Source organism: Rhinoderma darwinii, chromosome 7 (assembly GCF_050947455.1).
Source record: "Rhinoderma darwinii isolate aRhiDar2 chromosome 7, aRhiDar2.hap1, whole genome shotgun sequence".
Lineage (NCBI taxonomy): Eukaryota > Metazoa > Chordata > Amphibia > Anura > Rhinodermatidae > Rhinoderma > Rhinoderma darwinii.
The window spans coordinates 65,572,646-65,716,824 of record NC_134693.1 but is presented as its reverse complement, the minus strand read 5'-3'; the positions used below and the strand labels follow the sequence as shown (position 1 = coordinate 65,716,824).

Below are 144,179 nucleotides of genomic sequence, written 5' to 3'. Positions count from 1 at the left end.
ACAGAGGTATTCTTTGCAGCATGAGGGTGCATTGTCATGCATGAAGATAATTTTGCTACGGAAGGCACGGTTCTTGTTTTTGTACCACGGAAGAAAGTGGTCAGTCATAAACTCTACGTACTTTGCAGAGGTCATTTTCACACCGTCAGGGGCCCTAAAAGGGCCTACCAGCTCTCTCCCCATGATTCCAGCCCAAAACATGACTCTGCCACCTCCTTGCTGACGTCGCAGCCTTGTTGGGACATGGTGGCCATTCACCAACCATCCACTACTCCATCCATCTGGACCATCCAGGGTTGCACGGCACTCATCAGTAAACAACACGGTTTGAAAATTAGTCTTCATGTATTTCTGAGCCCACTAACGGTTTCTGCTTGTGAGCATGTAGCGCCCATGGCCGCGGGCCGTCGGGTTCACTCACCTCCCGACGCCCGCAGCCATGGATCTGTGAGCGCTGGCCTCCATCTCCCTCCTAGGAGATGCCAGCGCTCACTTCCGCTCCGTCCGGCTGGGTCCCGTAGGGTGCGCGCGCACACGCTCGCGCCCGCCCTTAAAGGGTCAGCGCGCGCACATGAAAACAATAATCATTAACCCACATGATTTCCTGCTCTATAAGAATGCCCCAGCCCTTCTGATCCTTGCCTGAGCGTTGTTAGTCTTTCCCAGTCTGTCTCGCAAATGGTCCCTTAGTGTCTCCCGTTCCAGCTGTTACCCGTGCCCTGTTACCGTTCCTGTATTCCGCATTGTTCCTGTGCCTACCCGCGTTCAAGTGTCATCTGCCACGTCAAGTGCCATCTGCCACGTCAAGTGCCATCTGCCACGTCAAGTGTCTTCTGCCACGTCAAGTGCCATCTGCCACGTCAAGTGTCATCTGCCACGTCAAGTGTCTTCTGCCACGTCAAGTGCCATCTGCCACATCAAGTGTCTTCTGCCACGTCAAGTGCCATCTGCCACTTCAAGTGTCATCTGCCACGTCAAGTGCCATCTGCCATGTCAAGTGTCTTCTGCCACGTCAAGTGCCATCTGCCGTGTCAAGTGTCTACCGCTCATCGGATACTGCCCGCCACGTCTGGCACCACTTGCCGCACCTGCCTCCATCCGTGCTGAAGCCACAGCCACCGCCCGGACTATTTCAGGTACCTAAGCATTACTGTCTGCCATCTTACTTTCACATAGACTGTGACCTGGTCAGCTGCCTCCCCGCTACGGCGGAGCGGCCTAGTGGGTCCACAAACCCAGTGTCCGTGACAGAGCATTGTTTAGGGGTGGCCGAATAATAGCTTTATACACACTTGCAAATCTCTGGAGGATCCTACACCTTGAGGTTCGCAGGACTCCAGAGGCACCAGCGGCTTCAAATACCTGTTTGCTGCTTTGCAATGGCATTTTTCATTATTATGTATATTCGCTTCTCTTGGACACAGCCGGGTCTATGATGCTGGGAGAGCATGGTGTGTTGTTGTTTGGCATAGCAAGCAGGGTAGCCCGCTCTATGAATTATCAAGGCGTCACAAATAGGCTTCTACCTGGCTATACATGTTGTGCCTCATGACGTACACACTATCCCTCCATGTTTCACTCACTTGCACCCCATTATCCATTTATTTCTATTGAGTCACTTCACTCATTACTGCCCCCTATATTTCACTTATAGTATTACACTTGCACACACACTATTCATTTATTATTTCTTACTACACATCCCATGCACCACACACCACTCCCCTCAAGACTAGTGGGAGTGGCTATTATTATTTAAAGCACCTGCTCACCCTTTCATCAGCGTTTCTGACCTGGCTGTGTCCATTTGTAAGTATGGCCTTTTTCGGTGTTTTTGTATATGTCCCCTTGTTTTTATCGGTTCTGTTTGTGCATCAGGAACGTTCTGTTCCAGTTTAGGAGTTAGGGACTCGCAAGTCTGGGGATCCTTGTCGTGGATTGCGAGCTTGCGTCCTTTTGGCCAAAATGATTACCAATACCCCAGGTATTTTTCATTATTATGTATATTCGCTTCTCTTGGACACAGCCGGGTCTTTGATGCTGGTAGAGCATGGTGTGTTGTTGTTTGGCAAAGCAAGCAGGGTAGCCCGCTCTATGAATTATCAAGGCGTCACAAATAGGCTTCTACCTGGCTATACACGTTGTGCCTCATGACGTACACACTATCCCTCCATGTTTCACTCACTTGCACCCCATTATCCATTTATTTCTATTGAGGCACTTCACTCATTACTGCCCCCTATATTTCACTTATAGTATTACACTTGCACACACACTATTCATTTATTATTTCTTACTACACATCCCATGCACCACACACCACTCCCCTCAAGACTAGTGGGAGTGGCTATTATTATTTATAGCACCTGCTCACCCTTTCATCAGCGTTTCTGACCTGGCTATGTCCATTTGTAAGTATGGCCTTTTTCAGTGTTTTTGTATATGTCCCCTTGTTTTTTTCAGTTCACCTTGAGGTTCGCAGGACTCTAGAGGCACCAGCGGCTTCAAATACCTGTTTGCTTCTTTGCAATGGCATTTTAGCAGCTGCTCTCCTAATCCTATTAATTTGTCTGGCAGAAACCTTCCTCATTATGCCTTTATCTGAACGAACCTGCCTGTGCTCTGGATCAGCCACAAATCTTTTCACAGTACGATGATCACGCTTACGTTTTCTTGAAATATCCAATGTTTTAATACCTTGTCCAAGGTATTGCACTATTTCACGCTTTTCAGTAGCAGAGATCCTTTTTCTTTCCCATATTGCTTGAAACCTGGGACCTGCTTCTTAAGTAGTTTTCCTTTGATTCGGCACACCTGGAAAACAAATTATCACAGGTGTCTGAGATTGATTACAATGATCCAAAGAGCCGTAAGACACAATACCATCCATGTGTTTAATTTAAAAACTAATAATTAAATGTTTATGACACTTAAATCCAATGTGCATAATAATTTGGAACACGGTGTACATGCTTCACAGAGATCAAGTACCAGACACATCTCAACATCAACTGTTCAGAGGAGACTCAGAGAATCAGGCCTTTATGGTCGAATTGCTGCATAGAAGTCACTACTGAGGAACAGCAACAAGAGAATTGCTTGGGCCAAGAAACACAAGGAATGGACATTAGACCAGTGGAAATCTGTACTTTGGTCTAATAAGTCAAAATTTTAGATTTTTGGTTCCAACCGCCGTGTCTTTGTGAGACGCAGAAAAGGTGAGCGGATGGTTTCTACATGTGTGGTTCCCACCGTGAAGCATGGAGGGGGAGGTGTGATGGTTCTTTGCTTGTGACACTGTTGGTGGTTTCATCAAAAATAATTTTGCAATGACATTGCATCCTATCTGGTTTGCGCTTAGTGGGACCATCATTTGTTCTGTAACAGGACAATGACCCCAAACAAAGCTCTAGGCTATGTAAGAGCTATTTGACCAAGAAGGAGATTGATGGAGTACTGCATCAGATAACATGGCCTGGATAACATGAAGTATAAGCAGCCAACAAGTGCTTTGCACAACTGGAAACTCCTTCAAGACTGTTGGCAAACCATTCCAGGTGACTACTTCATGAAGCTGATTGAGAGAATGCCAAGAGTGTTCAAAGCTGTCATCAGAGCAAAAGGGGCTATTTTGAAGATTCTAAAATATAAAACCTATTCTGTATTGTTTTGTTTACTACTTAATTCCATATGTGTTCCTTCATAGTTATCATGTCTTCAATATGAATCTACAATGTAGAAAAAAAAAAAAAAAAAAGAATGAAAAGTTGTGTCCAAACGTTTGACTGGTACTGTAAATATTACATACATCACCATATACAAGACACCAGAGGGAGCACTTCCCAGAATTACAACAAGGTGAGTTGGGCAAAGCAACCTGACTGACAGATGGTGTAAATGTGGGAAGGAGACTCACCCCTCCCTATTTTTGACTACAAACCAGGAAGAGTTTTTTTCAAATTGCCGAGTATTGTCTCCATTTTGGGAGTGATTCTGCAACGGTAGAATGTGGTGATCATGGCAACTGTAGGACACACCAAAAGGCTGAGAATGAGGAGTCGATTGAAGACCCTGTGGTGAATGACTTTTCAGTTGATAGGTTTACATGGCATGTATTTGACGTGCTTTTTGGTGCACTTTATACGTCGAAAAAGCGTATAAAAGCAGCTTGAAAAGCTTTTAATTTACATGAATGGGAAAAGTGCGCTGTTAGTACATACAACACGCTTTTTTCACGTACTGGGGCGAACGCTGGCTGGTTATATCAGGCTGGGAAGGGCCAAAAACAATGGCCCTTCCCACTCTGGTAATGCTAGGCTGCGGCTGATTTATTGTATCTGGCTGGTTATGAAAATGGCGGGACCTCACGTTTTTTTTGTCAATTATTTATTGATTTTTAAAAAATAATTTTTCATAAATTTTCATAACCAGACAGATACAATAAAGCAGCCACAGCCTAACATTACCAGGGTTGGAAGGGCCACTGTTTTTTGGCCCTTCCCAGCCTAATAATACCAGCCTGCGGCCACCACGTTTCGCAACCGTCCCTATAGATGGTCAGGTACTGGATCATACCTGACTCTTCCCGATACTCCTGGTGGCGGTGGGTATCGGGGTAATAATAGGGGGTTAGTGCTAGCCTTTTTACTGGCTTACACTAAGCCCTGCCTCAGTAATGGACTTCTTCAAACAGACAACTGCCATTACTAAGGGGGTAATAAAGTATTAAAAAACACACAGACATAAGAAAATATTTTTTTATTGAAATAAAAACTACCCCACACAATACTCGTTAACCATTTTATTTAAAATAATAAAATTAATTTAGATTATCGAAGTAGTCCAACGAATCTACGAAGTAGTCCAACTAATCTACGACGTAGTCCAAACAATCCAGTAGAAACCTGCAAAACAAAAAAAATAAAGTTAGTAATATGCTTCTGCTTTTTCATTCCTTGCTCCTACTGTGAATCGTCGTGTAGCTACACAGAGATTCACAGTAGGAGCAAGGACGGAAGGGGAAGCAGCAGCGCATGACTTGTGACGTGGGGTCCCTCCCACTTTTATAACCAGCCAGATACAACACAGCAGCAGCAGCCTAGCATTACAAGGGTGGGAAGGTCCACTTTTTTTGGCCCTTCCCAGCCTCTTAATGCCAGCCTGCGGCCGCCCCAGAGGACGACCATCACAACAGATGGTCGGGCACTGGATCATACCTGGCTCTTCCCGGCACCCCTGGTGGTGGTGGGTACCGGGGTAATAATGGTGGTTAATGTTAGCCTCTGCACCGGCTAACACTAAGCCTCCCCTTAGTAATGGACGTTGTCACTCAGACCGTGGCCATTACTAAAGTGGTAGTAATAAAACTTGAAAAGAAAAGACAAAGATATAGATAAAATATTTTATTGAAATAAAGCACCCCCAACACAACCCTCATTAACCATTTTATTATAGAAAAATAAAAACGTCATCTAAGTAGTCCTCGAAACCAACGTAGTCCAAACACCAAACCTGTAAAAAAATATATATATATATTTAAAAAAAAGAAATAAAACATGTCGTAGGCTTAGTTTCAGTTTCATGTGTGATACTGACTGTTATACCATGTATAGAAGCCTGCCGCGAAGTTGACTTAGATACAGGGTGCCAGCAGACAGTATCATACATGGCCATACATACAGACATATATACAAACAAACATACATATATACAAACATGCACATATATACATGCAAACATGCATGCATAGATACATGCATACATAGATGCATATGTAATGATAGGGGTAGGGAAATGGACAAGTGAGCCCTAATCTACCCGCCACTCTGTCCCTGCCTACTTGCAACGACCCGCTCTAGGCGACGGGGTACAACTGGGCAGCGGACCCTACGCTCAGTAAGTGCACGAGACAAACAGACAAGGGTACACAAAGCTAAGGGAAATGGGGCAGTTGCCCACGGCAACACCGTGAGCAACAAGAGAGGTGAACGAGCCGAGTCAAACCAGGAGTGTACGAGGTACCAAACGCAGAGCAGGAGAGTAGTCAGTAAGCCAGGGTCAGTATGCAGCAGGATCAAATAGTCAGGAGCTATAGCAAGGCCAGGAAACCACACGAGAAGAATCACAAGCAAAGGAGGAACAGGAAAGGCAGGTATAAATAGACCGAGGGCGGGAGCTAGCTGAGTCTGGCCAGGCTGCGATAGGCTCTCCCACTCCTAAGCCTGCCAGCCTGAGTGGTGGAAGCTGGAGTCAGTCTCAGAGACATAGACTCAGGTGCCGACTTATTACCTATGGGCGTTACCCCCGAAGCTGTGCCTGGCAGATCCTTTACAGCATAACAAATATGCATGCATACATACATGCATACATACATACATGCAAACATACATACTAACATGCACATATACAGTGAAGGAAATAAGTATTTGATCCCTTGCTGATTTTGTAAGTTTGCCCACTGTCAAAGACATGAACAGTCTAGAATTTTTAGGCTAGCTTAATTTTACCAGTGAGAGATAGATTATATATAAAAAAAAATAAAAAAATCACATAGTCAAAATTATATATATTTATATGTATTGTGCACAGAGAAATAAGTATTTGAACCCTTTGGCAAACAAGACTTAATACTTGGTGGCAAAACCCTTGTTGGCAAGCACAGCAGTCAGACATTTTTTGTAGTTGATGATGAGGTTTGCACACATGTTAGATGGAATTTTGGCCCACTTCTCTTTGCAGATCATCTGTAAATCATTAAGATTTCAAGGCTGTCGCTTGGCAACTCGGATCTTCAGCTCCCTCCATAAGTTTTCGATGGGATTAAGGTCTGGAGACTGGCTAGGCCACTCCATGACCTTAATGTTCTTCTTTTTGAGCCACTCCTTTGTTGCCTTGGCTGTATGTTTCGGGTCATTGTCGTGCTGGAAGACCCAGCCACGAGCCATTTTTAATGTCCTGGTGGAGGGAAGGAGGTTGTCACTCAGGATTTGACGGTACATGGCTCCATCCATACTCCCATTGATGCGGTGAAGTAGTCCTGTGCCCTTAGCAGAGAAACACCCCCAAAACATAATGTTTCCACCTCCATGCTTGACAGTGGGGACGGTGTTCTTTGGGTCATAGGCAGCATTTCTCTTCCTCCAAACACGGCGAGTTGAGTTAATGCCAAAGAGGTCAATTTTAGTCTCTAAAAACTGCAGGTTTTTAATCCATTACGGCGTAATGTGTTACCAATGGTTTACTTGGTGACTGTGGTCCCAGCTGCCTTGAGATCATTAACAAGTTCCTCCCGTGTAGTTTTCGGCTGAGCTCTCACCTTCCTCAGGATTAAGGATACCCCATGAGGTGAGATTTTGCATGGATCTCCAGATCGATGTCGATTGACAGTCATTTTGTATGTCTTCCATTTTCTTACTATTGCACCAACAGTTGTCTCCTTCTCACCCAGCGTCTTACTTATGGTTTTGTAGCCCATTCCAGCCTTGTGCAGGTCTATGATCTTGTCCCTGACATCCTTAGAAAGCTCTTTGGTCTTGCCCATGTTGTAGAGGTTAGAGTCAGACTGATTAATTGAGTCTGTGGACAGGAGTCTTTTATACAGGTGACCATTTAAGACAGCTGTCCTTAATGCAGGCACCAAGTTGATTTGAAACGTGTAACTGGTCTGGAGGAGGCTGAACTCTTAATGATTGGTAGGGGATCAAATACTTATTTCTCTGTGCAAAATGCAAATAAATATATATAATTTTGACTATGTGATTTTCTGGTTTTTGTTTTTATATATATATATATATATATATATATATATATATATATATATATATATATATATATATATATATATATATATAATCTATCTCTCACTGGTAAAATTAACCTAGTCTAAAAATTCTAGACTGTTCATGACTTTGACAGTGGGCAAACTTACAAAATCAGCAAGGGATCAAATACTTATTTCCTTCACTGTACATGCCAACATACATGCAAGCATACATACATACGTGCAAACATACATACATACATACATGCAAACATACATGCACATATACACATACATGACAACATACATGACAATATACATACATGTAAACATACATGCATACATACATGCACATATACACATACATGACAACATACCTACATGCAAACATACATACATGCAAACATACATACATGCGCATATACACATACATACATGACAACATACATACATGCAAACATACATACATACATGCACATATACACATACATACATACATACAGGCAAACATACATACATACATGCACATATACACATACATACATGCATATACACATACATACATGCAAACATACATACATACATGCATATACACATACATACATGCAAACATACATAGATACATACATACATACATGCACATATACACATACATACATACATGCATGACAACATACATACATAAACTCACCTAAGACCCACGAAGATCTGAACGGTCCCGTCACTTTTCTTCTTACTGCTCCCATTCACAATAACAAAGCGGTGGGCGCAGATGACGTAATCACGTGAGCCTGATATGATTACATCATCTGCGCCACAACGCATTGTTACTATGAATGCGAGCGGCGACAAGTAGAAGGAAGATGGCAAGTGATGGGACCTTTCAGTGCTCCGTAGGAACGTCTTAGGTGAGTTTATTTTTTTAAATATATTTTTTGTTGTTCGCCGGGTGCTGATGCAGCACCAGTGCGGCGGCTACAAAAATTACATGTAGTGACAGGGTGGGGGAGGGAAAAGTTGGTTACCGAAACGGGGTGAATGTTAGGTAGTGTAGTGTAGTGTTGTTGACATTCACGGTAAGTTCGTCTGAACCGGGTTTACCATGCCCACTTAAGACGAACATTCTCCCGATGTTGCTAGAACTACAGTATCTAGCAACGTCGGGAGCGCGCACACTGCAGAGCAGAGCGGCTTGATTGACATCGAGCCGCTCACGCCCCTTTTTTGAAAAGATAACCAGCACTTGCTGAGTTATCAAGTGTAAATAAAAGGTACTTAGGGAATTAATTTTTTAACATTTTTAACAGCAAATGTAACACATTTCCTGCTTAGAATGTCTAAAAAAAAAACTTGGGAATCACCCTTTAAGGCATTTTACGGGATTTAAAGTGGAGGTGAAATGTAAAAGTTTTATTTTGTTTGCAGTAATTCAATTTTAATCTATTTTCATATCCACAAGAATTAACAGAGAAATACAACTCAATATTTATTACCCAGATTCTGACGTTTTTAGAAAAATTCTGTATGTGGCCCCATTATGCTACTTGACTCAAGCACAGGCCTCAGAAATGAAGGCACACCTTGTGGATTTTGGGGCCTTCTTTTCAATTGGGATGTTTTCCAAGAACCATTATAGATTCACAGAGGCCTTGAATTGCCAAAAGATAAGAAACACCCCTCAAAATGCACCATTTTGGAAACTACACCCCTCAATGAATTCATCTATTCCTATTTTGACAACACAGATGTTAAATAGATTTTATTAGAATTGGGCAGTGAAAATTTTAAATTACATTTGTTTCCTATAAAACGTAGTTTTAACTTAAAAGTTTTCATTTTCATAGGGAATAAAGGAGAAAATACACCCCAAAAAGTGTAAAGCCATTTCTCCTGAGTACAGCAATACCCCATATTTGATGATAAACTCCTGTTTGGATACATGGCAGGGCACAGAAGCGCCATTTGGCTTTTGGAGTCATATCGAATTTGCAGAGACCCTGAGTTACCAGTACTGTGGAAACCCCCAGAAGTAACTGCACTTTGGAAACCAAACCCCTCAAGTTATTCATCTAGGGGTGTAGTGAGTTTTTTGACACCCCAGGTGTTTTTCAGAAATTGTTGGGCAGTGGATGTTGCAGAGTGAAAATGTACATTTTTCCGTAGATATGCCATTTCATTGGCCAATGTTTTGGGCCCAGCTTGTGCGACTGTGAAAAAACAGATCTTGAAATATTATACTGTGTTTCCTGGTTTTAGAAACACCCTACATGTGGCCCTAATCTCTTACCTGGACATGCAACAGGAACTCAGGAGTGAAAGAGTACCATGCGATAAATTGTTAAGCGAGTTCTCCCAGTTATGGGAATGCCATATATAAGGACGTAAACTGCTGTTTGTGCACACTGCAGGGCTCAGAATTGAAAGACCCCTATTTCACTTTCCCTTGGTGGTAGTGTTGTTTGGGGTTTTACTGATATTTCAATTGATTATGTGAGGGCATATGTATGCTATGGAGTAGATCAGTAATTTGAGAAGTTTGAAGAAAGACTGATTTTCCCTGGTGCTGCTAACTGGTAAAACCCTTCTTGAGTAATGAGGATTTAACACAAGCAAATGTAATATCAGATATTGTTTTAATTACTACGCGTTTCAAGGCCGGATCGGCCTCTTCATCAGCTAAAATACAAATTCTAGTAGATGGAGTAGATCAGGGCATAATAACCCATAGATGTGTGGTATACTTTGAACCAATCCTTTTTGCACAGGCCAATGAAAAGGTGAAACGTTGCATGAACATGGGGTGAATAAACCGTTTTGAATTTTTTACATTTACTTGGAGTGCTGCCTCTTTTCTTGGATTATGACTTTATAACTTGAAGGCCCTGTTCACACAGTGGATTTTGCGATGCGAGACCCGCTGCAAATTCCGCCGCGGAACTTTTCCTTCCTGCCATAGACTTCAATGGGAGGTTCGGGCACAATCCACCCGAAGATCAAGCAGGATGCTTCTTTTTCCCGCTAGCTGATTTTTTCAGAAGTGTCCGACTCCGATTGAAATGAATAAAGGCGGAAATTTGGTGAACATACCCATACGAGACTCGGTCAAAACTCTTTGAGGCTAGCACCCGCCATTTCTTTGGTTCCTATTACCAGGGGCGTAGCTAGGGGGGCAGGCGGGGCATGTGCCCCGGACGCAGCTTAGAGGGGGGCGCCAGCGCCACCTCTTCCTGCACTATAAGTGTACCGTGCCCGGCCATTCAGCGCCTTTCCATGATTGAAGCAACTGGTACCTTTTGTACCAGTGAAGCTTCCGTCGATGAAAGGCGCTGATTGACAGGGAAAGTCATCCTGCCCAGCCAATCAGCGCCTTTCATAGACGCTGCGTTCAACCACCAGGAGACCTGCGCAGAAGAGAGCAGGTCTCCATGGCTGCCGGACGGCGTGGGAGCGGGATTAAGGTGAGTTTAAATAGTTTTTTGTTTTTTTTAAATTGTAATGAAAGTGTGGCTGTATCTACAGGGAGAACTTTATACATGGGGGGGACCTTTATCTACGGGGGGGACTTTATCTACACAGGGGGGGCTTTATCTATGGAAGGGGGACTTTATCTACACGGGGGGGGACTTTATCTATACGGGGGGGCTTTATCTACGTGGGGGGGCTTTATGTTGGGGTGTCTATCTACAGGGGGGGCTATATACTGGGGTGGGCGATCTATGGAGCACCATATACAGGGGTGGGCTATAGCTACAGGGGGAGCTATATAGTATATAGCCCCCTGTAGATATAGCCCCCTGTAGCTATAGCCCACCCCTGTAAATATAGCCCACCCCTGTAGATATAGCCCACCCCTGTAGATATAGCCCACCCCTGTATATAGTCTCACCCCTGTATATAGCCCACCCCTGTATATAGCCCCCCGGTACATATAGTCCACCCCTGTATATAGTGCTCCACAGATAGCCCACCCCTGTATACAGGGGTGGGCTATCTGTGGAGCACTATATACAGGGGTGGACTATCTAGTGGCGCACTATATACAGGGGTTGACTATATGTACAGGGGGGCTATATACAGGGGTGGGCTATCTGTGAAACACTATATACAGGGGTGGACTATATGTGGAGCACTATATACAGGGGTGGACTCTATGTGGAGCACTATATACAGGGGTGGGCTATATCTACAGGGGGGCTACATACAGGGGTGGGCTATATCTACAGGGGGCTATATACAGGGTTGGGCTATACGTGGAGCACTATATACAGGGCTGGGTTATATCTACAGGGGACTATTTACAGGGGTGGGGTATCTGTAGAGCACTATAGGGGGAGTTATTTGTGGGACACTATATACAGGGGTGGGCTATATGGGCGCACTATCTACAGGGGGCTCTATGGCAGGCACTATCTACAGTGGGCTCTGGCAGACACTATCTACAGGGGGCACAGTGTGTGTGTGGGACACGGTGTAAGGTGCTATTATAATTAGAGGTGCAGTGTATGGCGCTATTATATTTAGGGGCGTAGTGTGTGGTATAATGATAACTTTATATTTATTTATAGGTGCAGAAATGTTGGAAAAGTGAGATGCTGAAGACATGTGAGCGGCAAACTGCAGAAATGGGCTGTGACTGGGAGAAGTCATCATAGAGGTCTGGACCGGATGGAGAAAAATAACTAGTATCTAAGACGTCACCGGTGAGTCACTTAATGTAAATGTTTATTCTGCCTCTAATCAGTACTGTAGTCACTGTATGATCTGCAGCGGGATGATGGGTGGTATGATTATGATATGATTTATTTTTTGTGAAACAGCATCTCCCAGCATATCCTTACCATTGTTCGGGCCATGCTGGGAGTTGTAGTTGTACGCCGTACATACCTACACGGCAGGGGTTGCACTAAATTGAGCTGTATTTGTGCTGGTGCTGTATTTATGTACTGAGCTTGGTTCTGGTGTTGTGTATAGAACCATATTGCTTGTAAAATGTACAAATGTTTTTATGCTCGAGTTACATAAAAAGAAATGTGGAAAAGAAATGACACGTCGATTGGTAGAGAAAACAAACACGGCGAGGGGGAAGTAGATGTCGGGAAAGAGGTTGGGGGGGGGCGCCAAACTGAATCTTTGCCCCGGGTGCTGGAGAACCTAGCTACGCCTCTGCTATTACAGTGCAGCTCATATACACCGTTTGTATTCTTATGTACACGTCAGATTTTGTTGAGGCAGGTGTTGCACTTAGAAATGTGTGTCCATTCTTATACCCCTTTTGTAACACTCTGCAACTTTGCAATTTGGGTAACTTTGCTGGAAAAGTGTTGCCCTGGTTCAATACGGGAACCCTTTCTTCCAGCAGATCTGCTTGGGCCCTCATCTTCGTGGTTCCCAGATATTAGGAGTTTGATCAACACTTCTTGATACAGAAGGAATCTTCTCCTCTGGCCTGCACATTGGATTGTTTTTTATCCCCGCCTTATGAGAGCCATAACTTATAGACATGTACATGTGACGTTTTGATCACTCTTTATTTCATTTTTTTGGGGGCAAAAAAAAACAGCAATTCTGTCATTGTTTTTTTTTTTTTAAATGCTGCGTTTATCATGACATGACATGTTAAGTTTATTCTGCAGGTCAGTACAATTATGACGATACCAAATTTATACAGATTTTTTTATGTCTAAGTCATCTTTTATTTTTCCATTGACAGAGGTGTGGGAAGTCTTTTTGTAGCACAAACAGTATTTTTTTTAAAATTCCTACTACTTTGGGGAACATGCAACTTTTTGATTGCTTTTTATTCAATTATTTAGTGAGGCAAGATGATCAAAAAAAGAGCAATTGGAGGCGTGGCTTGGACATGGCGCTGACCAGACGTGCTGCTTGAGAGCTCCGCTCCTGCACTCCTTTAACCCGATCATAAGCTCATTAAAAAGCATCCTTTTACTTGCCTAATGGTCAGGAAATCCAAGGCCTCCACGGGGACTCCGTTTTGCACTCAGCAGATGTCTGCAGCCGGCTCCATCCAGCGATTTCTGACCGACGTTGCTGCTGGAACATCTTCTAAGATGGCGCCGATGGAGGAGAGGCGAGATGGCACCGGGACCTTGCTTCCCGAGGGGATATCATCTGCGGCTGGCGCTGCTGCATCAGGTACCGTTAGTACCTTCTCCTCACTTTCCGGTTCATCTGGGCGGATTCCCTCCCGGTTGGATGGGGTAACACCGAGCTCTTCTGGGGCTGTGATGGCGCTGCCTGTGCGGGACTGCTCGCCACGTGGTGCCTGTCATGGCGGCCGGGTCTCTCCATCATCCTTCCCTCATGTGCTGGGGCCTGCATTGCTGCCTTCTACCTCTCCTACAGATATGGCTATTCATCCCTCATCTCCACTGGGAGTTTCTACTGTCCTAGGGGATGATTTACAGGGCTTGAGACGACAGTTATCAGCATTACCCACTAAGCAGGACATGGAGCGTTATGTTAACCGTCTTGAGACGACGTACAAGTCAGAAATACAATCTCTTACCCCCAATCTATCCCAATTGTCCAATCAAGTGCAGCGTATGGAAAGCGATGTTTCAGTTATTTCACAACAGCAAGTTTCTCATGACGCCCGATTGGATCAACACTCTCATCAGATTCATGCGTTATTTAACCTTGCTGAGGATCATGAGAATCGGAACCGCCGCAATAATATTCGGCTTCGGGGTATTCCTGAGGATATCTCTCCGGGTCAACTCATCCCTGCTTTACAGTCTCTATTTAACACCTTACTGGGACGCCTTGCTGATGACCCTCTAGAGCTGGATAGAGCCCACAGGACCCTGGGCCCTCGGAACCCGGATCCTGATAGGCCTAGAGATGTGCTATGCCGTTTCCATTTCTTTTCTCTCAAGGAGCAGATAATGAGGAAGGCCCGAGATAAAGGCGAGGTTTTATTACAGGGGGTCAAGATTCAGCTGCTATCTGATTTGTCCAGGATGACTCTGGATAAGCGCAGAGTGCTACGTCCTTTGCTGGATGTGTTGAGGGAGCATGAGATCTCTTATTCTTGGGGTCACCCCTTCCAGCTGCAGGTTCGCAGGGATGGGACATTGCTGAGTGTCCGGGACCCAGGGGATGTTCCGGACTTCTGCGGTGCTCTCCGTTTACCTCGAGTCTCCATACCTGATTGGCCTTATGTTCCCGCTCCGCCGCCGCATCCACGGTCGCGCAGGCGAGGTCGTTCTCCTGCTTCTCCTATGCGGCGTCATGAGGGTCGCCCCGCTGAGCCGATATGATATCCTTCTTATGTCTCCTTGCGGTCTGTTGTCAGAGTTCAATGCAACAGCTATTGTGTTCCTCATCTGAAGCAATTGCATTCTGTGTTTCTTATAGCCATTGCTGTCTGGGTTTACCTCTCGTTATAAATGATTGCTGCTGGAGATCTGATAGCTAATTGGTGTAGGTTGATTGCTGTTAATGCGCTACAAAAGCGAATGCTTAATATTTCCATAAATTCCATGTATTGCTAACCTGTATGTGCACTTATGATGACATTGAATGTATCCAGGAGTGTTCTCCACTGAGGTATCTTTAGGTCTATACTAATGCTGCATACCTTTGTCTCACTACTATTCGGTATCATGCTAAGTGCCTTGGTTTTCCTTTCTCTTATGTTCTATCGTTATTTGCTTTATTGTAATTTGCCGTGTTGGGGGGTGCGGGGCACTGGCTAGTCCTTGTCCTGACACTTCTCCTCTTAGGGACTCACTGGTTGACTCCGGTGTCTATTAGATTGTTTCTCCTTGAGTAGCTCAAGGAGTGGGTGATTATTTCGCCCGTTCGTCTGTCTTTGTTGTCGTGTCTCCCCTCCTTGTCTGTCTTGTTCTATTCACCACTGCTTTAGTGCATTCTATTTGTGTGCTCATCTGGCTGGAGGAAGTGATGGCACAATTGAAAGTCTGTACCTTTAATGCTAGGGGGCTTAATGTCCCGGAAAAACGCTCGCAAATTTTATATAACATGCACAAAGAGCGAGTACATATCTTGTTCCTACAGGAGACTCACTTCCAGGTGGGCCATACGATACAATTTATAAATCGATATTTCCCGACTTGGTTTCACAGTGCCAATCCAAGTCCAAAGGGGCTAGTATATGTCTCCACAAGTCACTCTCTCATAAACTCATTGATGTTTTGGTTGACCCAGGAGGTCGGTATGTTTTTCTCAAATTGTCCATAAGCAATAAGATTTTTACTCTGGCTAACTTGTACCTCCCCAATCAGGACCAGGCTAGAGTGGGTCGCAAGTGTGGTAGGTCTTTGGCGCGGATATTGCATCCCCGTACACAAGCGTCCTACATCCCTAAAATTCTATCTCCCTCGGGCAACGAGGTTCATGACCCGGCGGGTATTACTGATTGCTTTAGACATTATTACTCGGCCTTATATAATATTAAAGGTCAATTTCACGATATGCAGGCTGAGGCGTTGCGGGATAAAATCGATCATTATGTGCACAATACTGCATTGCCGTCTTTGGAGGATGGGGAGGCTTCGGGGCTCGAGGAAGATTTTGTGGAATCAGAAGTGGAGCGTGCTATTGGAGAATCACCCTTGGGCAAGAGTCCAGGGCCCGATGGGTTTAACAACAAATTCTATAAGACATTTAAGGCTCAACTGGCTCCCTTTTTGACGAAAGTCTTTAATTCTGTGTCTTCCTTGTGTCCCTATGCGCCCCAGTCCATCGAGGCTCAAATCACCCTTTTACCAAAGCCAGGCAAGGATTCAACATCTTGCGCTAACTTCAGACTCATTTCACTAATTAATGTAGATGTAAAACTTTTCGCGAAGTTGCTTGCCTCTCGTTTGTCACCATTGTTGCCTGGCCTGATACTGGATGATCAGGTGGGGTTCGTATGTGGTCGGGAAGCGCGGGATAACACTAATAAAACTCTCCTTTTAACATCATACTGCCAATCCCGTAAGATACCGATGTGCTTACTCTCGGTAGATGCCGAAAAAGCCTTTGACAGAGTGCACTGGGTCTTCCTCCGCAGTGTCCTGGCGCAGGTTGGCCTTGGCACTACTATGGTGGATAGGATAATGGCATTATACCATAGACCTACGGCTCGGGTTCGTGTTAATGGACTTCTATTTGATTCCTTGTCTATTGCTAATGGCACGAGACAGGGGTGCCCACTCTCGCCTCTATTATATGTTCTGGTCATGGAACACCTGGCCGTGGCACTGCGGAGCAACCCTAATGTTAATGGTGTACGTGTTGGATCACAGCATCATAAACTGGCGCTTTATGCAGACGACCTCCTTGTATACATTACGACTCCCATGATCTCTTTACCATCTTTGACTGAGGAATTTGAGCGTTTTGGTCATATAAGCAATTTTAAAGTTAATTATTCTAAATCTGAGGCCTTGAATATATCCCTTGATGCTCCTCTGGCTACCCATCTCGCTCGGGTTTTCCCATTCAAATGGCAAAGTACGTCCTTAAAATACCTGGGGGTGCATGTTCCCACGCAACAGGCAGACCTGTTCGCCTTGAATTATACGCCTATTCTGCAGCGTACTTTGAAGGAATTGGTAGTGTATGGTGGGAACCGTATGTCATGGATATTTTGCCCAAATTTTTATACCTTTTCCAGACCGTCCCTATTGTAGTACCATCAGGCTTTTTCAAGACCTTACACAGGGCCATAACTAAATTTGTGTGGGGCTCCTCTAAGCCTCGCATCCGTTTTGCTGTCCTTAGTCGTCCAAAAGTAGATGGGGGCGCGGGTCTTCCAGACTTTAAACGATACCATCAAGCTGCATTGATTATGAGGGTAGTGGATTGGTTCCGCTCGGAAACAGGTAAGCAATGGGTGCGCATCGAAAAAGACATGTCTCCTCTTGCATTGTCCTCTCTGCCGTGGTTGACTGTCCTACAGCGCCATATGCTATCTTTGCCTTTCCTCACACGTCAGTTTCTTGTAGTCTGGGAGCGAATCTTTGGTGCTGCGGGCCTTGTTCATCGCCCGGGTCCTCTGACTCCTCTCTTTGACAACCCCTCCTTCCCTCCGGCGGTGGGTGTTGATACATTCCTCTGTTGGGAGAGAGGAGAGGGTGGATATTTGGCTGAGACCCTTACTCCTGACGGGGCCATCTTATCAATGAATGTTGTCTCTGAGGCCTGCCCGGGGAGACGATCAACATGGTGGTCATACTTACAGTTGCGTTCCTATCTCTCTTCCATGGAAGACTGTCTGGTGTTGTTACAGGATAGGACTCCTTTGGAACATTATTTGTCTTTATCAACTGCCCCGTCTCATGTCTTGTCCTATTTACATGGGATTCTCTTGCCCAAATTTTCTTTCTCTCAACTGTCCTTCACTACTGCATGGGACGAGGAAATGGGGGTTCAACATTCTGAAGAGGAATGCGGTACTTCTTTCTTTTTAGCTCACAAACTACCAACGTCTTGCTTTGCTCAAGAAAAAAACTACAAAATACTCACCCGGTGGTATCGTTGTCCTGATTTGTTGCATAGGATATTTCCTGATGTGTCTGCTGATTGTTGGAGGTGTGGGGAGGCTCCTGGAACCATGTTGCATATTTGGTGGGACTGTTCCAGGATACGTCCCTTCTGGGGAAAGATTTTTGACTTGGGCAACAAGCTCTTTCACACTGAGGTCCCGACCTCGGCTTCTATAGGATTACTCTCCATGGTTCCTGGATCACTCCCACACCTCAAAAGGGGTGTCTTTAGGCATTTCCTGACTGCGGCGAGAACGGTGATACCTCGTCACTGGAAGTCTCATACTGTTCCTTCTTTGACGGAATGGGTAACAGAGGTGAACGGGATTATGAGGATGGAGGAATTGCTGTCCGCTGACAGGGGCAAGTCTGTGCTCTTCGTCCAAACTTGGGCAGAGTGGTCTGGATTCCGGGGTGGTACTGATCTACCTCTCTGGCTGGATGGAAGGTTCTGAGCAACTTCTGTGATCTTACTCCATGCGCTATGTCTGTTTGTGTTTCCCTTTGTTGTCTGGTGTCTTGTGTTGGTGTTATAATATCTTTGTGGCTCTTATACGTACCAACTCTTATTTCACTGGGGCCTGGTCCCCATGTTTATTGCACTATCTTGATATGAAAATTCACTGAAGTGATAATGAGTAAAATGTATAACTTTAATTCATAGCTAAAAACAGGGGTACAATCACCACTGTGAAAAAGCCCAACCGTGTTTTAAAAACGTATTAAACAAAATACTCCAAGTCCTAGTTCGTTTGCGAACCCTCTATGACTGGGTATATAAACATAGATATCAAATTGTGGAATCAGCGTTTAAACATTGGTGTAGCAGTGGCTTAGACCCTCGTACACACAGGAGCCTGCGTTAACCGCGCCTGAATCTCCCACTGTACAGATGCACAACAATGCCACTGCCCCCTACGCAAAATTCCCTCACTTCACCCGACCCTACGCGTTTCTATACTTATCATCAGGGGTCTGTCAGTCTGGCCAGGATGCCAGCGATATTTTCTTCAGCAGCAGGTATTCTACTGCTCAACACGGAAGCATGCACGCATTGATGTCAGCGGCATGCTTCACTACGGGACTAAGAGTAACTATAAATGAAATACTCCTCCCTGGCCTCGGCGGCATACTTCGAACCAGTCAATCACACCAGCCCACCACATCCGTGACGCTCAACCATGTGACTCCCGGCTGTCAGCTGACATACCCGGAAGCCACACTGTAAACACCACAGAGCGTGCAGACTGAATTGGAGGCTGTAGAAGTATCTACTTGCCGCACAGAGCCTCCTCCTATTCAAGGATAGAGTATAACAATGTATGGGTTGGATACATATTGCGGATCAGCTCAAGACCGCAATTGGACTACCACGATAGGAACACCTACCCTGGAAATACATACTGTACGAATGGAAAGACGATGTTAATGTCAACCACACTTAGGACATTTGAACCACTCCTGGACTAAATTGCCATGCCTGTTACTTTTAAATGGTATATTGCAAGTAACTGTGCTTGGATTAGGATTAAATTGCCATACCCCCACCCAGGGGACCGACAAAACCCTGTAACTTGGTCTAAATTATACTTTAAATAAAACAGGTATAATTTGTTTGCTAGATAGCTATGAATTAAAGTTATACATTTTACTCATTATCACTTAAGTGAATTTCCAATTGTTCATATTTGTGGGAGCACAATATATATCGTTAAAATTCAGTGAATGATTACGAATTAATACAGTTCATTATATATTTCAATATATCTGGGTATGGCAGCCTTTGCACTCTCTGACCTAAATACAGAAGGATGGATGAGTGAGGCAAAAAGCGTCTTCTCTGAGTGTGAACTGGCCTATACAACGCAGGGTGCGTCCCTTAAATCCACTTTTAAAAACCTCACTAGATTACACAAGGATTATACAAGAAGTTGGTGGGAAATTCAGAGTCTAGAAAATTATCTCAAGAACAAAATAGTGCCTAGAGGTTTCAGAGTCCCTATTACCCCAGCCCCCAGATTAAATACATCCAATATCAAAGAGAGGTGGGAGCAGGAGATCACAGGGAGTTCACTGAGACTAATGCAAATTTTGGTTGAGGAAGAGATTATCCAGTTTGATTACATCGGTGTGGAATTGAAAAAAGAGATTGAGACAGTCAAGACTCTGGTTGATACCCCTGGCTTTGATAAAAAAGATAAAACCTTGCAACAATCCTTAGAGAGGTTTACTAGTCATCTAAAAGAGCGTAAGCACTTCCAGTTCCAGAGAGATCTGCAGGAATTTAGGGAGAAAAAAGCTTATGATTTTGTTAATCAGCAACAACAACAGCATCAGCAGTTAAATAGGGGTCAAAGAGAATCTGACCCATCTACATCTGAGAGTGAAACAACAGACTCTGAAAGAGTAGGCCCATTCTTTGGGACTGGTGGTGGTAGACAAAAATATAGGGGAGGTGCCAGAGGTAGGAATAGAGGCCGGGCTAGAGCTTCTTCCAACAGTGGCAGTAATCATTTTTTATCCAACAATCCCCCCCATTTCCCGTTACATGCTGAGGGGACAAAAGGATTTATAAAGGGAATAGGAATGGATAAGTTACAAATAATTAATTTATCGGAACATAATCTGAGTCCATCTGAGATCATGCTTTTAGAGAAGGGACTTTCATTTGTCCCCACAGTGAAATTTGATTCATTCACTTGGATTAAGGATTTGAATTTGTTTGCTCGAAAATTAAAATGGATTAAGTTTTTTAAACATCACAACAGAAAAAATGCTTGGAAATGGGTCTAGAGGAATCTGATTTAGAAGGCCTAGAAGCTCTGGAAGGGTTGCTTGAAGAATCGAGTAGAGCCCCAGGACTGGGTCCTTTTACTAATTTAAAAACTAGAAGTAGGTAGTTGCCGCCATTGGGAGATTTTACTAACGTAGATCTGTTCGTAGATTTGGTGGGTGAAGAGATCAAAGCTTTGAGTCAGGATATGAGGCTGATTGATAAGAATCTGTCTTGGTCTGAACGTGTAGCTCTTACCACGAAGACGAAATATCATTCTAAAAGCATCCGATAAGGGTGGGAACATTGTGGTTATGAGTCGAGAAGACTATAAGAAAATGTGTGAGGACATTTTGCTCAATCCTGACTGCTACACCATTCAAAAGATAACCCCACAGCAGTGTTCAAGAAGGAGATTTTAGGTATCCTAAGGGATGCAAAGAGCAGGTCCCTGATCAGTGCTAGTGAATTCAACTTTTTATTTCCACAATTTCCCGTTATGGCATGCTTTTATAGCCTGCCAAAAATCCACAAAGGCTATCCTCCCCTACGTGGTAGACCCATTGTATCAGGTATTAATAATCTAACCCAGAATGTGAGTACATATATAGACCAGGTGCTGCGTCTGTTTGTACTAGGTCTCACATCATATGTACGTGATACTATGGATGTTTTAAAACAAATTGAGGGTATTACATTGGAACAAAATACATTTCTGGCGAGTTTAGATGTAGAGGCTTTGTACTCCTCCATTCCACATAGACTTGGCTGTGGAGCAGTGGAATATTTTCTAAAATCCAGGGGCACTCAATATGTGGCTCATAATCAGCTTGTTTTGCAATTACTACACTTTGTGTTAGAAAGGAATGTTTTTATCTTTGAAGACCGCATCTTTCATCAGCAACGTGGTACAGCAATGGGGAGTCCCACTGCTCCCACTTATGCAAACTTGTTTCTTGGCTGGTGGGAAGAGACAGTTGTCTTTGGGGATAAATTTGTCAAATGGACTTCATCAATAGGTATCTGGATTAGATATATTGATGACGTGTTGTTGCTCTGGAATTCCACAGTGGAAGAATTCAATAACTTTGTGGCAGCCCTCAATATTAACGATCTAGGGCTCAGGTTCACATGTGAAATCAGTGATCAGGAATTATCTTTTTTAGATCTCAAGATAATTAAAACTAAGGAAGGCACAATACGTACTAAAGTATACCGCAAGGAGACAGCAACCAATAGTTTCCTTCAATGGAACAGTTGTCACCCTTATCCCCTCAAACGAGGGATTCCCAGAGGCCAATTTATGAGAGTACGCCGGAACTGTAGTTCAATGGACGACTTTGAATCACAGGCACATGACCTCACAAACAGATTGAAGGAGAGAGGCTTCCCCAAGGGGGTAATTAGAAAGGCCTATGAGGGAGCGAGGGATGCAGATAGGCAAAGTCTTTTAGTCCCTAGACAACATAAAGAGGAAAGGGTCACTAGGCTCATAGGTACTTTTGACTCCAAACAATCAGAGATCATGGAAATACTCAAGAGGTACTGGCGTATCCTAGGTGCCGATGCGGACTTGGCGGATCAGATAACACAATGGCCTTCAGTCACGTTCCGTAGAGGTAAAAACATTAGGGACAGGGTGATGCAGAGTTGTTTTGATCCTTTAATCCATAAGGGTACTTGGTTAGACAGGCAGATACCAGGTACACACAGATGTGGTAGTTGTAGAGCCTGTGATTTTATCCAAAGTGGGAAAAAATTCAAAAGTGTTACCACCAAGGTTGAGTATGACATCCGAGATTTTGTGAACTGCAAAACGGCTGGGGTAGTCTATTTAATTACATGTCCGTGCCCACTGAACTATGTGGGCAAAACGATTCGGCAGTTTCGGCGCCGGATTAGGGAACATGTTGGAGATGTTACAAATTCAAGAGACACTTCCATATCAAAACATGTACATGCCAAAGGCAGGGCAGAATGTTTGAAATTTCAGGCAATTGAATTGGTACGTCCTCCTAAACGGGGAGGGGATTGGGATAACCTCATTTTGCGCAAAGAGGCCCAATGGATTTACAGACTGGCTTGCGTACATTCTGAAGGCTTAAACGAGCAAACAAATTATACCTGTTTTATTTAAAGTATAACTTAGACCAAGTTACAGGGTTTTGTCGGTCCCCTGGGTGGGGGTATGGCAATTTAATCCTAATCCAAGCACAGTTACTTGCAATATACCATTTAAAAGTAACAGGCATGGCAATTTAGTCCAGGAGTGGTTCAAATGTCCTAAGTGTGGTTGACATTAACATCGTCTTTCCATTCGTAAAGTATGTATTTCCAGGGTAGGTGTTCCTATCGTGGTAGTCCAATTGCGGTCTTGAGCTGATCCGCAATATGTATCCAACCCATACATTGTTATACTCTATCCTTGAATAGGAGGAGGCTCTGTGCGGCAAGTAGATACTTCTACAGCCTCCCATTCAGTCTGCACGCTCTGTGGTGTTTACAGTGTGGCTTCCGGGGATATCAGCTGACGGCCGGGAGTCACATGGTTGAGCGTCACGGATGTGGTGGGCTGGTGTGATTGACTGGTTCGAAGTATGCCGCCGAGGCCAGGGAGGAGTATTTCGTTTATAGTTACTCTTAGTCCCGTAGTGAAGCATGCCGCTGACATCTATGCGTGCATGCTTCCGTGTTGTGCAGTAGAATATCTGCTGCTGAAGAAAATATCGCTGGCATCCTGGCCAGACTGACAGACCCCTGATGATAAGTATAGAAACGCGTAGGGTCGGGTGAAGTGAGGGAATTTTGCATAGGGGGCAGTGGCATTGTTGTGCATCTGTACATTGGGAGATTCAGGCGCGGTTAACGCAGGCTCCTGTGTGTACGAGGGTCTAAACCACTGCTACACCAATGTTTAAACGCTGATTCCACAATTTGATATCTATGTTTATATACCCAGTCATAGAGGGTTCGCAAACGAACTAGGACTTGGAGTATTTTGTTTAATACGTTTTTAAAACACGGTTGGGCTTTTTTACAGTGGTGATTGTACCCCTGTTTTTAGATAGCTATGAATTAAAGTTATACATTTTACTCATTATCACTTCAGTGAATTTCCAATTGTTCATATTTGTGGGAGCACAATATATATCGTTAAAATTCAGTGAATTACTATCTTGATGTGAACATGGTACAGTTAGTACCACTGTATTTTGATTCATACGCACTTTTGATGGCTGGGAGGTTACCTCCCATTGATGTTCATGCATTTTATATACTGTTCATATACTGTAAAAATCTGTATTTTATATTGCGTGCAAATTTATTTTTTTTGGCCAATATTGTACAATGTTTTATATGCTGTAATCTTTTTTGCAAATTCCAGAATTGTTTTTTATTTAGTTTTAATACGGCGTTTACCGTGCGGAATAAGTGATATTTTTATAGCTTAGATCGTTAGGGTACGCAGCAATACCAATTATGCATAGTTTATTTAATTATTTTTTTTATTCTATATTAAAATTATTTGATAAAGGCAAAAAGTTTTATTTTCATTACTAGAAACGTTTTCATTTTTTTACCCTTTATAACTTGTTTTTAGTCCCACTAGGAGATTTGAAGATCCAACGGTCTTATCGTTGATATAATACACTGCACTACTTACGTAGTTTTACACTAATAGGGTTCCGTACATGGTAGACCAGGAGGTCATTGTTGGGCTTCCTTATTGCCATAGCAACCAACGGCACTCCACGATCACATTTCGGGGAGCCGATGGGGTACAGAGGGAGCCTCCTTTAACAACCACAAAGATGCCAGCATTGACCGTGGCATCTAGGGGTTTAAACGACCAGGATTCAGAGCAAGCTCCGATCCCGACCATTACAGCAGTGTCAGCTGTAGACTACAGCTGACATCTTCGTGCTTATGGAGTGGGCTCAGCTTCTGACCCCAGTGTGCCAACCTGCAGGAACCACTTGCCAACCATGATGTATAGTCAAATGTTGACAATGATTTAAACAGCTTTTACATGAATGTATATAAACACAGATGATAAAAACCACCTGCCTAATATTGTGTAGGTCTCCTTGTACCACTTTACCCCTTCCCTCTTTAGCCACTTTTGACCTTCCTGACAGAGCCTCATTTTTCAAATCTGACATGTTTCACTTTTTGTGGTAATAACTTCGGAATGCTTTCACCTATCCAAGAGATTCTGAGATTGTTTTCTCGTGACACATTGGACTTTATGTTCCTGCAAAATTTGCTCGATACATTCAGTATTTAAATGTGAAAAACACCAAAATGTAGCGAAAAATTGCAAAAATTAGCATTTTTCTAAATTTAAATGTATCTGCTTGTAAGACAGGCAGATATACCACACATAATAGTCGCTAATTAACATCCCCCACATGTCTACTTTAGATTGGCATCGTTTTTTGAACATCCTTTTATTTTTCTAGGACGTTACGAGGCTTAGAACTTTAGCAGCAATTTCTCACATTTTCAAGAAAATGTCAAAAGGCTATTTTTACAGCGGCAGGTTCAGTTGTGAAGTGGCTTTTAGGGCCTTATATATTAGAAACCTCCAAAAAGTCAACCCATTTTAAAAACTCCACCCTCAAAGTATTCAAAACAGAATTTAGAAAATTTCTTAACCCTTTAGACGTTTCACAGGAATTAAACCAAACTAGAGGTGAAATGTACAAATTTCATTTTTTGTTGTTGCAGAAATTAATCTTTAATCCATTTTTTTTGTAACACAAAGTTTTACCAGAACAACGCAACTCAATATTTATTGCCCAGGTTCTGCAGTTTTAGGAAATATCCCACATGTGGCTCTAGTGTGTACTGAACTGAAGCACCGGCCTCAGAAGCAACGGAGCACGTAGTGTATTTTGGACACTCCTTTCTCTTAGAATATATTTTAGGCACCATGTCAGCTTTGAAGAGCTCTTGTGATACCAAAACAGTGGAAATCCCCCAAAAGTGACCCCATTTGGGAAACTACACCTCTCGAGGAATTTATTTAGGGGTATAGTAAGCATTTTTACCAGACAGTTTTTTTTCAGAAATTTTTGGAAGTAGGCCATGACAATGAAAATCTACATTCTTTCAAATAAAATGTACATTTTTTTTAATTTCCAAAAGGACTAAAGGAGAAAAAGCACCACAACATTTGTAGAGCAATTTCTCCCAAGTAAAACAATACCCCACATGTGGTCATAAACGGCTGTTTGGACACACGGCAGGGCTTAGAAGGGAAAGAGCGCCATTTGGCTTTTGGAGCTCAAATTTAGCAGGAATGGTTTTCGGATGACATGTCGCATTTGCAAAGCCTCTGAGGGACCAAAACAGTGGAAACCCCCCACAAGTGGCCCCATTTTGGAAACTGCACCCCTTGAGGAAATTATCTAGGGGTGTAGTGAGCATTTTGACGCCGCAGGTTTTTTGCAGAAATTATTGGAAGTAGGCCGTGAAAATGAAAATCTACATTCTTTCAAAGAAAATGTAGGTTTCGCTAATTTTTTCTCATTTCCACAAGGACTGAAGGAGAAAAAGCCAAATTTGTAAAGCAATTTCTCCCGAGTAAAATAGTACCCCACATGTGGTAATAAATGGCTGTTTGGACACACGGCAGGGCTTAGAAGTGAAAGAGCGCCATTTGGATTTTGGAGCTCAAATTTAGCAGGAATGGTTTGCGGAGGCCATGTCACATTTGCAGAGCCCATGAGGGACCAAAACAGTAAAAACGCCCAAAAAGTGACACAATTTTGGAAACTACAGCCCTTGAAGAATTCATCTACGGGTGTAGCTGTCATTTTGACCCCACAGGTGTTTCATAGAATTTATTAGAATTGGGCAGTGAAAATAAAAACAATCCTTTTTCTTCAATAAGATGTAGCTTTAGCTCAAAATGTTTCATTTTCTCAACAAATAAAGGAAAAAAAGAACCCCAACATTTGTAAAGCAACTTCTCCCGAGTATGGCAATACCCGATATGTGGTCATAAACTGCTGTTTGGGCACATGGCAGCGCTCAAAAGAGAAGAAGCGGCATTTGGCTTTTGGAGCACAGATTTTGCTGGATTGGTTTCTTGACACCATGTTGCATTTGCAAAGCCCCTAAGGTACTAGTACAGTGGAAACTACCCAAAAGGGACTCCATTTATGATACTACACCCCTTGAGGAATTAATCTAGGGGTGTGGTGAGCATTTTGACCCCACAGCTGTTTCATAGATTTAATTTGAATTGGGCAGTGAAAATAAAAATGACATTTTTTTTCCAATAAGACGTAGCTTTAGTGCAAAAATTTTCATTTTCTCAAAAAATAAAGCAAAAAAAGAACCCCAACATTTGTTAAGCAATTTCTCCCGAGTATGGCAATACCCCATATGTGGTTAGAAACAAATTTTTGGGCACACGGCAGGGCTCAGAAGGGAAGGAGTGCCATTTGGCATTTTGCTGGATTCATTTCTGGTCGCTATGTCACATTTGCAAAACCCCTGTGGGACCAAAACAGTGGAAACCCCCCAAAAGTGACCCTCATTTTGGAAACTATACCCCTCAAGGTATTCACTTAGGTGTGTAGTGAGCATGTTAACCCCGCAGGTGTTTTGCATAAATTAGTGTGCACTCGATATTGCAGAGTAAAAATGGGATTTTTCAATAGTTATGCCAATATGTGGTGCCCAGCTCTCTAATTAGTCTGTGTTTCCCGGTTTTAGAATCACCCTACATTGGGCCCTAATCTTTTGCCTGGACATTTGACAGGGCTCAGGAGTGAAAGAGTATCATGCGAAATTGAGGCCTAATTTGGCGATTTACACAGAATTGGTTCTCAATTGCAGAGGCTCGCTCAGATGGGAAATAATAAAAGAAACCCCCCAGAAGTGACCCCATTTTTGAAACTACACCCCTCAAGGCATTTATTAAGGGGTGTAGTGAGCATTTTCACCCCACAGGTCCTTTCCATAAATAAATGCGCTGCGTATGGTGCAAAGTAAAAATTAACATTTTTCCCCAGAATTGGCAATTCAGTGGCTAATATGTGGTGCCCAGCTTATACCACTGGAGACACACACCCCAAAAATTGTTAAAAGTGTTCTCCCAGGTATGCCGGTGCTATATATGTGGAAGTAAACTGCTGTAGGGGCACACTGTAGGGCTCAGATGGGTGGGAGCGCCATTTGGCTTTTGGAGCGTGAATTTTGCTTGGTGGTAGTTTTGTTTGGAGTTTTACTGGTGTTTCAGTTTATATTGTCGGGCATATGTGAGCTGGGCAGAGTATATCAGGGCCATAGTCAGGGGGTATAATAATGGGGTAAACAATAAAATAATCCATAGATGTGTGTTACGCTGTGGAGCAATCATTTCTGCACAGGCCGGTGTCGCACTGATAAACGGTGTCTTTACTTATCCCCCTTTTGGTCCACACTCGACACCTTTGCAGTTTGGGGAATTTTGCTAGGAAGTGTTGTTCTGGTATAATACAGGCGCCCTCGCTACCAGCAGATATGTTTGGGCTCCCCCCTTCCTGGTTCCCTAATTTTAGGGCCCAGATAAATCGCCTCTTGAAACAGAGGAAATGTTCCCCTCTGATCTGCACAACTTTATATTTTTTATTTCCTGACTTATGGAAGCCTTAACTATTTTTATTTTTTCATAGACGTAGTGGTATGAGGGCTCTTTTTTTGTGGGACGAACTGTAGTTATTATTGGTACCATTTTTGGGTACATGCGACTTTTTGATCACTTTTTATCCTATTTTTTGAGAGGCAAGGTGACCAAAAAACTGCAATTCTGGCAGTTTTTTTAGGTTTTTTTTATACAGCGTTCACCATGCGTTATAAATTACATGTTCAATTTATTCTGCGGGTCCGTACGATTCCGGCGATACCTAATTTATAGAACTTTTTTATGTTTTACAACTTTTTGCACAATAAAATTACTTTTGTAAAAAGAATGTATTTTTTCTGTCGCCATGTTGTGAGAACCATAACTTTTTAATTTTTTCGTCGACGGAGCTGTATGAGGGCTTGTTTTTTGCGAGACGAGCTATAGTTTTTATAGGCACCATTTTTGGATACATGGGACTTTTTGATCACTTTTTATTTCAATTTTTGTAGGGCAAAGTGACCAAAAAACAGAAATTCTGGCAATATTTTTTACGTTTTTTTTACGCCGTTCACTGCGTGAAATAAATAACATAATATTTTTATATTTTAGGCCATTACGGTCGCGGCGATACCAAATATGTATGGTTTATTTATTTTTTTCAATAATAAAGGACTTGATAAGGGAAAAAGGGCAATTGTGTTTTATCTTATTACTTACAATTTTTATTATATTTTTTACAACTTTCTTTCACTTTTTTTTACACTTTACTTTAGTCCCACTAGGGGACTTGTAGGTCCAACTGTCAGATTTTTTTTCTAATACATTGCACTACCTACGTAGTGCAATGTATTAGATCTGTCAGTCATTCACTGACAGCAAGCCGATTAGACATCGCCTCGGAGCGGGGCCTACTCGGCTTCCGTAATAGCAAACAGGAGGCCATTGTTAGGTCTCCTGGTGTCATAATAGCAAGCGGCAGTCGTGCAATTGCAGTGCACAGCTGCCGATCTGCTAGCAACTACAAAGATGCAGCGATAGCATCCAATCGCTGCATCTGGGGGGTTAATGGCAGGGATCGGAGCTAGCTCCGATTCCTGCCATTACAGGTGGATGTCAGCTGTAACATACAGCTGACATCCACCGCTGATGACGCCGGCTCATCTCCTGAGCCGGTGCCATCTTGCCGGCGGCTACGGAAGCCTTTCAGGCCCCGTCTCTGGACGGGGGCTGGAAGTTTTCCGTGCTAGGCACACAACGGGTGGCCAGTATTAGGCCTCCAGTTGCCATTGCAGCCACTGACACCCCGGCGATTTCAATACTGGGATTTCATTACTTGATGAGCTGCAAACACCTTAAATGTAGCCATCGCTTTTGACGGCTGCATTTAAGGGGTTAATGGCGAGGATCGAAGCTAACTTCGGTCCCCGCCGTTACAGCAGGATGTCAACTGTCAGATACAGCTGACATCCGGGGATGATGGCACCGACATAGCTTCTGAGCCGGTGCCATGCATTTGTCGTAAGTATACGACATTTTGCGGGAAGCACTGGCTTTCCATGTCGTATACTTATGACAAATGTCAGGAAGGGGTTAAACAGTTCTGACCTGACGAGTCATGGACTCCACAAGACCTCTGAAGAATCTGCTACTATGTATTGATGCCAGATACCCCAGGACACCTTCAAAGTCCTGTAAGTTGGGAGATGGGGTCTCCATGGATCGGTCTTATTTTTTCTAGCACGTCCCACAAATGCTTGATCGGATGGAGATCAGGGGAATTTAGAGGTCTGGTCAACAATGTGAACTCTGTCATTTTTTTGAGAAGCCAATCCTGATAATTTTTTTGCGGTATAGCAGGGCACATTATCTTGCTGAAAGAAGACCACTGCCATTAGGAAGTATCGCTGCCATGAAGGGGTGTACTTGGTCTGCTACAATATTTAGCTAGGTTGAGTAAATGTGTCCTTTGTTACATTTCATCATATCTCATCATACACTATTCGGAGATAAGTATTTGGGCACACCTCTTCATTTAAATCAGATGTTTAATTTAGTCCCATTGCCACAGGCATATAAAATCAAGAACCTAGCCATATAGTCTGCTTTTACAAACATTTGTGAAAGAATGGGCAATTCTAAACAGCTTACTGAATTTGTGTATGGTACTGTAATAGGATGCCACCGCTGCAACAAGTCAGTTTGTGAAATTTCTTCCCTCCTAGATATTCAACGATCAACAGTGAGTGGTATTATTGCAAAGTGGAAGTGTTTAGGAACCCCAGCAACTCAGCCACAAAGAGGCAGACCTCATAAAATTACACAGCCGGACTGTAGGGTGCTGAGACGCATAATGCATAAAGGTCACCAACACTCTGCTGAATCAATAACTGCAGAGTTCCAAACCTCCTCTGGCATTAACATCAGCACAAAAACTGTGCACTGGAAACTTCATGTCATGGGTTTCAATGGCTAAATAGCTGCTTGCAAACCTTACATCACCAAGCACAATGATAAACATTGGATGGAGTGGTGTAAAGCACGCCGCCACTGGACTCTGGAGCAGTGGAAATGTGTTCTGTGGAGTGATGAATCACGCTTCTCTATCTAGCAGTCTGATGGACGAGTCTGTGTTTGGCAAATGCCAGGAAAACGTTACCTGCCTGACTGCATTGTGCCAACTGTAAAGTTTAGTGGAGGAGGAATAATTCTATACGGTTGTTTAGTTCCAGTGAGGGGAAATCTTAATGCTTCAGCATACCAAGACATTTTGGACAATTATATGCTTCCAACTTTACGGGAACAGTTTGGGAAAGGCCCTTTTCTTTTCCAGCATGACTGTGCCCCTGTGAACAAAGCAAGGTCCATAAAGGCATGGCTGGGTGAGGAAAAACTTGACTGGCCCACACAGAGCCCTGACCCCATTGAATACCTTTGGGATTAAATAGAATGGAGATTGCGAGCCAGGTCCTCATATCCAACATCCGTGTCTGACCTCTCCTCTGGATAATTGGGCAAAATTTCCCACAGACACACTCCAAGCCTTCCCAAAAGAGTGGAAGCTGTTTTAGCTGCATAGGGTGGACTAACTGCGAATTAATATATATGGATTTAGAATGGGATGTCATATAAGCTCCTGTAGGTGTAATGTGTAGGAGTCCCAATACATTTGTCCATATAGGGCATGCTCGGATATGTGGCGTGAAATGACTAGCTTAAAAAAAATAACAAAAAACATGATTGTGCGATATGAGAAGTCTATGCTATTTTAGGTTGAGAATTCACATCTTGGACCAAATGCATTTTTTTACACAAATTGCGGCAAAACTGCCATTTTGCCGCATGTTCCGTCAAATAGAAACGTTTGAACAGTGACGTGAATTCTCAGCCTTAAAGGGGTTTTACTATCAGGGACATTTATGACATATCCACAGGATATATCATAAATGTCAGACAGATGCGGGTCCCACCTCTGGGACCCACACCTACCGTGTCTCTAGAACGTGGCCCACTAAACCCCGTTCTACCGCTCTGTGCTCCCGCTGAAGCGTGTGATTTCCGATCACTTTTCCGAGCTACACTGTTTCCGTAAATCCCATAGAAGTGAATGGCCGTTACAGAAACAGTATAGAATGCGAGCTACGATGTTTCCGGAACTGCCATTCACTGCTATGGGAGTTACGGAAACAGTGTAGCTTAGCGATCTACTCTGTTTTCATCTAAGGCCCCATGCACACGATCGTGCCCGCAATCATGGCCCGTGATTGCGGGCACGGCCGGCCGCTGACTGACAGCCGCATTTTCGGGCCGTGCTCCCATACAAAGCATGGGAGCAGCGCCCGCAAAAGGCAAAAGAATGGACATGTTCCATAATTCCCGGAACATTTCCGCGGCATGGACATCCTTCCATAGTGCTACGGAAAGGTGTCAGTGTTCAATGAAAGTGAATGGCTCCGTTTTTGCGGGCTGCAATTGCGGTCCGCAAAAACGGAGGTTTTTTACGGTCGTGTGCATGGGGCCTTACATATTTGGAAATTACACGCGTCAGCGGGACCACAGAGTGGTAGAACAGGGGTTAAGGGGCCCCATTCTAGAGATAGGTGCGGGTCCCAGAGGTGGGACCCGCATCAATCTGACATTTACATATCCTGTGGATATGTCATACAGATGCAGCCGTCTTTACTTTGACTTTTAACACATTAAATAAACAATGGCTAGATTGCTTATCTGGACTTTTATTAATGACTTTTCAATGGCTTTTGTTGTGTGATATCAGGCTGCAGCAAGTTATCAGAATCAAGTTAACAATGGCTACATCTGTAAACAGGGCCGCCATCAGGGGGGTATTAGGGGTACTACTGTAGGGGGCCCGGCCAAACTTAATTGAAAGGGGGGCCCGGCAACTGCTGCGATTTGCCTTTGGTAGAAAAAAACAGGCCCCTGCAATGGGGCCTGTTCTTTCCACCAAAACAATGTCGTAAGCTGCGGGCCCCCCTCTCGTCAAACACCACCGTGAGCTGCGGGCCCCCCTCTCGTAAAACACAGCCGTGAAGCACCGCCCGCTTGCGCGCGCTCTCGACCGCAAACGCGCGCCGGCGCGCGCTCGACCGCACAAGCGTGCGCGCACAAAGGACCGCAAGCGCGCCCGCGCGCAAACGACCGGGCGTGCCGGCGCGCAACCTGCTCGTGCCGGCCGGCAAGAGGGAAGCGGTGCGCCCGCACCACAAGACTGGCAAGGACAGCCACACAGGCAGAGCGGCGCACAGACTAGTTACCTGCTGGCCCGCCTCCGCCTCCTCCACCTCTAGAGCGTAGCTGTGTAAGGAGAGGGGGAGGAGTCCAGTTGTTGCGCGGCGGCAGGAGTTCTATGATGCCCGCCATTTTCTGGAGCCTGGAGGTGAAGGAGTGGACATCTGGACCGAAGACATCACCTGACGAGGACTGGAGTGGGAGCCAGCAGTTCTTCTGACACAGTGAGTAAAGTGTTTCAAAGTGCTGTTTAAGACGGCTGCAGCAGTCACATGGGATGAAACGTCATGACGGGAGGCCGGGCTGCGCTAAGAAGAGAGAGATGCGTCACCTAAACTACGGCCGGGGCAAGTCTAAACTTTTTTTTTTTTTCTTATTCAAAAATTTTTATTGAGTTTCAAAACACAAAATTACACAACATAGTGGAGGGAAGGCCTCCACACCATAAATGGAACCGACAAACAAGGTCAGTGGACCAAATCAAAAACAAATCAGAACAACAACAAAGAAGAGAAATCAATCAATAATGTGCATCACATCTCAATAGGAAGGACACTGCGCAGTATACAACAGTAGCATGGAGAATTCTTACAGCAACACATCAGGAGGCACAGTGAGGCCACTTAATTCAAACAGAGAGGGAGCGGCACATTACCCTAGACAGGGGAAGAGAAAGTATAGAAAAAGGTCCCCAGAGGGGGAGGAGTAGGAGGGAGGGGAGAGGACAAGGGGATCCTGGACTCCGATTCTGGGGTATTCTGGGTGAAAAAACATCAGCCAGCAAGCGTCACAGTACATTTCACAAGAGCATAGGCCAACTCAGGTTACAGCCGTGAGGTAGGAAGGAGAAGAAAGAAACACTATCCAAGGATACCACGTAGATGTGTATTTTACCACAGCTGCCGGAGAGTGAGCCACCAGGTGTTCCATTCGCTGTATCGCGGCAACTTCCTGAAACCACTCATCTAATGTTGGAGGTATTGCCGTTTTCCACCTGCGCGGGATCACTGACTTTGCTGCCTGAAGGAGGTGTCTAACTAGTGAGCTTTTATAAACTTGTATTGGCATCGGGAACATGAATAAAAGAGCTGCTTCCGGAGAGTTGGGGACAGAGACTCCAGTAACCTCCAATATCAATTTAAGTACCGCATCCCAAAAACTCCTCAACAAGGGGCAACTCCACCAAACATGAGACATACAACCTCCTACATCACCACAACGCCAACAATTGTCAGGCATAGATGGATACCATTTATGAAGCGCAGCCGGGACCCGGTACCATCTAGATACTATTTTGTAGCTAGTTTCTTGGGCCCTAGTGGCTATAGATGCTTTTTGTGAGAGGGAGAAACATCGCTTCCATTGTGCGTCAGTAAATGTAGTATGCAATTCTCTCTCCCAGGCCCCGCAGAAGGAGGGGAGTTGTTGGGAACGCTGTGAAAGGAGTAACTTATATATCGTGGATATGATATGGGTAGGGGGCTGGGTGGAGACACATAGGCGCTCAAAGTCCGTCAACAACCGGTGAAGATGTGCGCGTCGCTTAACCGCTCCATAAAAGTGCTTTAACTGGGCATATTCATATATACGGCGAGTGGAGGGCACAGCATCGGGGCAGATGGATGTTAGAGGGAGAAGAGAGGAAGCGGAGAGAACCTGGGCAAAATACATGGGATTGGTGGACGGCCTGCCTAGGAAGGAGCGACCAGCCTTACCAGCAGGAAAGGCTGGATTGTCTGTGATTGGAGTTAAAGGACCCAGGGGGTCTATAAGCGTACTTTCAGGTCCTAAGGACCTCAATACCAGAAGGGTATGATGGACCACAAAGGAGGTTTGAGTCGGTCTGTTCCCGGGCAGGGTCCACGGCAGGGATGATAGGGTACTGGGACATAGTTGTTGAGCCAAACGGACCCATAGTTTTGATTCACGGTTATGAAAAAAATCTAAAACACGTGCGTGAGTTGATGCTAGATAGTAGAGCCTACAATCCGGCAGACCAACCCCACCCGTACCCCTGGAGCGAGTCAGAAGAGCCCGGCTCAGACGTGGGCGACCAGTCGGCCAAATGAAGGAGCCGAAGCAACGCTGAAGCCGCAACCAATAGAAGGATGGGATAGAGATGGGGATCGTCTGCAGGAGATAAAGCAAGCGGGGGAGGAGCGACATCTTAATAATATTGATACGGCCAAACCAGGAAAATTCAGTCTTATGCCAGGAATTAAGATCAGTGCGAAACTTGGCCAGTAGGGGGATATAATTATTTGTAAACAGTTGTGTAAGGTCACCACTTATACGGGCACCCAAATATGTAATACCTCTGGAGGGCCAAGAAAAGGGGAAATTACTTTGGAGAAGCGACACTAACGGGCCCGGGAGAGAAACATTTAGCGCTTCCGACTTAGAGAAATTGATTTTGAAATTAGACCATGTTCCAAAACGGGACAACTCGGACATCAATGAAGGAAGAGAGACATGAGGATCTGTGAGATAGACCAATAGGTCATCAGCAAATGCCGAGCACTTGTATTCCATCCCTCCAATATTAATACCCTTAATATCCGTGTTGCTCCGAATGGAGGCCATGAGGTGTTCCATAACCAGAACATATAACAGGGGGGATAGGGGACAACCCTGTCTCGTGCCATTGTAAATAGGGAAAGGTGCCGAGAGGGAGCCATTTATTTTTATTTGGGCCGAAGGCGTACGATACAATGCCATGATTTTTGCCAAGAGAGAGGGTCCTATTCCCACATGCCGAAGGGTTTGGTAAAGGGCAGGCCACGATATTCTGTCAAACGCCTTTTCAGCATCTAGGGACAGGATCATGAGCGGGATGTGGTTAGTCTGGGCGTGGTGGATAATATCTAGAGTTTTAAGGGTGTTATCCCGGGCCTCCCGACCAGGCACAAAGCCCACCTGATCCGGGTGGATTAGATCAGGCAGGTAGTTATTTAGTCTATTGGCGAGCAATTTGGCATAAATTTTCAGGTCTACATTGAGCAAGGAGATGGGACGATAACTGGAGCAGAGTTGAGGATCCTTACCCGGCTTAGGGATAACCGTGACATGAGCCAAGGTGGAGCTAGGAGGAAACCGGACCTCCGGGGAGATAGAATTAAAAGCTGGCAGTAAAAACGGTAACAACCGGTCAGCCAACACCTTGTAAAACTTGGCAGTGTAGCCATCCGGGCCAGGACTCTTTCCCCCAGGAAGATCGGTTATAACCGCAAGGAGCTCCGGGGAGGTGAAGTCCTTATCAAGTTCCTCAGCTATCTCCCTAGACAACGGTGTGAAGGGAGAAGAGAAAGAATCCCCGTCTGGCAGATGAGAGTGGGTAGGGGTGGGAGGGTCAAGGTTGTAAAGATTAGAGAAAAAGGTATGGAAGCAATCCGCTATCTCTGGGGTCGTGTGAACCACCTGGCCAGAAGGAGCTTTAGTATTTGGGATGTGTGATTGGGCAATCTTAGTTTTTAAAGCTCTGGCCAACATGCGTCCGCTCTTATTGCCAAACTCGTAGAATTTACTGCGACAGACTTGGAGAGCGCGCTGCTGGGCAGAGTCCAACAGCCGTCTGGCATCCTGTCGGGCAACCTGTAACTCCCGTAAAATCGGAAGAGACAACGCACGCTTGTGGGCCAGTTCAAGAGTGCTAATTTTTTGGAGCGCAATTTTAAGGGAGTGGGCCCTTTCTCTTTTAAGGCGCGCTCCGTGTTTTATGAGGACCCCCCTGAGAACACATTTAAGGGCTTCCCAACGCACCAAGGGGGACGTGTCATCCTGAGCGTGATCAAGTGTGAAATATTCCACCGTTTGAAGTAAATCATCATGGCACATCCCATCCAGGAGCAGGGACTCATTCAGTCTCCAAGTCCAGGAGCCTTTAGTGATGAAGGGGAGTTGTAAGGTACAGTATACCGGGGCATGATCAGACCACAGGATACTGCCAATGGACGTAGAGGCTACCCAGGGGAGAGCATGCTGCTGGATGAAAATGTAATCCAAGCGACTGTAGGTGCCATGCGGATGGGAGTAGAAACTATAATCCCTATCAGTGGGGTGTTGTAGGCGCCATGCATCACAAAGTTGAAGCTGTAGGAGAGCACGCCTCGCCCGTCTAATAGCACCATATGCAACACTAGAGCGACCAGTAGAATTATCCACCGTCGGATCCAGAGTAAGGTTAAAGTCTCCGCACAGCACCACAGTCCCCCGGACCACCGGAAGGGCGGCTTCTATAAGTTGGAGAACGAAGGGCACCTGACCCTGATTGGGAGCATAAGCGTTAATCACCGTGAATTCCCTCCCACCAATATTAAGCACTAAGATGATGTATCTTGCGTCGGGACCGACAACCATATTAACAACCTGATGGGGGAGGGACTTGTGGAGGGCTATGGCAACTCCACACGATCTGGAGAGGGGATTATTACTGAAATGCCACGTAGTGTAATGTTTGTGCTTGATAGTAGGGGTATGTCCCTCCTTAAAGTGTGTCTCCTGGAAGCATGCAATGTGTACCTTACGCTTGTGTAGATGGTGTAGAATTTGCGCCCGCTTTTCAGGAACATTCAGCCCCTTCACATTGAAGGAGGCAATAGTAAGGTCAGCCATGGGTGCAGACTAAGCGGCTCGCTGAAGTATGCCGGCTAACGCACGAGGGATCGGAGTCCAGGATCGCCAGGAGGGAGGAAGAGGAGGGAAACAAGCTAGGAGTAAAGAACAGAGCATTAGAGAAAAACACAGACATAAAATCAAACAAAAAAGGCAGTAAGAAAACAACTGCCGCACCAGCTAAGCGCACAATTGCGGTAGACCAAAAATTCGGTCCAAAACCTACAGGGGGAAGGTGACAACTACGCATAAGAGTTATCCGCACTCCCCAGCGTACCATATTATAAATATTGACAGCTTAACATCATTGCACACTTTAAATAATGAGCAAGAGGAAGACATTGGAAGGCATCTGAAGGTAATACTCAAAACCACAGGCATTCTTGAAAACCGACAGCAAGTAAATACGTAAAAGGGTGGAGTAGGGTCCCGTTCTTGTCGGCGTCTAGATCTTCTGCGGGGTCCTCGTGGAGGGCGACCCTCTGCCACAGATAGAGGCCCAGGGAGCGGGCGTCTCCCTCTCGATCCTCCGCCAGCAGAGGATAACAATGAGGGCCACTCTGGTAACGCAACATGAGGAAGGTTCAAGTCCCGCAAGAAACTAGGCAAGTCGGTCGGGGATCGCACGGTATAGGTACGGCCATCCCGTCTGACCATAAGGGCAAACGGGAAGCCCCACCTGTAAATGATGTCCCGGTTTCGGAGCACCTCCAGCAGGGGCTTGAGAGCAGCTCTTTGCGCCAGCGTATGTCGAGATAAATCCGGCAAAATACGTAACTGCGTGCCTTGATGGAGAATGATGGGCTGCCGCCGGATTTTTTGCAGGATAGAGTCCTTGATTGCGTAGAAATGGATTCGGCAGATGACATCCCTCGGCCGAGGATCATCAGCACTTACAGGGCGGAGAGCTCTATGTGCCCGGTCGATCTCTATATGGGTATTTGGCGGACGGCCTAGTAAAGTATTGAAGATGGTGGAGAGAGTTGAAAACAGATCGGACGTAGGAATAGATTCGGGCAATCCTCTCACACGTAGGTTGTTCCTCCTGTTACGATTTTCGATATCATCGAGGTGTTGTTGCAAAGTGAACAGCTGAGCTGAGTGCTGCTGAATAGTAGATTGGATATTTGCAATAGTGGCATTATCAGCAACCCGCTCCTGCGTAAGAGTGTCCACCCTTGTAGAAAGTGAGGAAAGTTCAGCCCGAAATTGAGTAAACTCCAGCTTACATTCTTCCACGATCTGTCTGGCAAAGGAAGACATATCAGCCCTGGTGGGCAACAGTTGGACAAGCTGGCGGATGTCTGAAAGAGTCGCCGGCCTATTTTCACATATACCTCCAGACGACGGGTCTGTGAGACTTAATGCAAGGTCTGCTGGTATATCCATCGGAGCATGGGCATATTCCAGGTCAGGAGAAGGAAGTGGGTGGAATTGAGGACCCTGGTCACGGGTATGTAATGCAGGCAAAGTCCCGGATTGAAGGGGAAATCCCACATGCCCGGCCGGGGCGGTGGTTGAGGGGACTTTTGGGGCGCTGCTCCTTGAGGAGCTGGAGGACCAAGATGGGGGGGCCCCCACCAGCCCAGGGCCCCTGAGAGGAGTGGGGAGGTCTGGGACTAGTGGCCCTACAGGCTGTAAAGAGACACTGGGGGCAGGAGGTTCAGAGCCTCGGTACTCACTGCGCCTCTCATATGAATCGTCCTGCTGTGGAGCTGTAGTCAGGGCAGCTGTGGCGTCTCCTGCGACCCTGGAGGCCGGATCAGGTGGTAGCAGGCCGCAGTCAGGTCCAGGAGGTAGCTGGCCATCAGGCCATGAAAGCAATGGCGTAGGTGGATGGAGACCCGACGTCTGCAGGCCAGCCGGAGAGCGCCGGCGGCCATCTTGAGAGGCCACGAGGCCTGATGGCAGAAAAGCGGCACCTGCCGCGGAGGGAGCCCCAGATGCCTCACAATGAGACCGAGGGTCCGATACCCTCTGCACCGGGGCTCTCCCATCCGGAGAGATTGTGAAGGGGGCCGTATTCCCCAGAGCAGGCCCACATCTGAGCACCACAGAGTCCCGGCGGCCATCTTGGATGCAGGCAGGCGAGGTCGGCCGGGCCGCAGGATCCTCCACAGCCCGGAGAAGAGATGCGGAATCGGAGGCCTCCAGATTCTGGACCCGGACGGGTAAGTGAGCGACTTCTGTTGCCGTCTCTATCAGCTCAGGGCACTGAGACAGTGGAGATGGAGAGGTCGGGCGGCCATCTTGACCCCCGGCCTCGGCCCGGATCGAGGCCCGGAGCTGCATCTGGGGTTGTCGCCCGAAGTATTCCCCGATATCACGCTGGGGTGATGAGGGGCAGGTAGGGGCTGCTGCCTTGTGTTTTTTAGTCGTCTTCCCCATGTCTGAGAGTGGATGTCAGCCGATTTTAGCACACTGGGTGAGGAGCTGGAGAAAGCACGTCTTCACTCTCCCATAGCTGGCCACGCCCCCCCTAAACTTTTTTATAAATTTAAAAAAGTGCCTTTTTTTTTTTTCTCATTTGTGATTTTTGCTGCAGAACCGCAGCATTTCCGCAACAGAGGAGCAGCGATTCCACAGAATACATTGACATACTGCGGCTTAAAAAGCCACACTGCAGGTCAATTTTTTTTGCACCGTGTGAATGAGATTTGTTCAAATCTCATCCACTCTGCTGCGACTGTAATACGCTGCAGATTTTCCACAATAAAATGTGTTGCATAAAATCCGCAGTGTTCATGCCTAGTGTGTTCCTACCCTAAGGCCGGATTTACACAAGCGTGTGCTTTTTGCGCGCGCAAAAACGTGGCGTTTTGCACATGCAAAAGGTCCATAACAGCTCCGTGTGGCAGCAGCGTATGATGCGTGGCTGCATGATTTTCGCGCAGCCGCCATCATTATGACACTCTGTATGTTTGTAGCACGTGGTGCTTTTCTGTTTTCATTCATAGTTTATACTGCTGCGGAAGTGCTGGGCATGATTTTCACGCACCCATTGACTTCAATGGGTGCGTGATGCGCGAACAATGCACAAATATCGGACATGTCGTGAGTTTTACGCAGTGGACACACGCTGGACTCACGCTGCGTGAAAATCACTGACAGTCTGCACGGCCCCATAGAGTAACATAGGTCCGTGCGAGGCGCGTGAAAATCACGCACGTTGCACGGATGTATTACACGTTCGTCTGAATAAGCCCTAACAATAACGCCCAGTTCACAGAGTTTTTGGGCCTTGATATTGACTCGGACACTGCATCAGAATCAGCACCAAACAACTTCCAAAACCGCCTCCCATTGATTTAATCTGAAATCAATGGGAGCCAGTCGCGGAAAAAAGAAAAAGCAGCATGTCCTTTCTTGCCGTTGTTCTGCCTCTGACCTCCCATCGAAATCAATGGGAGGCAGAAAATGCATTTTTCGCTGCGTTTTTTGTCTGCTGTCCTCAATCGCCACGGGCAAAAAACGCGGTCAAAATCTGCCTCAAAGTTCGGTGCGCGGTTCCAGGCGGTCGCGGGTGCGCATGCGCGGGAGTTTGCGGGTGCACGCGATCGGTCGCACGGGCGGCGGTGTTTGACGGCCCCCATGCCACCCAGGGCCGCCATCAGGGGGGGTATTAGGGGTACTGATGTGAGAGGCCCGGCCAAACCTAATTGAAAGGGGGGCCCGCAGCTCACGACATTCTTTTGGTGAAAAAAACGGGCCCCATTGCAGGGGCCTGTTTTTTTTCTACCAAAGGCAAGTCGCGGCAGTTGCCGGGCCCCCCTTTCAATTAGGTTTGGCCGGGCCTCTCACATCAGTACCCCTAATACCCCCCCTGATGGCGGCCCTGGGTACCATGATATAGTGCTGGACGGAGTACCGTTAACAGGCGGTGCCACGGTAGGGGGACCCAGAAAATTTAGCTGTAGGGGGCCCTGAAATTCCTGATGGCGGCCCTATCTGTAAATGTCCCTGATGGGAAAACCCCTTTAATGTTACGGCTAAATGGTGTATATCCTAGTGTATCTCTGAGCGCTGTGTCTCCACTACTATCATATGCGGACTTCAGATAAGGGAACGTATGAGACCTGACAAATCTGCTTTATATCAAAATATAAATAAAACATAATTATCTTAATTACTTATCCAAGCTCCAGTAATGTGGGAACTGGTAGTCTTCTTCTTTTCTGTGTCACTAATGTTCAAAAGTGCTTGTGGCCAGCTCTTCATTGTAATCCAGGTCACAGTAAACAGGTCAGACAGATCTTCACAAGGATATGAACTTCTGGCTGTGTGAACTGCTCCTTGCATCATCTGTTGCTACACAACAGTCCACACACATTATTTTAATTATTGAGACTGAAATAATCCCTCATGAATAATTACTATGCCATATAATGTCCTGTTAAGTTACTTGTGAATGAGCTTTAAAAAAAAACAAACTTAAAAGGGGTTGTCCGGATTGAGTAAATTATTTGTTATTTTTTTTGTATAATTAAAAGTTATACAATTTTTTTTGTATACTTTGTGTATTAATTCCTCATACTTTTTTCATATCTGTGCATGATATTTTCCAGTAGGAACATTCATTCTTTACTTCCAGAAAATAAAATTTTGTCCATGGTCATGTGATAGACACACAGGTGCTGGGATAGTTAGAAGACAAAGTTGTGATACACACATACTGTAACTGTAATGATCCCATCACCTGTGTGTCCATCACATGACCATGGATGACGAAGGGGGCCCAAGCAATCATATATTTATTGCCTATCCTGTGGATAAGTGATACATTTGTTTGTTGAGAAAACTCAAGCTGTCTAGGAAAGGACGATCAGAAGCCTTGGTACTGCTCAATCTGCTGAAAATGATCACGTTAATAAAACTGCCACTTGAAAGGCTGTAACAAGAGAGCTGAAATCATTCATGTGTGTAATGCAGAGACTAACATCTTTGGAGCATTATTTCCATTAACACCTACATCAAATTTAGTGGCATTTAGATTAACAAATTACATCAGTTGGCACAACCTCAGCTATAAGGTTGCAGAGGAAGGAAATTTTGGCATTTAAAGTCTAGGAGCTTCATGTTACTCCTTATTCCAGGGGCGTAATTAGAGTTCTATGGGCCCCATGGCAAATTCTGCACCTAGGCCCCAAGCCCACTGACCCCGCTTGTAGCTTGGATGTGAAAGGCCCCATAGTATATACAGTAGGTATGACAATTTTCTATGTTGGATAATATACCTCTAAATTATAGTCATAAAATTAACACATACCACTATTCACTATACAAGGAACAAATATCACCATACTGTTAATGAACAAAACCCAGTATACCCAGCCCAATGTTATCAATGTTGCCACTAAACAAGAGAAAAATAATACCACCACACCATGACTAAATATCACCACCATAGTGACTGAATAATACTACCATACTGTTACTGAATAAAACATATACACCATGATCACATATTACCACCACATAGTGACTGAATAATATAACCATACTGTTCCTAAATAATACCGCCACACCATGACCACATATTACCACTAGTGACCAAATAATGCCACTATACTGTTACTGAATGTAACTACAATACTAAGACTAATATTACTACCATATAGTGACCATATAGTGGTAGATGCCAGTACTATAGCAGCGGTCTGCAGACCACATAAGTGCATATAGTACTGTTATATCCAGTGACTCACAGGTGACATCTTCTCCGGTTATAGTCATTCACTTTCCTTTTTCTTCTTCATCCGGCCCAGACCGCCATGATGACTTCTTCAAGCCACGACTTGTCTCTGCAGAGTTTAACACACAAACATTTTTGGTTGCTCGATTTTCCAGCACATTCTTACCTCTACACAAAATCTCCATTCATAGTGATCCAAAAAGTAATTGTTCCCCCACACAGTAGTTATTTCCCTCTTTGAGCCCCCACACAATAGTAGTCCTCTTTTGTGCCTCTAAATGTAGTTAGGCCACCAAATACTGATTAAGCGCCCCCATATACAGATGTAGCTGTAGCGTACATGGCCGCGGGCCGTCCGGTTTACTTACCTCCCGACTCCCGCAGCCATAAATCTGTGAGCACGGGTCCCCATATCCTTCCTAGGAGACGCCAGCGCTCACTTCCGCCCCGGTCCACTGTGTCCTGTAGGGTGCACGCGCATGCTCGTGCCCGCTCTTAAAGGGCCAGCGCGCGCACATGAAAACAATCATCATCATCATCAACTCACGTGATTTCCTGGACTATAAGAAGGCCTCTGCCCTTCTCATCCTGGCCTGAGCATTGTTTGTCGTATCCTAGTTTACCTAAGCAAATGGACTCCTAGTGTTTTCCAGTTCCCAGTGTTCCCTGTTCCTGTATCCCGTGCTATCCTGGTAAAGTGCCGTGCTGTTGTCGTGATGTGCTGTATTCTACGCCTGTTCTGCTACTCCACGCCTGATGTCTACCTGCTGCCTAGTCCCAGCCGAGCCCGCCTTGCTACTGTCCGAGCTGCCACAGGTACTCTATACGAACTATAGACTGTGATCTGCGCCCTGTTGGCCAGCTGCCATACCGCCGAGGTGGTACGGCCCAGTGGGTCCACGAACCCTACGTGACAGTAGCCGTCTTTACCTTGACTTTTAACGCATTAAATAAACAATGGATAGATCTCTTATCTTGACTTTTTCAATGACTTTTCAATGGCTTTTGTTGTGTGATATCAAGCTGCAGCAAGTCATCAGAATCAAGTTAAAGATGGCTACATCCGTAGTAGTTAGTAGCCCCCCCAAATAGAAGTTAGGTGCCCCATGTAGTGGTTGGCCACCCTTCATATAGTAGTTAGTAACCCCCATAAATAAAATAATTAGTCCCCAATACAGTAGTTAGGCCCCTCCCCATTAATAGTTCCACTTTGCGCCAATGGGGAGAAAAAGAAGCAAGCATTAACTCACCTAACTCGGTTTCATTTCCCATGATGAGCTGCTGGATCTTCTACCTGGCGCAGGCGATGTAGTGACATAATCGCGACGCCAACGTCCTCCCTTCCGCTAGTAGGCCACAGGCCTAAAACAGCCTGTGGCTTACTAGAGTAAGTGGCGGGGCAGTGAGCCAATGGCTCTCAGCCCTGCCACAGTAAGCAGGCTGGATCTCCTCATACCTCAACAAGCGAACATTTAGTGTCTCCCACTCACAAACCACCTCCTCATCTCGCCCACTCTCTGTTGGTGTCTCTCAAGGTTCTGGCCTAGGACCCTTGCTCTTCTCTATCTGTACTTTTGGCCTGGGACAGCTCATAAAATCCCATGGCTTTCAGTACCGATTTACCTCTCCCCAGATGTCACCTCTCTGCTTTCTAAAGTTTCAAAGTGTCTAATAGCTATATCTTCCTGTTTTCTTAAATTCAACATAGAGAAATCTGAATTCACCCTCTTTTCCCCATCTCACTCAACCCCCTTACCTGGACTATGAATCACAGTTAATAGCTCCACACATTCTCTAGTCTCACAAGTCTGCTGTTTCAGGATAACTGTCAAAGCCTTTACCACCTCTTGTCTCTTCAACTTAAAAAAAAACTTTAGTAGCAGCTCTTTCCTCAACCTCAAGTGAACAAAAATACTACTAAAGGAAATATGATGTATGCAGATTGTTGGTACCCAGATGAATAACTTTACATTTATATACATTAAACCTCATTTGCCAAGTGGATGCCCAAATACTTAGTGTGTCCATATCAGCTTGCAATTTACGAACATCTTGTATAGACTGAACCACTGGCGTAGCTATAGGGGTCGCAGCGGTTGCAATTGTCCCCCGCCCACAGCCCCCCGCACCACATCAATAAAAAGTTACTATAGTAACTCGGGCCGCGGGCCCCTGTTACTATAGTAACAGACTTTACTTACCTTCCTGGTTCCGGATCGCAGCGGAGGTCAAGCGCTGTGCGCAGCGCATGACATCACAGCGCTATGCGCCGCGCACAGCATCGAGACGACAGAACTACCGCCGCGGCTGAAGAGAAAGGTAAGCTTAGCCCTGACTGGCGGGTTCCGACTCCCGGGACCCGCCAATCAGCTGTTTTGAAGGGGCCGCAGCACTCGTACGAGAGCTGCTTCCCTTCATTCCGGTCACTTCATTCCGGTCACACTGTGAATCAGTGTCGGCGATTCACAGTGTGAGCGAGTAGTGAAATGAAGGGAAAGCAGCTCTCATACGAGGGCTGCGGCCCCTTCAAAACAGCTGATTTGCGGGTCCCGGGAGACACATCAGCTATTGACGGCCTATCCTGTGGATAGGCCATCAATGTTTAGGGACTGCACAACCCCTAAGCCTACGATGTAGCAGGCTTAGGGGGCCCATGAGACAGGATCACAGATTGTGTGATGCTGTCTGCTGGGCCCTGTATCTAAGCCAATCACATGGTAGGCTTAGATACAGGGCCCATGTGTGATCCTGTCTGATGGGCCCTGTATTTAAGCCTACCACACTGTAGGTTTAGATACAGGGTCCAGCACACAGTAATCTTATACTGTATAAGATTACTGTCTGCTGGACACTGTATCTAAGCCTACGTTGTGGTAGGCTTAGATACAGGGTCCCACAGACAGTATCACACATGGGCCATGTATCTAAGCCTAACACATGTGTTACTAATCGTTTTTTTTGTGTGTTTTCTTACAGGTTCGGTCGTTGGACTACGGCGGATTCCAGGACTACTTCGATGACGACTTTTTTTTAAATTATCAATAAAATGGTTAATGAGGGTTGTGTTTTTTTTATTTTATTTCAATAAAATATTTTTTCTATGTCTTTGTGTTTTTTTTTAAACTATATTACTACCGCCTTAGTAATGGCCGCCGGCTGATTTACAGCATCCATTGCTAAGGCGGGGCTTAGTGTTAGCCGATGCAGAGGCGAACACTAACCCCCTTTATTACCCCGGTACGCTCCGCCACCAGGGGTGCTGGGAAGAGCCGGGTACGATCCAGTACCCGACCATCTGTAGTGATGGTCGGCCACTGGGGTGGCCGCAGGCTGGTATTATCAGGAGGGGAAAGGCCAGATACAGTGTCCCTTCCCACCCTGGTAATGCTAGGCGGCTGCTGCTTTATTGTATCTGGCTGGTTATGAAAAATGGGGGGACCAAACGTCATTTAAAAAAAATAAAAAAAATAATAATTGGAAAGAACGATGTCGGGTCCCCCCCCAATTTTCATAACCAGACAGATACAAAACAGCAGCAGCAGGCAGCATTACCAGGGTGGTAGGGGCCATTGTTTTTGGAGTTCCCCAGTCTAATACTACCAGCCTGCGGCCACCCCGGTGCCTGCCCGTCACTACAGATGGACGGGTACTGGTTCGTACCCGGCTCTTCCCAGCACCCCTGGTGGCGGTGGGTACCGGGGTAATAATGGGGGTTAGTGTTGGCCTCTGCACCTGCTAACATTAAGCCCCGCCTTAGTAATGGAGGTTGTCAATCAGCCAGCGGCCATTACTAAGGCGGTGATAATATACTTTAAAAAGATACAAGCACATAGAAAAAATATTTTATTGAAATAAAAAAACAACCCACATTAACCATTTTATTGACAATAAAAAAACGCCGTCATTGAAGTCCTCGAATCCGAAGTCCAACAACCGAACCTGTAAAAAAACACAAACACAAAAATAATCAGTAACACATAAAGAAGCAAAATTATTCTTCTTACCTTTCCTGGGTCAAGCGCTGGAGCCGCAATGTCAGCGAGCTGAGCCTTGTATCTAATCCTATCATGTGTGATACTGTCTGCTGGGCCCTGTATCTAATCCTATCATGTGTGATACTGTCTGCTGAGCCACTGTATCTAATCCTATCATGTGTGATACTGTCTGCTGGGCCCTATATCTAATCCAATCATGTGTGATACTGTCTGCTGGGCCCTATATCTAATCCTATCATGTGTGATACTGTCTGCTGAGCCGCTGTATATAATCCTATCATGTGTGATACTGCCTTCCGAGCCAATGTATCTAATCCGATCATGTGTGATACTGTCTGCTCAGCCACTGTATCCAATCCTATCATGTGTGATACTGTCTGCTGAGTCATTGTATCTAATCCTATCATGTGTGATACTGTCTGCTCAGCCACTGTATCTAATCCTATCATGTGTGATACTGTCTGCTCAGCCACTGTATCTAATCCTATCATGTGTGATACTGTCTGCTGAGCCAATGTATCTAATTCTATCCATAGTTTATAGGGTTGTAGTGCTATAGATATGCTATGCTGTCTCCTATACACACATTTTTTTGGGGGCGGACACATATGTATTGGGGCTATTTCCCCTGACATTTTAAGCCATGAGGGTATGTTCACACGGCAGCGTCCATTACGGCTGAAATTACGGTGCTGTTTTCAGGAGAATGTGCATGTGCAGGCGTCTTTCGCTGCATCAATTACGGACGTAATTGGAGCTGTTTTTCCTTGGTGTCAATGGAAAACGGCTCCATTTACGTCTGAAGAAGTGACAGGCACTTCTTTGACACGGGCGTCTTTTTTACGCGCCGCCTTTTGACAGCGGCGCGTAAAAAAATGACCGTCGGCACAGAACATCGTAAGACCTGTTCAAATGAAAGGGCAGATGTGTGCCGACGCTTTTGAGCCGCATTTTCGGACATAATTCAATGCTAAAACGCCTGAATTACGTCCGTAAATAGGGTGTGTGAACCCAGCCTTAGTGACGCCCTGGCTGCTAGTGCTGCATTGTTGGGTCACTTAGGAGACCCAGCGATGAAGCTGAAAGCTGCGGACCGTCGGCCATGAGGAGTTTGCGGGGGGGGCCCAATAAGAACTTTTGCATCGGGTCCCATGAGCCTTTAGCCATGGGCCATGGACTGAACAATACTACATAGCTTGGTGTCATCTGCAAAAATAGAAATAGTGCTATTAATCCCATCCTCTATATCAGGGGTCTCAAACTCGGCAGGGTAAGTGGGCGGCATATAGAAAAAATGCGAAGTTGGCGGGCCGCATTACTTTCAAATTTGATACAATACAAAATTATTGTTAATAAATTACTTATTTGAACTACTATAACACTATATTTCTATAATAATAATACTACATTACTATAATAATACCGCTAGGTTTAAAATTTGAGATATTTCCCCACGTGCTTATTTCAACAATCCAGTTTTCCAGTTTAAGTGTCGCTAAATGCAGTCCAGCGGCTCAGTTGGCAGCGTTTGGCAGACACACATGTCAAGATTGGGCAGCCCCTTTTTAGATAGTGCCAAAGTGCCCTCCGTGGATGCTGCCGCAGTGCCCTCCGTGGATGCTGCCGCATTGCCCTCCGTGGATGCTGCCACAGTGCCCTTTGTGGATGCAGAGTCTCCGTGGATGCTGCCGCAGTGCCCTCCGTGGATGCTGCCGCAGTGACCTCCGTGGATGCTGCCGCATTGCCCTCCATGGATGCTGCCACAGTGCCCTTTGTGGATGCTGCCGCAGTGCCCTCTGTGGATGCTGCCACAGAGTCCTCTGTAGATGCTGCCACAGTGCCCTCTGTAGATAATGCCACAGTGCCCTCTGTAGATAATGCAACACACCCCTAGATAATGCCACAGTGCCCTCTGTAGATAATGCAACACACCCCTAGATATTGCCAGTGTCCTCTGTACATACTGCCACAGTGCCCTCTGTAGATGCTGCCACAGTTCCCTCTGTAGATGCTGCCACAGTGCATTCTGTAGATGCTGCCACAGTGCCCTCTGTAGATGCGGCCACAGTGCCCTCCGTAGATGCTGCCACAGTGCCCGCCGTAGATGCTGCCAGTGCCCTCCGTAGATGCTGCCACAGTGCCCTCCGTAGATGCTGCCACAATGCCCTCCTCAGATGCTGCCACAGTGCCCTTTGCAGATGCTGCCACAGTGATATCAGGGGCTTGCCCAGAGCAGGAGTCCCAGAGTAGAGCCGCTTCTAGCACTCTGCCTGGGATTCCAGCTCTGCTACTGACATCACTGTCCATATATGGACAGAGATGTCAGGGGCAACCCCAGAGCAGAGGTCCCGGGCAGAGCGCTAGTAGGCTCTACCTGGGACTCCAGCTGTGCTCCTGACATCACTGGGACTCCTGCTCTGGGGAAGCCCCTGACATCATTGTCGATGTATGGACAGTGATATCAGGGAATTCCACAGAGTCCCGGAGCAGAGCCTATACTAGCGCTCTGCCCGGGAATCCGCTCTGGGGAAGGCACTGACACACTGTCCATATATGGACAGCGATGTCAGGGATTTCCACAGAGTCCCGGAGCAGAGCCTGTACTAGAGCTCTGCACTGGACTCCGGCTCTGGGGAAGCCCCAGACATCGCTGTTCATATGTGCACAGCGATGTCAGGGAATTCTAGAGTCTCGGAGCAGAGCCGATACTAGCGGCTCTGTGTCCCGCGGGCCGCAGATGACAGCCAAAGGGGCCGCATGTGGCCCGCGGGTCGCGTGCTTGAGACCCCTGGCTCTATATCATTAATAAATAAGTTGAATAATAGTGGTCCCAGCACAGAACCCTGGGGTACACCACTTATAACCGGGGACCATTCAGAGTAGGAATCATTGATCACAACTCTCTGGATACGGTCATTGAGCCAATTCTCAATCCAATTAGAAACTATGCTTTCTAAACCTATAGTCCTTAATTTACCCATTAGACATCTATGAGGGACAGTGTCAAATGCCTTTGCAATGTCCAAAAGCACAGGAAAAACTGGAAAAGTTTTTTTTTTTTACTTTTAATATTTTAGTATTACTTTTTTTTTACTACTAATAAATTTATTTACCTCTTTTATTTTTACACGTTATATTAGTCCCTCTAGGGGACTTGAACCAGCGATTGTTAGATCGCTGGTACAATACACTGCAATACTAATGTATTGCAGTATTTTTTCATTTTTAAAGGCTTCTGTTGAGCCCAGTTAGAGAGGCATAACAGAGGCAGAGTGAAGGCAGACAAAGGGGGCCACACCTCTTTTTAACACCTCAGTCGCGATTGTCCTGAATTCCATCATAATCTTCTCAGTTAGATCCAGGGCCTGGATCTAACTGAGAAGACTATGATGGAATTCTAACCTGGACATTTCCAGGACTCTAACCTTCAGATGCGGGAAATATTTTATTCACATTTGGCAATTTTATTGCATTTGTTTTCTGTCAATTGACATTGAAAAATATAAAACACAATTTTCTATTTTTTGACATTACTGTCTAAAGTAGAGCTTACTTCCTTATACGCGTTAAGGTGTTAACACCTTTTGGCCACAGGAAGTAATGGTACGTTATAGGACAGAAGCGGTTAGCACGATCTGCTGTACTGTTATGGCATCGCTTTCAGATGTCACCGTATCAAGTGATGCGCTGACAGAGTAGTGATGGCTGTTGTTGTTGACAGCAACGTATTACAACTAACTGCCAGGGAACCAATCAGAGCAGCAAGCCCTGGCGATCACAGTGTCAGAAGCTGAAAAAGGGAGGCACATATTTACTGCCCATGCTCTAACTGTTGCAGTTGAATCAGAGCGGTGGTTAGAGAGAAAGCTGATCAAGAGTAGAGCAGTTTGTGCAAAATAATACTCTTTATTAGGTGTGAATGTCACCCACATTACCGTTACCCTCTGATCACTCATCATCCTTGTCTGATCAATCCCATCATGGTAGACTTAGATACTGATACACCTACTTCCAGGAGAGTGTTCTTTACTTGGGTAGATATTGTGAAGGGATTTTTCTTCACCATGGAAAGGATTCTGCGATCATCCACCACTGTTGTCTCCCGTGGACATCCAGGCCATTTCTTTCAAGAATGTACCAAACTGTCGATTTGGCCCCTCCTAACATTTGTGCTATTTCTCTGATGCACTTCTTTTTTTTTTTTTCACACAAACGATGGTCTGTTTCACTTGCATTGAGAGCTCCTTTGACCTCATGTTGTGGGTTCACAGCAACAGCTTCCAAATGCAAATGCCACACCAGGAATCAACTCCAGACCTTTTACTTGCATAATAGATGATGGAGTAATGAGGGAATAAGCCCGTGCAGCCCATTAAATAGCTTTTGAGATAATTGTCCAATTACCTTTGGTCCCTTGAAAAAGAGGCAGCTACATATTAAAGAGCTGTAATTCCTAAACCCTTCCTCAAATTAGGATGTGAATACCCTCAAATTAGAGTCTGCACTTTAAACACATATTGATTATATAACCGTATATTCAATATGTTTTGGTAAACAGCTAAAATGCCAAAACTTGTGTCACGGTTCAAATAAATCTGGACCTAACTGTATATACACATACACCCATATAATGCATGCATTTTACTAGGTATTTGACTGACATTGTAATTATTTTATATATAAGGTAAACAGTGGACCCCTGGATACCTGTCGAATAAAAAGAAAGAAGACCACAGAAAGGTACAACTTATAGTTACATAGTTTGTACAGTTGACAAAAAGACATGTCCATCAAGTTCAACCAAGGGATGGCAAAGGGAAAGTAAACAATTTCTACACATAGGAGGTAATATTTTTTAGTTCTAGGAAATTATCTAAGCCTTTTTTAAAGCCATCTACTGTCCTTGCTGTGACCAGATCCTGCGGTGACTATTCCATAGATTCACAGTTCTCACAGTAAAGAAGGCTTGTCGCCTCTGCAGGTTGAATCTTTTTTTTTTTTTCCAGACGGAGGGAGTGCCCCCTTGTTTTTTGAGAGGGTTTTACATGGAACAGGATTTCACCATAATTTTTGTATGTGCCATTCATATATTTATATAAGTTAATCATGTCCCCCCTTAGTCGTCTTTTTTCAAGGCTAAATAGGTTTAGTTCTTTTAATCTTTCCTCATAACTTAGATTTTCCATGCCCCTTATTAGCTTTGTTGCTCTTCTTTGTATTTTTTCTAACTCCAGGGCATCCTTTCTATGAACTGGAGCCCAGAACTGAACTGCATATTCTAGATGAGGCCTCACTAATGCTTTGTAAAGTGGTAATATTACATCCCTGTCCCGTGAGTCCATGCCTCTTAATACACGACAATAGCTTGCTGGCCCTTGAAGCAGCTGATTGACATTGCATGCTGTTATTTAGTTTATGATTTACAAGTACACCCAGATTCTTCTCAACAAGTGACTCCCCCAGTGCAGCTCCCCCCTAGGACATATGATGCATGCAGGTTGTTCGTACCCAGGTGCATAACTTTACATTTATCTACATTAAACTTCATTTGCCAAGTGGATGCCCAAACACTCAGTTTGTTTAAATCTGCTTGCAATGCACAAACATCTTCCATAGTCTGAACTATATTACATAGCTTGGTGTCATCTGCAAAAATAGAAATAGTGCTATTAATCCCATCCTCTATATCATTAATAAATAAGTTGAATAATAGTGGTCCCAGCACGGAACCCTGGGGTACACCACTTATAACCGGGGACCATGCAGAGTAGGAATCATTGACCACAACTCTCTGGATACGGTCCTTGAGCCAATTCTCAATCCAATTAAAAACTATACTTTCTAAACCTATAGTCCTTAATTTACCCATTAGACGTATATGAGGGACAGTGTCAAATGCCTTTGCAAAGTCCAAAAACACTATATCCACAGCGGCCCCTGTCTAGGCTTCTGCTCACCTCTTCATAAAAACAAATCAGGTTGGTTTGACAGCTTCAGTCCTTAGTAAAACCGTGCTGGCTGTCACTTATAATACTATTTATTGTTACATAATTCTGTATCTAGTCCCTCAAATATTTTCCCCACAATGGATGTTAAGCTTACTGGTCTATAATTAACCGGGGAAGACCCAGAGCCCTTTTTGAAAATAGGCACCACATTTGCCCTGCGCCAGTCCCTTGGCACTATACCAGTCACTAGAGAATCTCTAAATATTATGAAGAGGGGGACAGAAATAACTGAACTAAGCTTCTTAAGAACTCTAGGGTGTAACCCATCTGCTCCCGAGGACTTGTGTACGTTTTTTTTTTAAATTTAGCTTGCACCATATCTACATTCATTCAATTCAGTATATCAACTGATATATTAACAGGACTGGCACAGGCTACATCTGCTGCTCTTTCTTCTGTTGTATATACAGAGCTGAAGAACCCACTTAGTAACTCTGCCTTCTCTTGATCCCCTGTGACCAATCTCGGGGTCCTACATGTTCAGACCTTGACTTTTTTGCATTTATATACTTGAAGAATTTTGGGGGATTTGTTTTACTATCCTTGGCCACCTGCATTTCATTTTATATTTTTGCTGATTTTATTACCTTTTTACAGATTTTTTTAAGCTCTTTATATTTTACAAAGGCTACAGCTGTACCCTCAGATTTGTATTTTTCAAATGCCCTTTTTTTGTCATGTATTGCCCTTTTTACAGAAGGTGTAAGCCATGTGGGATTTAATTTTAGTCGTTTATATTTGTTACCTATAGGAATATATTTTGCAAAATAATTACCCAAAGTAGATTTGAAAATCTCCCATTTATCATTTGTACCATTATTTGACATTAGTTCTTCCCAGTCTATATCCTGAATTGCAGCCCTCATCCTGGGGAAATTGGCCTTCTTAAAATTAAGTGTTTTTGCCTTCCCAGCCTGTGTTTGTTTTTTACAGTATATGTAAAATGTAACTATATTATGATCACTGTTACCGAGGTTTTCACGAACATTGACGTTCCCAATGTCAGGTCCGTATTTCACACCGAATAACCACCTCTGTAACTTGAAAGCTGAAGGCATTCCTGGAGAGAAGTACACCACACAAATGTCTGAGGTACAGCTTCAATGTCAGCCAGGAGGAACTGAACTTTATTCAGAACAAAGAAACACACACAGAGAAGACACATGCCCCTCCCTATAGATGTGGGACTTGCTTGAATCCCATTGGCTCTTCTGCTGTAAGTCTTCCTATACATTCTTCTGCACACTCCTCTTTGCATTCCAGGGGGCGGTGTCTTCCATAGGTGTGTCCGACATGAACAAAGAACTTGTTATATATATCAGTATATTACACAAAGAACTGAAATGTATATACATATGTGTGAGGATAATATTTTTCAAACAATATACATAGTATTGATCCCTCACAGTCCCCCCTAAAAATATTATTACTCTATCCCTGAGTCTTGCCTAGCAACCTACCACTGACCACTCGAACCAGGCGGGTAGGGGTTTTGGATTTCTTCACCAGCTTGAGACGAGCTACTCCTGATGAGTAACCCCCCTTTGTACCTGGACTTCCAAGTTGTCAGAGTGGTCCTAACTTTCCCTATTCTCCTCTGGATACAGGATGGTTGTCTTGATATAATCTACAAACCGCTGCTGGTTGTAATATATATATATATATATAATTAATCCGGTCTACATTTTTATTAACAGTAATAATTGTCGCACTGTCACTTACTGTCCTAATGGGACTTTACCCCTGCAGATATGACAGGTCATGGGCAGCACAGTGACCTTCACCTCACACCTCCACATAAAACTCCTCAGATTGTAATTTGCAGAACCGTGGCATATTTACACACATTATAATTATAAACCTCAGACATTATAAACAATAGGGCCTCAACTAATAATCATAATGCTATCACCCTCAGGTTTCGGGTCCCATCAGTTAATTGCCAGTCCTGTACACCATCGTCTTCTTCTTCTCCTGTCTTCTGCTCTTCACTGACTGTCACCCTCAGGGTAACCCACACAATTGTGGAGTCAGACTACGTTGGTGTCCAGTGGGGGAGTTATTATTACCCCCTCCTAGCCACTTACTTATCAAAACACTTGATCCTGCTAACGGATTCACTCAGGTCTTTGGTCTTTACTTTGATCTTTGCTGACGTCATCAGGACTTGGTTTGGTCCTTCTCATCTGTCCGACACCGTCTCCTTTGGTTTACGTCATCAGGCTGTACATAGCACCTCATGTTGTGAGCCTGGGGTGAGATCCCACGTAGGCGGATTAGTGGAGTTGTACTGTGACTATCAAACCCTCCGCATCTGTACTCTTCCTCTGGCAAGTTACTTGTCTGGGCGGCCGCTTAGAATTGTGACACTGCCGTCAGTTCATGATAAACGCGTTGTACTGGCTCAGGCTGTGCCTGCCGCATCTCAGTGATGGAGTTCATCGTGTTAAAAGTCTTTTAGTTCATATTTACTGGCACTTGCTGGGGACCCCCAACTCTTGTCAATTGTTAAAATAAATACTAATCTGGTGATAACATCATCCGCATTCACTATAAACGTTGTTCTAAGTACATACAATAATGTCAGGCCCCTAAATGACATCAAACACCTTTATATAAGGAAAAACTTCTGTTACAATGGACAGGGCACCTAGAAGATGTGTAACTTATTGGGTACATTTCATTTGCACTTGGTGATACCCTTTCAGCAGGATTTGTACCTTGATCTCAGCTGATTGCCTGGAACATCTCCACCTCACAGAAAGATACACAGATTCCACATGTTTATCTGACAAGCGTCTTAAACCTATTTTTCTTACTCTAATCTGGTTCGTTCTACCTGGGAAGGCCTCTCAAGGTCGGTTCTCTTCGTGGGAGGCGGATATGATAAGGTTGGCACCGGTCTGCCAGGACTGTTCTGTAGGCAAATCAAACAGCTCTAACAGAATTTAGCAGCGACAGCTGTAAAACCTGGGACATACCAATTAGATCTTACCAAATCGATCCTTGCAGTCTTGGGGCATATGTGAGGTCATACACCATCAATGCAAAAGCCATCAAGAGTGCCTTGGGTGGTACCGGTTTACCTTCCTTTATCCATCAACATTCTGTCAGAATCTGGTTCTCACGCCTTCCGCTCCCAGTTGGACTCTTCCTGTGGAGAACAAGCTTTTTCATTGTATAAACATTAATTGATCTTAATCAAATAATTAATTTGAAGAAAAACATTAACAAATAGCATCTTTACATCAAACGTTCACACTGGTCAGTAACTAAAACTTACAAATTGATTCTTCTTCTTTATATACATATCTATACATACACATATACACTGCACAGAATTCTCTGCTCTAAAATTTCCCTTTCACAACAAAAATAAAAAATAAACAAATAAAAATGTTTTCTAATGGGAATATTCCACTTCTGTACCTTTTATCTGACGCATGACTCTAATAGTCCAATGCTAAGGCTGGTCCAGAACTTTACATAAAACTTAACCTCAGTATTTAATATTCCCACAACCCTTCTTAAATACAGTTATTAAACAAACTAACCTTGGGATAATGTCTAGAGAACTGCTGACATCTTATCATTGTACAAACACCAGTTCAATACTTGGGATAACATTGTTCCCCCCGTCACTTACACACAAGGTCTGCAGTGGGAAAAATACAGGCCGGGCTTCAGGCCCCCCCTGAGAACAGGTCTACACACATGAGCACTTTGTCATACACTTCTACCTCGGGTAGTTGTATGTTCTGCAGTCGCTGGGACGGGTAATCTGGCCGGGCTTCACTTTTCACAGGTACCTTTGCTGTTTTACCTATGTCATGCCGTGCGCACATCATGCCGGCTGCTACAAACCTAGTGGTGGCATTATTGTATTCAGGGACAAGCCAATTTACTGACACCTGGCCGCACATACTCTTGTTGTCAGGTCTGTCTTCTCTCGCTCTCTCAATTGGCCTACCCGATGATCCAATAAAGTTCCTACTACCAATGGGCCCATAATTGTGGGCGATGCCAAAAGCGTACCTAGAGTCAGTGTAAATATCGTCCGTCTTACCTTCTGCCAGGTTACAAGCCTCAGCGAGCACCTCCAGCTCCGCTCCTTGAGATGAACAAGAAGGTGAGAGTGGTTTCTGGGTAATTTACCTGGTGCCTCGTATCCTGTCTTGTACATATTGTATAATAAAATATCTCTTTATTACAAATTTACATTAAAAACCCATGTCACATATAGATAGAACATCTCAAAGGGGTGGCGTCTTCATTCTCTAAAATAAAACCAAATGTTATACACTTCTCCACACTCATCTGATAATCACGAGCACTTTGAGAATCTCACTTTTATCAGGTTCTGCAAATACTTGATTAATACAAAAACAAATAAAAAGAAAACATTCCTAAAAACTTTACATCAAATTAACAATGTCCAGACAATTTTTGTTTTGCCTTCTCCCTCATCTAAATCCATAAAGACTCGTGTGAGTGACGTCACCTCTGCCTCCTGTGTAAATTTGCTGGAGGGGGATGGTCTCTTACACAACCATCTACACAGAAAAACCTCAAAATGTAGGTTACTCTCATACACATTTAATCTGGATTACTCATTGGGGTCTCTTACATATTTTTAGATCTTCTGAAACCAAATTAATTAACTCAAAACAAACCAAAATTGTACCTGATCAGTTCCTTCACCCTTCCCCCCTTTGTGGACTCTGCGAAAGTAATGTAGCAGAGTTCAAAACTACATCTCAACATAACACTAATTTAACCCCCTGTAATGTACAACAGCCTGAAACAAAAATGACTTTTTCCTGACAAATACATTTGATCTTTACAATGACATAACTCATGTGTGAAATCAAAAACAAAACAATTGTAGTTAGTTATTCAATAAAACAGAAAATATTATATCTGATAACATTAATTACTGCAAACCAATAAACTGTATATAAAAATAGGGAACGGTGGGGGCACATACATTTTCAAAACCCCGTGTCTCACATTATCTGTAGTTTAATACATCTGAATTAACATCAAAACACATGAAATCTGATCACATCAGAACACATAAATATCGTAACTTTTATAAACAACAGCGCATGCGCAAAAGAAAATAAATTTATTTAGGTTTGTACACATTACTGATATATATATATCTAAAAGCAGTGCATATTGAAATCCTTTGTCTCATCAGCCCTGCAGACTGCACCCAGTCAGGCCCCCTCCTCCTCCCAAACACAGCACACTACAGGGGAGAGGGAGGGGGGTCACACACTCACAGCTTCTAGTCTCACAATCTTAACACTTTCAATGCCGGCAAAACAACATACGTATCTGCAATCATTTATCACACCATTGTATAGGAATTATCTACGTTCAAAACATCAAACATATAATGTGTAACAGTCTACAATCTGTCGGCCACCATCTCTATATTATGATGACGTGTTGTTTCATCAGTGAACTAGACTGGAACTTCTGTAAATAGAAAAAACACTACAAATGACAAAATTAACAAGGTGATTATTTCATACTGATTTGGTTGGGCCGGGCGTGGCCACATCAGGGGCAGGGGGGGCAGCCTATAGGGAGGGGCATGTGTCTTCTCCCATTGGAAACACAGGGCGCAGCTGTGAAGGGGGGGGGGGGTGGTTTCCCACCAACAAGGAGGACATACTCAACATGAGGTACGGAAGCCATTACCGGGTGTCGGATGGTCCTGTTTTCTAATACATACAATACCTTTCTTATTCCTAACTTCCTATTCTACAAATCCCTCTAAAGCACTTTCCATCAACTTACTACCTTCCAACTTCCCTTTGTTCTCCAGAATACCTTTTGCCCAATCTGCGGCTTGGAGCCGCCCTCCTCTATAGATCCCACACACTTCCATCAATTTCTTCATTTTACGCACGATCCTGGAGATTTGAATATGGACCGTAAACCATCCATTCTAACAGTCTATATTATACACGTAATTTATATAACAATTTTCGATCTGCAACTCTTGGTCTGGCAGGAAATATTATAATGTCACAGTCTCCAACGCGAAGTCTCGCCGAAATAGTATCATCTCTAGTCTGCAATGTATTTATTATTACATCTCGCTACGATTATTATCATCTCTAGTCTGCAATGTATTTATTATTACATCTCGCTAGGATTATTTAGACTCTCTCTGGCCTCGCTGGAAATATTAATATTTGCAGTCTGCAGCTCTCCGGTCTCTTATATAATCTTTTATTTAGACTCTAATTACCCAGAGGTTGGTTAGTCGGGCGCGACTAAGGTCTCACAGGTTTTCAACCTCACAGCGGAAAATATCACCTCTGTCGCCTGAGATAATCCAGGAAATCAACAAAAGGGTTCTACAGATCGCTACAAGACTGCCCACTAACACAGATAAGACGAAGATTTATAAAATCAATTCGCTTACCGTGTTATTGCGGAGGTGATCAAATTTCTTCAGTGGGCAACTTTGAGTCCTCTGTTTCACCCTGTGATTGTCGACTGTCCGGATTTTGATTTTTCCTCGAGTGAGGTCCCTGTTCGGGCGCCAAATGTCAGGTCCGTATTTCACACCGAATAACCACCTCTGTAAATTGAAAGCTGAAGGCATGCCTGGAGAGAAGTACACCACACAAATGTCTGAGGTACAGCTTCAATGTCAGCCAGGAGGAACTGAACTTTATTCAGAACAAAGAAACACACACAGAGAAGACACATGCCCCTCCCTATAGATGTGGGACTTGCTTGAATCCCATTGGCTCTTCTGCTGTAAGTCTTCCTATACATTCTTCTGCACACTCCTCTTTGCATTCCAGGGGGCGGTGTCTTCCATAGGTGTGTCCGACATGAACAAAGAACTTGTTATATATATCAGTATATTACACAAAGAACTGAAATGTATATACATATGTGTGAGGATAATATTTTTCAAACAATATACATAGTATTGATCCCTCACACCAACAAGCTCTGCATTATTAGAAATGACCAGATCCAACAGAGCTTCACCTCCAGTCGGGTCTTCCGCAAACTGGCCCATAAAATTTTCCTGCAACAGGTTGAGGAAACGTCTCCCCTTTGCAGTTGAAGCTGAACCATGACACCAATTAATATCCCGGTAATTAAAATCTCCTATTATCACTACAGAACCAGCCTGTGCAGCCCGCTCCATCTGTTTATATAACTGAACTTCCATCTCCTCAGTTATATTGGGGGGTCTATAGATTACACCAAAAGTAATTTTTTCAGTGTTTACCTCCCTTTGTAATTCCACACACAAGGTTTCAACCTCCTCACAATCTTCACCCTCTAATGTCTCTTTCACACTCACCTTCAGATCGCTTCTCACATACAGTCCACCACCTTTCCTATTCGCCCTGTCTTTCCGAAACAGTGTAAAACCCTGTAGATTTACAGCCCAATCATTTGAAGAGTCCAGCCATGTTTCAGCAACACCAACTATATCTATATTTTCTTCCAGTACCAAGGCCTTCAGCTCCCCCAAAATGTGTGATTTACTATCGGGGTATTTCCGTTCCTGTGTACTAGTAGGACAGATGGGATTTTTAGTTTAATCAAATTAATCACTAATTAAAGAGGCTCTGTCACCAGATTTTGCAACCCCTATCTGCTATTGCAGCAGATAGGCGCTGCAATGTAGATTACAGTAACGTTTTTATTTTTAAAAAACGAGCATTTTTGGCCAAGTTATGGCCATTTTTGTATTTATGCAAATGAGGCTTGCAAAAGTACAACTGGGCGTGTTGAAAAGTAAAAGTACAACTGGGCGTGTATTATGTGCGTACATCGGGGCGTTTTTACTACTTTTACTAGCTGGGCGTTCTGATGAGAAGTATCATCCACTTCTCTTCAGAACGCCCAGCTTCTGGCAGTGCAGATCTGTGACGTCACTCACAGGTCCTGCATCGTGTCGGCCACATCGGCACCAGAGGCTACAGTTGATTCTGCAGCAGCATCAGCGTTTGCAGGTAAGTAGCTACATCGATTTACCTGCAAACGCCGGTGCTGCTGCTGCAGAATCATCTGTAGCCTCTGGTGCCGATGTGTCCTCGCTCGTCTGACACGATGCAGGACCTGGGGAAGTGACGTCACAGCGTGATCTCTCGAGAACACGGCTGTGTCTGCACTGCCAGAAGCTGGGCGTTCTGAAGAGAAGTGGATGATACTTCTCATCAGAACGCCCAGCTAGTAAAAGTAGTAAAAACGCCCCGATGTACGCACATAATACACGCCCAGTTGTACTTTTACTTTTCAACACGCCCAGTTGTACTTTTGCAAGCCTCATTTGCATAAATACAAAAATGGTCATAACTTGGCCAAAAATGCTAGTTTTTTAAAAATAAAAACGTTACTGTAATCTACATTGCAGCGCCTATCTGCTGCAATAGCAGATAGGGGTTGCAAAATCTGGTGACAGAGCCTCTTTAACTAGAGCCCCCTGACCCTATAAAAGGACGTCTAGCCCATCCCACCTCGTTTTTTTCCATCCCGTGTGGGCTTGGACAGATAATTTTCTCTGCTTGTTTGCTTTGCATTATGTTTCTGTTTTCATTTATTATGCTGGACTTGAACTGGGAGGTGTAAAAAAGGTTGGTTTCTTAACCCTATGCAATCTGTGAAGTTGCTGCTTGCAGCCTGCTATTGAATGTTTTAGCTTGCTATTGCACATTGACCTTTTCTTCCCTATAAGCAGTTTGAGTTATCGTCCCTTGGGACGTTCCACATGTTGGGGTGGAGGCGCCCTGAGTTTTCAGCCTCTCTCAGACAATAGTTTTCCTGAGAAACTTTGTATTTGGGCCCCATCAATGCAGCGGAGATCACATTTTTGAGGCCTTGCACTCTATACTGGACTTGTGAAGAAGCCAAAGATAAGACAATACTGGAGAACGGATATTTTGTACAATACCCCGATTTACCATGTCTGATGGTACAAAAGCTAGCCATGCACAATGTATAGCTGCCATTGTAGAATGTTTACGTGCTACCCAGACGAATAGGCTAGATGGGAATTTTCCTTCAGCTTCAAGAAGTGGTTGTAAAGAAGGTCCTAATATTTTTGAAACAGGAAGGGGAGGATCCAAGTACATCTTTTTTGGAAGCGAGGCAACCCGTATTATACCAGGATAACAATTTTCCAGCAAAGTTTCCCAAACTGCGAAGTACGGAATTGCCCAAAAAAGGTGCAAATTGTGTTCCAAATGAGGGATAGGAATGGACACTATTTGTCAAGCATGTAAGCATGCTTGAGAAAGGTCCTGTTGGACTGAAATGTCGCATTTGTGGGTAAATAAAATTCCTATTTTTGGATTTGCTGCCCTGTTCCTTGAAAATTGTTGTTTCCATTTGTGGAACCTTGGATCAGGTTCCTGTGAAGGCTTGCACCCATCATATTATATCAAATACTCTCTCTGGTGCAGTGATCACTTTCCTTTCTTCAACTATTTGTCATTCGACACATGCCCCAAAAAACCTGGCCTGTGCATAAAGGATTGCTTTAAAACAGGGGTCTCAAACTCGGCCGGGTAAGTGGGCCACATATAGAAAAAATGGGAAGTTGACGGGTCGCATTACTTTCAAATTTGATACAATACAAAATTATTGTTAATCAATTAGTTATTGGAACTACTAGAACACTATATTACTATAATAATACTATTACTACATCGTTCCTTGTCCTCAAGCTTGTTCCTTGTCCTCCTGAGCCTGGCGCCATTACCTGATACTACACAGCATTTTTCCTGCTCATTTATCTTCTATATGCTCTGTCCTCGGTACTAAGGAATTTATCACCAAGGGACTGCAGTGGGTGGCAGCCGGCAACAAACAACATTTCACTCCACATATAGCCTCGGAGGAGCGCCGTTGATCCCTAACCTTTTTCATTCCGTTGTGCCACACACTCTGCCACAGTGCCTTCTGTAGATAATGCCACAGTGCCCTCTGTATATAATGCAACACACCCCTAGATAATGCCACAGTGTACTCTGTAGATACTGCCATACACCCACTTGTAGATAATGCCAGTGCCCTCTGTAGGTGCTGCCAGTGCCCTCCGCAGACGCTGCCACACACACCCCAAGTAGATAGCTCCATTGGGGCTCCCTCTAGGACTCTAGGAGTGGAATCCCCAGCCAGAGTGTTGCCGACGCTTTGGTTGGGGATTCCTCTGCTGTTGGAGCCCCTGTCCATACACAGTGATGTCAGGGGATCCTCCTGGACCGGAATGTAATATCAGGGGCAACCCCAGAGCCGGTGTCCCGGAGCAGAGCACTAGTATAGGCTCTGCGCCGGAACTCTGGGGAAGCCACTGACATCAGTGTCCATATATGGACAGTGATATCAGGGGCTTGCCCAGAGCTAGAGTCCCGGAGCAGAGCCGCTTCTAGCACTCTACCTGGGATTCCAGCTCTGCGCCTGACATCACTGTCCATATATAGACATGGATGTCAGGGGCAACCCCAAAGCTGGAGTCCCAGGCAGAGCGCTAGTAGGCTCTTCCTGGGACTCCAGCTGTGCTCCTGCCATCACTGGGACTCCTGCTCTGGGAAAGCCCCTGACATCACTGTCGATGTATGGAGAGCAATGTCAGAGGCTTCCCCAGAGTCCCAGAGCGGAGCCCATACTAGTGCTCTTCACGGGACTCCGGCTCTGGGGCAGAAAATTCCACAGGGTCCTGGAGCAGAGCCTATACTAGCGCTCTGCCCGGGACTCTGCTCTGCGGAAGACCCTGACAACACTGTCCATATATGGACAGCAATGTCAGGGAATTCCGCAGAGTCCCGGAGCAGAGCCGATACTAGCGCTCTGCCCGGGACGCCGCTCCGTGACTCCGGCTCTGGGGCAGAAAATTCCACAGGGTCCTGGAGCAGAGCCTATACTAGCGCTCTGCCCGGGACTCTGCTCTGCGGAAGACCCTAACAACACTGTCCATATATGGACAGCAATGTCAGGGAATTCCGCAGAGTCCCGGAGCAGAGCCGATACTAGCGCTCTGCCCGGGACGCCGCTCCGTGACTCCGGCTCTTGGTCAGAAAATTCCACAGGGTCCTGGAGCAGAGCCTATACTAGCGCTCTGCCCGGGACTCTGCTCTGGGGAAGACCCTGACAACACTGTCCATATATGGACAGCAATGTCAGGGAACTCCGCAGAGTCCCGGAGCAAAGCCGATACTAGCGCTCTGCCCGGGACGCCGCTCTGGGGAAGCCCCAGACATCGCTGTCCATATGTGGACAGCGATGTCAGGGAGTTCCACTGAGTCCTAGAGCAGAGCCTGCACTAGTGGCTCTGTGTCCCGCAGGCCACAGATGACCGCTCCAGGGGCCCTGCTTTAAAGTATACCACACATCCATGACATTAATTTTATAACTTATTTCTCCCATTGTTAGACCACCTTTTTATGTCCCGATCGGCTTCGCAAAGCTTACATATGCCTCACATTATAAATTGAAATACCAGTAAAACCCCAAACAAGACTAGTACCAAACAAAATCCACACTCCAAAAGCCAAATGGTGGTCCTTCCAAGCCTGGCAGTGTGCCCAAACAGCAGTTTATGACAGCATAAGGGGTATTAACATTCTTGGGAGAACCAGCTTAACAGTTTATGGGGTGTGTGTCTGTCTCAAGTTGCACAACATACTGTATTTAGCAGTAAAATGTCATTTGTGTAAAAAATAATTAATTCTCACTCCGCAACATCCATTGAGCACTAGTTTTTGGAACACATTTTTTCCTCTTGACGTACAGGATGCGCACCTTGTCCTTATTACAGGCCTATGTGTAAAAAGATTAGAAAGATCTCTGTACTGTCCAATTATAAATGTCTAAATTTGTAATTGTATCGCCCCTAAGCGGTCTCTTTTATAAACTGAACAGCCCCAAGTTTGATCACCTTTCTTGGTACTGCAGTCCACCCATTCCCTTAACCCCTTAAGGACGCAGCCTTGTTTTGGCCTTAAGGCTCAGAGCCCATTTTTCACATCTGACATATTTCACTTTATGTGGTATTAACATCGGAATGCTTAAACCTATCCAAGCGATTCTGAGATTGTTTTCTCGGGAAACATTGGGCTTCATGTTCGTGGTAAAATTTGGTCGATATATTCAGTGTTTATTGGTGAAAAATTGCAAAATGTAGAGAAAATTTTGAAAACATAGCATTTTTCCGAATTTAAATGCATCTGCTTGTAAAACAGACAGTTATACCACACAAAATAGTTACTAGTTCACATTTCCCATATGTCTACTTTAGATTGGCATCGTTTTTTGAACATTCTTTTATTTTTCTTGGACGTTACAAGGCTTAGAACATAAACAGCAATTTCTCATATTTTTAAGAAAATTTCAAAAGCCCTTTTTTTAAGGTACCTGTTCAGTTCTGAAGTGGTTTGAGGGGCCTATGTATTAGAAACCCTGATAAAACACTCCATTTTAAAAACTAGACCCCTCAAAGTATTCAAAAGAGCATTTAGAAAGTTTTTTTTAACCCTTCGGGCATTTCACAAGAATGAAAGCAAAGTGGAGGTGAAATTTGCAAATTTCATTTTTCTTGCTGAATTAAAATTTTATTCAATTTTTTTTCTGTAACACAGAAATACTACCAAATATGTATTGTCCAGATACTGCAGTTTTTAGAAATGTTCCAAATGTGGCTCTAGTGCGCTCGTGGACTAAAACACAAGCCCTAGAAGCAAAGAAGCACCTAGTGCATTTTGAGGCCTCTTTTTTATTAGAATATATTTTAGGCAGCATGCCAGGTTTGAAGAGGTGTTGAGGTGCCAAAACAGTAGGAATCCCCCAATAGTGACCCCATTTTGGAAACTACACCCCTCAAGGAATTCATTTATGGTTGTTGTTACCATTTTGACCACACAGTTTTTTCACAGCACCTATTTGAATTGGGCTGTGAAATTAAAAAAATTAAATTTTTTTCAATAAGATGTCATTTGTGATCAAAATTTCTTATTTTCACAGGGAACAAAATACCCCATTTTGTTGCCCAATTTCTCCTGAGTGCAGCAATACCCCATTTGTGGTGAAAAACTGCCGTTTGGGCCCATGGGAGGCCTCAGAAGGGAAGGCACGCTGTGTGTTCTTTGGAGTGCAGATTTTGCTGGATTGGTTTTCGGGTGCCATGTCGCATTTGCAGAGCCCCAGAGGTATCAAAGCAATGGAAACCCACCATAAGTGACCCCATTTTGGAAACTACACCCCTCAAGGAATTCATTTATGGGTAATGTGACCATTTAGACACCAAAGTTTCTTCACAGAACTTATTTGAATTGGGCTGGGAATTAAAAAAAAATATTTTTTTTCCAATAATATGTCGTTTTAGCTCAAAAATTCTTATTTTTACAAGAAATAAAATACTACATTTTGTTGCCCAATTTGTCCTGAGTGCAGCAATACCCCATTTGTGGTGATAAACTGCCATTTGGGCCCATGGGAGGGCTCAGAAGGAAAGGACCACCATTTGGCCTACTGGGGATTTTCTGATGAGAAGTCATGTATGCAGAAGCCCCTGAGCTACCAGTACAGTTGAAACCCGCAAGAAGTGACCCCGTTTTAAAAACTACACCCTTAAGGCATTCATCTAGAGGTGTAGTGAGCATTTGACCGGAGACATACACCCCATAAACTGTAATGTTGGTTCTCACGGGTACGGCAATACCCTACATGTGGCTGTTATCAGCTGCCTGGGCACACAGCAGGAGTCAGAAGGGAAAGATGAGGGGGATAAGCTGTGCGTAGTACATCAGGGTAAGTAAAATTGGGGTAAATTATAAACCAAGGGATGTATGATAAATTTTAAAACACTCTTTCATACAGAGCTCTGGTTTTTCGGGACACGCGTCACATTGATATATTGTGTCTTCCCTTATCCCCCTCTTATAGCAGACTTTGCACCTCTTTTCACTTTTTTTCCTTCTTGCCAGTTTGGGGAACTTCTCCTTCAAAGTGTTGCCCTTGTACGATGTGTGTGGCCTCGCTTCCAGAAGAACTGGGTGCCCCCCTCTTCCTGGTCCCTAAAGATTAGGTTCTTGATAACCACCTCTTGAAATTCCAGGAAAGTTCCCGTCTGGCCTGTACATCAACGTAGCACGTACACATTGTACAAAGCCATCGGTATGATGTGCACGGCCAGCTTCTTATACCACACGGCGCTGTAGGGTTTCCGGACTTGATCTGACAAGTCCACCCCTCCCATGTACCTATTGTAGTCCAGGATGCAGTCTGGTTTGGGGGTCTCTGTACTGGTACATCGTACAGGTACATGGGTACTGGTGTGACATCTCTCTTGTCCTTGACACACAATATGTTGTTGCTAGAATGTGCCCTGCTCTCACCCCTTCTTGTTTGCCCAAGCAGAGTCTTAGGAAGGCCTCTCAGATTTCTTCTAGCAGTGCCGCAGGACTTCTGGAAGCGAGGCAGTTGAAGAGTGGGACGCTGGTATAAAAATGATCCAGGTAGAGGCAGTTGAAGAGTGGGACGCTGGTATAAAAATTATCCAGGTAGAGGTGGTAACCCTGGTCCAGCAGTGGGTGCACCAAATCCCCCACAATTTTTGCATTAACTCACAGTAAGGGGGTGGGGCATTCTGGGGGTTGACTACTGGTGTCCTTCCCTTTATATATCCTAAATTTGTAGGTATACCCTGATGCACTCTCTAACAGCTCATACATCTTCACGCCATACCTTGCCTTCTTACCCGGCCGGTACTCGCGGAATTGAACCCTCCCTTTAAAATCTACCAAGGACTCATCAATAGAAATACACTTCTCGGGGTGTATGATTGGGAAAACCGGGCACTGAAACGGTCTAATAGGGGTCCAGTTCAGTTCTGAAGTTGCTTTGAGGGACCTATATATTAGAAACACCTATGAAACACCGCATTTTAGAAACTAGACCCCTCAAAGTATTCACAACACCAATTAGAAAGTTTATGAACCCTTTAGGTGTTTCACAGGAATTTAGAGCAAAGTAGAGGTGACATTTACATTATTTTATTTGTCAGAAAATCCTCTTTAAACCATTTTTTTTTATAACACAAAAGGTTTTACCAGAGAAAAGCAACTCAATACTTATTGCCCAGATTCTGCAGTTTTGAGAAATATCCCACATGAGGCCCTAGTGTGGAAATGGACTGAAGCACCGGCCTCAGAATCAAAGAAGCACCTAGTGGATTTTGAGCCCTCCTTTTTATTAGGCACCATGTCCGGTTTGAAGAGGCCGTGTGGTGCCAAAACAGTGGAAAACCCCCAAAAGTGACCCCATTTTGGAAACTCGACCCCTTGAGGAATTCATTGCAGTTTTCATGGGGTGCATGTGACTTTTTGATCAGTTTTTATTCTATTTTTAATTGGCGTGGTGACTAAAAAAAACCGCAATTCTACTATTGTTTATTTTTTTACAGCGTTCACCGTGCACTATAAATGACATTCACTTTATTCTGCGGGGCGATACGATTACGGCGATACCATATGTTTATAGTTTTTTATGTCTTATGGCGTTTGCACAATAAAATACTTTTTGTAAAAAATCATTTCCTTTTTGTGTTACCTTATTCTTCGAGCCATAACTTTTTTATTTTTCCATCAATAAAGCCGTGCGAGGACTTATTTTTTGCGTAACGAACTGTAGTTTCGATCAGCACCATTTTTAGGTACATGCGACTTTTTGATCTCTTTTTATTCCATTTTTTGGGAGGTGAAATGACCAAACAATTGTGATTCTGGTACGGTTTATTATTATTTTCTTTTACGGCGTTCACCGTGCGGGATAAATAACGAAATAATTTTGCAGTTCAGGCCGTTACGGACGCGGCGATACCAATTATGTATAGTTTATTATTAATAAAAATATATAAACAAAAAGGACTGATAAGGGAAAAGGGGGGATTTTTACTTTCTTATTTTTACACATCTTTTTTTACTTTATTACTTTGTCCCACTAGGGGACTTGAGGGCAGGAGGCCCTGATCGCTATTCTAATACACTGCACTACATGCGTAGTGCAGTGTATGAGCGGTCAGCTACTCACTGACAGTAAGCATAGTGGGTCCTGACTTTGTCAGGACCCACTAGGCTTCAGTCGATGGCATAGCCGGACGCCATTGTTTGGTGTCCAGTTGCCATAGTCGCCATCGCGTAGGAGGCTGGCGATTGTAGCTTAGCCCCTAAAAAGCCGTGATCACTATTGAACACGGCTTTTAAGGGGTTAATCAGCGGGGACACAGCGATCGGTCCCCGCTGTAGGAGCTGAGACAGCAGCTGTCACAGCTACTGCATGTGTCGGGAGGACGGCCGAAATGGCCGTTACTCCCGCGACGTAATATTCCGTCGCTGAGCGCGAACGTATTGGTTAGCACAACAGAATATTACGTCGCTGAGCGCGAAGGAGGTTATTTACCTTGGTCACTTCTTTGCACCCATTTTATATTTCTTATTTATTTAAACATTTGATTCTTCTCATTAAATGTTACCTTTCAATTAATCTAACAATTTCCGTCTTAGATGCTTATCGAAGAACGTGCTCGCGCACGCGTGTGTGTCTTGATTTATTAACCCCTTCCCGACCACCCAGATTAACGGGCTGCCGCACTGGTCCTAACAGAGCACAGGACCTCCCCGCATTTAAGTTGTTACAATATCGGCACCCCACCATGCGATTGCCGATAGTTATAATGGCAACCGGAAGCCTAACAAAGGCTTCCAGTCTGCCATCTATGCCAGGCAGGACCTAATATGCCCCCTGTCAGTGTATATTACCCTGAAATACATAACTATTGCAGGGTATTATAACAACGATCCAAAAATTGGATCTTCAAGTCCCTAGTGGGACTAAAAACAAAATAAAAGTAAAAAAAAGTTCCACAAAAATTTACAAAAGTTAGTTACATTTCAAAATAATAAAATAAAAATCTCAGTTTTTCCCTTATAAAGTCTTTATTAGGAAAAAAAAATAAATAAAACTGCATAATTGGTATCGCCGCGTCCGTAGCGGCCTGAACTATAAAAATATAATGTAATTTATCCCGCATGGCGACCGCCATAAAAAAAACAAAAACATAAAAGAACGATCTTTTTTGTCACTTCAGCTCCCTAAAAATGGAATAAATAGGGATTAAAAAGTACTCAAAAATTATACCAATAAAAACTAGTTTGTTCCACAAAAAACAGCTTCCTTGATGTAAAGTTGTGGCTCTCAGAATATGGTGACACAAAAAACTAAATAATTTTTTTACACTGTAAAATATAAAAAAAAGACTATATACACATATGTATGGCCGTTATCGCATTGACCCACAGAATAAATTAAATATGTCATTTATAGCGCACGGTGAGAGCCATAAAAAAAAAAAAAAAAAGTTTTGACGGCCTAATTACACTAAATTCAGCAAAAAACCTATAGGATCAAAATTCTCACTCTACCCCTAGATAAATTCTTTTTAGGACTGTAGTTTCCCAAATCGGGTCACTTCTGGGGGATGTCCATTGATTTGGTCCCGCAGGGGCTTTGCAAATGCGATATGACACCCGAAAACCAATTCAGCAAACTTGAGCTCCAAAAGCCAAATAGCGCTCCTTCGCTTCTGAGCCCTGCCATGTGTCCAAACAGCCGTTTATTACCTGCTTTACAAATCTTGGGGCTTTTTCTTCTTTATGCCTTGTAAAAATTGATAAATGCTAAGTTTTCTTGGAAAAAAAATGTAGATTTTCATTTTTAGACGAATTCCACCAAATTCAGCAAAAAACCTGTGGGGTTAAAATGCTCACTATACCCCTTAATAAATTCCTTGAGGGGTGTAGTTTGCCAAATGGTGTCTTTTTTGGGCTGTTTCCACTATTTTGGCCCCACAAAACCTCTTCAAACCTGACATGGTACCTAAAATCTATTCTAATAAAAAGGAGGCCCCAAAATCCTCTAGGTGCTCCTTCGATTCTGAGGCCTGCGCTTTAGTACATTACCACATCAGAGCCAAATGTGAGATATTTCTAAAAACGGCAGAATTTGGGCAATAAATATTGAGTTGTGTTTCTCTGGTAAAACCTTTTGTGTTACAGAAAAAAATTGATTCAAATGGATTTTCTGACCAAAAAAAGAAATTTGTAGATTTCCCCTCTACTTGGCTTATATCCCCTGAAACACCTAAAGGGTTAAGAAACTTTCTAAATGCGGTTTTGAAAACTTTGAGGGGTGCAGTTTTAAAAATTGGGTGACTTATGGGGGGTTTCTAATATATAAGGCCCTCAAGCCACTTCAGAACTGAACTGGTACCTATAAAAATAGGTTTTGGAAATTTTCTTGAAAATGTGAGAAATCGCTGCTAAAGTTCTAAGCCTTGTAACGTCCTAGAAAAAAAAAAAAGAAAAAAAAGGATGTTCAAAAACCAATGCCAACATAAAGTAGACATATGGGAAATGTTAATTAGTAACAATTTTTTGTGGTATTGCCATCTGTTTTACAAGCAGATTTTTTTTTTAATTTTTTTTAGAGATGCTATTTTTTGCACATTTTATCTAAAATTTGGTGCTTTTTACAAACAAATACTGAACTTATTTATCAAATTTTTCTACTAACAAAGTACAGTATGTCACGAGAAAACATTCTCAGAATCACTTGGATAGGTAAAAGCATTTCCAAGTTATTACCACATATAGTGAGTGACATGTTAGATTTGAAAAAAAAAAATCGGCTGCATCCACAAGGCCAAAACAGGCTCAGTCCTGAAGGGGTTAATTGGGCTGTAATTCGATCTGCAATAAAGAAAAAAAAAAAAAAGGAGTCAAACTCTAATTCAATGTACATATTAAACCTAATCGTACTAAGTCAGTCAGAGAGGAAACCAACAAGGCAATGGGCAAACCTCTTTATTCGATACAAAATAAAATACAGAATATAAAATGGAACGACAAACCCATGATGCAAGAATCCCCACACATAAATACTAAAAACCTCCTATAGAAAAAAATGCATGGGTAAATACAGCAAAGTGCAAGTGCCTGAACAATAAATGAAGCAGCCCTATATCGACAAGTGTCAAGTTAGGGAAAGCAATTAGACTAGACAGGCACAAAAAGGACAGAATACAGACAAAAAGAGGGGAAACCTGATCCCAAACACGTGTTTCGCCACCTGCTTCGTCCGGGGGTCTCTGAAGACTAGACTAGACTGGTTTTTGTGCTTCTGTGGGATTGGACTTGTCACTCCCCAAGTCATTAATGGGCCTTGAGCGCCCATGACCTGGTCGCTTGTTCACTGGTTGTTCTTCCTTGGACCATTTTTGAAAGGTACTTTCTACTGCATACCAATAACGCACCAGAACTGCTGTTTTGGAGACAGTCTGGCCCTTGTCAAAGTCGCTCAGATACTTACGCGTGTCGATTTTCTCTGCTTCCAACACATTAATAAAAAACTGTCTGTTCACTTGCTTCCAAATCTTTTCCACCCCTCGACAGGCGCCATTGTCACGAGATAAATCAATGAAAAGCTACTGAAGCACAAATTGCTGAAAAAGTTAATGTCTACTATAATAGGAAGGTGTCAGAATAGACAGTTAATCAGATCGCTGTGTTTGCTGACCTGCAGAGCTCCTGCAGTAGGCATTTGTGCATCATAACTAGACCATGAAGAAATGTAAAGTGGAAGATAACACTCTGGTTCTGGTGCAATTTTTAAGCTATGATTTTGTCCTGATATTTGAGTCGCAATACCGGTTTGAACTTCAAGGCAGTCAAAGGGTTAAACAAGCTACGCGAGATATCTGGCATGTAAGACCAGTGCAAAAGTAAAGTGGAGGAAATCAGACTCACACTCGCAGTAACCCAAGTGATTGCTCTATGCTCCTCTTCCACTTTTCTCTTTTATTAGTTTTGATAATTATAAAACTATAGGCACACTGGGAAGATCAAAATATATATTTTTTTGGATTCATGAACATTTCTTATAGGAGAATGAGAAAAATGTAAAAAAAAAAAAACAAAAACAAAAAAAAAACCCACAATAAAAATAAATTTATCCTCTTTTTTTTTTTCCAGACTGAAAAGAGCAGCAAAGCGCCCATCTGTCCTTCTTGCCAAAACTTGACTATTCAGGTATTTTCAGTCCCATATCAAAACCCAGTTAGAAAACCAAGCAGAGACGAGAAGTCCTGTCCAGCGTCAAAACATCGTAACAAAATCCCCGTACTGATAAAACACAGACAGACATCAGCAACGTCCTCCTTGGTGGCATGGGCAGAGTGCCTGAAGTGTTTTGTATGTAGTTGCCCTACCGTGCGGGAAACAGCATTCTGTAAGCAATACTACATCCTGTACGCGATTTGCTGGTTCGCAGTTATTCTAACTATTATTATAGTTGTTGCTGCAACTTTGCATAGTGTCTGAATTTGAAGGCTTCAATATTCAGACCAATCATCATATTCAAAACAGCAGATTTATTCCGGATACTTCAAGGAAACCTACAGAGACCAGAGGATTCTTGAAAATGAAGAGGAAATGTAAGAACTGAATAGTCCAGCATAAAATTATATTTATTGCCTTTGTTCAACCCAGTCTGGATTATTTATAAAATCGATTATTCAGCTGAATAGAGTATAAAACCAAAGTAATTCCACTGATTAAAAATAATCTTAGTAGCATATTTAGTGTTCACTTACAAAGAATGAAATGAATTGACGCTTACAAATGCCTTATAAACTTCTCTATGAACATTTAATAATTCGGCACCTCTTGGGTCCGATTACCTATTATATGAATACTATATATTTATGTTTTCTGAAACAATAGACGTTGAGAACGAGGCGGCCAAGAGCCTCCACAATCAGCTATTGGCTGGGGTTGTGCCTCACAATTATTCTTTGCTACAATATAGGTAAATATGAGCGGTGCCAGCTACTCTTCTCTAATCTGCTTCAGTAAAAGATACAAATCAATCAATGTACAGCAGTTAATCATCTGCTTGATAACGCATGAGGTTATGATTTTTCTGCATACATATAGATGACTGGTAATTAAAACTTTTAAGTTGAAATCACATGGAGTTATTATGCCATGCATTTAAAACAATGGTGCAAATGCCTTGAGCAAAATCATAGCCGAACCTTTATTGCACATGATTTTGAGTCTGCTCAAGTCAGTGTCTAACAGTGTATGGACATGCCAGATTAACAAGCAAAAAAAGCTAACACCAGTCATCAATTTGTTATTTTTCTTACAAGGAATGGTGCAAGAAGGTGCTCTAGAAAGGTTATTTACAAATACAGACATGTCAGGAGAGCAGAGAGGTCCTATTTACCATCCTAGTGTAGATCCTAAAGGGAGGACAAGTATAAAAGGAAGGATCCGCACTTCTCTATTTGGATCAAATGCAGAAACCGCACTTTTGGAATGATAATTAGGCAGCGGCATTCAAAAGTATGATCAGACATGCATCATAATTGGTTCACATGTTAAAGGAAATCTGTCCAGCTAGTAAAAAACTAAAGAGCACTTGTCACCTTCACTGACAGGTCTGTTTTAGGAAATTATTGTATTCCCCCAGGAAATTACAATTCTGTGCCATTTCTCGGTTATTCATACTTGAAATTAAGACATTTTACGGGGTTACTAGTTGGAGGCGTGTCCCTACACCGAGCTGCTCAGTGCTGACAAGAGTGGGACTGCGTAAGGACACACCCCTATGACACGCAAAACGGTTGTACTCAGTTGTCAATTTATTCATAAATTTGTAGTAGGAATAACAGACAAATGGCACAATGCAGCGTTCTAAGAAAAGAGTAACTAACCCCTTTGCTGCCATATGAAAAAAGGCTATTGAGCCAAAAAGACACAAGGCAAAAGAAAAAAAGCCACAAGAAATTAAAAAAACAATGCACTGTTTGTAGTGCGTGTAATATTTCTTCTATTGACTTTCGGCTAACATCTGGCTGAATCAAATTTGCTGAAAATACACCAGGAAATACGGCACAAAAAAAGTGGCTTTTTTCCTAAAAGCACTGTGTGTGAAGGGACCCTAGTAGAGAAAAAATACACAGAAAACAAAGCAGCAACTTTATCATTTGCACCCCAGTAACTTTGTTTCATTATAATCCATATAAAGACAGGACACGCATATTTAGTTGATGGAGGAGATTTAGTAGTCTCTGATCCAGATAAAATATACATAAAATTTACATGATTAAGAAATAGTCCTTGATCTTCATGGTTTCCCTTAGTTTCCACGGTCAACTCTCTTTCGCACCTGTTTCTCTAGGTCCAATATCTTTTCATAAAAAGAGAGCCCGCTTGCATCATCTAAATCCATCTGAACAAGAAAAAGATAGATACACAAATGTTAATACACTGGCGCAAAGTTATTGCACAATAAAGATGTATATGCATCAATTTCAAATAACGTTACACCTATCGTACCTAAAAACAAAGAAATCCTAACGTAGCAGCTCATGTACAATCCCATCACAAGTCATGGTAAGCTATAGAGGGGAGATGGGTAGGGGGTAACGACCATTAAGCAGCATAAAAACCATGACCCCCTCCCAATGAATTGTACAGTGTTAAAGGGGTTATCAGGTTAGAGAAACCCATTTTCATATACCCTATTAGAGAATTCTGAGTAAATAAGGGGGATCCTCTGTTTAGGATGAGCATCTTGGCCAGAGTGGAGAGCGGTTACAAAGAACATCTCTCTCTGGAGGACCTGTCCTGTATTACACAGACAACCCATTCATTTGAATGTGCACCGTGTAAATGCTTCATTTTCTCGGTGGTGGCTCTGTAAGGAAATTGAACACTTACTAAACAGTCTCCCACGGATTCCAGCTAATCGCTGAGGTAAAGGAGATTGGTTAAAAATTCAGTCCCCAAAATCTTGACACTGTACAGGCACGTTGTGCATGGTTGTACACACTCATCCATACATCTCTATCTATAGAGGAGCTGAGCTATAAGCTGCATATCTAGAGAGTTCAATGTATGAGGATTATCCATAAAGTAATGGGTGATGTACAGTACAACTCACAATCTAATGCAACTATTATAAGTTCACATCATGCGTCGAGCCTATGTTTCGCATGTACTTCGGAATTGTGTCGTGCAGGGGTGGAACGAGGGCAAAAGTCATCTTGGTCTAAGGCGTCATTGTCAAAGTGCCCTGGCAGTTATACATGGCAGTTCAGTGTAATATGGTCAGTGTCGCTGCAGTTATAAACATGGCAGTTAGACAGGGTAAGAGACAGGTAAGGTATGTGAACTAAAACAAACAAAACTGCATTCATTCTAATTATTACATTTAACATTTTATCTATTTTACAATAAACACCATGTTCAAAGCATCAATACTCATCACTAACAGTTTGTTTACAATCCTACCGTCCATTTATGCCATCTAAAAATTCTATCCACATCAGTCTCTCTACTTCCCTCGCCCATGTACAGCTCCCATGCACTATTCACTTTGCTCAAAGATCTTAAACCATCTCATCCCACTGCTCAACACAAAAGTCACTCTCATAAATCATTGAACTATTGGCAGACTCCCCATTCTCCTGCTTCTAGCTGCAGTGGACATCTCTCCCAACCCCGGTCCTCCCTTTTCTACTTCTAAGCTCAACCCCTTACCTGCCACACATAGAAACCCTGCTAATCACCTTAACAACATGTCACATACTGGTACGTGGGAGCGGTTAAGGGAAAGTATGGAGTGGGCTCATTGGCTGAGCTTGCTCCATACACAGCGGGTGACGGCTGTGTTACACAGCCGACACCTCACTGCAACGGGCAGAGTCAAAGTTCACTTTGATGCCGCCCTTTTAACACCTTAAATGCCGCGGTCAATCGCGGCATTTAAATTGTCAGAATCAGGGAAGCGCCCCCTCAAACACGCCATCGCGCCCCCCCCCCACCGCGCGATCTGCCATTTACAGTGGTTGTTATGGCAGCCTGGGGGCCTAATAAAGGCCCCCTGGTCTGCCAACTTAGTACTCCTTTGAAGCACCAAAGTGCGGAAACCAGATTGTAGGGGGTCAAGAATGGAGTTAGCAGAGACTGTGTATTACACCGTGCTCCTGCCACAATCTCGTGAACCCATGAGGCCACAGTAACAGATATAACGGTCGCTGACTCAGATCAGCAGTTGTTAAGGGGTTAAAGTAACTGGAGCGGAGCTGCAATAACAGACGCAAGAGCAGACACATTTTTCTTATCTTACACAACTCCTTTAAACCATAAACATTGAAAAAATATGTTTTAACGGTTTTACTTTACATTTTTTAAAAGTGCAATATACAAACCTTTACTGGCGTGACATAACTATCTCCGAATCCTGATGTGCAGCTATGATATTTTGCCAATGGATCCAGAGATTCCGGCCTTTGACTAAAAAGCCACAGCTAAAAATAAATTACATTACTTATTAAAATTTATAGAACATGAATTTTCATTTTCAGAAAATCACTAAAAAAATTGCATCAAAATATATAAAAAAAGCCACAAGTATATTATCAATTTCTGAATAGACATGTTGCCTTAAAAAGGTTTGGTTCACACTGTGGGATTGTGTTGCGCTTTTACCATGCATTTTTTATTTGGCAGATTGACTCAGTTTCTCAATGGTAGTCCTTAACCCCGTCCAGATATTTGTCGTATGGATACGTCATGGAAAGCCGATACTTCCCGCATTTTACCGTATCCATACAACAAATGGTGGACACCAGCTCAGAAGCGGAGTTGGTGCCACCGTCTCCGGGTGTCAGCTGCATGTTACAGCTGTCACCCTGCTGTAATGGCGGGGACCAGTTAGCTTCGGTCCCCGCCATTAACCCCTTAAATGCATCGGTTAAAAGCGATCTCTGCATTTAAGCGGTTTGCAGCTCATCGTCACCCCAGCAATGAAATTGCCGAGGGTGCCGGTGACTGCAATGACAACCGAAGGCCTAATACTGGCCTCCCAGTCTGCCTAGTACAGAAGCCTTCCGGGCCCCGCTCGGCGGTGGGGCCTAATAGGCTTCCATAAACGACTGCAAGATGGCGCCGGCTCAGGAGCTGAGCAGGCGTCACCAGCGGTGGATGTCAGCTGTATGTTACAGCTGACATTCACCAGTAACGGCAGGAATTGGAGCTAGCTCCAATCCCTGCCATCAACCCCTTAGATGCAGCAATCGAAAGCAATCGCTGCATATTAGAGGTTGGTAGCAGATCGCCAGCCCTGCCACACGTTCGCTGGGCTTGCGAATGTTACTATGTCAACAGGAGGCCTAACAATGGCCTCCTGCTCTGCCATTACAGAAGCCGATTAGGCCCCACCCGGAGGCGACGCCTAATCGGCTTGCAGTCAGTGAAAGACTGACAGATCTAATACATTGCACTACATACGTAGGTAGTGCAATGTTTTAGAAACAAAATCAGACCGTTGGACCTTCCAGTCCCCTAGTGGGACTGAAAAAAAAAATTAAAATAAAAGTTTGTGAAACATAATAAAAAGTTTCAAGTAATAAAATAAAACGCAATCACCCCTTTCCCTTATAAAGTCCTTTATTATAAAAAAAATAATAAACCATACATATTTGGTATCACCGCGATCGTAACGGCCTGAACTATAAAAATCTTATTTAATCCACGCGGTGAACAGCGTAAAAAAAAACCAAAAAAAATTAAAAAAGCAATGGCAGAATTTGTTTTTTGTTCACTTTGCCCTACAAAATTGGAATAAAAAGTGATCAAAAAGCCAGATGTATCCAAAAATGGTACCTATAAAAACTATAGTTCGTCTCGCAAAAAACAAGCCCTCATATAGCTCAGTCAACAAAAAAAGTTTAAAAAGTTATAGTTCTCACAAGAAGGCGACAGAAAAAAAATACATTTTTTACAAAAGTAATTTTATTGTGCAAGAAGTAGTAAAACGTAAAGAAACACTGTAAATTTGGTATCGTATGGACCCGCAAAGTAAAGCGAATGGTGAAATGCATGGTGAACGCTGTATAGAAAAAACGAAAAGTGTGGAACAAAAGGGGATAAGAAAGGACAACGTTTATCAGTGCGACACTGGCCTGTGCATAAAGGATTGCTTCACAGCATAACACATATCTATGCATTATTTTATTGTTTTTCTTACCCCATTATTATACCACCTGACTATGCCCCTGATGTACTCTGCCCGGCTTACATGTACCCCCCCATTATAATTGAAAACACCAGCAATACTCAAACAAAAACTACTACCAAGCAAAATCTGTACTCCAAAAGCCAAATGGCGCTCCCTCCCTTCTGAGCCCTACAGTGTGCCCAAACAGCTGTTTACTTCCACATATATGGCATGGTCATATCTAGGAAAAAATATAAAATGTTTACTTTGAACCATCCGCAGCGCATTTATTTATGGAAAATACCCGTCGGTGAAAATGCTCAATACACCCATTAATAAATGCCTTGAGGTGTGTTGTTTCCAAAATGGGGTCACTTGTCAGGGGTTTCTTTTATTATTTCACATCAGAGCCCTGTAATTGTGAACCAATACTTTATAAATAGCCAAATTCAGCCTCAATTTTGCATGGTACTCACTCCTGAGCCCTGTCGAATGTCCAGGCAAAAGATTAGGGCCACATGTGGGGTGTTTCTAAAACTTGGAAACACTGCATAATAATGAGAGCGGTCTTGATATGGTGGCACAAGTTGGAAACCTCATATTGGCATATCTATCGAAAAATTCCCATTTTCTCTCTGCAACATCGAGTGGACACCAATTTCTGCACAACACCTGCGTGGTTAACATGCTCAATACACCCCTAGGTGAATACCTTGAGAGGTGTAGTTTCCAAAATCTAGTCACTTCTGTGGGGTTACCACAGTTTTGGTTCCACAGGGGCTTTGCAAATGCGACATAGCGACCAGAAACCAATCCAGCAAAATCTGCACTCCAAAAGCCAAATGACGCTCCTTCCCTTTTGAGCCCTGTCGTGTACCCAAACATCAGTTTAGGGCCACATATGGGGGATTACCGTACTCGGAAGAAATAGCTTTCAGATGTTGGGGTTATTTTTTTTCCTTTATTTGTTTAGAAAATGAAAAATTTTGAGCTAAACCTACATCTTATTGAAGACCATGGATTTTTATTTTAATTTTCACTGCCCATTTCTAATAAAATCTATTAAACACCTGTGGGGTAAAAATGCTCACTACACCCCTAGATGAAGTCCTCAAGGGGTGTAGCTTCGTAAATGGAGTAACTTTTGGGACGTTTCCGCTGTACTGGTACCTTAGGGGCTTTGCAAAAGCAATATGGTGCCAATAAACCAATCCAGCAAAATCTGTACTCCAAAAGGCAAATGGCGCTCCTTCTCTTCTGAGCCCTGCCGTGTGCCCCAACAGCAGTTTATGCCCCCATATGGGGTTTTTTTCTTCTTTATTCCTTGTCGACATTGTTTTTTTTAGCTAAAATTACATCTTATTGGAAAAAAAACAACGTATTCTCCATTTTCACGTCGAAATTCTAATGAAATATATGAAACACATGTGGGGTCAAAATGTACACAACACCTAGATGAATTACTTGGGTGTGGTTATCAAAATTGGGTCATTTTTGGGGCGTTTCCTTTGTTTTGGCATCACAAGACCTCTTCAAACCGGACATGGTGCCTAAAATATATTCTAATAAAAATAAAGCCCCAAAATCCACTAGGTGCTCCTATGCTTCTGAGGCCTTTCTTTCAGTACATTATCACACTAGGGCCACATGTGGGATATTTCTAAAAACTGCAGAATTTTGGCAATAAATATGGAGTTGTGTTTCTCTGGTAAAACCTCCGGTGTTACAGAAAAAAAAAAAATTATTCAAATTTGTCAGCGTCATACACTCCACTGTACAACGCCCACTTGGGCATTAAGAAACTAATTTATGCTAAAAATCGCTCATAAAGTGGTAAAAATGGTTTTTCGAAATAAAAAGCACTGCTGTCACCTACATTACAGCGCCCATCTCCTTATGTAGGAGAGAGGGGACTTATAATGTGGTGACAGTCTCTTTAATTCTTGTGAAACGCCTAAAGGTTTAAAAAACGTTAATGCGGTTTTGAATACTTTGAGGGGTACATGTTTTAAATGGGGTGACTTATGGGGGTTTGTATTGTATAGGCCCCTCAAAGCCACTTCACAGCTAAACTGGTCCCCGTAAAAATAGCCTTTTGAAATTTTCTTGAAAATGTGAGAAATTTCTTCTAAAGTAAAAGGATGTTCAAAAAACTATGGCAACCTAAAGTAGATATATGGGAAATGTTAATTAGCAACTATTTTGTGTGGTATTACGGTCTTACAAGCAGATACATTTAAATTTAGAAAAACGCTTTATAAATAGAGTAATTTTTTGTAAGAAATGTTAAGTTGTGGTGTTTAGTAGTATTTCTTTATTCCAAAGTTATTCTTGCTATGATGTATATCAATTTATATCCCAAATAGGCACAATAAACTCCATTGCTGCCAATGCTTCCCAGTTTACAACCTGTGCTGCGTGCACTCCACTAAAACAGACTTTGGTGGGATCATACTGCTGTGTGTGAGAATTGCTTATTTTGAAGCCCGGATTTTGATTTTAAATGAGCAACTTTCAAAACTGCAGGCAAGTAACAGGGTGTGGAGTTTGCTACTTGCTTAGTAAGCACTCACGAGGGCAGATGTGGGTGGGGATGGAAGCATGGAGGTTCAGGCTGAGGATGCCACTAGCTGGGTGACAGAAGGCGGGGTAGAGGAAAGAGTGTGTCAGGGAGACCAGTCCTTATCTGAAACAACCCCAGTAAGTTTGCCATGTTGACGAATGAGGGGGAATGTCAGTTCAGGGGTAGCACTGCTGAAGCAAGACACCTTCTCTAGCAACCAGGGGAATGTATGCTCCAATAGGAGGAGAATAAGAGTACAGTACAAGCCATACAGGTGCTGGTAGAGATGGATTCCATTATTAGGGGGAACAGATAGGGCAATCTGTCACAAAGACCAGGAATACTGAACAGTGTTTGGTCTTACAGGTGCTCGGTTTCGGGATACCACGGATTGGGTTAAACAATTATTTTACAGGGGCTGGAGAAGACCCAGCAGTCATGGTGCACAATGGAATCAATGTCAAAGTTAGATGTAGGTGAATAGTCCTAAAACATGATTTCAGGGACTTGGGTAGTATGCTCAGGGCAAAGACCTCAAATTTTGTATTTTCAGAAACACTACATCTACGTGCCACACCAGAGAGATAGCAGGAGGTTAGGGAGTTAAATAAGTGTCTAAAGAATTGGTGTGGGAAGGAGGGGTTTTGTTTCTTGGAGAACTGGGCTGACTTTCCTCTTGGCTACAGACTCTACGGTAGGAATGGGCTGCACCCGAACAGAAGATTGCAGGAGTGTTTAAATTGGGGAACGGCAATTACTGAATAGAATGTGAGGACATTGTAACCAATGATCTGGGGATACGTAACGAACCTGGGAGTGGAATAGGGTGAAAAATTAATAGAAATAAGAAGAAAAGTGGTACAGATAGAAATATAAAGTGCATGTATACTAATGCTAGAAACCTCAATAACAAGATTGAAGAATTAGAGTTGATAATGACGGAAGAGAATTGTGACATAGTGGGCATAAGTGAGACATGGCTGGTTGATAGCTATGACTGGGATGTTAATATGCAGATTTACAGTCTGTTCAGAAATGATTGTACAAAAAAAAAAGAAGGGGGGGGTAGTTTGCTTATGTGTAAAGTCCTGCTTAACCCGTTAGTGACCGCCAATATGCCTGTTCACGGCGGCCACTAACGGGCTTTATTCTGATGCATAAGCCTTTTTACGGCACTGCATCAGAATAAAGTAAACAGAGCAGGGAGCGGTCAAATCTCCCTGCTCTTAGCTGCCAGAGGCAGCTGAGGGCTGGGGGCGTCCCTGCTCTGCTGGGTGAAAATCGATATTAGTATCGATCTCACCCGTTTACCCCTTCAGATGCGGTGCTCAATAGCGTGCACCGCATCTGAGTGGTTTTTGGAGAGAGGGCGGGAGCTCCCTCTCATCCCACTGACACCCGGCGATAAGATCACCGAGTGTCTGTGTCTCCAACGGCAGCCGGGGGCCTAATAAAGGCCCCCAGGTCTGCCTGTAGTGAATGCCTGCTAGATCATGCCGCAGTCATGACCCAGCAGATGCCTGTCCATGTTAAACGGACAGGCAGTAATACACTGCAATACAAAAGTAATGCAGTGTATTATAATAGCGATCGGATGATCGCATATTAAAAGTCCCCTAGTGGGACTAGTAAAAAAGTAAAAAAAAAAAGTTTAATAAAGTTAATGAAAAAAATAAAAATAAATGAAAAACCCACTTTTTCCCCTTACAAACTGCTTTAGTATTAAAAAAAACAAAATAAAAGTAAGAAAGTTACACATATTTGGTATCGCCGCGTCCGTAACGACCCCGACTATAAAGCTATTACATTACTTAACCCGCACGGTGAACGCCGTAAAAAAAATTTAATAAAAAAACGACGGAAAAATTGCTGTTTTCTGTGAAGCCTGACTTTAAAAAAATGTGATTATAAAGTGATCAAAAAGTCGCATCTACTCCAAAATGGTTCCAATAAAAACTACGTCTTCCCGCAAAAAAAAAAAAAAGCCCTCATACAACTGCATCGGCGAATAAATAAAAACGTTACGGCTCTTCAAATATGGAGACCCAAAACCAAATCATTTTGAAAAAAAAAAGGGTTTTTACTGTGTAAAAGTAGTAAAACATACAAAATCTATACAAATTTGGTATCGTTGCAATCGTAACAACCCGCTGAATAAAGTTAGTGTTACTTATACCACACGGTAAACGGCGTACATTCACGACGCAAAAAAAGAGTGGCAAAATTTCTGGTTTTTTTCTATCCCCCCCAAAAAAAGTTAATCAATACATATGTACCTCAAAATGGTGCTATTAAAAAATATAACTTGTCCCGCAAAAAACAAGACCTTATACAGCTATGTAGACGCAAAAATAATAACGTTATAGCTCTTGGAATGAGACGATGGAAAAACGTAAAAAATGGCTTGGTCATTAAAGGGAACCAGTCACCAGCATTTCACCTATTAAACCAGAAATACCAGGTGGTAGTGGGTGAAAAATCATTTCTATATAACCTATAATTGTCTTCTTAGTCGCACTGTAGCTTTAGTATTCAGTTTTTTAGTGTTCCCACACCGTATGCTAATGAGCATAAAAGAGTCAAATCTTCGTTTGAAAAGAGAGTCAAATCTTCGTTTGAAAAGAGAGTCAAATCTTCGTTTGAAAAGAGAGTCAAATCTTCGTTTGAAAAGAGAGTCAAATCTTCGTTTGAAAAGAGAGTCAAATCTTCGTTTGAAAAGAGAGTCAAATCTTCGTTTGAAAAGAGAGTCAAATCTTCGTTTGAAAAGAGAGTCAAATCTTCGTTTGAAAAGAGAGTCAAATCTTCGTTTGAAAAGAGAGTCAAATCTTCGTTTGAAAAGAGAGTCAAATCTTCGTTTGAAAAGAGAGTCAAATCTTCGTTTGAAAAGAGAGTCAAATCTTCGTTTGAAAAGAGAGTCAAATCTTCGTTTGAAAAGAGAGTCAAATCTTCGTTTGAAAAGAGAGTCAAATCTTCGTTTGAAAAGAGAGTCAAATCTTCGTTTGAAAAGAGAGTCAAATCTTCGTTTGAAAAGAGAGTCAAATCTTCGTTTGAAAAGAGAGTCAAATCTTCGTTTGAAAAGAGAGTCAAATCTTCGTTTGAAAAGAGAGTCAAATCTTCGTTTGAAAAGAGAGTCAAATCTTCGTTTGAAAAGAGAGTCAAATCTTCGTTTGAAAAGAGTCAAATCTTCGTTTGAAAAGAGTCAAATCTTCGTTTGAAAAGAGTCAAATCTTCGTTTGAAAAGAGTCAAATCTTCGTTTGAAAAGAGTCAAATCTTCGTTTGAAAAGAGTCAAATCTTCGTTTGAAAAGAGTCAAATCTTCGTTTGAAAAGAGTCAAATCTTCGTTTGAAAAGAGTCAAATCTTCGTTTGAAAAGAGAGTCAAATCTTCGTTTGAAAAGAGAGTCAAATCTTCGTTTGAAAAGAGAGTCAAATCTTCGTTTGAAAAGAGAGTCAAATCTTCGTTTGAAAAGAGAGTCAAATCTTCGTTTGAAAAGAGAGTCAAATCTTCGTTTGAAAAGAGAGTCAAATCTTCGTTTGAAAAGAGAGTCAAATCTTCGTTTGAAAAGAGAGTCAAATCTTCGTTTGAAAAGAGAGTCAAATCTTCGTTTGAAAAGAGAGTCAAATCTTCGTTTGAAAAGAGAGTCAAATCTTCGTTTGAAAAGAGAGTCAAATCTTCGTTTGAAAAGAGAGTCAAATCTTCGTTTGAAAAGAGAGTCAAATCTTCATTTGAAAAGAGAGTCAAATCTTCGTTTGAAAAGAGAGTCAAATCTTCGTTTGAAAAGAGTCAAATCTTCGTTTGAAGAGTCAAATCTTCGTTTGAAAAGAGTCAAATCTTCGTTTGAAAAGAGTCAAATCTTCGTTTGAAAAGAGTCAAATCTTCGTTTGAAAAGAGTCAAATCTTCGTTTGAAAAGAGTCAAATCTTCGTTTGAAAAGAGTCAAATCTTCGTTTGAAAAGAGTCAAATCTTCGTTTGAAAAGAGTCAAATCTTCGTTTGAAAAGAGTCAAATCTTCGTTTGAAAAGAGTCAAATCTTCGTTTGAAAAGAGTCAAATCTTCGTTTGAAAAGAGTCAAATCTTCGTTTGAAAAGAGTCAAATCTTCGTTTGAAAAGAGTCAAATCTTCGTTTGAAAAGAGTCAAATCTTCGTTTGAAAAGAGTCAAATCTTCGTTTGAAAAGAGTCAAATCTTCGTTTGAAAAGAGTCAAATCTTCGTTTGAAAAGAGTCAAATCTTCGTTTGAAAAGAGTCAAATCTTCGTTTGAAAAGAGTCAAATCTTCGTTTGAAAAGAGTCAAATCTTCGTTTGAAAAGAGTCAAATCTTCGTTTGAAAAGAGTCAAATCTTCGTTCCTCAAGTCTTTGAGTTTACCCCGCCTCCTTACTTTTGATTGACAGCTCCTCGCCTTCCCCCAGCACACAATCTCGCTCTTGTACATTTATGCCCTCTTCTGGTGTGTGCGTACAACGGGACACTGGATTATTACGATAAAAGGCGCTAAAATGTTTGCAGACCGTTATTTACGGTCGGAGGAGCAGTTTAGGAGAGGGGATAACAGCAATAAACTTTTGATAGCAGCGGCCAGTGAGGGGTGGGTAGAGTTCAGTAGGTGAAATGCTGGTGACAGGTTCCCTTTAAAGGAACAGTGTCATCACAAATTATTTTTTTATATGTTAAAGATGTTAGTGCTTTATTAAAAACGTTTATATTCATTTGTGTGTTTGTGTTTTACTTTTTCTTATTTTTACACTTTTTCTTCCCTATGGGGGCTGCCATTTTTTGTTCCATTTGTGTGTGTCGATTAACGACACATACAGACATGGAATACGGCAGCCACAGTCCCATAGGGACTGCGAACGGCTCCCGTCCCATTGACTTCAGTGTACGGCGTCTGTGTGGGAACTGCGCATGCGCCGCTCCCACACAGTCCAATTCGAAAAAAAAGTTAGAAAAAAGTTAGAAAAAAGTTGCATGTACCCCAATATTGTGCCAATGAAAATTGCAAAAAACAAGACAAGACATCCCATAGTTTTTTGATGGGAATAAAAAAAAAAAAGTTATGGATCTCAGAATATGACAACACAAAATGTGCAGAATGTATTCCAAAAGGGGGATATAAGATTGGCACTATCAGTGTGACACTGGCCACATGTCTGTGGACTATTTATTTACCCCATTATTATACCCTCTAATTATGCTTTAATGTACTTCGCACAGCTTACATATCCCCTCCACATTATAAACTGGAATACCGGTAAAACCTTGGTAGTAAGAACTACCAAGCAAAATCTGCGCTTCAAAAGCCAAATGAAGCTCCCTCCCTTCGGCGCCCTAGTGTGCCCAAACAGCAGTTTACTTCCACGTATATGGCATTATAATACCCGGGAGAACCCCCTTAACAGTTTATGAGGCACAACATACTGTGCACTAAAATGGAATATCAGTGAAAAATTGCAATTTTCACCATCTGCTGCGCATTCATTTCTAATAAGAAAAAAAACCCTGTGGGGTAAAAATGCTCAATACACCCCTTAAATATGCCTTGAGGGGTGAAGTTTCCAAAATGGGGGTCACTACTTGGGGGTTGTCTTACTATTTGACCTCCGAGCCCTGCAAATTGTGGGCAAATGCTGCGATAATCACCAAAATAGGCCTCAAATGCGAATTGCGCTCTTTCACTCCTAAGCCCTGTCATATGTCCAGGCAAAGGATAAGTGCCTTGAGGGGTGTAGTTTCCAAAATGGGGTCACTTCTCTGGGTTTTCAATTGTACTCTGGGACCTAAGGGAGCTCTGCAAATGCGACATAACACCCAAACGCCTATCCAGCAAAATCTGCGCTCTAAAAGCAAAACGGTGCTCCTTTCAATTTGAGCTCTGCCATGCGCCCATACAGCAGTCTAGGGCAACATATGGTATTGCCATACTTGGAAGACATGGAGTAACAAATTGTGTGGAGTTTATTCTCCTATTATACCTTGTGAAAATTAAAAATTGGGAGCTAAAACTACATATGTTTGGGGAAAAAATTAAATTTTACATTTTCACTGCCTAATTCTAATAAAATCTATGTGGAGTAACAATGCTCACAACATCCCTAGATAAATGCCCTAAGTGGTGTGGTTTCCAAAATGGAATCACTTTTAACCCCTTCCCGAAATCCGCAGTGTATATACAGAACTGTCGGGAAGGGGTTCCCGCAAACCACAGTACGATTACGTTGCGGTGATCGTGCGGGCTCAGAAGCTGACCCTGCACGAAAACTGCCGGGCGTCAGCTGTATAGATTACAGCTGACACCCTGCTGTAACGGCCAGGCTAGTCTCAGATCCGACCGATTAACCCCTCAGATACTGCACTCCATAGAGATAGCAGCATTTGAAGTTTTTTTTAGCCGACCAGCACCTCAGCGATGCGATCACTGGTTAAAAAAGTTAATAAAAATTTCATAAAAATAAAAGTTTCAAGTTAAAAAACCCATAATTATTTTTTTTTCCCCAAAGTATTATTGGAATTTTTTTTAAAAATAAATAAATACATAATTGGTATCGCTGCATCTGTAACGACTTAAACTATAAAACGATTATGTAATTTATCCCGCACGGTTTACGTTGTAAAAAAAACAAACAAAAAAAAATACAAAAGCACCTGAATCGCTGTTTTTAAGTCACATCAGCCAAAAAAAAAAAAAAAAAAGTGATCAAAAAGTCATTTACCCCAAATCAGTACCAATAAAAACGCCCACCCATCCGGGAAAAAAAGTAGATCACTGAAAGCTTTGTCCACGCAAAAAAAGCTGGGCACAACATATTGTGCAGTGGAACGGCATATCAGTGGAAAAATTAAAATTTTCACTTTGCATTAAACACTGCGTATTAAATTCAGGAAAAACACCTGTGGAGTCTATATGCTCACAATACCCTTTGATAAATGCCTATAGGGCTGTAGTTTCTAAAATGGGGGGGGGGGGTCACTTTTTTTTTTTGGTACATCAGGTATTTTGCCGATGCCACATGGCGCCCGCAAACCATTCCAGCAAAATCTATGCCCCAAAAGTCAAATACCACACCCACATATGGGGTATTACCATACTCGGGAGAATTTTCTTTAGAAATGTTGGGGTGCTTTTCTTTATTTCTTGTAAAAATGAAAAATATTGATCTAAAACTACATCTTATTGGGAAAAAAAATAGTTTTTAATTTTCACGGCTGAATTAGAATTAATTCAGCAAAAAACCCTCAGGGTCAAAATTCTCACTATATCCCTACATGATTCCTCAAGGGATGTAGTTTCCCAAATGGGAGTCACTTTTGGGGGGTTTCCATTGTACTACGGGAACTCAGCAAATGTGACGTGGTGCCTAGAAACCATGGGCCAAAAAGCCCTTTTTCTTTTAGTTCTTGTGGAAATTAAAAAAATTCTATGTTTTATTGGAAAAAAAATTTATTTCTCATTTTCACAGCCCAATTCTAATAAAATCTATGAGACATCTGTGGGGTCAAAATGCTCACTACACACAGATAAAATTCCTTGTGGTGTGTAGTTTCCAAAATATGGTATTTTTTGTTTTGGTGCCAAAAGACCTCTTCAAACCGGACATGGTTCCTAAAATATAAATCTAATAAAAAAGGCCCCAAAATCCACTAGGTGCTCTTATGCTTCTGAGGCCTGTGCTTCAATCCATTAGCACACTAGGGCCACATGTGGGATGTTTCTTAAAACTGCAGAATCTGGGTAATATATTTTTAGTTGCATTTCTCTGGTAAAAGATCAGTTTTTTCTGTAACACAGAAGATGGTACAGGAAAAAAAATGGATCAAAAATGAATTACAAAGTTATTACCACAAAGTAATAAAAACGTTCAGATTTGAAAAAGGAGGCTGTCAGGAAGGTCAAAAGTGGCTGAAGGCGTTAAGGGATTTCCCCTGTAACTGGTACCTCAGGGGCTCTGCAAATGCGACATGGCACAAAAAATCAAGTCTGCTTGTCATACAGTGCTCCTGCCCTTATAAGCCCTAATGTCTGTCCAAACAGCAGTTTATGACCACATATCTGTTATTGCCGTACTAGAGAGGAATTGCTTTTCAAATGTTGGGAGGCTTTTTCTTTTATTCCTTGTAAAAATTTTAAATGTCTACGTTTTAATCTGAAAAATTGTAGATTTTCAATTTAACTGGCTAATTCCACAAAATTCAGCAAAAAAACAAAATTAATTACATTCAAATTTTTGAAAAAAAAATATTGTAAAATTTCACCTCCACTTTTCTTTAAATTCCTGTGAAACGCCTAAAGGATTAAGAAACTTTCTAAATGCTGTTTTGAATACTTTGAGGGTGCAAAACCACTTCAGAACTGAACTGGTCGCTAAAAAAAAAATAGGTTTTGTAAACGCTCTCGAAAATGTGCCAATCTATTAAATGCCCTTTTCTCTACTGTATTTACACAGGAAAATCCAATGACAGACGACATGATTAGCGATAAGTAAATTCTCTTTTAAGGGTAGGAACACACTACGGGATACGCTGCGTACAACTACACAGCAAATCTGCCCAGGTAGCCGCAAGGAACGGAGCATGTCCAGAACAGAAAAACTTCAACAATAATAAAATAAAAAAAAAGGTTTATGCTTACCTGGCCGTAGTCGTGGCAACGCATCTCTTCTGAGCGTAGCCCAGACTCATGGGATGAGGCTGTAGTCGATGTGATCGCTCAATAAAGTTGCACCTGTTGGCTGTATGTTACAGACCACAATCAGTATCCCAACGCAATCGTGGGGTGACGATGCTTGTCATGGGAGCCTGGGGCCTAACGAAGGCATTCAGGTCTGCCATCTTTTTGCTCTTGCTAGTAGCCTGTAATAATCAGGATATACGGCAATACTTTAGTATTGCCGTTTATGGTAATCGCTGGTTCAAGGAGGGTAGAGAGATCTACACGCAGTACAAGGAATAAAAATGAAAAAGTAAAACTCCAGAATCGCTGTTTTTTTGGTCACCTTAGCTCTCACAAAATTTTTTTATTTATTGAGCAAGTTCAAGGAGGGAGTGGGCGACTATTTAAAAATGTAGTATTACAAATTATGGGTTCTAGATTCTGGAGATGGGACGCTGATCCAGGGATTTATTCTTTTGCCATTTTTTTTTGCTTTCCTATGGATCAACATGGTAGGATTATAGGTTGGACTTGATGGACCAGTGTCTTTTTTTTCATCCTTATCTACCATGTAACTACTGTATATACTGGAAAGGCAGTCCCCATCCCACTTTTGGAGAATTTCTGCCTTCAAATCTATTGGAGAAAAAAAAATTCACATCTGGGAGATTCCAATGGAATAGGCTTGGAGCTGGTAATGCTTCACTTAGAACTTTGTTTTTATCACTGCCCTGAGGAACTTCTGGCAAGACTGGTGAAGAGGAAAGTGATATTATGCCTTCTGATAAGTCTATTGTCATCATCCTAGTTAGTAAAGAGCATCTGTACTGTCAAAGAAATGTAAAGACAGCGTGATCTCGCGATTGAAGCGGAGACACCCTGTGCAGGGAAGGGGAGAAACTGTATGACGCTGAGAAAGAGCAGCATTACCACCAATTTGGCTATTATAGCCTCGTTTGCATATTAAGAAAAAAAGCTCATAACTTAAAATAAAAAAACCTTTTGGTACACAATTTGAACTATTATCAGCGTGACAGCACCTATTAGATTAGCTAGGAGATTGGCCATAACCAGTACAAAGGGAACATAAGAAAAAAACCAGTTTAGCAGAATCTCAAAACATCGCTCACACAGGAGTCTATAAGGCTTCGTTCGCAACCATTTGCGTCGGATCTGTCACCATTGAAATCAATGGTGATGCAAATGGAAACCTATGATTTTGGTTTAGATTCCGTTCATGGGTTCCCCTGACCGAAAAGCTCAGACGGAACCCACGAACGCAGTCCCGACGCAGATGTGAACGAAGCCTAACCATGACATTTATAAGTACAATTACAAATTTGGTGTGTATTACAACCAAGACACCAATGAAAACATCTCATCCAATCTCATTTTAGTACATATCAATCAGGAAACTGCAAAAGGTAGCTATTCTCAATCAGCCCTAGGGATAGCAAAACGTAAGAGTCCTAGAATTTACTAAATGCGGTTTTAAAGAACACTGTATACAACTTAACTTACCAATGCTTCTGCCCCATTATACGGTGAAATGGTAAAAGAGTTTGTAAACAAACGGATCTGCATGATTAAAAGAAAAAAAAAATAATTTGCCATGTGTGACAGAGAATATATGATACATAAATAAACTTACAGGCATACGGCAGAAGTCTTACATTTATCTTAAATTAAAGTGAACCTGTCAGTACATTTGGAGCCACTAAACCACCAACATGCAATTCTGCAGCTGCGGTTTAGTGCTCCAAACCTGCCTACCTGAAAAACATTTAGGGACTAGTCCGTAAAGTAAAATTACAAATTCCCAGGTTGAGATTGGGAGTGGCACTGGGCGCATCCACATATGAAGCCGAAAACAGAACACTGGCTTGAAGTGCGCAACACACACGGTGTACGGTTTACTGCTTCAGGTGCGCAATGCGCCCGATGCCGCTGGACTGCTTTCAGTAGGCTGTAATTTGCTTTACCAACTATTCCTTAAACATCCGTTTTGAAGGTAAGCAGGTTGAGAATGCTAAACCCCAGATGCATAACGACATGACGGTTGTTTAGTGGCTCCAAACCTATTGACCGGTTCCCTAAAGTATCACATAAAAATAAACGGCTAATTTTCCACATTACTGAATGTCACAAAGTAGTACATATATAGCAGACTTTTTTTTGTATTGTGTGATTTAGGTATCACGAGCTAAAGAAAACCTGCAGATAGGAAAGAAACATTAAAATTAGGCCACGGCTAAACTAAATGGAGGAAAAAAAATAAAAAAAATTGGGGTAATTGGTTCAATGTTAGAAAGAACAACAGCACTAGGGTGTGACATCCCATTTAGTCAGCAGTTGAAATTATGTAGCAGATAGTTTATGGCTATATAGATGGTAACGGCCCACCTTACTGAATGTAACATTACTATTGTAAGATAGGGTTTGTGGGAGGGGATGCAGTTTAAATACCTGAAGGAAACCCATATGATTACTATCCCTGATGGAGATAATTTTTTCCGAAATGCGTAGAATTGAATTGACTAGTCTAGCCTTAGGCTGGCTTAAAGAGCACTTCCACAGTGACGTCACCAGGGTGCCTCAATTACTTTTTATTTTGGTTGATACTACTTGCTGGGGCAGCACTTACTTTTATCACATAAAAATTGACTTTGGACTTCCGGGGGCGGGGTATCGTGGATGGCCGCTTTTACACGGAGCTCCATCGTGGCCTGCAAGCATCCACGGTGCACTACCATCGCGCCGGACAACCGCTCCAGGGGGCTGCTACAGGGATTTGCAGGGTCTGCTTACCTTGCCGGAGCTCATTTTGATCTCCCCGGAGTCCTGTGCGGTGTAATGCTGGATCGTGGCATACGGCCTCAGCGGCGGCAGCCATCTTGGAGGATCCTCTCCGGCAGCTGACATCCCCGGGGGCCTGCACCCCGGAGGAGAAACCCAGCCTTCAGATGAGGTGTCTCCCTCCAGGCCAGCGGCTGTTACCTGGCGGCAGGCATATTCCCGCTGCCACCATTTTGAGCGATAATGCCGGTGCCACGTGCTTCAGCACTGCAGCGGTGCTCATCAGCTCCCAACCCCTGGTCTGTGCGACGACGCAGTGGACATACAGATAGCGGGCCGTTGTCTCCCCCGGCTCCTGCCATCCTGAGTTTTGTGCCCCTGACGCTTTGGGCTATTGAAGTGGTGGCAGCAACTTGCCATTTATATTTACATCTGCCTGTATTGCACCCTTGTATGCCCTTCAGGGTTCACAGCATTGCACTGGGAGTATCAGTGCTGGAGAGAGCATATGTTTTGTTTTGGAACATCTTATACTGCGGCTGGATAGTTCTGTGACGGTTTCTTTTTCTTACAATAACTCGCTGATGGTTCAGCGCGGCCCTTCACCATGATTTCACATGCTTAGTACTGAAGCGCCATGTTCCTAATGCCTCAATGATTATGTGGCGCATCACTGGAGAGCTTCCTCATCGTATCCCTCTGCTTGTGCCCACAGCGCCCCCTGGTGTTCGCTCTTCGCCTCACGATTTGGAGATTGTGTCATGGACAAATATCTAACAAAATCTACAGAAGGGAAATCCACCCGCTCTCAGATTTCTCAGTTGTGTGACTCCTCCCGTCTTCTGGAAATGCAGAAGTCCAAGAGCAGCACTAAAGGGGACAAGCAGGCTCCTAAATCCTCGTCTGCCAAAGACTCATCCTAAACTAACAAAGTTCTCGCCAGAAGTGTCGCTGGGAGGGGACATTACGCCACCAAGGTTGTCTCCACAATATAGTCCGCAGCACAGCAGCGAGATGGACACCCACCAAGCCACCCTGGTAGCTCAAGAGGTCTCTAACATGTTGTTGCCACTTTTTGACAAAAAAGACTGGAGGTATTGCACACTTCTATTAATGCGGCTCCGGCACAACTTACATCGCATTCTCAAAAGATAGCAGACTTGGAAACGAGGGTTGTAAATAGATACCTCAGTGTCCGCAATGGAAGAAGATGTACCTCGAATCCAAGCCTCTAATCAAGAACTAATAGACAAGCTGGACTACCTGGAGAACCGGGATAGACGTAACAACTTGCGTTTCGTTGGGGTCCTGGAAAAGGTGCCAGGTGAACAACTGCTGGATTATCTTTGTAAAGACCTTCCTAATGCTCTGAACATCGAGCTTGGCGGTGACTCGCTCATGATAGAATGGGCACACAGATTGGGCCCTCCCAGAGCTGGGCGAAATGCGGGGGATGGCAGACCTCGTCCGGTGATTGCCAAATACTTTCACTGGGCGATAAAGGAGAAAAAGTCCTACGGGCCCACAGACAACAGAGGGAACTACTCATCCATGACTCCAAGATCCTAATCTTCCAGGACTACTCGGCAGTAGTCGCTCAGAAACGCAACACTTCTTTGGACGTAATTTGAGCCGTTTTTCATTGAATCCAATGAAGAACAGCTCCAAATTACGGCCGTCAAAGACGCCTCGCAAAATGCGAGTACGAGCAATTACGGCGCTGTTTTCTCCTGAAAACAGCTCCGTAATTTCAGACGTAAATGCAGTTTACGTGTGCATATACCCTTACTGTGAGGATCTTTATGGGGCGGACCCGGCCTCTCCCCCAGACATTAACTCCTTTCTGGACACTGTTGAATTGCTCTCCCTCTCCGTAGAGCAACAAGCTTTATTGAATGCAGAGATACAGGAGGATGAGGTGAGGCGAGCTATTTCGTCCGCCTCTAATGGGAAGACTCCGGGTCCAGATGGATTTTCATCGGAATACTATAACATTTTGGCACCGCAGCTGATCTCCGTTTTGACAAATTCATATAATGATGCGTTTTTACATTCCATGCCCATTGACCGTTTAACAGAATCGCGCACAGTGCTTTTACCCAAACCACATAAAGATCTTTCCCTGACTCAATCATACCGTCCTATCTCGTTACTTATCCACGACTACAAGCTGCTGGCCAGAATACTGGCGGATAGGTTGCAATGCTTCCTTCCTGATCTTTTGTCTGCTGCTCAGACGGGTTTTACACGAGGTAGGACTTGTATAAAAAATATCAGATCTGCAATAGCCGCTACGGTCGCGATGCAGGACTCTGCGCAACCGGTGACTATGTTAAAGAGTCTCGACGCCGAGAAAGCGTTTGATATGGTGGCATGGCCGTTTTTGGATGAGGTGCTGGTCCGTACGGGGGTGGATTCTATTTTTACCAAGTTCATCCAGTCCCTTTGTGTGGGGGGCGGCGACCTGTGTGGCAGTCAATGGGCATAATTCTACCCCTATAGATATTTTTAGAGGTACCAATCAGGGATACCCCGTTTCCCCCCTTCTGTTTAATCTTTCCACAGATCCCTTACTGCGTCACCTTTCCAAAACCTCAACTTTTCAGGGCCTTATTATACGGGATCCCGCATAGCCTATCAGATTTTACAACAACCAAGAGCCAATGGGGGCATTGATTTCCCCGACATTAGGCAGTACAACCTGGCGGCCTTGTTCTATTATGTCTCGGACTGGCTTGGGAGCACCTCTCATACCTCGTACACTCTGGATTCCAGATTATTTTTCTGGACGGGCTTTGTCGGGACTCCTGCACCTCCCATATGAGGGATTATCTGTAGAGACTAGAGCTAACCCACTACTTTTTGCAACTTGGAAAGCATGGCAGAAAATCAGGTGCCATCACCAGCTTTCTCCTCTGTTATCTCTCCACTTGCCACTAATCTGTAATAATAATTTTCAGGATGGTAATCCACGGGCAATTTTCCACAGGTGGCACACGTTAGGAATCGCCTCCCTAAAACAGCTTGTACATAAGGACGAACGTAGGGCTCTTACACTTTCAGAACTCCGCTCTAAATATCCCGAGTTACCCATCGATCATTTTAGTTTTCTTCAAGTTGACAGTTATATAAAAAAAAAGGTTCTGCCGCAATTGTCAGATCTGGAATGGAATCCTTGTTTACTCCTAAAATTCTCCAGTCCCAAATCCCCAAAGGGCCAAATATCTAAAAAACATCAACTCATGTTCCCCTTGATTACTCACAATCTCAGACTCCTCTAACTATATGGCAGGGTGACGATCAGACTAACTCCCACCACGATACTGGCGGCTCTAGAGCAGACACAAACTTCTTCCCTCTGCCCGCTTTCTGGAAATGCGACTTAAGATTGCCCACAAGTCGTATTTGACTCCAAGTGTGGGGTATAACATTGGTATCTACACATCATCGTGTTGCTTCAAATGTCAGGCTCCGGCAGCCAATCTCTACCATTGCTTGTGGTCGTGTCCGCACATTTTGGTCTCGCATACGCACATTCACTACTACTCACCTCACTAATTTTGTCCCTGATACGATACAGTGGGCGGTGTTTGGGTACATGGACCCTGAAGTTCACGGGTGCTCCCCCGGGGCACACAAACTGTTGCATTATGTGGCGGCGGCGGCGGGGACGAAAGCCATATTGCAAACATGGCTTGCTAATCAGCCTCCACCTTTCAAATTATTCTTGGATAAATAATCCTATCTCTTGAAAATGGACTGGGTAGAGGCCTCTCCATAAGGAATTACAGGTCCAACAGTTTTTTGAGACATGGGAAACATTTATTGCATTATTCCCGCAAAACATTCAACTACAAATACGGAAATGCTTTGAACCAACGGTCTGGTTCCACGAACAGGTGCTCCTGGGGAATGCACCCGTGTAAGATATGGTCAGGACCCTGGTGGTTTTCTGGTGTGGGGCGAGAGCATGCTCCTTCATGTCCTTCTTATTTCTCCCCTGTCCCCGTATAGATACAATGGGTTTTGTTGGGGTGGATGTGTGCGATGGGCTGGTCCTACGGGCGCCTCCATCCCCGATTTATGTTTCTCTTTTTAAATTCAATGGGGTGGGGAATTGCCTACAATTTAATATGCATGTGAGTGTTGCATCTGCATTGTTTCCTTTATAAGCACAGCGAGATAAAAAGGAAAGGTATTTTGTTATCATTTTTCTTCTTTTTTTCCCTCTCCTCCCCTTTCCCCGCCTCCCCCCCCCCCTCTCATCCGTTTAATATGCTAGACCAGTTAGGTCAACTTTTAGTGATGATTAATTGGTGTTTAATGGAAATTTCAATGATCCTTTGGACTATTGATTGTATTACATTGTTCCCCCTCCCCTTCTATGCTTCTGTTTCCCCCCTCAAACTTAATTGTTTGGAAAAATGTTCAATAAAAAGGTTGAAAAAAAATAAATAAAATGGATTTTGAACTGTAGCAGCAGCCAGAAACAGTGGATACCTACTACTGTAACTATGCTGGTTCTTGGGTCTGGAATCCAATAGACAAGGCAATGATACAGTATACAATAATAGTCAATAGAAATGCAGAGTCCATTGCACTTCAAGTAGTTTTAGTGCAGCAAGCATGTCTATAATAATAATCATGAAAACATGATTACAGTATAGGACAGTTGTCCCGCAGCGAGGCAGTGACACCTAGCGTCATAGATAACTATGATGCTAGGAGCCCGGCACCCTGCAGTGTGTTCGGTCCGGGACTTGCGGCCGAAATATGTTCCGTCCTTTACGGACCGAACATGCTCGTGTGAATCCAGTCTAAGGCTGATGGAAACAGCTGAGCGCTGTACTCGGCTGTCTGTCAGTTACACAGACTTTGAATAGAGTCGCAGCATGCAAGCCCGCCCGCCCTCCGCTCCATTCAAAGTTCGAGTGATAGTGGGGGACCCAGTGGTGGGACCCACTGTAATCACATTTGGATAGGTGATAAATGTTTATCTTAATACTACCCCTTTAAACTGCACTCTATAAGGATACTGCACAACAGATAATGGCTATACTGCAATCCCATTCACGTAATTGGAACACTCCCCTTTAGAGTCAAAGGAGGAGGGTCCTTAGAGTCTGCAGCTTACTTTAGCAGGATGATGAGAGAAAACGATGTCAGACGCCATATGCCCCGATGTCATGAGGAAGTTAAGCGGACAACTCCCCCTCACTTGCCACTGCAGGAGATACCTCTGGTAGTATGAAGAAAGCATTCACTTGTTTTTTTGTCATTGCAAGATACCATGTACATTGGGAAGAGAACGATCATTTTTTTTCTTCTACGGCGTAAGATTAAATTATTCTTTATGGGCAACTGATATTTATTTTATCACTGTATATTGTTTTTAGATTACTCTTGCCTCCTTCATTTGATCAGCTTATGAATTCTAGAAAGAAACGTGTAGTGAAGACAGGGCAATCTAGGGTGAGTAAAAAAGACAGGTTTCAACATAGAGCCGCCCCATTCGAAGCAAACATCCCGTTTGATACTCAGGGAATTGTGAGGAGATTACTAGTATAAACATATACGTATAGGAGATTCGAGGGACAAGTATCTGATACATACTTGAGGAGATTTTTGTTCTAAATTAGTAGAGTGCCATTCCTTAGATTTATTAATACAGTATGTATTACTTACGGTGACTACGGGAGTTTGCCGGTGAGTAACTAACCTATTTGAATTGTATTTTGGGTTAGCGCTTGAGTCGTTTGTGTCATTTTGAAAACAGTCATAGATAGCCATGACAGCTTAATATATGTGGTGTTCATCTATAAAAGCAGCTCACAACCTGTATGAGCCAGACAGCAGAGCACTCACCTCCCTTCTCCTGAGCGCTCTACAGTATTGGCAGTTATACAGGGTGATTCAAAAAGGATGGTGCAAAAGTAAAGGCCTGTAGTTAAAGTAATATCAGTGGTAAATGGCCAGTGACTGAAAATCAAAGCAAAACTGACTTCGTTGCCCTTAGCAACCAATCACAGCTTTAATTTTTGAGAGCCAAATTTAAAATGTGCTTACACAGCGTGACATAAGATGGTGACATCGAATGAAGAAAAAGTTTTTTGCGTGTTGGAATTTACAAGAACGGTCTGTTGCGACAGTACAGCAAAACGTTCAGAATAAATTTTGTAAGTGTGCTCCGTATAGATACTGCGTTTTACATTGGGTAAAGCAATTCAAAACCACTGAGTGTTCAGGTCATGGGAAAAGTCTGGGCCACCCAAAGACTTCAGAAGAGACGTGTAACAGCTTAGGCCTAGAAAGTCGACCAGGCTGACTAATATGGAACTACAGGTGCCACAAACCATGGTATGGCGTTGTAAGCCATACAGATTACATGTTCTCCAGGAGATAAAACCAGACGACAAACCGAAACGTTGTGACTTCTGCAATGACTTGGAAGACGACGAATTAGCTGGCAGGCTGGTGTTCAGCGATGAAGCCAGCTTTCATCTCAGTGGGAAGGTCAATCGCCACGTTAGAATAGCACATGAGGTACTCACCCAAAGTAAACATTCTGTGCAATGAGCAGGCGCAAAGTCTACTGCCCCTTCTTTTTTGCAGAGGAAACTGTCACTGGCCACTTCTACCTGGACATGTTAAAGGAATTGCTTATGCCACAGATAGAGAAAGATCTGCCAAACGTATTCTATCAGATCTCCATTTGGATGTTCGCCAATAACTGAATGAAACTATGCCAGAATATTGGATTGGCCACACCGGAAACAACGTTTCACCAATGTTGCGCTGGGCTCCACGATCGCCAAATCTAAGAGCCTGCAACCTCTTTCTGTGGGGCTACATCAAGGACTCTGTATCTGCCACCCCCTTAGCCAAAAGATTTGAATGACCTGAGAAAACGAATCACTGAAAAAGTGATTCTATTAATATCTTGTTTAAATCCAATATACATATTCTACTATAAGTACTAATAGAGGCTGCATTTGTGTGGACAGTTCACATTACCTCAGGTTGACACGCGGTATTCATGCCCGAAAACAACCTGCTGTCGACACAGGACTTCATTGGGAGTATTTACGAGCACCTGCAGCACCTGGATTAACTCAAATTGTACCAACTTGCACCAACTAACGCATTGGAAACGCGGTGAGCGAACTTTCTGTAATATATTTCTTCTTGATACTGATCGTAGCTTGGATCAAAGGGTGACCACACCTCCGATGTCACTGGAAAAACTCCAATGATGTGAAGAGGTTTTCCAAGCTATAGACATTTACAGCATATCAAGTGAATATTCCATCAATCTTTGATTAGAATGGGGGAACAATGTCCACTGTTGTATGTGTTACAGAAGAGAGGACAAGGTAGGTTGCCATTCATTCACTCAAATATGATCTGTGTGAGCGGTGTATTGAAAACAGCTGGATAAGCAAGCTTAGATCTTTCTGTATCCCCCCCCTCCCCATACACTACAATGGAGAGCAAAATTCTTCAGAACTCAGCTGCAATGGGCATGGGAAAAGCTATAAGATAGCGTTCTAGTAATCAGTGGGTGCCCCAGTGGTTGTATCCCCACCAAAGATTTATGGCATAATCTATGGGTATGCCATAAAATGTTTATGGTTGGAGATAAGTCTTAAAATGCTCTGGTCCTAAAGTAAGAAATTAGCCTCGTCTTTTATATATGGAATGTATATAAGGTATTTATGGAATAGCTTTTTCAACTATTGCTGATATACTGGAAAAGAAAACCAGCCAATGTCGTTATTGAGATATAGGCAACACCACAAATGAGATTTCAAACCTATACTGCCTCATTTAAAAAACGATCACACGCCAGAGACTTCGAAATTGCCTTGAGTCATAGCATAAAACACAAAAAAGCCCCAATCAGCATCATACACTTCTCTTCATTCATGCCCAGCTCGTTTCACTGCACAGCATGATCTTGCGAGATCACGTGGTCATGGGACTTCCTCCCTCCCACAGGTTCTTCATCGGAGCCATGGAAGACTGAACAGACATAGCCTCCAGCCACTGCAGGTTCGGATAAATGTCCTGGCACGGCTGGAGGCGATGTCTGTTGATTCTTCCATCGCTCTGGTGAAGGACCTGTGGGAGGAAGTCCTGTCACAGCATGATCTCGCGAGATCACACTGTGCAGTGAAACAAGCTGGGCTGGAATGAAGAGAAGTGTATGACACTGATTGGTCAGTGTCATACACTTCTCTTTACAATGCCCACTTGGTAAAAAGTTAGGTTGGTCATTAAGAACTAATTAGCATAAATCTAAAATTGTTCATAACTTGCTCAAAAATGATCGGCTTTCAAAATAAAAACCACTGTACCTAACTTCTCACAATATACGGTCATGTGTACATAAGGAATAACTTTCTCCTCTGCAGGCTCTCTAATTCTCAGTTTTTCCTGAGCTAGTAGGTGTAGCCTAGCTGCCATCATGTCTTCTATACAAAGCACATAAAGAATCGAACATCTTGCTAACCAAAGGGTTATTCACAACGAAAGCATTGATGGCATATTCACGAGTCATGCTATCAAGGTTTGATAGATGCGGCTCCAGCTCTGGGACCCACATCTATGCCTAGAACAGGGGGCCACCGACCCCATTAGTGAGGTGGCCACTGCATCCAAGCACAGAATGAATTTAGGAGGTGGGCACGCAGCTCTTTAGTTTGTTCTATGAGAGTTACAGAAATCCCAGTCTTCAACATAGGTGCGGGTCCCAGAGCTATCAGACATTGGATATGTCATAAATGTGTTAGATGGGAAGAACGCATTAACTATGTTATTTCTGCACCCTGGGACCATTATTATTTAAACCCATGGGTCAAGATTAGGTCATCCACAAGGTGACAGAGAGGGGAAATGCTGGCTGTACATCACCACATTATTTCTGCTATCCCAGTCTCAGGTGAAGTCAATAAAAATATAAGTTGTGAATAATGTATTTCTCCAAATAAAAATAAATAAATAAAATTATGAAGAATCAATCTAGACCCCCTTGTATTGCTATCAACCCTGGCATAGGAGCATTTTGCATTCCCCTATGCAATAGATACAGCTGTGTCACGCATAGTGTGTGAAGTAACTCCCTGTCACCAATTTGTATCCACCCAGTTCTGTCCTTACGCTACAATAATAAATTGTGTACACCCTTACTATGGGCAGATGCCTCATACCAGCTAAGAAAGGTAGACAGGCTATAACTAAAATTGTATTGTGGTGTATACTATAAGCATACAAATGAAGAAACGCAATTAAAAACGCAATGTGAACTGAGAAGTCTCCATACAGTGATACAAATGATATTTTGTAGTCAGTACCGTCTAAGTGCAAAGTCAAACCACCCTCTCTGGTGGCCGCACTACCTATATAAATCAACTAAGATTCGTGGCTGCAGCCGCTTGAGTAGGGACTTAGAATCAGAACACATTGATTTTAAAATTGAAAAAGCCCCCCCGACACGTTTCACCACCGAAGTGGCGTCCTCAGGGGAAAATGGGGCTAATGCTGGCGAACACGGCTGAGTCTCCTATTTATGACCTCACTTCTGACGTCATCAGAACAGATGCTACCAATCACGATGATCCTCATAAGAACGGCCCCTAAACCAAAAAATATGTTCCAATCAAATACAGTGTGGTGAAAATGATTGACAGCAAAATGCTCCAATCCCGCAATGCTACTAACTGGCCACTCGGGAACTAGCTTGCGCGCCTTCGCAATGGAAAGAGATTACGCCAGATAGACAAGTGTGAAAAATAGTTCACTGCGCATGTCAGTGAACTTAGATCTAGAGGCACGATCGTATTATGAGAATAGCAAAGACATATATCCCAGGAACACCAAGTAGAGAGAAAGAAAGTCACTGTAAATATCGGTGGCCTTGAATAACAAAAGCCAGTGGAAAAAACGGATTTAAATTTATTAGGGAAATAGATTGTAATAAGAAATAGCATTAATCCACGGTCAAATTCATATCAATATCCACCCCAATGGTCGAATATCTAATAATCCTTAGTAAGGAGATATAAAAAATATTAAATCAATGTACAAGTGGATCTCAACTTGATGGAATGACTGTCAAGAGTATGAGAAAGGACCATTATATTAATCAATGGACCAACATTTTTGCACATTATCAATAATAACAATATCCACAATAGATAATATGTAGATGAAAAAGAGGGGAACTTCATATAGAAGTATATGTATAAAATATTGAGGATCTGAGAATAATCTCAAGAGAATTGTAACACCAGCGATGTATAAATATATTTCAAGAAAAGACATCAGTAGCGTTTTCGTATGCGAACGGGACCATATTAAAAGTATTTCTAAGGTTAAGGCCTCATGCACACGACCGTATTTTTTCCCACCCGTAAATACTGGCGTAAATACGGGTCCGGTGTCACACGTATTCGACCCGTTTTGCACCAGTATTTACGGACCCGTGCCCGTAAATATGGGTCCGGTGTCACCCGTATTCCACCCGTATTTACGGGCACGTTTTTGGCGGCAAAATAGCACTGCACTAATCGGCAGCCCCTTCTCTCTATAAGTGCAGGATAGAGAGAAGGGACAGCCCTTTCTGTAATAAAAGTTAAAGAAATTCATACTTACCCGGCCGTTGTCTTGGTGACGCGTCCCTCTCTTCACATCCAGCCCGACATCCCTGGATGATGCGGCAGTCCATGTGACCGCTGCAGCCTGTGATTGACCTGTGATTGGCTGCAGCGGTCACATGGGCTGAAACGTCATCCAGGGACAGCCAGGACGTCGGGCCGGATGTCGAGAGGGACGCGTCACCAAGGCAACGGCCGGGAGACCGGACTGGAGGAAGCAGGAAGTTCTCGGTAAGTATGAACGTCTTATTTTTTACAGGTTGCTCTTTATTCTGATCGGTAGTCACTGTCCAGGGTGCTGAAAGAGTTACTGCCGATCAGTTAACTCTTTCAGCTCCCTGGACAGTGACTATTTACTGACGTCGCTTAGCAACGCTGCCGTAATGACGGGTGCACACATGTAGCCACCCGTCATTACGGGAGCTCCATAGACTGTCCGTGCCGTTATTACGGCCTGAAATAGGACATGTTCTATCTTTTTCAACGGCACGGGCACCTTCACGGGAAGGTACCCGTGGCCAATAGAAGTCTATGAGCCCGTTATTACGGGTGGTAATTACGACCCGTAATAACGGGAGTTTTTACGGTCGTGTGCATGAGGCCTAAGTAAGTGTTACCAATATTTAGAGAGACAGGAATTCTTTGAAAATACAAAACGTTGTCTGCAGGGCTCATAGGAAATTCAGGATCCATGGCTATATTTACATTATTTTTCACAGGAAGGCCACAAACGTAAAACCCTCATTAAATCCACCAGGACTAAGGCTGCTTAGGCGGTAAATCCACCGTGCTTCTTCCTGTAACAACCTACGGTCCAAATGACCTCCTCTGGGACCAGGTTTCAACAGGGTGACACCCCAAAATTCCTGTCCTGATCTCAAAATATAATATATATATAAAATGGTCCTCTCTCAAACTTTTTATATCTCCTTACTAAGGATTATTAGATATTCTACCATTGAGGTTGATATTGGTAGTGGATTACTGGTATTTCTTATTACAATCTATTTTCCTAATAAATCTAAATCTGTTTTTTCCACTGGCTTTTGTTATTCAAGTCCACCAATATTTACAGTGACTTTCTTTCGATCTCTACTTGGTATTCCTGAGATAGATATTTTTGCTATGCTCATAATACGATCGTGCCTCTAGAGCTAAGTTCACTGACATGCGCAGTGAAATGCTTTTCACACTTGTCTATCTGGAGTAATCTCTTTCCATTGCGCAGGTGCGAAAGCTAGTTCCAGAGTGGCCGGTTAGTAGCATTGCGGGATTGGAGCATTTTGCGGTCAATCATTTTTACCAAAGGTGCGATAGCGAGTCCCTCATTGGCTGGCGTTCGCTGTATATGATTGGAACATATTTTTTCCGTTTAGGGGCCGTTCTTATGAGGATCATCGTGATTGGTAGCATCAGTTTAGATGACGTCATAAATAGGAGACAGCCGCGTTCGCCGGCATTAGCCCCATTTTCCCCTGAGGACGCCACTTCGGTGGTGATACATGTCGGGGGGGGGGGGCTTTTTCAATTTTAAAATCAATGTGTTCTGATAATTCAAAGTCCCTACTCAAGCGTACTGCAGCCGCAAATCTGGTCTTATATAGGTAATGCGGCCACCAGAGAGGGTGGTTTGACTTTGCACTTAGACGGTACGGACTATGAAGTATCATTGTATGAAAGCCTCAGTTCACATTGCGTTTTTAATCTTCATTTGTTGCTTATAGTTATCCAAATAAAGCTATACGCCACAATACTAGTAAGCATTCAATAGGTGTCTTTGAAACAAGGGCTAATCTTTTTTCCTTTGGTGATATTGATGTGATGTGTTTTCGTGTGCATCTCAGCCCACCAGATACCTGGGTCCTCTCCATGTTTTTTGTAGAACTAAGATAGGGCCCTTGAAACTTGGACTTATGTGGACATTGGACAAAGATTCATTTGGTATTACTACACACAAGATTAATTGTTAATAAAATGATTTTTGGCATTCATTTCTTTGGGTACACTAGCTACATTACATTTCATTGGGGGGGGGACGGACGGACGGACGGACGACACTAGTTTCTTATATATGCCCATTTTCCTCTATACAAAATTAAAACAAAAATATTGGTTCCGTAATGGTACGATATTAAAGGCCCATCTGAGCCGCAAAAGAAGAAAAAAATATTTCCGTGGATAAAATTTACAAAAAAACGAGAGAAAAAAAAACCCACAAAAATAAATGTCATTCCAAAAATGTCAAATTTTGCTCTGGTCATTGTCAACATTCAACATCTATGACCTTGCTCATAATAGGCTTGAATATGTACTTACCAACCACATAATTGGCATGATGAGCGTCCAGAAGAAAGATGGCAAGATCCCATAGGTAAGATTGGTCATGACAAGACCCGGACATACCACACTGGAATACAAACCCTGTAGAGAAAAAACAAAAGCCATTATTACATAGGACAACACATTGAGTAAAATGTAAAGGCTACGTACACTTTTGAAGCCAACAATTTTTTTTTTTATTTATTTTTTTTATAAAATCAGTGGGTTTTTTTTATATTTGAAACAACTTTTAAATTGCTTTTTTTTTTTTCCTTCTTATTATAGAGATACAGCTTTTATGTATCCTGTATACATAGAAGCTGTATCCTGCTGTCAAAGTCTATTCTGTCAGGACAGCAGTACGGACGGGTCGGCTGAAAGATGGTCCTGCGTGTCAGACATGCACGATCAAGCTATTAATGATCACATCTAAGTGTATCCTGCCAAAGCCAAATCAGTCAGCTGACCTGACAGAATAGTCTTTGACTGCATGATACAGCTTCTATGTATGCAGAAAACATAGAAGCTGTATATTAAAACGTTAAACAAAAAACGATTCAAAAAAAGTTGTTTCAAATAAAATAAAATATTAAGAAAAACGTGTGCATAATCTTTTAACATAATATATAAAAATGTGTGTTAAGGAGATGGCAAATTAAATTACAGGTAATATATCGGATGGTTATGGAAAACTACAAATTTTCATACAATTTACAATGTTTCAGAGCAATAAAGAGAAAATAGAATAGGACAAAAGCAAAATTCAAGATCAAATTAAAATATGAGAGACCTAAATGGCAACTATAGTCTAGAAAAATGTGGTCTGTTCACACAACCAAAATCCTTATAAAAAAAAAAAAAAAGGGGGGGGGGGGGGATGAGATTTCTGAATCCCTGTCCTACTACATGCAATATTCTTAAAAGGGACCCTCCTGTCGCCCGCCTCCCAAAAAAAGGAAAAAAGTAAAGTCATTTGACTATACATTGTATGTACATTGAATGTATAGTCCACTTACCTTTCTGCCCCACTCCTGAACGTTCTGGGCTCCAGTCCAGTCTATCGTTTTCTGCTCTCCAAGATGGCTGCCGCAGTCCCAGATTTCGTTATGGAGAACATGTGTTAGTCTGAGACATGCACCCACCCGCTGATGGACAAGAGCTAATAACTTAGACGCTGCTGTAAATAGCATCGACACAGAGGCAGACGTCATCAGCACTCGTACGTTTTATTTATGGGAGCCATTACTAAAAATTTTAAAGCACCTGGATAACACCTTTAAGAGAAGACCATTCAAGCCTTAGATCAAGGACTTATTGCAGGAAGGACAGGTTCCCAGGGTGCGGAACATATCAGATGGAACTACACTGTTCATACCAGGATAAAATAAGGCTTCCATATACGGTAGTACGTCCGCGAGCAGGTTAACTAGGTCTGCGTACCAGACTCGGCGAGGCCAGTCCGGCAACACCAGGAGACGGGAACGCCTTCCCTTTTGAGAACTCTGGGCAAGAGAATAAGAGGGAAGGGATACAGGAGGGAGAACTCATCCCATTGCGTGACCAAGGTGTCGACTGCGATGGCCCTGGGAGCCCTTGCCCTGTGATTGAGACGTGGCAAAGTGGGGCACATCAGACGTATGGAATATGTCTGTGTGTAGAGATAACTCTCCCGGATCCAGTCTTTCCCGGCTTAGAATGTCTTTGGCCCGGTTTTCCACTCCCAGTATGTGGACCGCTGACAGTGCTGATACATGACACTGACCATCGAAGAAACCAAGAGGACTCCCACAGGGCTGGCAGACTCCAGATGCCACCTTGGTGGTGCAGACAGGCAAATGCAATAGAGTTGTCGGTATGGATTCTGACCGGGGAATCCTGGAGAAAAAAAGGGTCCAATGGGAGAGGGCCAGGACGACTATTCTCAATTCCAACAGGTTGATCTGCAAGGAGGACTCTTCCATCAACCAAGTGCCCGGGACCATGTGGAGGCCAAGAACCGCATCCCACCCAGACAGACTGGCCACAGGATGGGAAGGACCATTCCAGCATGATGGCTGGCGATGTCTCCCAAAAGCACAACTCCTGATGAATCCAAGAGGACAGGAGAATCAGCTTGTCCAGAGAGTTCTGAGACTTGTACCATCCCGAGTGGATCGCCCCCTGGCAGGGACTGTAGTGGAATTGTGTGTATGGAAATGCTTTGAAGGTTAACACCATCCGTCCCCACCACCCGCATGGAAAAGCGGATGGAAGAAGCGGCGTTTCGGTCAAGGGCTATTTTGGCCCGTATGGTCTTGATCTGGTCCTCCAGGAGAGAGACTCTTGTAGATCCAGTGTTGGAAGCTCATTCCCAGAAACTCCATGCTCGGAGTTAGGACCAAGGAAGATTTCTCCTTGATTATCTACCTGAACCTTTCCAATGAGTTTAGAGTGATGTGGAGACTGAAAGTTGTCATGTCTAGAGGGAACCCTTTACCAAGAGGTCATCCAGGTAAGTGATGACAACTCCCCTAGAATGCAGAAACACCACGAGCCACCAGGACCTTGGTAAATACGCATGAAGAGCCCGAAGGAGAGGGCGTCAAATTGGAAATGTTAAGAAAGCACCATGAAACGAAGGAAGCGCTGGTGGGACTTTGCGATAGGGTTTTGAATGTATGAGATGGTCGATTGATGACAACGCTTTCCTTGTTCTCGCTATATGACCACCAACAGTAAGTCGGTGCAAAACTTCCAGTTTAACTCCTTCAAATCCCGGATTGGATGGACTGAGCCAACCTTTTTGGGTACTGTAAAGAGAATCGAGCAGTACACCAGAAAACGTTCCAACTGAGGAATTGGGATGATATCCTTCTACAAGAGAAGGGAACAAACAGTCTCGAAAAAAACAGAAGCGTGATCCGGTGCACGAGGTGGATTAGACAGAGAAAATATTAAAATTATCTCTTACTGGGGGAAGGGTGGAGAACTGTATCGGAGGTCTAGTTAGCCGCACCCAAGATTATAGTAAAATAGAACGCCGGATAGCAGTTACATTTGCTGATGTACAGGCACTGAAGAGGGCCGACTTAAAAGAACCGTCAAATAAGAATTATCAAGTGTGGATCACGAGAGAAGCGAGATCAGCCGTATCCTGCTGCAGAGCTCCTAAGATACCGTGGTGCAGCTGTTTACCCCTAACTGAGCAAGCCCTACTCACCCAGGCAGATGCAAAGCCTGGGTGCAGAGAAAACATGCGAATACGAGTGTAGACTTGGTTTGGGAATCCAATTTCTTGTAAAGAGGGTCACTGAGTGATGCCACATCCGACGGTGGGATGGCTGTGCTCTTAGACAAGTGGATCCACAATAGAGGAACCAGATAATTTAGTGATTAAATCTTCCTGAAAATGAGATTATCAGAGTTTTAAAAACAGCCCGACGCCTGTCAGGATTCCTTGCATAAAATGTACTCAAACAAGCTATATAGTCTGGAAAGCATAGCCTTTGGCGCTGTAAGGGTGCTTCTTCCTGAGAAGGGGTGATGGTGTCTGCCTTTACATGAATGGTAGAATTATGCTTTACCGATAATTCGGTTTTCATGAGTTCACCATGACAGCACCAACACCGGAGATTGCCCCCTGACTGTATAGTGAAAGTTACAGTCCCTCACCACAAGGGTAAAAAAAGTTTTCACAAAATATAAAATCACTGGAATAGGTCTGGAGTTTTCTTAAGATTTTAAACATGTGTTACATGGTGTCTACACAAAAACTTTCAATTCAAATTGTGTTGCACTATTTTATCATCACATAGGACATCCGGTAATGCAATTCAACATCCAAATTAATGTGTACAAGTAGAAAAATAGTTATCACATATATTCTCTTATCAATGAATCAACATCATATTTTACTTTTTTGGGGATTTCTCCTCTCAAATATCCTTATGCAAACAATAATAGAGCCTTTTCTCTGGGGTGATCAGCCACCCTACTCGTTCAGTAGTTGGTTGCATCTATTTTGTTTCCTTAAATGAGGGGACTGGGAAACCTCTCTTCAGTAAATTCTTTATCCTCCCGATGAGTTTCCGGATGGAACAAATGGCCAGACTCCCTGATGAATTTGGGACATCTGTTATCTATGGTGAACAGACTGCCAATTCATGACAAAACCTGTTGTGGCAAGTAGTAATAGTGGCATATGTATTGCCTATATGTCCATGAGCACCTGTTCCCGGCATCTGACGTAATCACCAAAGAGGTGACTCCCTATTCTATTTATGTTGGTAATTCCACCCCCCAAACTACACACCTCCTGTGACGCTCAGGAGGTGTGTATGTAAAAGGACACGCCGATTCGGCCCTACGAGCTAGATGTCCGCTCCGCCTAAGTGTTGGGACCATAAGCGGTTACAGACATTCAGGACATCTATATTTCTTTCTAAGACAGGGGAATTCTACAAAAGGCAAGAATAGATCAGAACGAGCGCAGAGATGCTGCAAAGTTAAAATAAATGTTAGCACTATAAACTATTAGTTTTTAATTACAGACCTTCATCCATATTACTGTCTGAGAGAAATTCAACAGAAAACAAGCATAATTAAAGAGGCTCTGTCACCAGATTCTCAAATCCCTATCTCCTATTGCATGTGATCGGCGCTGCAATGTAGATAACAGTAACGTTTTTTTTTTGTTTTTTTTAAAAACTTTCATTTTTGGCCAAGTTATGAGCAATTTTTTATATATATATATATATATATATATATATATATATATATATATATATATATATATGCAAATGAGCTTTGAAATGGACAACAGGGCGTGTTTTTTTTCATATGTCCACCTGGGCGTGTTTACTTGTTTTACTAACTGGGTGCTGTGAATAGAAGTGTATGATGCTGACCAATCAGTGACCAATCAGCATCATGCACTCCTCTCCATTCATTTACACAGCAGCATCACGTTCTTATTAGAACGATCTGCAGCCACATACACAAGTGTCCTGATAATGAATACACATGACCTCCAGCCTGGACGTCATGTGTACTCAGAATCCTGACACTTCTGAATCTTTTCTGTGAGATTTCCAGCAAGGGAAACGAAATCTCGTTTACCTCGTAATCTCGCGATGATGCTGCTGTGTAAATGAATGGAGAGGAGTGCATGATGCCGATTGGTCACTGATTCATCAGCATCATACACTTCTATTCACAACGCCCGGTTAGTAAAACAAGTAAACACGCCCAGTTAAAAACACAATACACGCCCAGTTGGACATACGAAAAAAAAACACCCCCAGTTGTCCATTTCAAAGCTCATTTGCATATATATATATAAAATTGCTCACAACTTGGCCAAAAATGAAAGTTTTTAAAAAAACAAAAAAACTTTACTGTTATCTACATTGCAGCGCCGATCACATGCAATAGGAGATAGGGATTTGAGAATCTGGTGGCAGAGCCTCTTTAAGTTCTGACTCTTGGGTCTACAGACCCCCACGTTTTATGCTCTCCTAGAAATACACAAGGGGACTACTCCCTTAAAAAGGCCGTCCAACTGTGGCGGGAAAGTCTGTTCACAAAAACGTTGGGGGGGGGGGGGGGGGTCTATATTGTCCAAGTCCTAGGAGGCTTTGTGGAATCATTGCCTTCATATACTAGTGACACGATTGATCTGCTATCCAAGATAAATGGTGTTACACTAGACCATAATGTGATCTTGGAGACCGTGGATGTAGAGGCATTGTACTCAACCCCCCACGAGATGGGTTTAGCAACGGTTTGCCACTTCCTTAGTACAAGAGGTACACCCTTATAGTCATGGCGTGTTCACCCTGGAGCTGCTGCAGTTCATCCTTACGATAAATTACTCTGTTTACTAGCCGTATCTACCACCAGCTCAGGGGCCCTGCCATGGGCAATTTTTATGCACCACTGTATGCCAACTTGCTCTTGGGCTGGTGGGAAGAAATTATGGTCGTTATGGACGAGCTTCAGCACCTCAACCAGAACATATCAATTTTGGCATGCTATATAGACGACGTGTTTGTCTTGTGGACATTGTCTAGGAGCAATTTTGAAAAGTATGTAGGAGATCCAAATCAAAATGGCATAGGTTTACGTTTCAATCTAGTCTGGATGCTCTTCCTTTTTTGGATGTATTGATATCCAAGAATGTTGAAGGTAGTCTGAAAACAGTTTACAGAAGACCCACCTCAACAAATAGCCTTCTTAGGCCCTGTTCACACAGAGTTTTTTTGCAGGCAAAAAATCCTGCCTGGAAAAATCAGCTCTGGGTTTTTTGTTTTTTTTAAATGGTTTTGAACCACAGGCGTTTTTAGGCGTTTTTTTTGCCACGATATTTGCCGTGTTTTTTACCTCTTTCTTCAAGGCAAAGGAAAAAACCGCAAGCAGTTTTTTTTTTTGGCAAAAAATGCGTCAAAAAATGCGTCAAAAAATGCTGCAGCATTTCGTGGCGTTTTTTTCAGTCTCCTATGGATTTCAATGGGGTTTTTGGAGGCGGAAAACGCCTCAAGATAGGGCACGTCGCTTTTTTTCCGCTGGCGGGAAAAAAACACCTTCACCTCCCATTGCGATCAATGGGAGGCAATTTCGGCAGTTTTTTGCAGTGTGAACAGGGCCTAAGGTGGGAGAGCTGCCATCCAGATCCACTCAAGCGGAGTATACCAAAAGGGCAGTATCTCCTCATCAGAAATTGTTCAAATGATTGTAAATTTAAAGAACAGGCTGGAGAATTAAGAACTAGGTTTTTAGAGAGGGGTTATCCCCAAAGGAAGCCTTCAAAAGCACATACACAGAAAAGGGAAGAACTTCTTAACCCACGAAGGAATCTATAAAACAACCTATTAGGTTAAGAGGGACATATGAAAGAGCTAATCAGGAAATTAAAAAGAATAAAAAAAACAAAAAAACACTGGGGCATTCTCCAGATGGATACAGATTTGAGAGAGTTATTATCCCCCTGGGCACAAGTGACGTATAGGAAGGGGTGTAGCGTAGGAGATAGATTAGGGCCAACAGCCTACTCCCTACTGGGATTGTCTTTAAATGGCTGTGTGTCAAATAGAAAAGTCAACAGTTGTTACAAGTGTTGTTAAGCATGTACAGCGGTACAAACCACCAAACAGTTCACAGAGGCATATACAGGGACAAATTATAATCATCAAGGACTTCATAAATTGCAGTTCGAAAAACGTTACTTACAAAATCACATGTCCCTGTCCCATGGACTATATAGGCAAACCAATGAGAGAATGGAAAAGAAGGATCCTGGAACACTTACTGTAAGGGACATAAGAAATGATAGGGACAAACTAGTGGCCTGACGTGCATTTATTTCAAAGGGGGGGGGGATACAAAACATCTTAAATTTACAGCTATAGAACGGATAAATCCAACGTCAAGGGGACGATGGGTGATGTAGATAAGATAGTGTTACAAAGGGAATCTAAGTGGATTTTTAAATTAGAATCCACAACACTAAACGGGCTAACTGAACAACTTAATTATGCTTGTTTTCTATGGAATTTCCCTCTCATAGACCGTAATATGGATGAAGGTCTGAAGGTCTGTAACTGAAAACGAATAATTTATAGTCCTAATATTTATTTTAACTTCCCATTGCAGCAGTCTATCGTCTCAACACTCGTTCTGATCTAATCTATATTTCTTTCTATGACAGGGGAATTCTATAAAATGCAAGATGTTCTGAATGTCTGTAATAGATAACCTACAGCTTATGGTTCCAACACTTGTTCTAACATCAGATTGTAACTATCTATAGTTCTAACACCTGCTCTAACCTTAGACTGTAATACAAACAATAATTCATGACCAAAATGTTGATTCGATCTGGATTAACAAAATATAAATATTTTCTTCTAAATAAATGAATAAGAGATAGTCATATATACCATAAGACTAGTTTAAATAGATAATGGGGCCATGATAATAACAGTCTATGGCCATTGCCATTAAATATCCATTACTTGATATTTATACGAACCCCATTTCATCCTAATTATCCAAAAAACAGGGTTTATGTATGATGAATGACCTAGATGTGTGGAGTGGGGGACTTTGCAGTTCTAACTCTAATGGTTTGAACTATAGCATGGTCTGGCATTCTAATGCATTACGTACTCCCCCCCCCCCCCCGACACAGACACACAACCATCCTGGTGATGCAGCACTATTATGTCCTTGAGGGGGGAGTGACATACACGTCAGTACTGACGTCAGCGTTCCAATCGCCACTCCCCCCAACCTCCCTGTGTTTCCAAGTTGCGGCCTCGCAGATACGCACTGTGACTTTGTAACACTCATCTTGGGCTGGTCTTACTGCGGCTGATCAAAAGGGCAATTAGCGGCGTTGGCCTCGGCCAGGCTAGTATTTATGGCGACGGATCTCTAGGATGATTACACACAAAGAGGTGATGGGATACAATCCGCACGCCCACAACCAGAGGCGGAGCGGACGTGTAGCCCATAGTGCCGAATCGGCGTGTCTTTTACATACACACCTCCTGAGCGTCACAGATGGTGTGTAGTTGGGTGTGGGGTGGAATTATCAACATAAATAGGATAGGGAGTCACCTCTTTGGTGATGGCGTCAGACGCAGTGAACAGGCGCTCACGGCCATACAGGCAATACATGTGCCACTAACTACTTGCCACACCAGGTGTCTGTTCACCATAGAGGACAGATGGAACAAATGGCTAAACTCCCTGATGAACGCATCGGGAGGATAAAGAATTTATTTACTGGAGAGGTTCCCCTGTCCCCTCATTTAAGGAAACAAAATAGATGCAACAAATCTACTGAACGGCTAGGGGGGCTGATCACCCCAGAAATAAAAGGCTATTATTGTTTGCATAAGGATATTTGAGAGGAGTACCCACAAAAAAGTAAAATATGATGTTGATTCATTGATGAGGAGATAGAATATACGCTATAACGATTTTTCTACTTGTACACCGTCATTAATTTGGATGTTGAATTGCATTACCGGATATCCAATGTGATGATAAAATAGTGCAACACAATTTGTATTGAAAGTTTTTATGTGTAGACACCACGTAACACGTTTAAAATAATCTTAAAGAGGCTCTGTCACCAGATTTTGCAACCCCTATCTGCTATTGCAGCAGATCGGCGCTGCAATGTAGATTACAGTAAAGTTTTTATTTTTTAAAAACGAGCATTTTTGGCCAAGTTATGACCATTTTTGTAGTTATGCAAATGAGGCTTGCAAAAGTCCAAGTGGGCGTGTATTATGTGCGTACATCGGGGCGTTTTTAATACTTTTACTAGCTGGGCGTTCTGATGAGAAGTATCATCCACTTCTCTTCAGAACGCCCAGCTTCTGGCAGTGCAGATCTGTGACGTCACTCACAGGTCCTGCATCGTGTCCGACACATCGGCACCAGAGGCTTCAGTTGATGCTGCAGCAGCATCGGCGTTAGCAGGTAAGTCGATGTAGCTACTTACCTGCAAACGCTGATGCTGCTGCAGAATCAACTGAAGCCTCTGGTGCCGATGTGTCCTCGCTCGTCTGACACGATGCAGGACCTGTGAGTGACGTCACAGCGTGATCAGGCAGAAGCTGGGCGTTCTGAAGAGAAGTGGATGATACTTCTCATGAGAACGGCCAGCTAGTAAAAGTAGTAAACACGCCCCGATGTACGCACATAATACACACCCACTTGGACTTTTGCAAGCCTCATTTGCATAACTACAAAAATGGTCATAACTTGGCCAAAAATGCTCGTTTTTTAAAAATAAAAACGTTACTGTAATCTACATTGCAGCGCCGATCTGCTGCAATAGCAGATAGGGGTTGCAAAATCTGGTGACAGAGCCTCTTTAAGTAAAAGTTACGTTTTAAAAAAAACTCCAGACCTAGTACGATTTATTCCTTTACTCTCTAGTAACAGGAAACACAAAAGAGGTTAAAAACCACCTCCCCCTACCTGGCCCCAGTTTTTTTTTTCCAACTCATTTAAAGGTTACCAGGGAATATAAGTATAAAACATAAAATAAAAGAATGTACAAAGAGGGAGGGAAATAACCCATCATGTCACTGTCATGGTGAACTTTTGAAAACCGGATGATCAATAAGGAAGAATTCTATCTATACATATCGTCACCATGACAGCACCAACACCGGAGGTGCCAAATCAAAAGAAGTTAGCGAGGGACAACAGCCTGTAGAACTTTGTGTCCAAAAGCTAGATCTGAATATGAATCTCTCTCTAATTTGTAGTGTTTGAAGAAGGTATGTGGGTTCTTTCACGTAGCTGCTCTACACGTCTGCTCTAATGACACAGAGGACTTCTGAGCCCACGATACAGACACCACTCTAGTGGAATGAGTTTTGAGAGCCTCTGGAGGATCCTTCCCTGAATTTTTATAGGCCTCACAGATGCCCATTTTTAGTCAACGTGCGTTAGTCCCTTTAGAGGCTTTCTTGCCCTTGTTGGTTCCTTGGAATTGATCTAAATGTATTTCTACCTTTCTCCAAGGCTTGGTTAGTAAAACAAAACCATATGTCTAAAACGTCCAGAGAATGGAATTCTGCTTCCCTACTCAAATTTGGGTTCTTGCAAAATGGTATCTTGTGATCTGTGAAAATCTATAACTACCTTGGGAAGGAAAGCTGGATCAATCTTCAGAGTAACACTGTCTTGAGATTCTTAAAAAGGGCTCTTGGATGGAAAGTGCTTGTAGATTACCCACCCTCCTGGCCGAGGTATTGGCAACCAAAAAGCTGTTTTTAAAGGTGATGAACCCAATAGAGGAGTTTGAAAGGGGTTCGAACAGACTTTTGGATAGAGCCGATAGGCCCAGGTTTAAATTCCAAGGATGTGGCAGATTCCTAATTCTGAGTTTTAACCTGGACACTGCTCTACAAAATCTTATTATCCAAGGATGAATGGCTAACTGGGTATCAAACATGGAACTTAAAAGCAAGAGTTCCGAGAGAAAAGGCCGTTTTCAAATCCAGCCTGGAGAAAATCCAAAATTTGTGGAATATTAGGGTTCAGTGGATCAGGTTGGTTTGGGCCACACCAAGACAGAAACTTTTTCCAGCATTTTTGGTAAATGTTCAGGGTAATTTATCCTTGAGGCAAGGAGTGAGTGTTTATTCCTTTTGAAGAAAGGACCTTTTGTTAGGACTGTCCTTTCAGCTTTCAGGCCGTCCGAGGCAGATTTTGGCGCCTATTGCACATTTTAAGGACCTGGACTTGGGTTTGGCGGAAGGATTCTGGTCGTTCTAACAAAAAAAAAAAAGAACGACAAAGACACCTTAATAACTACATTCAAACAAGTGTCATTGTAAAAAGATTCCCCCAGCGGTTTACTCACTGAACCAGTGATAACCAAGGGCTCCACAGTCAGGGTGCTGGGAAACCTGGCCATTAGAAGTAGACATCTTGACATAGACGCAGCTAGGTGAAAATGTCAGCCTTACATACCTGAGGTATTGATGACATCACCACGTCCACCACCGGGATAAGCCACACGTCCATTTGACTCAGGCGCCAAAAAACGACCGTTTCCGGCCACAACTACGTCCTGACGTCGCCCGCTAATGATGCGCCGACACTCCCCCTTCCTTCGGAAGGGACGTCGGATGACAATGACTCGCTCCAGCATTCATCCGATGCCACCAGAAGTAATGCTGGGCACTCTAACTGGTAGAGCAGGGGGAAAACAAAGCATGCCTCCACCACCGCATCCCAGGGAGACTACAGAGGAGGATCGAAGAACGCCCAAACCGGACTCCGATCCTAGTGGCAAACCAAGCCAGGAACATATAACCCTTCTGGAGCACAGTTGCTGTCCTATCTCCATTCCCGCAGGAAGGGAGAAGCGGTATCGGGGGGGGAGGAAAGGAATATCAAACGCCCCTCACAGCGGAGGTGTAAATCCGGAGGACAGAGGTACCTCTGTGTGTCCCTGACCTTACAGGAACAGAAAAACTGTGGCCAGGAAGGGGGGGGGGGGGGGGGGCTTTTAACCTGTGTGTTTCCTTTTCCTATAGAGTCAAGGGGCAACCTCTCCGGTGTTGGTGCGGTCATGGTGACTATATGTAAAAGGTATTTGACAGCATGTATAAATGCCTGATTGGTAGCTGTCGTTTGTGAATCCTGCTCAGATTCTGAATTCTAATTGGAGGAAGAAGGCAATTGAGCCTAGTTGAAAGCAGCCTCTCCATTGATGATCCTAACAGGGCACCCTTAAAAGGGAACCTGGAGAGCGGAACTTGTCTCTGGTACTACTGCGCCTCTTATGTGACCTGTCCCGGAAGGGTACACTGCATATTATCCAAGGGTGAGGAGGGACATTGAAGCAATTGCCTTCCTAGATATCGGCTGAACTCAAAGACTAGGCTATGTTTTAGGAGAGTCTGGAAAAGGTCACCAAGGGCCTAAGCAAAAGACCCAGTCCATTCAGGGAGTACGGCATTCTGGGAGAGGGAAATAGACAACGAACAGTGTCAGAGAGAAGAGTGGGCCCTCGATAAAGATGTAACAAATAAAAAGAAAATAACGGACCCCTAGTAAAAAACAAAACAAAAAAAAAAAAAACACAGATAACCAGTCCTAAGGGTGGCCTACCAGGCTGTGTAACACTGGGCAAAAGACTGGAGAGGCTGAAGAAACAATGACCGCTCCTAAGCGGCAACTCTGGGAAATCGCGCCGGCACCCAGAGTCTTGATGAGGGAACGATTCTGCAAGAATCACTGAGAAACGTCTGTCCTCCATAATAGAGACTCCCTCCAGTTGTCCAATATCATAATGTTGGCCGGGACTATGTGATTAGGGAGCTTGGCTTGAGAATCCCAACACTGATGTAAGCCGAGGACTGTAGTAGAAAGAACCAGTCTGCATAGCTAGAGGGATAAGCAGCGCAATGTTACAATATTGCCGTAGCGCAACGCTCATTAACCCACAGCTACATTAGGTATAATAAAGGAACTGAAAAGGTCCCAAAAGAAGAGATCATGTCACTGGTGCAGCATATTCCCTCAGGCATGTCCCAGATAGGGTAGACTTCCCCCAGAAAAAAACAAGAACAAAGCCTTACGGATTTGCTTTACATACATAAAAAGAATGTAAAAGTCATGATGATTCTTTGTTCAGAGGGGCATTACTCAAAGAAAATACCTGCCAAGTAAAGGCCTTGCACATTGCTGGCCTATGACAATTGCCCACCCTTTGAGCTTTTAGCATAAGGGATCTAAAGAACCATATATGTACGGTGGACTAACTTTCATTAGGAAGACCTTCAATGTAGCTAGATATATTAAAGACATAAAAGGAAAACGTGTAATGTTAAAAATACAACCTGAACTAACCTCTTTATTGTAATGCCTATTTAAAGCAACACTAAGCAAGTCAGTGGCATATTTAGAGGAGCTGTAAGATTCCAGCCCTTGACGATGCTGATAGTCTGACATACTGAAAGCGGACCTTCTGGCATTGCTGGATGAGGTCCAGATAAGTTGGGAAGGATTATCCATGTGAAACAAAAGTGGTTCTAGTTCTTTAATCTGTAACACAGAAAAAAAACAATTAAGGGTACTTAATATAATGTGGCGCATCTTTTATTTTAGTAGTAATATGCAATTAAAAATTAAATACAAAACATTGTACTTCTCTAAGCAGTGATCACAAGGGGTTAAAACTCCAGAATGGCAAGGCAGACTAATGTCAATTTACTAATGCTGCAAAGGAAAGAAGTCGTCTTCAAGCTAGTCTCATTTGAAAATTAGGTGGAGGATTGGAATGATAGAATGACCACTCTGTTTGTCTAGGCCATGTTTATCTAGGCATAACAAGAGAATAGAGGCACTTAATTATAACCCAGTCCCAGAAAGGATCACTGAGCTGTAACCCAGCTCCCTCAATGTTTTTCTTTTTACATTAAAGAGGCTCTGTCACCAGATTTTGCAACCCCTATCTCCTATTGCAGCAGATCGGCGCTGCAATGGAGATGAGTAACGTTTTTTTTGGTTTTTTTTTTTAAACGAGCATTTTTGGCCAATTTTATATTTATGTAAATGAGGCTTTCTAAAGTACAACTGGGCGTGTTTACAGTAAAAGTACAACTGGGCGTGTATTATGTGTGTTACATCGGGGCGTTTTTACTTCTTTTACTAGCTGGGCGTTCTGACGAGAAGTATCATCGACTTCTCTTCACAACGCCCAGCTTCTGGCAGTGCAGACACAGCGTGTTCGAGAGATCACGCTGTGACGTCCCTCACTTCCTGCCCCAGGTCCTGCATCGTGTCGGCCACATCGGCACCAGAGGCTACAGTTGATTCTGCAGCAGCATCAGCGTTTGCAGGCAAGTAGCTACATCGACTTACCTGCAAACGCCGATGCTGCTGCAGAATCACCTGTAGCCTCTGGTGCCGATGTGTCCTCGCTAGTCCGACACGATGCAGGACCTGGGGAAGGTAGTGAGTGACGACACAGCGTGATCTCTCGAGAACACGCTGTGTGTGCACTGCCAGAAGCTGGGCGTTAACGAACAGAAGTGGATGATGCTGATTCGTCAGCATCATACACTCCCATTCCCAACGCCCAGCTAGTAAAAGAATTAAAAAACGCCCCGATGTACGCACATAATACACGACCAGTGGGACTTTAGCAAGCCTCATTTGCATAAATACAAAAATGGTCATAACTTGGCCAAAAATGCTTGTTTTTTAAAAATAAAAACGTTACTCTTATCTACATTGCAGCGCCGATCTGCTGCAATAGCAGATAGGGGTTGCAAAATCTGGTGACAGAGCCTATTTAAGCTACATGTTGGACGGCACCTAAGGGAGGTGTGGTGCTCTAATCGAGTAACCAACCGTACACCTTTTTCCTGGTCAGACAGCACAACAGAGAGGGATCCCTTTACACTCTTAGGCCTTATTGAAACTAGCGTATTCAACGTCCGTGTTACGCGCGTTAAAACAACGGACATCACACGGACCTATGCAATTCAATGGGTTCATTCAGACATTGTGTTTTTCACACAGCGTGTCCGCTGCGTGATACTCACTGCATGTCCTATTCTTGTGCATTTTTTGCGCATCACACACCCATTGAAGTCAACGGGTGTGTGAAAATTACAGACAGCACAGAGGACGCACATCAGTGTGCTGCCCGTGATTCATGCAACAGTTGCTAAGTAAATAAGAAAAACGCCTTCAGTTTTTTTGGGGGACGTAAAAAATGCTTGAGATACGGATGACATACGCACGAATACAGGAAGAGATTATGCCCCGTTTGGCTGCAGCCAATCACTGGCCTAGATGGGGATTCTGGCAAGAACGGCGCATCATCCCTGAGGCTGCAGCAAAATGGGACGTCATCTCTTGTATTCCCATGACATGGGAATTTACTTGAAGTATGCCTTGTGTTATGTGCTCATAATAGAAAATGAAAAACATAAAATTAATTAAACTAATCTAGAAAACGAAAGCGCCATAAGTCTTGTAAAAAAACCAAAGTAAAAATAATTATATTCAAAGAAGTTGCAAAGATATTATCGTTTAACGCCTACCTGCACGACAATGTAACTGTACATCCTGATGATGGGTTACTTACGGCACCAGGACGTACAGTTAGTTTCCGGGAACCGGGAGATCAGCTGTCCTTGACAGCGGACACTCCCCTGTTGCCGGCCATCAGTGAAACGTTGCCGCATTTAAATGGGTTTGCAGCAGGTTTGCAGCCTCCGGCTGGTCCTGTCAGTATCACACCGATAGAAGAAAATCTTAATGTATTACAGCTAAGTCTGTTATTATAAAGAATTTTTTTTTTTAAAAATAAAAAATAAAAAAACACATTTGGCATCACTGCATTCGTAACAACCCAAACTATAATGTAATTTGTCCCACATGTTGGACAAAGCAAAAAATTAGTTAATGAATTTTTAAAAAAAAATAATGGATTGCGCAAACGCTGCAAAACATTAAAAAAAATACTAATAAAACATACATATGGTATCACCAAAATCGTATTGACCCGCAGAATAAGGTAAAATAGTCATTTATAGCCCACGGTGAACACAAAAAAGAAAAAATTTTTTTTGGGGGAATTGCTTGTTCTTGGTCACTTTGCTTGCCCAAAAAAATGTTATGAAAAAAAAGTTAAGGCTCTTAGAATGTGGTGAAACAAAACTTTTTGGGGGGGGTTTTAACAAATAGTTTCTTTGCAAAAATAGTAAATTACAAGAAATATATATAAATCTGGTATCACCATAATAGTGTTGAGTCGCAGGAAAATAAAGCTAAGTTGCCGTGTTACCGCACGGTAAAAGCTGTAAAAACGAAACCCAGAAAACAATGGAGGAATCACAGTTTTTGCCAATTTCAGCCCGAGTATATATTTTTTTCTGTTTCCAAGTACATGATATGTTACTCAAAATGGTGCCAATAGAAACTAAAACTCCTCCTGCAAAAAAATAAGCCGTTTCACCACTCTATTGAGGAAAAATGAAAACAGTTATGGCTCTTGGAAGGCAGGAGTGAAAAACTAAAAAAGCAAAAAAAAAAAGGTCTCAGTCCTGAAAGGGTTAATTTCTAATGGGAAAAAAAAAAAAAAAAAAAAAAAATGCTCACTACATCCCTTAAAATGCCTTAAGGGGTGTAGTTTCCAAAACAGGGGTCACTACTTGGGTATTTTTTACTATTTGATCTTAGAGCCCTGCAATTGTTGGCCAATGCTGTGAAAATCACCATAATAGACCTCGAATACGCATGGTGCTCTTCACTTCTGAGCCTTGTCATATGTACAGGCAAATGATAAATGCCAATGGGGTGCAGTTTCTAAAATGGGGTTACTTCTTGGGGGCTTCCACTGTATTCTGGTACCTCAGGGTTTATAGCCAAATAGCGCTCCTGCCCTTCTGAGCCCTGCTGTGCCTCTAGACAGCAATTAATGACCACGTGGGGTATTGCCATAATCGGAAGAAATCTCTTTACAAATTTTGTAATGCCTTTTCTCCTTTATCCCTTGTGAAAAAAAATAAAAATTCAACATTTTAGTGGAAAAAAAAAAGTTGATTTTTCACGGCCCAATTCTAATAAATTCTGTAAAAGACCGGTGGGGTCTACATGCTCACTATACCCTTAGATATATTCCTTAAGGGGTGTAGCTCCCCAAATAGGATCACTTTTGGGGTGTTTCCAGTGTTTTGGTCCATCAGGGGCTTTTCAAATGCGACAGGACACCCAAAAACCATTCCAGCAAAACTTGAGCTCCAAAAGCCCAATAAGCACTCCTTCCCTTCTAAGCCCTGACGTGTGCCCAAACAGCGGTTTACCACCACATTTGGGGTATTGCCGTGCTCAGAAGTTTGCTTTACAAATGTTGGGGTGCTTTTTCTCCTTCATTCCTTGTAAAAAAAAAAAAAAAAGTATGTTTTTCTCCAGACAAAAAGGAGATTCTCATTATCACAATTTAGCAAAAAGATTGTGGGGTCAAAATGCTAACTATACCCTTAGATAAATTCCTTTAGGGTGTAGTTTCCAGAATAGGGTTGTTTTGGGGGGTTTCCACTGTTTTGGCATCACAAGACCTCTTCCAACCTGACATGGTGCCTAAAATATATTCTAATAAAAAGGAGGCCCCAAAACCCACTAGGTGCTCCTTAGCTCCTGCGGCATGTGTCTCAGTTGAGTAGCGCACACTAGGGCCACATGTGGGATATTTTTAAAGACTGCAGAATATGGGCAATAAATATTGCGTTGCATTTCTCGGGTAAAACCTTCTGTGGTATATAAAAATAAATAGATTTCAAATCAATTTCTGCATAAAAATAAGAATTCAGTTTCGTAAATTTCACCTCTACTTTGCTTTAATTCCTGTGAAACGCCTGAAATTGCTGCTAAACGTATAAGCCTTGTAACATCCTAGAAAAATAAAAGGATGTTCAAAAAATGATGCAAAGAATGTAGACATATGAAATGTTAACTAGTAACTATTTTGTGTGGTATTACTATCTCTTACAAGCAGATACATTTAAATTTAGAAATTTTTGGTCAATTCTCTAAATTTTGGCGTTAAAAAAAATCTGTATTTATTTACGCCAAATATATCAACCAAATTTTTCCACTAACAAAGTACAAAATGTCACAAGAAAACAAAAATTTGACTTGGACACAGGGGCATCAATGACCCGTAATCATGAAAGGGTTCATTAACTTTGCATACAATAGGACAGATTGAGATATAACCTTTTGGAATCTAAATAGATGACGATTTCAAATTTCTTTACATTACTTTAGTCTGGATTCCACCCAGATTTTGGCCCAATTTCTGTCCAATCAAACCAATATCAATATAAAGTAGTGTGTAAATCTAATAAAATCAGTCTTACAACTCCCATTATAAACGTGTAAGGTGCTAGTAACTCATCTCTTTAACCCCTTAAATAGTCTCTAATCTCAAGTAACGTGTGCTAATTTTTTAGGCACAGTTACCACCATTAAAAGTGTAAGATATTATAATTACCCAATCTGTTGTTTTCCTGGTGAAAAATGACTCTAAACACACTGCCACTAGGTGTCTCACTTCTGAGCTATTTGCAGTCCACTCCCAATCCTCAGGTTCTTTCCATCTCTAGTTACAGACAAGCTAGGACGGAAAACAGGAAAGGGGCGTATATTTCACACTGACCATTGTGAAGGTGATGAGCGCTTCGACGTGCTGTAGTCTAACTGTATGGTCCGGCTCTCCTCTCTGTCAACGCCTGCTAATAGAGAGAAGGGGTTTCGGACCAGTCAGCTTGAGATTGGACAATGATAATGCGCTATGCATTATAGGTAGTAAGGGAACTGAAGTCGATTTAGAAAAGTACCGGCAAGCTTCCCTGCCTTTTGTCAAGAGAAACCTGCATGTATCGGCACAAACTATTCTGGCACTGTGGACACTGTAAAATACAACATGGAGCGATAGAAACCAAACAGCATTACACAGATAACATAATAACATAACTACTAGATTATAAACTAATTTGGATTTTGTGAAATAACAGATACCCTTTAACGCTCTGCACAGTACTATCATGTCGCATGGAGTGCATCATTTGCGCTCAGCTTATTAATAGTACAGGCTTTGATCCTGCACCATTTTTCCCTGCCAAGTGTATGAGAAGGGATAACTGCTGTCTCAGACAAAAGTTTTCACAGATCATTGGCATGGGGCCAATGGTGGTCCCCGTCGATTAACCCCATAGATGCTGCAGTCAATTTAGACTGTGGCATCTAAGGGGTTAGAACAATGGAACCCCTGCGAGGTCTACTATCTGCGAAAACTTATTACAGGCTCTAACCAGAGTAGAAAGAGAAGTGGGAGGCCCCGCTGCACAACTGAGCAACAAGACAAGTACATTAGAGTCTCTAGTTTGAGAAATAGACGCCTCACAGGTCCTCAACTGGCAGCTTCATTAAATAGTACCCGCAAAACGCCAGTGTCAACGTTTACAGTGAAGAGGCGACTCCGGGATGCCGGCCTCCAGGGCAGAGTGGCAAAGAAAAAGCCATATCTGAGACTGGCTAATAAAAGGAAAAGATTAATATGGGCAAAAGCACACAGACATTGGACAGAGGAAGATTGGAAAAAAGTGTTATAGACAGACGAATCGAAGTTTGAGGTGTTTGGATCACACAGAAGAACATTTGTGAGACGCAGAACAACTGAAAAGATGCTGGAAGAGTGCCTGACGGCATCTGTCAAGCATGGTGGAGGTAATGTGATGGTCTGGGGTTGCTTTGGTGCTGGTAAAGTGGGAGATTTGTACAAGGTAAAAGGGATTTTGAATAAGGAAGGCTATCACTCCATTTTGCAACGCCATGCCATACCCTGTGGACAGCGCTTGATTGGAGCCAATTTCATCCTACAACAGGACAATGACCCAAAGCACACCTCCAAATTATGCAAGAACTATTTAGGGAAGAAGCAGGCAGCTGGTATTCTATCTGTAATGGAGTGGCCAACGCAGTCACCAGATCTCAACCCCATAGAGCTGTTGTGGGAGCAGCTTGACCGTATGGTACGCAAGAAGTGCCCATCAAGCCAATCCAACTTGTGGGAGGGGCTTCTGGAAGCATGGGGTGAAATTTCTCTCGATTACCTCAGCAAGTTAACAGCTAGAATGCCAAAGGTCGGCAATGCTGTAATTGCTGCAAATGGAGCATTCTTTGACGAAAGCAAAGTTTGAAGGAGAAAATTATTATTTCAAATAAAAATCATTATTTCTAACCTTGTCAATGTCTTGACTATATTTTCTAGTCATTTTGCAACTCATTTGAGAACTATAAGTGTGAGGTTTCATGGAACACACAAAATTGTCTGGGTGACCCCAAAACTTTTGAACGGTAGTGTATATGTATATATATATATATTCCTTTATTATAGGGGGGAAAAAACGGTCCTTCCCTTCTGAGCCCTGGCATGCGCCTAAACAGCAGTTTATGACCAGATATGGGGTATTGCCGTGCTCAGGAGAAAATGCTTTACAAATGTTTGGGGTTTTTCTCCTTTATTCCTTGTAATGAATGAAAAAAATCTGGCGCTAAAACTACTTTGAGTGAAAATATAATTTTTTCACATTTTTTTATTATCACGGCCTAATTCAAATACATTCAGCAAAAAACCTGTGGGTCAAAATTCTCACTATACCCTTAGATGAATTGGGGAGTGTAGTTTATATTCTATTAAACAATATATACTAACAACGGGCATGATCTACATCTTGATTAGACTGTGCGCCACTCCCATACTTTTTTTTTTTACCTCCTTTTATGGAGCACCATAGAAATTAGTAATAATCACGCAAGCCGATTTGTGCTGAAAAACATCAGTACATCGGGTATTTACTTTCTAAATGCTACGAACAACTAGTTATTACATGTTCCAAAAGGTGAGTAAATATAAATCAGTCGGAGCACAAAAAAGTATATTGTTACCAGTATAAAATGGCCGAACACGTTGGTCTCGAAAACTTCTTGCAAGCCATCTGCTGTTACACTGTCCTGCTGGGTCAGAAGTCCTTCTCCTGTTGCAAACATGCTGATGGCTTTCCTGTATTGAAACAAGAGACACCGTATGTATATAGCGTTACAAGATTACAAAAAAAAAAAAAAAAAAAAAAAAGGAGTTTCTTCCAGGGAAACAAATCTTACATTTCAAGAAAAAGTTCAGAAGTGCAATTGCTTCCACACTTAACAGAAGTGGTAACAGTGAGAACAAGTGGACACACATCAGATGCACACAAATACATTACAACAAAACAGGATTCAGAACCTATTTAGCAGTTTTACAAGTTAGAGGATGACCCACTTTTAGACATTTACAACATATTGACTGTGTAGAATGTAAGTTTGATTGTCAAGGGAAAACAGGGCTGCTTGGTCCCTGCTCCAAATGCACAGCTACTCACCATTATACTACATGTGAGATACAAAAATCACCCCCCCCCCCCCCAGTAACATGAACACCAGTATTAACCCTTTTGGGACTTAGCCATTGTTGCTTTCTCACTTCCCGCCTTCCAAGAATCATAACTTTATTTTTCCGTCAATGGAGTGGTGTGACGGCTTACTTTTCGTGAGAGGAGTTGTAGTTTCTATAGGCACTACGTAAAATACCATATAATGTACTATATAATGTACTGGGAAACCGAAAAAAAATAAATTGTGGGGTGGAATTGGAAGAAACCGATTCCTCCATTGATTTTTGGGTTTAGTTTTTACCGCACAGAAAAAAAAACTACAACTTAACTTTATTCTGTGGCTCAATACGATTACGGCGATACCAAAATTTATATTAGGGTTGTTTTTTTTAAAAATACATTTTACAAAGAGAAAATGATTAGTTTAAAAAAAAATAAAAAATAATAATGGTTTTGTTTTACCACATTCTGAGAGCCATAACTTTATTTTTTCGATCGGTGTGAGGGCTTATTTTTTGCAGGACAAGATGTAGTTTTTATTGGTACATTTTTTTTTATTTTTTTTTACAGCTAAGGTGACCAAACAAACCATTTTGCTGTTTATTTTTGTTACGGCGTTCACCATACGAGTTAAATAATGTTATATTATAATAGTTCAGGCTTTTACAGATGTGGCAATACCAAATTTTGTTTATTTTTTTACATAGCATTAGAGCAGGGGTCTTAAAGTTGGCCGGGTAAGTGGGCCACATATAGAAAAAAGTTGACGGGCCGCATTACTTTCAGATTTGATACAATACAAAATTATTGTTAATCAATTAGTTATTTGAACTACTATAACACTATATTACTATAATAATAATAATAATAATAATAATAATAATAATAGTACATTACTATAATAATACCGCTAGGTTTAACCCGTTCGTGACCGCCAATACGTATTTTCACGGCGGCCACTAACTGGCTTTATTCTGATACATAAGCCTTTTCACGGCACTGAATCAGAATAAAATTGCGGCGCCGTGCAGAGGGATAGCTCCCTGCTCTCAACTACCGGAGGTAGCTGAGGGCTTCGAGCACAGTCAACGAATACCAGCGACTGCCGTTACAATGAATGCAGCCTTGTAAATCATCCTTTTTATCTCCTCTCACCATGAATGTTTGGTGAGAGGAGATAAAAAACTAACCTGTTAGGCCCCCGATCGTGCCCTTTTCTCCCCTTCACCCCCCCCAACTGCCGGGAAAATAAAGAAAATGGTGCGCGCATGCGCTGTCACGGAAAGGCAGATATTCTGCCTGTAAATAGAAACTGATCAGGGACCGTTATAATTGGTCCCTGATCAGATGGTCACTCCAAGATTCTGAATGTAATGTGTTGTAATGGGAAAAAATACTGGTAGAGAAACCGTTTAAGCGAGCTTACTCACCTGGAAAAAAGACCTTTCACAAAGGCTTTGAGGTTTATTTGAGGATTTGGCATTATGCCAGCATTCAGATATAAATAGTCAATTTGTTTATACCTATAAGGGAAGAAAACACATTTCAGACAAGTATGGATTTACTTGATGATATCACTACAACTTAGGTTATACCCTCCTTTTAACCCTTTAGCAACAATCAACGTACATGTACAGTGAATGTGCACAGTCAATATTTGCTTTATACAGCGGACACCCGCCTGCATTGGCCAGGATCGGAGATGACTCAAATCTCTGAAATTTGACACTTCAGATGCCGCTGTCAGCCAGCGGGGCATCCAAGCGGTTAGAAAAAAGGTAGGTGGTTTCCTCTGTCCGCCGACAACTCATGTGGAAAGAAAAACACACATGTAATCCAGTAGCGTAGAGTTCAGATGCAATAAATCAGCTGCACAAATCAGCTCGTAATATTGTAAATGGATAAAATCAACAGCGAAACTCCAAGGCAATTCTGCAACATAAGGCACATAATTCTGCAATACACAATTCTGCAACATAAGTTCACACATAGGGGAGCTGCCGCGGATTTTCCATCCTGAATGGACAGAAGCAGCAAACTGGATGAGATTTGAGCAAATTTCATCCATGCACTGCAGAACATTTCCGTGAAGAAATGGACTTGTGGTACCGGTTTTTAAACCCGCAGCACGTCAATTTATCCTGCGGAATGGTAGAAAATTAGTCGCAGATTTTCCCAATCTAGTTAAATGGGAAAGTGAAAGTCTGCAACAGAAGAAGCAGAAATTGCAAGTAGAACACCCCCCCCCCTCCATATTTTCATTTAAAAAGACCATACTCACCTCCGCTGGTGCTCTTGTAGCGACGAGCCCCTTCTTCCCAGCAGGTCTCTGTGGTGACGTTTCATCACATGACAGATGCAGTCAATCACAGGCTGCAGCGGTCACAAGGGAAAAAAACGTCATCACAGGAGGCCAGCTGCACAGAAACCAACCAGCGGAGCAGGGACAAGTCGCTTCGGCAGTGCCAGTGGAGTAGAGTATGGTGTTCTCCGCAACAGTAATCCGGCTGAAAATCTTAAAAAAGTTTGCACTAAATCATATTTATTTTGGTGAACGTGTGCGGAATCTGGGTTGGATTTCCTGCGGCTTTTTCCCACGGTAAATCCGACCTATGTGAACATACCTGAATATGCTGGCGCATTTGAAAATCTGCGGCCTGCCCTAAATTCAGTGTAGATTTTTAAAACACCATTCACGTGTATTGTACCATCGTTTGATGTGTAAAACCATTATAGTTATTCTCAAACACTTCTGACACTCTTTCACATGGAGTACTTTATTAAACACAAGAATGTATGAAAACTTATGAAAAAAAAATAAAAAATAAATGTCCTCTTTTCAACTGAAATAGGTTGCGTATGTAAACATATATTGTACAAATATCCAAAAAAGAGAACAAATATATATTTTTATCGTTTTACCAGCATTTTAATTTTTTTTTAAAATAATTTGCAATTTGAAGAGACTTACAAATTTAACACGTTTGCAGAGGCTCATAGGCGTCCGAATGATAGAAATTCCACAGAAAACCAAACCCCTTAAAAGTATTAATTGGAGGAATTTATGCAGAACAGGTGGAAAAAATATAAAACTTATTTTTGCATAAATATGTCATTTTTTTAAAAGACTGTAAAGCACACATGAAAATGTGTATGTATAAGAATATACCCATTGTGGCCCCAATCTACTCACGGTTTACAGCTGGGAATAAAATGGAGGGAGCCCCCTTTGGTTTTAGAGCACAATTGAATAAATGTCAGGCGCTATTCCATGCTTCTAGAGACTCCATTTTTAAAACGTCACCGTTCGGGTGGATTTACGCAACAGCAGTCTAAAGTATGTTTGCAAACAGAAAAGCACCACGTGCTTTTCTGTTTACAAACATCCAAACAGAGTGTCATAATGATGGCGGCTGCGCGAAAATTACGCAGCCGCGGATCCTATGTGATGACTCACGGAGCTGTTAAGTGCCTTTTGCGCACGCAAAACGCCACGTTTTTTGCGTGCGCAAAACGCACACGCTCGTGTAAATCCGCCCTTCGGGTACGAAAACACACAGCGTAAACACTGCAGATTTTCCACAACGGATTCATTGCGGAAAATCTGCAGCGTATTACAGTAGCAGCAGTGTGGGTGAGATTTCAAAAGATCTCGTCCCCACACTGCAGAAAAATGGCGCCGAAAACACGCACATAAATTGACCTGCGGTGCGGTTTCTTCAACCGCAGCGTTTCAATTAATGCTGCGGGTTTTCCCATTGAATTCAATGGGGTGCTTAAACCCGCAACAAAGTGATGTGTTTTGCGATATTTGCGGCGGATTCCGCCACAAAAATCGTAAATAAGAAAAAAAAATTATAACGTTATACTTACCCGAGTTCACTGCTTCTCTCCAGTCCGGCCTCCCTGGATGACGTTGCAGGCCAGGTGACCGCTGCAGCCATTCACAGGCTGCAGCGGTCACATGGCCTGCAACGTCATCCAGGGATGTCAGTGGGAGTTGATAAGGCCGGGTCCACACAATCACGTTCAGTCCATAAAATACTGACTGTATGTCGGCCGCATTTCCCGGACCGAACACACTGCAGTGAGCCGGGCTCCTATCATCATAGTTATCTATGACTCTAGGAGCCCCTGCCTCGCTGTGGGAAAACTGTCCTGTACTGTAATCATGTTTTCAGTACGGGACAGTTTACCGCAGCGGAATTTCCGCCCAAAAAAATGCACCACAGTGTGGTGTGATTTTTCGGACGGCATTCCCTGCAATGTTCAGGGTGGATATGCTGCGCAGCTTGATGCAGCCTATCCACCCTGAATACTCTGTGTGTTCCTACCCTTAGGCTATATGCACACGTAGCATATTTTGCTACAAAAAATGCGTTGCAAAACCGCAAGAAATTCGTAGGAAAAAAAGTGGTGCAGTTTTTACGTTTTGCTGCGTAAATCGCGGCGTTTTCATGCTGCGGGTTTTGCTGCCAATTCTGTAGAACTACAGGGATAGAATTCGCAATCGGAACCAAGGGATAAATTGAAATGCTGTGGTTTCGAAAATACGCATCGCGAGTCAGTTTACATCAAGAAACATACCGCAGTGTGGACATGAGATTATCTGGATTCTCATTGTCTATGCGGATACTGTATTATGCTGCGGTTTTGTCGCACGTAATACGCATCGTGTGCATTGACCCTTAAAGTTTCAGTTAGGGGTGTAGAGTACACGCTTACCGCCAGATATTTATAAGAAAAAAATATATAGTATTCTCAAAATAAAATGTATTTTCTTGAAGAAATGAAAAAATTTAAGACACATGGAACAGGAGAAAAAAAATATAGAATAGGAGTAAATGTTAGAAATATGGTGCATTCTTATCTTTGGGAGGGGGGGGGGGGGAGGCATACAGAAATAAAGCGACGCTATGTACTCATAAGGGATGTATGTCCATAGAAATAAATTTCACTATACATATGAGCACGTCTTGCTAAGGCTTCGTTCACATCTGCGTCAGGGCTCCGTTCAGGCGTTCCGTCTGAGCTTTCCATCAGGGGAACCCACGAACGGAACCCTAACTGAGACAAACGGAAACCGTAGGTTAGACTAAGATATTGCTTCTGTCAAAACGACGGAAACCTTGCACAACGGAGACAAACGGAAACCATTTGCACTGGATACGTCACCATTGAAATCAATGGTGATGCAAATGGAAACCTTTAATTTACGTTTGTCTCAGTTAGGGTTTCGTTCATGTGGGGCAAAGCAGTAACACATTTGTGTCATTCTGATGCCATTGTGAACTGCATTCTGGTCTGATATATAATAAATTAAAGCGGGAAAAAATAAATGGTACATAAGGAAAGGGAAATTGATCCCCCTTAAAAAAATGGAGGAAAAATTATCCAAAGTAAAAGAACAACTGCACAACTCCAATTGAAAAAAAATTTCCTTGTGTATTCACCAAGCATCAGGGATGAATCTTTGCAAGTTTGTGCTTGGTAAATAAACAAGCACACTATTTATTTTTCAATTGAAGTGCTGCAGTTATGCTCTTTTACTTTGGATAAGTCCCCTTGGACCCGGGACTATTTTGCTGGGTGCACCACCCACTGTTGGGGATTCCTAGTATCCTGGTAGTGCTGTTGAACATATAATATAATAATTTGGAGCATGTATGCAGCTATGTGACAAACTCAAGTTTCACAAGATGAAAAACACCTCTAGAGCTTTAAAGGGAATGTGTCGCGTATTCAATTTAAATTTTTTAGGTTACTTATTTTTATTATATTTTTTTCGTTTTTTTGGGTATTTTATTTTCCTCCACAAGGTGGGAAGTATTAAAAATTAAATAATAATTTGACAGGTTTTCCCACGTTGGCCACCAGAGGTAGCACTTCCAACAATTACAGCAAAGTGAATCAGGCAAAGCAATCTGACTTACAGCTGCTGTAAATGTGGGCGGGAAACTCACCCCCCTCCCTATTTTTGTCTAGAAGCCAGGAAAAGGTGTCTTCAAATTGCTAAGCAGTGTCCAGGTCCATTTTTGACGAGATTGTACAATGCTAGCTGGCGGAAACTAAAGAACACACCAGAAGGCTAAGGGTATGTTCACACACTGTGTGTTCAGGTGTATTTCGGTGGGAAAAAACAGTAGCTAAACGCCTACAAACATCTGCCTATTGAATTCAATAGGAAAAACAAGATTTTGTTCAGACGGGGCGGTTATAAAAAAACGGCGCGTAAGAAAACGCCACTTAAAAAGGAGAATGTCACTTCTTAAGCCGTTTTTCATTGGTCAAAGGAAAACAGCTCCAAAAAACACCTCAAAAAATATTTTCAGGTTCAAAAACGGCTGAAAACCAGAGGCTGTTTTCTCCGAAATCAGCTCTGTAATTTTCAGCCTTTTTTGACTTTGTGTGTGAACATACCCTAATAATGATTAAAGTCAAGAGGGAAAGCTCTGTGGCAGTGTTTCCTATAAGGTGCGCGGCCGCACACCTTCCACTGTCCGCCCGCTCACTAAAGATTAAAGCCCGTGTACCGTCACAGGCGGATGCAGTGGTGTTTCGCTAGTGACAGCCACATTCACATGTATGAATACTATAGGCTTCAGGCCACGTTAGGCCTGCAGCCTATAAGGTCCTGGGAAGACTCCCTGCGCAAGCCGGCTGCGTGGCCCGCCATCCGTGGTGGGGGCCACACACACATACCCCCCCCCACGCACACACCCACACTGTGCAGCTGTGTAACAATTAGTTTTCCCTCTCAGACACCCTGGATCGCTGTGAGGAGCGAGTGAAGAGGGCTATATTCACACGACATGAAAAAAAAAAGGGCAGTTAACAACGGATCAACTGTCAGAATTTCACTGCTGTTTTGCATCAATGTGTCTCAAAATTTGGATCCATTTCCCAGCCGTCTGACCGTTTTTCACTGCCATTTGGCATCCGTTTTTCACGGACGTTGAAAAAAAAAGAAAAGAAGAAAAAACAAAATTTGAATAGTTAGGTGTTTTCAGGGGATTGGGACAAAAAAAAAGCTATGTACATAGTGCCACGAAACCACACGACAGTGGCCACTGTATAGTGCCACACACAGTGCCCATGTAGATAGCGCTAGTGTGCCCTGTATGTAGCTCCCATATGCCAACATCCCCCTGGAGATAGAACCAATCCCCCCTCCCCCGTAAATGGCACACCCTTCCTGTAAACAGCACCACTGTCACTCCCTATAGGAGCAGAATCCCTCTGGCTGGGGATTCGCCCCTGATATCTCTGTCCATATATGGACAGCGACATAAGCGGTTAACTCTAAAAGCAGAATTCACTGCCAGAGCAGGGATTCCGCACCAGGAGTAGTCCCTGGCGACACTGTCCATATAAATGGATAGTGACGCCAGGGGCTTCTCCAGTAGCGGAATCCCTGGCCAGAGTGTCGGCCAGGGATTCCGCTCCTAGAGAGAGCCCCAAACATCACTGTCCAAATGGACGGTGACGTCAGGGACTCTCTATAGAAGCGGAATCCCCGGCCAGTGCGATCTGACACTGGGGATTCTGCTCCTAGTGGGACTTTAGGTGGTGCAATCTAAAGTGGGGGGGGGGTGTGATGCCATCTACAGCGGGCGGGGGTTGCTATCTGCAGGGGGTGGCACTATCTACAGCAGGGATGGAGAGACGGCAGGGGCAGAGCACTGGCCGGGGATTCCAATCCTAGAGGAAGCTTAGGTTGCGCTATCTACAGTGGGGGGTGTATTCCAGGGCTCTCAAAGCCCCGGCAGACATAAGAGTTTAGCGCTGCTCACCCTAAAGCAGCACTGCTCTCAAACCCATTTCCAGGCTGTCAACGTTTATATACATGACAACGGCACGGGGCATCGGCAGTTGGAACGTACATGGCCGTATGGCAATCCTGAAGGGGTTACTAAATTATTTTCTTTATATAAATAACGTCACATATATTACTATAATAATTGTACATAACTTTTAACCTCAGCAAATAAATTTTTTTATTTTTTTATCAGAAATACAATTGGAAAACTGTTAAACGGGAGAATGCAGAATGAACTTGAGACTTGAATGTCCTTTAAAAAGTGCATTTGGCATTCACATAATGGCCTGCTACTACCAAAGAATACACAAGACAAACACGTCTTTCAAACTTGCCTTTCTTTAAGTATCTTTGCTCCTTGTAGCACCGAACTTAAGCTACCAACATCAACTCGCACAACGCCAACATCAGCAGATGGGTGAGAAGCTAGGAGGGCAGAACGTGCAGATTCAGCTTTCTCCGTGTTTCGGCATACCAAGCATAAACGGATCTGGTCATCTTGAGAAAGAAGCCTCTCACACAAAGCCAAACCAATACCACTAAAACGGAGAATAAAAAGTCATGAGATGTTCTGCCAGGAAAAAAAATTCCTTCCCAGGGGTAAAAAATAGTGGGCGAGTTTCAAAGGCTCTTGCTACATCATCACAGCTATACAGCCACAGTGATGTGTCGTCCATAGGATGTAATATTCTAGCAGGCACTTTATGTTATCAAGGCTGGCGCTGAAGGCTCTGCACAGGTTGTGTATACCACCATTCCATAGATGGTGTGTTCAACACCGACACAGAGATATTCACCACTGTACGTACTATGTACATACAGCACAGCGATGCATCATCCATATGATGTAATCTCACATGAACGCATATTGGCTGCACATGCGCAGATACCTCAGCCCATCCCTGGTACCCCCGCGATCAACAGAATGGGGGTCCTGAGTGAGCAGTACGGTGGTCCCCAGCACTCAGCGTCGAGGACAAAAGATTGTTAAGGAGCGCTGGGGACAACTCACTAACAGTCTTCTCATACAGGTCTCAGACACTAACAGGACCAACTGCTTTGGCCACTTTTGACCCTCCTGACAGTCTCGTTTTTCAAATCTGACATGTTTCACTTTATGTGGTAATAACTTCAGAATGATTTTACCTATCCAAGCGATTCGGAGATTGTTTTCTCATGGCACATTGGACTTTATGTTACTGTTAAAATTTGCTCAGTACATTTAGTATTTAATTGTGAAAAACACCAAAATTTGAAATATTTCAAAAATGTGCATTTTTCTCAATTTAAATGTATCTGCTTGAAAGACAGGCAGTAATACCACACAAAATTGTTACTAATTAACATCCCCCATATGTCTACTTCATGTTGGCATCGTTTTTTGAACATCCTTTTATTTTTCTAGGATGTTACAAGGCTGAGAACTTCAAAAGGCTGTTTTTTTTCAGGGACCAGTTCAGTTGTGAAGTGGCTTTGAGGGCCTTATATATTAGAAACCCCCAATAAGTCACCCAATTTAAAAACTGCACCCCTCAAAGTATTCAAAACAGCATTTATAAAGTTTCTTAACCCTTTAGACGTTTCACAGGAATTAAAGCAAAATAGAGGTGAAATTTACAAATGTCATTTTTTTTCCCCAGAAATTCATTTTTAATCCATTTTGTTTGTAGCACAGAAAGTTTTACCAGAGAAACACAACTCAATATTTATTGCCCAGATTCTGCAGTCTTAGGAAATATCCCAAATGTGGCCCTAGCGTGCTACTGGACTGAAGCACAGGCCTCAGAAGCAAAGGAGCACCTAGCGGATTTTGGGCCTCCTGTTTATTAGAAAATATTTTAGGCACTATGTCAGGATTCAAGGGCTCTTGCGGTGCCAAAACAGTGGAAATCCCCAAAATGTGACCCCATTAGGGAAACGACACCACATCAAGAAAATTATCTAGGGGTATAGTGAGCATTTTGACCCTACAGGTTTATTGCAGAGATTATTGGAAGTAGGTCGTAAAAATGAAAATCTACATTCTTTCAAAGAAAATGTAGGTTGAGCTAATTTTTTCTCATTTCCACGAGGGCTAAAAGAGAAAAAGAACCACAACATTTGTAAAGCAATTTCTCCCGAGTAAAACAATAACCCACATGTGGCCATAAACGGCTGTTTGGACACACGGCAGGGCCTAGAAGGGAAAGCGCGCCATTTGGCTTTTAGAGCTCAAATTTAGCAGGAATGGTTTGCGGATAAAACAGTGGAAACACCCCATTTTGAAAACTACACCCCTCTAGGAAATTATCTAGGGGTATAGTAAGCATTTTGACCCCACAGGGGTTTCATAGATTTTATTAGAATTGGGCAGTGAAAATAAAAACAGTCCTTTTTCTTCAATAAGGCTGGGTTCACACGACCTATTTTCAGGCGTAAACTAGGCGTATTATGCCTCGTTTTACGTCTGAAAATAGGGCTACAACACGTCGGCAAACATCTGCCCATTCATTTGAATGGGTTTGCCGACGTACTGTGCAGACGACCTGTCATTTACGCGTCGTTGTTTGACAGCTGTCAAACGACGACGCGTAAAAATACAGCCTCGTCAAAAGAAGTGCAAGACACTTCTTTCAGACGTAATTTGAGCCGTTCTTCATTGAACTCAATGAAGCACAGCTCAAAATTTACGGCTGTCAGAGAAGCCTCGAAAAATGCGAAGAGGAGCAATTACGGCTGAAACGAGGCAGCTGTTTTCTCCTGAAAACAGTCTGTCTTTTCAGACGTAAATGCCTGCTATCGTGTGCACATACCCTCAGACGTAGCTTTAGCTCAAAAGTTTCATTTTCTCAACAAATAAAGGACACAGAGAACCACAACATTTGTAAAGCAATTTCTTCCGAGTACGGCAATACTCCATATGTGTTCATAAACTGATTTTTGGGCACACAGCACGGCTCAGAAGGGAAGGAGCGCCATTTCGCTTCTGAAGTACAGATTTTGCTGGAGTGGTTTATGGTCGCTATGTCGCATTCGCAAAGCCCCTGTGGGACCAAAACAGTGGAAACCCCCCAGAAGTGACCCCATTTTGGAAAGTACACCCCCGAGTCTGTGCCATCATCCACGGATATCAGCTGTATCTTACAGCTGACACCCTGCTGTAGTGGCAGGGACCGAAGTTAGCTTCGATCCCCGCCATTAACCCCTTAAATGCAGCGGTCAAAAGCAATCGCTGCATTTAAGGTGTTTGTAGCTCATCGGCACCCCAGCAATGAAATCTCTGGGGTGTCGGCTGCAATGGCAACCTACCTAATAGTGGCCTCCCAGTCTGCCTAGTATGAAAAACTTATAGTCCCCGCAGCCGTCAGAGCGTTTTTCACTGCGTTTTTTTACGCAGGACACGTCTTGGGACTTTTTTGGAGCAGTTTTCCATAGACTATTGAAAAAAGCTCCAAAAACGGCCGTAAAAAACGCAGCTAAAATCGCGAGCGGCACAAAAAACGCATCAAATAGCGTTAAAAGCTAATGCGGTTTTCAGGCGTGTTTTTTTTCTATGAGGTTCTAACAGCACCTCAACATGTGAATAGACCCTACATATCGGTATCGAAATCCAAATTCTGGTATCGCGACAACCCTATGCAGTTCCCTCTGGGACCCGCACCTTTCCCTAGAACGAGGGCTACCTTGGCAGTCTCCAGCTGCTCCCAGCCACTGTCTAATGAGGTAATCGAGTGTACAGAAACATCCGAGCTCACTGAGCTACGCGGCTTCCGTAACGCCCACAGAAGTGAACGGGAGCTAAGGAAACAGCGTAGCACAGCAAGCTATGCTGCTCCCGTAGCTTCCAAATTCTGGTAACCGCAGGTGCAGATTTTATGCTGCGTTTTTATATAAAACTTGCCAGGTACAATGCTTGGCCAGAATCGCAAGATAAATTTACATGCTCTGAATTTTAAAATCCGCACCGCAGGTCAATTCTTCAACATGTAGAGATTACTTGGAGTCTGATTTACTGTGCTGGTAACTGTATTACGCTGCGGACTTGCAGGGCACAACATATTGTCCACTAAAATGGCATATCAGCAGAAAATTTTAATTTTCACTTTGCACCACCTGACGCGCATTAATTTCTAATGAAAAAAACACCTGTGGCATCAAAAGGCTCACTACACCCTTTAAAATGCCTTAAGGGGGTGTCGTTTCCAAAATAGGGGTCACTACTTGGGGGTTTGACCTCAGAGACCTACAATTGTTTGTCAACGCTGTGAAAATCACCAAAATAGACCTCAAATGCACGTGGTGCACTTCACTTCTGTGCCCGGTCACACGTCCAGGCAAATGATAAATGCCTTGAGGGGTGTAGTTTTTAGAATGGGGTCACTTCTTGGGGGCTTCCACTGTACTCTGGTACTTCAGGGTTTTGCAAATGCAACATGGCACCCCAAAACCAAGCCAGCAAAATCTGCATGTCAAATAGCGCTCCTGCCTTTCTGAGTTGTGTGTCCAAACAGCAGTTTATGACCCCGTGTGGGGTATTGCTGTATTCAGGAGAAATTGCTTTTCAAATGTTGGGCTGCTTTTTCTCCTTTATTCTTTGTAGAAATTAAAAATGTCAACATTCAGGCATTAGCACCGAAACGCGCGTTGGGGCAGACGTTCGCTGTGTTTCTTCCTGCATCCATTATGGGTATGATATATCCCTTTGATACGCTTCAGCATCCTTGTGTGTAATTGCTTTCCTCTATGTTTATATTGACCTAATACATGTTCAAATACTATATATTCCTTGTGCCTATAAAGCACGTTTTTTGTATCTATATATGGTCTCTTTACTTCAGCCTATATTAAACCTGTTGGAAGGTGTGTCATTGGCACAATTTTGTACTCCGTTTATTTGTGAGATACACCGCGTATTGTCCCTTGTTATCTGTTGGTTTATGGATTCTTCATTTTATCTATTGTCTTTTATTATGTAACTTAATAAAGATTTTTTTCTATTTTTTTGCATATCCTCTTGCCTTTATAGCATCTGTCTCTAGTAGGTGATATTTATCCTTGATGCTTTTTGGGTGTACACCCTATGATCAGCCCATATAGTTCACATACACTGATTATTGAATCATATGTTTGGGCTATTCAATCCATGCTGTATTTTTGGTTATGGGGAATGTTAACTAGTAACTATTTTGTGTGGTATTACTATCGGTCTTACAAGTAGATACATTTAAAATTAGAAAAATGCTAAACTTAAAGTCCAATGTGTCACGAGAAAACAATCTCAGAATCGTTTGAATAAGTAAAAGCATTCCAAAGTTATTATTACATAAAGTGACATGTCAGATTTTAAGAAAATGGCCTGGTCCATTAGGCAAAAACAGGCTGTGTCCTTAAGGGGTTAAGTAATTTTTCACTTTTAGCTTCTTTCTGATGCACTATGTTCAAATCCTAACACCGGAACAGAATGTCAAAAGGTTCTTTTGGGGGGGGGGGGCGGGGTTATTCTCGGACAACTTCGTCTAGGCCAAAGACAAAGGGGCAATTTGCGCCAGTCTCGCAGCATTCAGAAAATAATACATTTTGTCGCAAGCCATATTTGTGCTAAAGTTTGGGACTTCTCATTTCTCAACACTGAAAAGTCAAATAAAACATGCGGATTAACTGGGAGGGGGTGGGGTGGACAGGGACATCAGGGGCAACTCCTGAAGCGGAATCCCCATCCACAGCGTTGCCGACTCTGTGACTGGGGATTCCACACCATCACGATCTATAAATGGACACAGACGACAGGGGCTTCTCCTGGAGTGGAATCCCCGATCACAGCATCGGCAACGCTGTGGACAGGGATTCCACTTCAGGAGTTGCCCCTGATGTCACTGTCCATTTATGGACAGAGAAATCAAGCGAAGCGCTCCAGGAGCAGACTCCCCGGCCACAGGGTGCTACAGTGGCACTATCTACAGGAAGTGGGGAGTGTGCTATCTACAAGGAGGCTGTGTGGCACTACCTACAAGGGGAATCTGTGAGTGGCAGGCTGATGGTCATCCTGAAGGAATTTTAAAGGCAAATTTTTTTTTTGCATTACAAAAAACGCTGCGCGAACATACCCTACAAGTGTAGTGCTTGTTTTTAGCCGTTTTCTGTCATTCTTGAAACAATTATTGGTAGGGGTGCCCTGAGGAAATTTAATTTTTCAAGGGGTGCCTCGAGTCCGAAAAGGTTGGGAAACTCAGTACTAGGCTACAGGATTACACCGGCCTACGCAAGGATCCCATCGTGGAGCAGCTGAGTTTGTCGTGGGAATAAGGACTAGAGGAGTACAATTATTTTTTTTTTGGGTGCACTGTCTACAAGGGGGGGGGGGGCTGTATGGCACAATCTTCAAGGAGGTGGTGGGGAATTATGGCACTGTCTACAAGGAGGCTGTATAGAACAATCTACAGGGGGCACTATCTACAAGGGGGGCTGTGTGGCAGCCAGGGGAGGGGGGCATTATACTGTGTGGGGGCCACTAAGCGGACGTTATACGGTGTAGGGACACTACAGGGGGCATAATACTGTGTGGGCACAATTAGAGGACAAAATACCATGTCCTTGAAGGGGTTATAATGTATTATTAAATATTATTATACTGTAAGGAGGCACTATATAAGGCATTATACTGTGGGGGGCATTATACTTTTTTTATGATGGGGTGGGGCGCCGAAAGAATTTCACATGGGGCGCCCAGGACAATGTGATTTTATGTAAAACGACATGTCACCGTTCAGCCCTAGCCTAAATCTCCCCCATTGGTTTCAGTGTCGTACTGGTCGCGCATATAGAACTTGCACCATTCACAAATGGGTTTTTGTGCTCAAACATTGGTCGATAGAAGGGCACGGAGCCTCACACTGTTATAAAGACGGTCTGACCGCCGCGTACATAGTGGATTATCCTCTCTACACACTACAGCGGGAACTAGTGCGCCCTGCAGCCTTCTCTCACCTGTTAGCTCCGGTGACAACCACAACCTTCCTCATAGCGGCGAATGCTTGTACACAATGCTGTCAGGAAGCGGCACTATACAGCATGTTCATCAGACTGACAGAAGGCGGGGTCAGCCCCACGAAAGCGACAACCATCGCTCCTTCCACTGGCCGGACCATACAGCTGCTTGTGATTGACAGAGCGCATAAGAAAAAGGCGGGACTACGCCCTAGAGCTATTGACTGTGTGAGGAGACGATCACGCGATGGGCGGGGTTAAGTTTGGCCGAAGCCAATCAGCTTCGTTACAACATGGTCAGTCATCGTCCCATTCTCCGAGGCTGCACTTTGTCCTCAGCATGTGTATTCGGAGTAGTCTCCTCTCATGTTAAGAATTGCTGTCTGAGTTCACACATCGCGGAATTTCAGCACACATTTTACCATTTGCAATGCAATAGGGGAGATCCAGGTCAGATGCACATTAAAAGCCCTGACAAATCGCACACGACCGTGCTCGTAATTACGACTTGTAATTACGAGCACGGCCGGGCACGGGCAGCCGGCCGTTTTTCCGAGCCGTGCTCCCATTATAAAGTATAGTAGCACAGTCCGTAAAATAAAAAAATAGAACATGTTCTATCTTTTTAACGGCACGGGCACCTTCCCGTGAGAAAACGGGAAGGTACCCGTGGCCAACAGAAGTCTATGGGCCCGTTATTGCGGGTCGTAATTACGACCCGTAATAACGTGTGTTTTTACGGTCGTGTGCATGAGGCCTTAAGCTGAGCAAATTTCCCCAAAAGTCATTTTGGTTCATAATAAATTTGGCGCGTATTGCAAGTGCCCGGATTGCCCTGGCTGACTGATGTCTTCTAGGGCGGTATCTAAAAGAGAGTCAAATTGGCCACTTGCGATTCCACCCCTAAAATAAAAAAAAGTACCATACTCCGCCTTCTCTGGCCTTCCGCAGTGACGCATTCTTGCCGGCCTTCTGACATGACGTCATTTGGTCGCATGTGACCACTGCAGCCAATAACTGCAGTCGTTTTGACGGGAATCAATAGCGCAGTCGACTGCGCTATTGATTCCGTCTGAAAAAACAACCCCGACACAACGGTGACAGACGGGAACCATTA

At 43.1% G+C, this 144,179-nt stretch overlaps 1 protein-coding gene across 2 annotated transcripts; it reads right to left on the bottom strand.

Annotated features, from left to right (window-relative positions):
• Positions 1-75,873: 75,873 nt before the first annotated feature.
• Positions 75,874-143,243, bottom strand: HSD17B7 (hydroxysteroid 17-beta dehydrogenase 7). 2 transcript variants are annotated; one of them, XM_075833478.1, is made up of 9 exons: positions 143,063-143,243; positions 136,435-136,638; positions 129,711-129,803; positions 127,796-127,910; positions 120,182-120,376; positions 106,811-106,915; positions 92,565-92,621; positions 78,048-78,146; positions 75,874-76,063 (listed from the first exon to the last, which is right to left on the bottom strand). In XM_075833478.1, exons 1-9 carry the CDS (start codon positions 143,095-143,097, stop codon positions 75,971-75,973), a joined length of 996 nt encoding a protein of 331 aa, XP_075689593.1. In that variant the 5' UTR covers positions 143,098-143,243; the 3' UTR covers positions 75,874-75,970. The 2 variants fall into 2 exon arrangements, 1 of the variants encoding a protein (XP_075689593.1); XR_012850005.1 differs by lacking the exons at positions 75,874-76,063; positions 78,048-78,146; positions 92,565-92,621; positions 106,811-106,915 and adding exons at positions 124,672-124,738; positions 125,340-125,462 and having other exon boundaries at positions 120,308-120,376.
• Positions 143,244-144,179: the final 936 nt, after the last annotated feature.

What these genes read in the sequence shown, in the direction of transcription:
- HSD17B7 (XM_075833478.1), bottom strand. Translation starts at nt 143,097, where the DNA reads ATGAGGAAGGTTGTGGTTGTCACCGGAGCTAACAG. An exon ending in GCAAAGATACTTAAAGAAAG is followed by an intron (nt 129,804 to 136,434) that starts GCAAGTTTGAAA and finishes CTTCCCTTATAG; the next exon opens with GTATAAACAAATTGACTATT. An exon ending in ATAGGCATTACAATAAAGAG is followed by an intron (nt 106,916 to 120,181) that starts GTTAGTTCAGGT and finishes TTTTCTCTACAG; the next exon opens with GGTTTGTATTCCAGTGTGGT.